General features: G+C 34.8%; 13 protein-coding genes across 21 annotated transcripts; 7 read left to right on the top strand and 6 right to left on the bottom strand.

Moving 5' to 3' along the window:
• The first annotated feature begins 11,175 nt into the window (after positions 1–11,175).
• On the top strand, positions 11,176–13,866 carry LOC113723726 (polygalacturonase At1g48100). Its single transcript, XM_027246701.2, has 6 exons — positions 11,176–11,944; positions 12,037–12,204; positions 12,289–12,333; positions 12,444–12,651; positions 12,759–12,840; positions 13,291–13,866. The coding sequence occupies exons 1-6, from the start codon at positions 11,564–11,566 to the stop codon at positions 13,793–13,795; spliced, it is 1,389 nt and encodes a 462-aa protein (XP_027102502.1). The 5' UTR covers positions 11,176–11,563; the 3' UTR covers positions 13,796–13,866.
• Positions 13,867–23,571: 9,705 nt separating this feature from the next.
• LOC140003766 (uncharacterized) lies at positions 23,572–28,164 on the bottom strand. Of its 4 annotated transcripts, none has more exons than XM_027252209.2 (6): positions 27,993–28,139; positions 26,886–27,225; positions 25,637–25,741; positions 25,503–25,550; positions 24,027–24,245; positions 23,572–23,832 (listed from the first exon to the last, which is right to left on the bottom strand). In XM_027252209.2, the coding sequence occupies exons 2-6, from the start codon at positions 27,150–27,152 to the stop codon at positions 23,812–23,814; spliced, it is 660 nt and encodes a 219-aa protein (XP_027108010.1). In that variant the 5' UTR covers positions 27,153–27,225; positions 27,993–28,139; the 3' UTR covers positions 23,572–23,811. The 4 variants fall into 4 exon arrangements, with proteins under 4 accessions (XP_027108010.1, XP_071932476.1, XP_071932477.1 ...); XM_072076375.1 differs by lacking the exon at positions 23,572–23,832 and adding an exon at positions 28,146–28,164 and having other exon boundaries at positions 23,841–24,245; positions 27,993–28,044; XM_072076376.1 differs by lacking the exon at positions 23,572–23,832 and having other exon boundaries at positions 23,841–24,245; positions 27,790–28,024.
• Positions 28,165–32,487: 4,323 nt separating this feature from the next.
• On the top strand, positions 32,488–40,154 carry LOC113727840 (inactive glucose-6-phosphate 1-dehydrogenase 4, chloroplastic). 2 transcript variants are annotated; one of them, XM_027252206.2, is made up of 12 exons: positions 32,488–32,711; positions 34,068–34,140; positions 34,711–35,069; positions 35,865–35,959; positions 36,864–36,978; positions 37,090–37,295; positions 37,378–37,486; positions 37,572–37,612; positions 37,813–37,933; positions 38,325–38,524; positions 39,217–39,417; positions 39,539–40,154. In XM_027252206.2, exons 1-12 carry the CDS (start codon positions 32,592–32,594, stop codon positions 39,774–39,776), a joined length of 1,878 nt encoding a protein of 625 aa, XP_027108007.1. In that variant the 5' UTR covers positions 32,488–32,591; the 3' UTR covers positions 39,777–40,154. The 2 variants fall into 2 exon arrangements, with proteins under 2 accessions (XP_027108007.1, XP_027108008.1); XM_027252207.2 differs by having other exon boundaries at positions 32,573–32,711; positions 34,704–35,069.
• Positions 40,155–40,287: 133 nt separating this feature from the next.
• On the top strand, positions 40,288–42,155 carry LOC113723725 (uncharacterized). Its single transcript, XM_027246700.2, has 2 exons — positions 40,288–41,325; positions 41,465–42,155. The coding sequence occupies exon 2, from the start codon at positions 41,466–41,468 to the stop codon at positions 41,889–41,891; it is 426 nt and encodes a 141-aa protein (XP_027102501.1). The 5' UTR covers positions 40,288–41,325; position 41,465; the 3' UTR covers positions 41,892–42,155.
• A 6,442-nt stretch (positions 42,156–48,597) lies between these two features.
• LOC113727838 (GDSL esterase/lipase At1g09390) lies at positions 48,598–54,948 on the bottom strand. Of its 3 annotated transcripts, none has more exons than XM_027252201.2 (5): positions 54,599–54,948; positions 51,278–51,463; positions 50,173–50,333; positions 49,366–49,636; positions 48,598–48,894 (listed from the first exon to the last, which is right to left on the bottom strand). In XM_027252201.2, the coding sequence occupies exons 1-5, from the start codon at positions 54,897–54,899 to the stop codon at positions 48,665–48,667; spliced, it is 1,149 nt and encodes a 382-aa protein (XP_027108002.1). In that variant the 5' UTR covers positions 54,900–54,948; the 3' UTR covers positions 48,598–48,664. The 3 variants fall into 3 exon arrangements, with proteins under 3 accessions (XP_027108002.1, XP_027108003.1, XP_027108004.1); XM_027252202.2 differs by having other exon boundaries at positions 50,173–50,315; XM_027252203.2 differs by having other exon boundaries at positions 50,173–50,306.
• Positions 54,949–57,005: 2,057 nt separating this feature from the next.
• Positions 57,006–60,379, bottom strand: LOC113727839 (WAT1-related protein At1g09380-like). The gene is made up of 7 exons (XM_027252205.2): positions 60,079–60,379; positions 58,926–58,988; positions 58,654–58,770; positions 58,295–58,544; positions 58,033–58,191; positions 57,584–57,735; positions 57,006–57,406 (listed from the first exon to the last, which is right to left on the bottom strand). Exons 1-7 carry the CDS (start codon positions 60,252–60,254, stop codon positions 57,220–57,222), a joined length of 1,104 nt encoding a protein of 367 aa, XP_027108006.2. The 5' UTR covers positions 60,255–60,379; the 3' UTR covers positions 57,006–57,219.
• A 4,595-nt stretch (positions 60,380–64,974) lies between these two features.
• LOC113727837 (ADP-ribosylation factor 1-like) lies at positions 64,975–66,331 on the top strand. Its single transcript, XM_027252200.2, has 5 exons — positions 64,975–65,186; positions 65,299–65,369; positions 65,542–65,661; positions 65,955–66,076; positions 66,178–66,331. The coding sequence occupies exons 1-5, from the start codon at positions 65,051–65,053 to the stop codon at positions 66,296–66,298; spliced, it is 570 nt and encodes a 189-aa protein (XP_027108001.1). The 5' UTR covers positions 64,975–65,050; the 3' UTR covers positions 66,299–66,331.
• Positions 66,332–70,390: 4,059 nt separating this feature from the next.
• LOC113727835 (ADP-ribosylation factor 2-like) lies at positions 70,391–73,247 on the top strand. Of its 2 annotated transcripts, XM_027252198.2 has the most exons (7): positions 70,391–70,565; positions 71,214–71,366; positions 71,782–71,852; positions 72,305–72,424; positions 72,728–72,849; positions 72,947–73,028; positions 73,109–73,247. In XM_027252198.2, the coding sequence occupies exons 1-7, from the start codon at positions 70,421–70,423 to the stop codon at positions 73,112–73,114; spliced, it is 699 nt and encodes a 232-aa protein (XP_027107999.1). In that variant the 5' UTR covers positions 70,391–70,420; the 3' UTR covers positions 73,115–73,247. The 2 variants fall into 2 exon arrangements, with proteins under 2 accessions (XP_027107999.1, XP_027107998.1); XM_027252197.2 differs by having other exon boundaries at positions 72,947–73,245.
• A 1,785-nt stretch (positions 73,248–75,032) lies between these two features.
• On the top strand, positions 75,033–78,199 carry LOC113727836 (ADP-ribosylation factor). 2 transcript variants are annotated; one of them, XM_027252199.2, is made up of 7 exons: positions 75,033–75,192; positions 76,110–76,275; positions 76,698–76,768; positions 77,155–77,274; positions 77,550–77,668; positions 77,803–77,884; positions 77,970–78,199. In XM_027252199.2, the coding sequence occupies exons 2-7, from the start codon at positions 76,128–76,130 to the stop codon at positions 77,973–77,975; spliced, it is 546 nt and encodes a 181-aa protein (XP_027108000.1). In that variant the 5' UTR covers positions 75,033–75,192; positions 76,110–76,127; the 3' UTR covers positions 77,976–78,199. The 2 variants fall into 2 exon arrangements, with proteins under 2 accessions (XP_027108000.1, XP_071932474.1); XM_072076373.1 differs by having other exon boundaries at positions 77,803–77,985.
• Positions 78,200–79,053: 854 nt separating this feature from the next.
• On the bottom strand, positions 79,054–83,649 carry LOC113727834 (ABC transporter I family member 20-like). Its single transcript, XM_027252196.2, has 7 exons — positions 83,335–83,649; positions 82,877–83,010; positions 82,274–82,393; positions 80,529–80,624; positions 80,250–80,402; positions 80,086–80,163; positions 79,054–79,555 (listed from the first exon to the last, which is right to left on the bottom strand). Exons 1-7 carry the CDS (start codon positions 83,513–83,515, stop codon positions 79,319–79,321), a joined length of 999 nt encoding a protein of 332 aa, XP_027107997.1. The 5' UTR covers positions 83,516–83,649; the 3' UTR covers positions 79,054–79,318.
• A 4,193-nt stretch (positions 83,650–87,842) lies between these two features.
• On the top strand, positions 87,843–91,677 carry LOC113727832 (uncharacterized). Its single transcript, XM_027252195.2, has 2 exons — positions 87,843–88,265; positions 90,920–91,677. Exons 1-2 carry the CDS (start codon positions 88,037–88,039, stop codon positions 91,114–91,116), a joined length of 426 nt encoding a protein of 141 aa, XP_027107996.1. The 5' UTR covers positions 87,843–88,036; the 3' UTR covers positions 91,117–91,677.
• Positions 91,678–94,550: 2,873 nt separating this feature from the next.
• Positions 94,551–95,084, bottom strand: LOC113724648 (uncharacterized). The gene has a single exon (XM_027247530.1). The coding sequence runs from the start codon at positions 95,082–95,084 to the stop codon at positions 94,551–94,553; it is 534 nt and encodes a 177-aa protein (XP_027103331.1).
• Positions 95,085–107,628: 12,544 nt separating this feature from the next.
• LOC113727831 (galactinol synthase 2-like) lies at positions 107,629–109,087 on the bottom strand. Its single transcript, XM_027252194.2, has 2 exons — positions 108,687–109,087; positions 107,629–108,530 (listed from the first exon to the last, which is right to left on the bottom strand). Exons 1-2 carry the CDS (start codon positions 109,020–109,022, stop codon positions 107,859–107,861), a joined length of 1,008 nt encoding a protein of 335 aa, XP_027107995.1. The 5' UTR covers positions 109,023–109,087; the 3' UTR covers positions 107,629–107,858.
• Positions 109,088–113,216: the final 4,129 nt, after the last annotated feature.

The following is a 113,216-nucleotide window of genomic DNA, read 5'->3' as shown; positions in this document are numbered from 1 at the left end:
TTCAGGTGAATATAGGAAGTAATACTTTGGTTCTTTCTCTCTTCCGCGACAAGAATGTGTACATAGATCCTTGATTAGGATAGACAAACGGTTTCCAGCTAGTTGCAGGCTTCCTAAATGCATAGATTGATATCTTCGTGACAGGACAACTAAACCTGTATTAGTTTTTCAAAATCATTTTATGCTAACGAGTTTACCTTTGGCCCATAAGCAATCAAGAATTGGAAATTTGTTGAGTATTCGATATCTTGAATGATGACTTAGACATCTGAAGTCATTGTTATGTCCTGAAATCATATGGAAGTATTTCTGATTTTCGAACAAAAGCAGAGCCTTTCAACATGCATCTTTATTGGATACCTGATGCAGACATTTGATTTAATATAAATATTATGCTACCTTATAAAGCTTCTAACGACGTATGCATTTAATATAATTACTATGATTTCTTGATGCAGGCATTCAGTTTTAAATTGATCTAGAAAATTGACCATCCCAATTCGGACTTTTACTGTCTGGATATAAGCTGTCACAGACAAGACTCAAAAGTCAGAAATATAAAGAGACAAATTGCAGTACTCCGGCCTAGCCAGAACAGAGATTCCCAGGGTTTTTTCAAAATTTTGTATGAGTTTTGCATTATTACATCCCCTTTACGTACTTAACAAATCCCAACATCATGAGAAAGGAAATACTGGGTCTGAACACTTACAATTCTTTGCCAAGGATGGTTTTTTGCATTTCTATTTTCTTTTTCTTTTTATCCTAGATATGTTAGCAAGAACTAAACGTGGTCTCTTTGGATTTAACAATCCTTCTTATACTGAGAATAGAAATAATCTTGGAGTATCATGTATCGGAAATTTTATCTAGTATTCTAAGTGTCCTGAAATTTTAGCACGCAACTAATCTAGAACTCCTTGCGTAAATAAGTTTTTACAATGATAGCGTACAAAAGATAAATCCAGTCTCTAATGGTGGAAAGTAACCCTTGGTCCTTTCTTAGCACTTATCTTCCTGCAATTGCGGCATTTTTCATGCAGTTTGGATATCCTTTCACAGTAAATTTCTGTTACCTTCTTGCACTAATAATCAAAATATACTGCATGCATTGTGGACAAGCATTTTCTGTGTTTAATTTTACTTGATGAAGAATCTTAGGAGGTATCATCAACATCTAAAACCAGCCTCATATCTGCATTAAAAGCAATGACCGTTGGTAAAACTTACTGATGAAAAAGCATAGTTTAATTAAGTTACCTGTTGAGGAATGGGAGGAGTAATCTTTGCCACATCTCGAAGATAACTAACAAATCCATCTCTCAATATGTATTCCATCCCCAAGAGCTCTTCACTCCCCCTGCTGTCTTCCTCAGCTGACCTGTCTCTCGTGAATGCTCTACCAATTTCATCTCTCAATCCATGCTGCTTCAAGCTCTGATACATGTTAAACGCGATACTTTTTGCAGTTCCAGGAGATGCATTCTGTATCGTTTGCCTTATATCCGGTGTGGAGCTTCCAGGGTAGATTGGCGTTTGTAAGATGGTTCTTGGTGTCTCAAAGTTATACTCACTTGTGAAGTTTATTGTTTTGTCACTTACAACTGAATTTCTGCAAACTGAGGAGTATGTTTCTTCAATTGATGTGTCGTCTGTTGGAGACCATCTAGATTTTGGAGAAGAATTTGGTGAGTTCTGAGGCATTCTTTTGTTGGAAAGAATAGGATCAAGAACTTCAGTTTTTAGAAATGTTGCAGCATTGGCCTATGTTGATACAAGAAAGTGAGTAACAAGTTGCATTTAAAGGTAGTGAAGAATGGTCCTTTTTTAATCTTTTGGACTTGGGACATAAAGAAATTGTCTCGGTTAGGAGCATTCAGCTGATGAGCAATTCAATTCGGCAGATGGTGTAGTAAGTTGCGGGATAATTGCCAAATGGATATAAGAGGTTTAATGATAAAAAAAGATACAAGTCTGTGTTTATTTATTTATTTATTTATTTTGATAAGATGACAAGTCTATGTCTAATTAAATTATGTGTTTGCTCAAGTCATGTTAGTTAATTGGCTTTAATCTTAGGATTATGAATTGTCCGGGAGATTTTTCTACTTTGGTTAGTGAAATTACATTGAACCCCATGCCCTCAACTTTCTCAAACCAGTTTTTGTTATTTTGCTTAATTAAAATAAACTCTATTTGGTACTTGTAGGGGTTAGTTTAGGAAGTGAAACAAACTTGTGCAAGAATGGAACTTAAATAGAAAGGTACTTTATTGCTTCAAAGGGCTCTCCTACTTAGTGTTATTGGCCGGATATGAAGTGAGGTCATCTTATTTATGAAACTGTAGACATTTTTTTCACAATAACATATAAGAATTTTAGGGGCGAATGATAGTTTTAAAGTTGTAATAGTGGTTCTACCCAGTTTTTGTCATCATTATCATGGGATCCGGGAATTTTGCGCTGTCTAGTTTGAATTATATGGTATAATGTTTGTACTGTTTTTTTATCTCATTAATTGGACTAACAATATCAGTGATTCGGACCATAAAAATTAATGACAATGTGTTAAAATAGTCAAAAGAAACTAAGAGTTCATAGTTACAACACAATGATACGCTATTATTAATTTGCATCGCCATTTATCTTGTTAATTTTGATAATATTGTCATTGATTGGATTTAAATCAGACAACTTGACAGTTTAGGGTGTAAAGTGTTAAAAATTTAGAGTTTAGAATGCCAAGTGGTCCAAATTGAAGTTTGGAGTGCGAAGTAAAAACAGTAACAAAGTTCGCAGTGTGAGTGCAAAGTGAAAAAAGTGATAAAGTTCGAGAGTGCAATATTAAATTAGTCCTATAATAACTATAGACACAAAGAGAATAAAGTAAAAAAAAAAAAACTTCAGCAAATTTTGTCGTTCATCAAATGAAAGATATCCTACGATCAATCTCTTCCGTCGAGATTAAAATTAAACACAATTGGACCATCAACTGAACAATACAATTGCTCTTGCATTTGCATAGAATTTCAATCCTATTATCATGTGCTTCTGTGGCACCAAATCAAAAAAGGCTTTTTCTAAAAAAAATGAATTTGTGATAAATCAGGACTCGTACTAGATCTTGAGACAGATCCATGACATTTACCCATTGAAAATTAATCGTTACTAATCTCATTTCTTTTATAGCACTAATTACTAATTGCTACTGATAAGTTCTGGACAAATCAAGACTCCTCACAAGTCACAATTCTTTGTTACTTGTTTCTAATAAATTGTGGCCTGCTTTTGGTGAGGTGATGGATATCATCACTAACATGCATGATCTTTGTTTTGTTTCCTCATCCTTGTGGTATATCTTTCTTTACTATATTGACACAAAAATGGATCACTAAACATGCATCATAAAATAAGGCCGGCGATGACTATGTCATTGCACTAAAAGCAAGGAGCGCACACATTTGAATACGAGTTTAGCATTAACCAATAAAGTCTACTAATTTATCAATATTAGAAGCCACAGTGCTATTTAGGAGGTGTTTAGTAGGGGTGGGCAAAATTATCCGCTAACCCGAAAATCCGTCATATCTGATCTGATCCGATCCGAAAATTAGGATATCCGATTTTTATTATTTGATTGGGTCAAAAGAAGGTCGGATACCCGCTAAAATACAGGGCGGATTAGGGTTACATAATTTAAAATCCGCGGATACCCGATCCGGCCTGCATATATATATATATTTTTTATTTTTATACACACACTATAAAATAATAAGTTAGAACTAAATAAGTAATTTTATTGAACAAATTGCATTACAAATATGAGAGACTATAGTTTATTTACAAGATTCATTTATAGAGGCCATGATCTTATATTTTATAGAAAAAAGTTTAATTAATGTGGAATATATATATTAAAAATCGTGCTCCTTATTTCAAACTTTTATTGATTTTGAATTCTTTTAATTTTTTTTCTTTATCTTATATTTTCTTCACATGCTTGTTTCTTGGTGGGAAACCTTTTTAATGAAAAACAATTTATTAAATCTTAGATGAATGTGTAAAATATAAAATTAAATTGGTATGAATAATTTTTTTTTAAAAAAAATTAATGATAAATGAGGCGGGGCGGGTACCCGTTGACCCGACCCTATCTCAGCGAGTACCCTATAATCTGAAAACGGCTGACCCGTAACGTGGGGGTCGGGTCAGCCAAATGGTGAATGGGACCGGTACCCGATCCGCGCCCACTCCTAGTGTTTAGAAAGCATAGTTATTAAACCCGTTCCGACCCCACGGTTCAACCGGTCAACCCGATGAACCGGCCATGAAACCGGGCTGGGTTTGTAATTTGATCGTTTGTGCAAGAAGCCCGTTGACTTTTCGACGGACCGATGGTTCAACCGGACGGGTTTGTAAGGAACCCGATTTTGGGATAACAATGATTAGAAGATGTTCTAATGCTAATTTGAACCTCAAACCTCAAGTTTAAAGGTTAAGCACACTTACCACTTGCCCAACAGCTCACTTGGTGCTTATTCATTCTTTCTATATTATATATTAGATTTTTATTCTTATTTTATTTATTCAAAACAAAATTTGTTTGTAATCTTTTAATAAAATTTTATTATTCCCTAAATTCTATACATTATGAAATGGATTTAAAAAATAACATATTACACAATTCATTTTTAAAACAAATATTATTCTTAATAATCTTTTGCACTTAAAATTCGTAAATAAACTAGATAATTACACTTAGATAAAATTTTATACTTGAAGTTTGATGGATTACTAATTAAATTTAGGTTTTGTTAATTCTTATAAGAATTAATGATTCTATAATAAATTGGACTAATTGAGTATTTACTATAACATAGTTTATTATAGTTTTAACCATATCAAAAATTATAAAACATAATATTTAAATATATGTAGTAATCCACCGGTTGGACCGGTCACTCACCGGTTGAACCAGTAACCCGTTGACCCACCTCTTTCACTGGGTTCCTCTCGGGGCTGGGTTTAATAACTATATTAGAAAGTGAGTTGTTTTTTTTTGGGGTTAAGTCTCTTCTCTCCAGCGTTTAGTAAGTGAGTTTCAAAGCAAGGAATAAGTTTCAATTTCTATCATACCTATGCTTAATGTTTGTTTTGTTAGAGCAACAAAGAGAATACTATAAAATGGCTACAACTACAAGACTAACTAAGAAAAATGTTTCAAATCGTGATTATATATTATTTTTCTTAAACCTTTATTCGCCCACTATAAAGCGAAAAGATCAAGGACAAATATCCTTTAGAATAAGATGAAATTTGGTTGCAAAACTCTGCACTAGATTGTTACAACTAATGTTTTCAGAACGGGATCAGACCGGCCGGTTCGATTGGTTGGACCGTAAACCGGACATGTCATCAGTCCGATCTAGTGCTAAAGCCGCAAGTTAATGAAAAACCGGATGAACCGTTAAAAACCATTCGAACCGTAAACCGGTGGTTTTTAAAATTTTCAAATATTCACCCAAAACTCAAAGCAATAATAGGAATAGAGCTCCTGAGATTTGAACCCAAGTCTTCATGGTCACAACAAAGACTTGATACCACTGGACTATATTCACGAGACAAGCTTTTTTTGTGTACAATGCTACTTATCTTTAGTGAAAAACTAAAATCTAATTAAACAAAAGGAAACCCTAGCACTAAGACACAGACACCAGACAACACCTTTTGGCTTTTGCTTCACTTATCCTCGGTTCTCTGTCTTTGCTTATTCTCTTGTTTTTTTTTTCCATTTTTTCCTTTGTAACCTTTCCAGCTCCAAATCAAATACCCATGACAAAATCTTTCTCAAGCCTTCCCCATTATCATCAAGCTATTATCTTAGTTGATTTATAAGCATGTTAGAAGCTTCAACTTTCATAAGAGTTTTTTCATTTTGGTGAGTTTAATTTTTTCCTTTTCAAGATTTTTGTTTTCTATTTCCATTGCAAATGATTCAGTACAAATATTTGAAAATTTTAATCAAAAGAAAATTTTCAACTAGTCCATGACAGAGATGGCGTTTGTCTCGTAATAATTGTATTATATACTACTATAATTTTACAATTTTTTGGAGTTTCATGTATAACTTTTAGGAAATTAATTTTTATCTCAACTTAAATTTAGTTTTAAATTATGTTGGTGAATGCATTTTAGAGACTTAAGTTATTAATAACCATGTTAGACTGTGCATCAGCTGTCAAATTCAAGTGTAGAGTGAAGACTCGTGAAGTACTTCGCATTGAAGCTGCAAAAAAAAAAAAAAAAAAAAAACAGAGAACCAATGAATCGGCAGGTCGGACCGGTCGGACCGCGAACCGGCCCCCTCTCCGATTCACTGGTCAGTCCGACTTTAAAAACATTGGTTACAACCTTCAAGAACAAAGAAGAGAAGAGTGATAATTTTCAAGAGTTTTGTGGATCTTTTTGTCTGCAGCCAAAAGACCCCAAATTGATCCATATAAATAAGTTTTCATATCGTCTGAACAGTTAATAGTTGTTGGAAACATGTTTGGAGTTTTATGTCTTTAAATAATGGTTGAAACTTAAACGATTGCAAACGAAACGCAGAAAGTTGCTCCTAGGATTCTGTCCAAATTTTCAATGTTTGAAAATATTCTAACGTGTTTAAGGTCAATCATAGTCGATTAATGAGTTTTATAGATACATCCTTTCTACGAGTTTTATGATTAACTACTAAGAGTAGGGTTTCACTCATCTTTATTTCTAAAACCCATTGGTGTAAAGTTATTAAACGCTCTACGGATTGTAATCAAATTCATTTCTCAATTTACTATACCTATAGTGACAGTGATTGTAGAATTTGAATCAAACTGCTTAGTCTTGGGTTCGTTTGTTTATTTTGTCACAATTACATACTATTTTTAACTCAAGTTGTTCTATTTTCTAAGCAGGGCTGCAGACTCTGCTTTAATTTTCTGACAGAAAATACTTTCTTGCTAAATATTGACATATATTAGATAAGAAAGATCTGAGTCACGCTGAATAGCAGTTTTTTTTTTTATTTTAAAGATTTGGTATGATTTTAATGAAATGATTGAAGTTTGATACAATTATTAATCCAGCCGAACTCAAATTTCAACTTTCATCCAACCAAGCTTAAGTTGCTTTTGATTTTGTGATAGATGTCTAATTTATGCTTATTTTGCCAAGAATGGATCAAGTTTGGCAAACTAACGAAACACTAAAACTTAATCAAACTTGTGTTAAGTAATTACTAATTAACATATTAAATTTAAATTATTACTTTTCTGCAGGATGCTTGACCCTTTATATTCGTCATTTTTTGGCTAGGCCTTACTGATGTAATTGGTTAGGTATAACTTAAAACTCGGAATCTTTGTCTTTGGCGAGTCAGTCAAATGACAGAAAAGCCTGGTCTAGCCAAGCTTAAAAGGGATGTAACCGGAAATTGTCTAGTCACTTGGCCGTTCTGCAGTTTTGTCGTCCAAAATAAGGTTGAAGAAGAAGAAGAAAGGAATTGAACCAAATGTTATATGCTTTGCTATTTTCATCTATATATTCGCATATGCAAGTCACTAAATTGTTTACATTAAATTTTATCTGCCAACCTAAAATCGAAAAAGCAAAAAAAATTGAGTCGAGTTTGAACTCAGTAAAATTGAGTCCAGACTCGACGTGATTAGACCAAAATTCGATGTAATTCGACTCATTTGCAATCCTGCTGAAGACCAACTCAATAAAATAAACAATTATTTCACTTCAACTGACAGATTATTTTATTCTAACAGCTAATTAAGAATGCCTAGCAATATTTGCTGGCTTGGAAGCAAGTGCCACTACAGGCCAAAGTAGAAGCACTTCCTCAGCCAAGCCAAAAAAGATTCCATTAAAGAAGCCTAAACAAGAGATTAAGATATAGCAATCCATTCTCCATCTATGAAAAAACAATTTCATCTCCACCTTTAATCAATTCCCTGCCCTGGTTACATGGTACCAAGTGTAATAAAACAACAACAACAACAACAACTGCTTGTCTGCAAGCAGAACAAGCCAAATAGGAAGAACAAACATTTTGCTTCTGGATGATACTGTTAAAGACTCCATTTCCGATGTCAAAGTGTGATTGGAGGATACAAGAAATGAAAAATCAAAAGAAAGAAAAAATGAATGAAGAATAGTCCAGTTTATATGGTTTATACTTTATTTTGGTCCTTTGCAAGATTTTATGTTGGACGTGAGAATTTATACTTTTGGTTCTTTTTCTACTTTCTAGTTTAGAATTAATATCATCTGTTTAGTTGTGGTAACTGTTATTTAATCGGGTAATCAATGCATCAAGAATTAGACAATCGGCTGAGATTGGATGACATTGCAATATTAAACAAGTAATCTTCTGACAGATGTGTGATAAATCCTCCATCTGTAGCTTTTATCCTCAAAGTCATAAATTAGCTTCTAATTAACCCAATATGTATAAAATTAAAAAAAAAAACCTTCGATTTAAGATTTGGTTAATCCAGTAACTCTTGACTAGTTTGATGAGTATTAAGGATAGGTTGAGATTTGAATATCTTTATATACAGTAAGATATTCAATCGGTTCAGATCGTTTGAAATTGCAAATATTAAACACAAGTTGAGTTGAAGTAATTCTTGCACTACGTAACCTTAAACTAGTAATCTTCTGACAAATTCATGATAAAACTCTCATTTGTAGCATCTGTCGATCGTCAAAGTTATAAATCTACTTCTAATTTGACCCAATATGCAGTAGATTTTTGTTTAAATTTGGTTAATCTAGTAACACTTGATTAGTTGGATTTGCATCAGGACGAGATTAAGGTTCGATTGAAAAGAACAATTCTCTGTACAGTTTGACGTAATTTTTCCTCTCGATCGTAATTAATTAGTTACAACTTAAATAGACATGAAATGTCAAGTTAATTATCTACATGCGTAGGATGCAATACTCGAAAATCACAGTCACCAGTGCAAAGAACCTAATATTTGTAATTTTCCTTGATCTGGTGTATCTATTATTTCTATGACATGTTAATGATATATTTTCAATCATTAGTGCAGATCTCATGAATGAAATGACAATTTTCATTAAAAAATAGTGTAAAAAAAACCTAAAAAGTATGTGACCCCACTACTCAGTGTTTAATTGACTGATAATGGCAAATTAAAGGTATACTTGTTAATTATTTTCATTTGTCAATGGAAACGGTAGAGAACAAATTAAAACAAAAGGGATATTTTTTTTTTATCCTTCTGTTTTCCCAGTATATTTAGCTACGAGTTTGGAAAGCCTGCCAAATTTTTTTTTCCAGAAGATCAAACTTGATCTGTCTTGCAGTAAGATATTTAGCTATTTTGCTGAGAGTTTTGTTTAGTGTTTATTTTTTTGTTATTTATTTTCTCAGATCTAATAATTTTTTCAGATCTATATGTTAGATCTAAAATCTCTTGGGCCTTCTTATCAGACCTCAACATCAGTTTTGACCTTGAACCAGTTGGATAGCAGATCTGAGAGAATAGACATGCACAGATATCTATGGAGCGGTTCATTCAATTGATCAAATTTGATGATTTATAATTCATAGTGTAATCTTTTATATTTTGTAACTTTGTTAAATCTTATTATTTTTCAGATTAAAATATATCCGTGACATGTTCAATATATTTTCTTCCATTAATGCAGATTACTTTGTCAAGCAAATCGTGTTGGACGATTTTCAGTTAGATTATTAATAATATTGACTTATGTTTTATCCAAAAAAAAAAGGAAATAAAATAATCAAATCCCGCTTAATGAGTATGGGTTTCATAAAACTGGATGTCTCAAATTCGCCCTGTTAAATCAAGAAATTGTTCTGCTAGTATAGTTCATTACTTCATTTTAGCTAGAGTTCCAAGGGGGCTAAAATGGTTATCGGCATCTTATAGTACGTCTTTTCTAAAATTTGATAGAGTTTTTGGGTTGTTACATTCATTCCATTGAATTACTTTGCCATCCTATTAACCTTGATCTACTTTTAGTGAAATCAATTCTAAAATTTGGTGAATTTTGTGAGTTGTTACATTTATTCCATTGAATTATTTTGCCATCCTGTTAACTTGATCTACTTTGAGTGAAATTATAGAATTTCATATTGTTAACACAAGTTGGTTCAGTTGATAATAATGACTGATCACTTTCTCAAAAAAATAAAGTCACGTAAGCTTGATGGAAAGGTTGTGTTGCGGGGCGACCTGTAAAAATCTTTGTAAGCAACCCATAGTTTTAGAAGCATGTTTTGATTCGTAATGATGACCGAAACCGAATCCACCCAAACTTTTCTTCACCAAAAAAAAAGAAGGAAGAAGCACTTCATGTTTTTTATTTCAATGTAAACTGAAGTAATCTACAACTTATTAGTTATTACCGAATTGGTTGGCTGAACTTCTATAACACTAATCTCTTTTTTGTCACTTCTGTATCTATTGACTGATCATTACCGGCAAATTAGCAAATGTATAATGATCAGGATTTTGTACGTATTATTAACCTACCTTGGATTCATTGTGCTAGTAATTTCAGATTAGTTCATAGTTTTCAATTAAAACTTCTTAAAATGCTAAAGGCACAAGTCAGATTTTGCTCTGAAAGTACTCTTCGCACGAGGAAATACCAAGTTATCTAATCAACTAACCAAAAACCTAAGCCAGTAATCTTCTGAAATGAAAGTGCAGTGCAGTTATAGAGGTACCAGCTTTTTTTAATAGAATGCCAGGCCACCCTTAAAAAGATGAATACTTTGGGGACCAGGGAAAGTGGAAACAATGGGAGGGCATGCATTCAGCAGTTGAAGAGGATATCTTAATAGATTTTATACAACAATGATTACTTTCTGATAAACCAACAAATGCAGCACACACCCTTTTTTTTCTTCTTCAGAATCCACCAATGAACTCTCCACGTATCCTCAACTGAAATGCCATTCTCTAGATGGAATTGGTCGGTTTTGCTAAGATTAAAAAAATGAGAGGTGCATAACTGCATATACCGACCCTGAAAAAAGGTAGCTTCCACTAACAGTTTGTTACAGTTCCAATGTAGTATAAATCTGATTTCATTCAGCTGATGGATTCTGCAACATTCTTAGCTAACATATACAGTTTACTTGTAAAAACTGAAGAGATCAGCCAAGTTGAATAGTGGCCTTAGTGGGCAGTGGTCACGGAAACAACTTAGTTCTGTTGGTGGCTTCTTTAGACTTCCTGAAAACGTGGGAGCCTTCACCTGGGAACCTATGATCTTGAGCTATTGATAGTGACAAAACTACCTCTGATCTTGAGTTCCATTCTCTGAATATCAAAAGCATGCTCCATCTCCACAACCTACCCATTACTCAATAGAGACATTTCTAATTTTCTTAGCTACTACAAGGGAGTGCCGAGTGCATGCTAAGCTGCAAGTAGTCAAATTCTTTTTGTGTACCACCGTGTGGTTTTTGTATAAAAGGAATCCTCTGTTTTTGGAGACAAGCTATACTTATTATGGAATTTAATAAGGTTTTCCTGCTGTTTTTCTGTATTTTCTTCTGTTTTTCAGCTTTCCAAGCTGAGAGCAGGCTTCTTAGTAACTTCTTCCAAGAGCCACAAGAACCACATTTTCGTGTTCTGTCTCAAATTTCACTACCTCCTTCTCCTGCACCTGAGGCTCATTCCCCTAGTCCTGCAGATTTTGCAGCAATTTTCAATGTTTTATCTTATGGGGCAGTAGGTGACGGTGTCGCTGATGACACACAAGCGTTCAAAATGGCCTGGGATGATGCATGCCATACTGACTCGGGCATTCTTTTGGTTCCCAGTCGCTATTCCTTCATGATACAGTCTACCATCTTCACAGGTCCTTGCAAAAGTGGACTAGTTTTTCAGGTAACATTGCATTCACTAGAAGGGGTAGATATGTGTTGAACTAATGATTGAACACACGTTGATGATTTCTTTTCATGTCTAACTGTATACAGATTGAAGGAACTATTATGCCACCTGATGGACCTGATTCATGGCCAAAGAATTACAGTAAGCGACAATGGCTAGTCTTCTACAGAGTCAGCGGAATGACAATGCAAGGTGGTGGACTAATAGATGGGAGAGGAGAAAACTGGTGGAATCTTCCCTGCAAACCTCACAAAGTATATCTTTTTTGTTGTAGTATTATTGTTAAAGCCCTTTTACCCTTTTGTTAGGACTCAAATCTTATTGTACTAATGTCACAGGGAGTAAATGGAACCACTTCACATGGTCCTTGTGACAGCCCGGTTGTAAGTCCTAAATCCTAAGCACAACATGACTACTATATTTTGTTGTTGCAGTTCTATATATACACAATTCCTTCTGAAGTAATCCTGATGAATTGCTGTACTTGTTGCAGGCTATAAGGTTTTTTATGAGCTCCAATTTGACAGTACAAGGGCTTAGAGTTAGAAACAGTCCTCAATTCCATTTCCGTTTTGATGGCTGCCAAGATGTCAATGTTTATTCACTCTACATAAAATCGCCTTCTCTTAGTCCCAACACTGATGGTATTCACATAGAGAACACAAGTGATGTCAGGATACATAACACAATTATTTACAATGGTACTAGTAATATTTTAGCCTCTCAAAAGCTCCTTTCTTTCTTCATAGGCACCTTTTAAGGTTTCAAGTCTATTGCATGACTCTTATAGTTTTGCCTTTTTGCATAGGTGATGACTGTGTATCAATTGGAGCTGGTTGTCATAATGTAGACATAAGGAACATAACATGTGGTCCCAGTCATGGAATAAGGTATCTGCCCTGCAATCTCTGTGTCTCTTCTTTTGTACTAAACTAAGGCAGAAACAAAGTTTAACTCCATCTCCAAAACCTCCAAATTAAGTGTGAAACTATCACCACAACCACCAAAAGTGTGAGACCCTAAAATTGCAAGATTCCTTGGAAGTGGCCATTAAGCATATGCATAATTGCCCAGCTAACGAATTGAAATGTAGTCAAAACAAGTCATGCTAGCTTACCGGGCTCATTCCATCAACTAGCAATCGAGTTGAGATTTGGACTGCTGTCGTGACACTAAAAGATGTATAACAAATGTCAAAGCCTGTCCATTTTCAAGAATGCTAATGGAAAATGGAGCACTAAAGCTACCCATTATCCCCCATACCCCCTTAAAAGGAAAAAAAAAAGGAGTTTAGCCTTTTCTTTGAGATATCCTTAACCTCATGTTTTATCTTGTTACAGCATTGGCAGCCTTGGCAAACAGAACACCAAAGCATGCGTGTCAAATATAACAGTGACAGACTCATTGATCAAGCACTCAGCTAATGGTGTGAGAATCAAAACATGGCAAGGTGGATTTGGATCAGTATCCAAGGTGACTTTCAACAACATTGTTATGGACACAGTTCGAAATCCCATCATCATAGACCAATACTACTGCGAGACAAAGGGCTGCCAGAATCAGACTTCAGCAGTATACGTTTCTGACATATTGTACACAAACATTAAAGGGACTTATGATGTGAGAAGCCCACCAATGCGATTAGCCTGCAGTGATTCTGTGCCATGTACAAATCTCACGCTTTCAGATGTTGAATTGTTTCCTGCTCAGGGACAGAATATATTGGATCCCTATTGCTGGAATGCTTATGGATCCCTTAAAACTCTTACAATTCCACCAGTTTTCTGCTTGTTGGAAGGATACCCTCCTGACTCCATGCCACCAAATGATGTACTTGTGTGCTGATCATTAATCAATAATCAATGCATAGTTCTAGTCATTAGTGCATGTCAAATAAGCATGCATAGATTTATGTATCACTGGAGTTATATTCTATAGATTTTTAGAACTTAAATGAATTCTGAATCTTCTGATTTATCCCAGAAAAAAAACAAGAAGAAGAAGAAAGTTCGAAATACGAAAGTTCGAAATACAAAAGTATACAAACTTTGTCTGTAAGTCAAACTTCCGCCAATTTGGTTTTGTATTTGTCAATGATAATCGTAGACTTAGCTTTTAATTACAAACATTGACAAGAATCATGAGGATTCCAAACTAATTTTCATTTCAAAGAATATATAGACTGAATTCACGGTATGGATCAGTTATACAATTTTTTTGCCTCTATAGAGTATAGATAATGGCATAATGCTGCTTCCAAACTTCAGCACCAATGGATAAAAAGAATATTCTTGCATACATGGCCTTATAAAAATAGTAATGTGTTTCCTTTAGTCCCATAACTTCTAGACATGGCTACTTATGTTTAAGGTTCTACTGAATTGTAGACAGTACTATAATTACAATTTATATTCATGAACTAATTTACATTTACTCTGCCAAATGATATGAAAATATGAATTGATCTGCGTGGTCTACCCAATTTGTAAATCAGAGAGGTACTACGTATTGGTTAAAAAAAAATTGAACTAGAAAAGGTAGAAGAATGTTTAAGATAGACAACAGTTAGCTGTCATTTTTAAGTATTGCATATATATATTCATCAAACCCAAAAAAGAGGAAAGGGTTTTCACATAAGCCATAGTTGGAAAAGAGTAAAATTGGCACGTCAATTATAATTAATATTAACCATCATTAAACTCCTGAGGTTTTGTTAACAGGATGTTATTATATTACAGAAACTTTCTACTTCCCTTGTTTTATAGCTGCTGAATTTGTGTTGAAATAAAGAAGATCATTTTGAATTGAAAACAAAGGTAGCATCATTGACATCCAAGATATAGGTGACTGGTTAAAGCAGCTTTATAAGGGTTTCAAGAAGAAAGAAGTTGCAGAATATTTTTAACAAAGCATCGAAGGTTTCGTCTAGGTCTCTGTCAGGTTTCTGCTGCATGATTCAAGAAAGAGCTGATTAATTTGAAATTCCATAAAACGGAAAAAAAAAAAAAAAAACAAAGAACAAAAGAAGAAAAACTGAACCTTGGACTTAATTACGCTAGAAATAGCTAAAATTTGAGAGACAAAAGTCAAGTTGAACCATTGGCATTCTCCAAGAAATAAAACTAGCTAGGTATATACATCATGATTCAAGCATCTCTACAATTGAATTGTTCTTGTAGTGGAAGCGTCATGATGGGTTTTGTTGATGTTGCAGTAACTCTTCTGACTTCGAATACAAGGTTGCCATTGGCTTTTACTTTTGGCCAAGCAAATCATACTTGCATCAAAAGGTTTGCCAAAAATAGACTCAGCAATTGCAAATTTCTTAAGAGCAAAAACTGCTGCATATTCTCCTCGATCTCTTTACGCATGCAGATGGGCAAAAAGGATCTGCACAATGTTAGGACTAGGCTCCTCTCCATTGAGTTGGAGAGAATTTCTCATCATCACGCTCGAATAAAGTTAATTTAAAAATTATTTTCAAAAATCAATATGGTTCATAATCTATTTCATCACTTATGCTAGTTATACATCAAAATTTGTATTCAATTGATTAGGTTTTACTCTTTGATTAATCATTACGAATATTATTTACAATTTTGATCCATTTACACTATAATAGAGATTTCGCTCTGCGTATTTGACTTCTCATCAACTGACCATCCCCATACACGTATTAGCTAATGGTGGTCCTGCTATGTAATTATTTCAATTTTGCGTTGACGCCTACCTACAGTCCTAATCATAGATTAAATCCATTTAATATCTGGAATTATTGTATTCCAAAGAAACTAAAGAAAAATTGTGGAAGAAGAGAATAAAAATTTCTTCAACATGTTCTAAAATTGACCAAAAAATGAAAAGAATCATGGAATAAAAACAAAAAAAAAATACAGATTAAGTCCATATATTTCATAGTAGAAACAGCAAGTGGAGGGACGGCTGTTTTCTCCTAGTGTTGTATGATTAGCACACCATTCCGAAGTTCAAAAGGGCAATGGAGGAGGAGGAAGCATGCTCTCCAAAGTTGACGGCCGGTGCACGAGCACAAGCACATATCCATGCCCAGATCTCACCATTCGCACGCACTCCCATGCAGTTGAATTTCATGGACAAATCACAACACTACTATGTGCTGGTATCCCAACAAGATTGTTGGATTTGCGTTTTGAAATGGACTGTCTCGATTGTTTAACTGCTACGTGTATTGATTAATAAGTTTTAGAATTCTATTGTGAATAAGTACAGCAGTAATAACTCTTAAATTTTATTGGGGATAAGTCTAATAGTACAATACACGTGACATTTAAACAAATATGGGAGAGCGACAAAATCTGGGGCAGAGGATTTAAAGCGGTTGGATTTGTGCCCTTCTATGGAGGAGCACGACAACATTGCAGGGAAGTAATAAGAGATGTGAGAACGAGGAATTTTGCATCAAGTTCTTAAAGAGATATGCACCATAACTCTATTTTGTGCTTAGCTGAAAGATGGGTATTTCTCACACCAACATTATATATACTAACAAATTTAGATATTGATATATATCATGTAGTTTTAATTTTGTTCTGAAATTCATATTTTATGCATGTGACATGTATTTATACTCGTTAATGTATATTATATATATAATTTTAATTAGTTTATATTATATATATACTGTCAGTGTCAAAAATATTATTTATTTGTTATAATATGTTTTAGGGGTGTCCAACATTTTGTTGCTATTTGGAGAAGGGGGCTTGCATGATTGGAATAGCAAAACAATGAGACTCCAAATATGACTTGCCGTCTTGAGAAAAAAAAAACGATTCTATCACTTAAGACGATAATTGCTCCTGTATAAAAATCGGTTAAAGAACTAGAGATAAAGCTCCTTCTTTTTATTTAGCACACCATTTGCAATGTTAAGACAGGTGTTACACGACAATTAGTAGCTACTATATATAATCTACACGGGTGACAATCTAAATTACATTTTTGTTGTTTCTCCAATAATTAATTACATTATAATATGAGCTGTGGTAAATGTAATCGTGTATATATACGCAAAATTTATCCTAATTATTCTACTGCCTAGAGACAATCAATTTTAATCAACCTGCAAATGTGGTATCAAGCCTTTATACGTACTTTGTTACTAGTAGTTGATTACTAGTGGCTTTTACGTCACATGGAAAAAGAAAATTTATGAAAAACTTGACTGCATTTTTTGCATTGAATATGTTTAAGAAAGGATTAGCATAATGATCAGAAAGTCGAAGAGACAAGAGTGTCATAATGATTAGCAGTTAGGCACAACGCAAGAATTGGTTAGTTGTAAAAACAATTTAAAATGAATTAAAAAATGGATTAACATTTTATACATTGATAGATTAGATTATCACTTTATTTGTTTAGATTTTATTTATTTTTTCAGATTATAGTAATACAATCACTTTAGTTACTAACATTATTTTTTAGGTATTTTACCTCATCGTTAATCTAACTAGTATGGTTAAAATTTTTTTAAATATATTTACCCTTTTTATATATAATTAAAAGTAAAAAAATTGGAATAGTTATTCTTTTTTTTTTTTCCACTTTAAGAGATCGAAAAACATAAAAATAAAATGATTTTCTCAAATTTCTTTTTTCACACTTATTAATATTAGGAAAAGAAAATGAGATAGGAAAGAAGGAGACAGAAAATTAGATTTTGTAAAGAAAAAAATAAAGAAAAGTCTAACATTACCGTATTATTTTACCGTTATCGGGATTAGGATTGGAATTTGGTATTAAAAAAATGAAATAATTTTAAAATAATAAAAGTATTTAGTTCTTTCTTATTTATAATTTTTTAAAAAAAGAACTGAGTTCTCTCTCTCTCCCTCTCCCCCTCCCCCTCTCCATCTTTCTATTTTTTTTATATTAATAAGATTGCCAAGAAAAAAGAAATTAATATTTTGACTTTTTTCTTGATACTAAAAAAGAGAAGAGTCACTTTAAATTTTTTATTATTTTCATTATGTAAAGAGGAGGGTATTTTTTTTGAAGTTTTTTTAACTTTCTAAATTGGTTTAATGGTAGGATAAATTGCCTAAAAAATAACTCCAATGGGTAAATTGATAATGAGACTCTAGTTTATGGGGGCAAAGTGATAATAATTTTAAGAATTAAACATGTCTTTTCATTTTAATTAACAAACTTTGTTAAGTTTGATCGTTAGTCTTGGGAATAAAGTGACTAATAGATAACGTTAAGGGAGAAATTGATAGTTGCACCAAACGTTAAGAGGGTAAAGTAATAGTAACCTTTTTTTATACTAGTAGCTATATATATACATCACATGTGCATGATTTGAATTTAAAATTTAAATTGATATCATGTAGTAATGATCTAAATCTATTAGTATAAAACAAAAAATTTGTACAGCGATAGTGTATAAGAAACTAAAAATATTGTGTACAAATCAGGCTGCTGTGGGCAGCATGTAGGTAATTCGACGCTACTTTTAAATAACGGATATGGACGGTGGTTCTTTCCCAAACAAACTCAACAGAACACCCGATCCTAATAAAGCCCAGATCAGTCCTCGGTTCAAATTTTAAACGGCAATAGGGTTGGGTTTTCAAGCTTTCCAGCCCAAGTCAATCTTGCAATTGCGTAAAATTCCTCACGAGATTTTTTCCTTTTGAAAAAAAATCCTCATATCTGTCTCCAAGACTCAAGTTTAGCCGATAGGAACATCAAAATGCGATTTTATAAAGGAGATGATATTCTGAGCTTATGAATTTAAACTAATTTTTTTTCTTCGATAAAAGAAAAAGAAGAAGAATAGTATCACCACATTACCAATACTCATAAGGCTGATTCTGTTGTTAGGATTAATTTTTCACACACTCACAGTATATATTATTATTACATCAAATTAGGTGTGAAGTGAAAAGTGAAAATACATGAACTAAAAGATTTTAAAAAGTGTTCGTATTTTGGACGAGGGATCCACAAACCTTTGATGAGTTAGGACTTGGATAACTTATTTTCTGTGATTTTTATTGATAGACATATGGTCGATGTGGAGATTATGGTTAGTGTTGGTCTTGCTCCGATACACTCCTTCACTGCTAGAACCAATCTTTGTTTAGTTGGCCTGATTAATGGTGTATTACCATTAGGACACACGCTGAGAAGTCAAGAGGGCTCACAAATGGCACCCCTTGCCCTTAATTCCCATGTTTTTGTTTGAGTTGATGAAACAAACATCTTGTTCAAGATGGAATTTTGAATGGTTGAACCACAACAAAACCAGCCCAAGGATTCTTCGTATTACAATTCCTTTGTGGAGTTAAATGCTGTTGATGCGGAAGTTATCCAGGAACTTGAAAGTTCTTGTGCTAATTTTGAATGAGATCATAGCTAACTTCAAGAAGAGAAATGGAAAGAAAAAGAAGAAGAAGAACAAGCATTTGTCAGAAGATGGTGCAGGGGACATCCCCTGCAAAGGGTAATCAATATTAAATCTTATCCCAACTTTTTGTCTATGTATACTGGATGCTGGAATGTTAGAGGATTGAATAAATCCATCATGCAAAAGGAAGTTAGGTCTTTTTTGGTAGATAATAATATTAAGTTAGGAGCTGTTTTGGAAACAAAAGTGAAAGCTGTGAATAAAGATAAAATCTCAACGGCAATTGCTCCCTCTTGGAGATTTCTTTATAACTACAACTGGTCTTCTCTTGGTAGAATTTGGGTGTGTTGGAACCCAAACTTTTTGAATGTCTTTTGTATTGGCTCCTCGGACCAAGTCATGCATTGTAAGATTAACTCAATGAATAATATTAGACTTCAGGTACATTATATCTTTTGTCCATGGAGACAATATATGACTCCACAAACAGGAAAGAGTTTTGGAAGGACCTAGTAGACTTTGCTAGCCTGATGCACTCCACTCGATGGATAATAGCTGGAGATTTCAATGCTATCAGGTTTGGATATGAAAGATGCGGGGGCTCCATGATTGGCCATAGTACATGAATGATTTTAATGACTGTTGTATTGAAGCTGAGTTGGAGGATTTGAACTACACAGGGATGCAGTTTACATGGGGTAATAACTGGCAAGATGAGAATATTATTTACAGGAAAATTGATAGAGTAATAGTTAATGAGAGTTGGTACAGGCATTTTCGCTTCTCTAACGCTAGTTTTTAACCTAAAGGTATCTCTGATCATGCTAAAATTCTTGTGAAAATCCTTCCAAAAATGCCAAGAGTCAAGAAACCCTTTAAATTCTCTTGACTTTTGGACTGAAAATGAGAAGTTTATGCCTTTAGTAGCAAGAATATGGAATATTGATGTTCGAGGTACTCCCATGTTTAGTATCTGTCAGAAATTGAAAATGATGAAGCAGGAGTTGAAGAAATCCAACAAAAAGGAATATGGGACTTATCTATGAAAGTGTTAAGAGGCAAAAAATGATCTGAAGGCCATTCAAAGTCAAATTGATAACCATCTCAGGGACGAAGAATTGCTTTCCAAAGAAAATTTGTTGGTAAAGAAGTATAGAGACCTCAGTCAAGATGAAGAGAACTTCTACAAGCAAAAATCTCGAGCTTCATGGCTGAATCTTGGAAATCAAAATATGAGTTTTTTCTTCAAAATGGTTAACCAAAGAAATCAGTGTAATAGAATAATGTCAATTACCAGGAAAGATGGGACACGAGTAGAAGATTATGATGAGTTGCAAAGGGAAGTTATATCCCACTTTCGGCAATTGCTCGACCCGTCACAATCGCATATTGATGTCGCTCCTATTGATTTGTCTTCCTTTGTTGCTAAAGTCCCCAACCGAGATCAACAAAGCTACTTGATGGGGGAGGTTACTACTTACTACTGAAGAAATTCTGTATAATTTGTTCTCTATTGCTGATAGGAAGGCTTTCGAGCCTGATGGTTTCAATGCTAAGTTTTTCAAGCAGGTTTGGCCTATTATTGGTGAAGAGGTAACAAAAACTATTATCTCTTTCTTTAGAGATGGTAAACTCTTGAAGGAACTACAATCATGACTTTGGGTCCTAAGGTCCAGAACCCTTCCTTTTTATCTAACTATAGGCCGATCTCTTGTTGCAACACTTTGTATAAGTGTATTACAAAGATTATTGCAAATAGAATCAAAGAGATTTTGCCTCAACTGGTTAGTCCCTCACAATCTGCTTTTGTTCCAGGGAGGAAAATTGTTGGCAATGTATTGCTTGCACAAGAACTACTGAGAAACTACCACAAGGATACAACTTGTCCACGGTATGCTATTAAAGTTGATTTGCATAAAGCATATGACACTCTAAAGTGGAGTTTCTTGTTCCAAATCTTGGAGGTGATGGGGTTTCCTGCCTCATTTATTGACTGGATAAAGGAGTGCATAACCTCTGCAAAATTTTCAGTGAATATAAATGGTGAGCTCAATGGATACTTTGCTTCTTCAAGAGGACTAAGACAAGGCGATCTGATGCCATCTTATTTATTTGCTATTGCAATGGAAGCTTTGCATGGAATGTTGAAAGTTAGAACAGATGATCAAAATTTGCGGTATCATTAGGGATGTAAGAAGGAGAAAATAATGCATATGTGCTTTGCAGATTATTTAATGCCGTTTTGTTACGGTGATGAAGCGTCTGTGAGTGTCCTAATGCAAGCTATTTCTATGTTTTCGAAGTGCTCTGGACTAATACAAAATGTATCCAAGAGTTGTATTTTTTTCTCAAGTGTCAATGATCATACCGAAAGAGCAATTTTGCAGCACTCTGGCTTCAGTGGAGGGTCCTTCCTATGAAGTACCTTCTTGGCATGCCGCTTATTAGCACAGCTGCTGACTGTGCATCATTGGTTGATAGGATGACTACTAGAGTTAAATCTTGGACAAATAATGCCTTGTCTTATGCAGGTAAAGTCCAGCTTATCAATTCTACTCTGTGTTTCCATGCAAGTTTATTGGTCAAGTATTTTTATCCTCCCAAAAAAAATCATTAAAAAAGTGAAGAGCATGTTGAGATATTTCCTTTGGAAGGGCAAGGACCTTAAGCATTCTGGTGCTAAAGTAGCCTGGGAGGATATTTGCGTCCTAAAAAAAGAAAGCAGCCCAGGGTTGAAGGGAATTGAAAATACAGAATCGTGCAGCTATTTGCAAATTGTTATGGAGGATCTTGAATAGAGACAGACAATTCATCTTTTTGGGTAACTTGGGTTTGCTCTCGTCTCTTAAAAGGAAGGAATCTTCGGACCATAAAAATACCAAATGATTGTTCTTGGACAAGGAGGAAATTATTAAAACTGAGAGATATGGTAAGAAACCACTTCTTTCATGTGACTGAGGACGGTAGAAATACATTCCTATGGTATGATAATTAGCTTCCTGGAGGTCCAATGTGTATGTCTAAAAGTGATGCATTCATTTAGCTATGAGGTTTAGGTAAGAAAACTATGGTCAGTGATATTATTTTTGGGAAACATTGGAGAAGGCCGAGTTGCCATGGTAGGCAGTATCGATTATGTCATGAGGTAATTTCCTCTATTCCACTCCACCTAGTATGAAGCCAAACCTCACCAAGGAAGATAAGAGTTTTGTGGGGCAAGTGAAGTCTGAGTTTTCTATCCAACAAGCTTGGGAAACATTGAGAACTAGACGGCCTTGTCCTCCTTGGGCAAAGGTTGTGTGGGCAAATACCATACCAAGACATGCATTCATACCATGGTTGGCTATCCGTTTGGATTAGCTATTTTTGGGAGTAAATTTTGCTGTAACAGAGTTTTCAGAGTATATTTTAGGATATTATTAGACATTATTTTGAGATATTTAAGAGTAGAAGAGTTTCTAGAATATATTTTGAAATATTTTTTAAAATTTTAAAAAAAATTAAACTAATTTTTAGATTACATTTTAGAGTACTTTTTAAAATTTTTTATTGTATTTGAAAACTAGTTTTTGAAAAACACTCCCATCCAACATTGTTGCTCTGTGACTAATAGTATTTGGAGTTTCGTCAAATCCAAATGTGCTGTCCAATGGCCTCAAACCAATTGGAGCAATTTGATTGCATGGGTTGGAATTAACTTGAAAGGCAAATCTCATGCCAAAACCCAAGGAAGAGTTTTGTTAGTTAGTAGCTGTTGTTTACTGCATCTGGAAAGACAGGAATGCAAGGCAATTTAGGAATCAATGCAAGGATACAAAGGTTATTCAAGAAGAGATCTTTGAAGCAGTCAGATGCAGACTGTTCTCCTTCAAGAAAGTCAAGAAGACGGATACCAATGGATGGCTGCAAAGTACTTGGCTGTCATCAAAGAACGTTTATTCAAGTTGAAATTTTAATGTCAGTTGCTGCTACTTCATTTGTAGTCGATACACAAAGCATCTCAAACTGTTATGAGATTAGCGTCAGATGTAAGTTGCGCAAGTTAAAGCTGTTGACTTGAAACATATCTTGTATGTTATTTTGATTCTTGGGTACTAATAAATTCTTGCTTACCCAAAAAAATGCTCCTGATGGAGAATGAAGCACACAAACGGATGAAGGCCTCCGCCTCAAGCTTAATGAAAGAGAGGAAAGTAGGGAAATGGTGTACCACTTATCACAAACTAAGAAATGTGTAAGCTTCAAACCTGATTTTACTGGATTTTGTGAAATTGGAACAAACAAATACAGCATTTAGAAACACAGTAATAGTAAAACCTGAATTAAAGAGTCTTGTCTTCGTCTGCAAATAAATTTTATGAGCAGGAGGAGAAAAATTGTGGGGTTCAGTAAAGTAAACTTGAAAAGCTGCAATCAGATACACCAAATCAACATGAGCCATTGCTTCAATATTCAAAAGCCATTGTGCTTCTCAAATATCGTAACACAACCCCTGATATATGATATAATTCATCAGCAAAAATCGCATTTCCATTCCACACACAATTAAAAGTTTATTGAAGCATGACACAGAGATATCTGCATCCATCGTCACATGCACGACGACCACGACGAGGCAAATATGCCACCAGATCGAGATGAAAAGAGAGACAAGAATGTGAGAGTCTAAGATAAAGAGGCAAGTACCTCCAATAAGGAAGCAGCAAATTGCATTTGTGTCTCCTCATCTATAGTAAAGAAGAGAGGCACATGTACAAATAGAGATTTGATTCCATTCTGCTCTGCGAAACGCAAGGAATGATAGTATACATAGTTGCACACAAATCGGCCAGCATCATCAGAGGTCATCACTTCATAGCCCATCTTTGCCAATGCCTTTGTGATCTCTTCAACAGGAAGAGAAGTCTAGATGCACAAAAAATCAAACATATACCAATAATCAGTTCCCCAGTTCATCATACAAGCTCCAGAAGATGCAATGAATTATGCTACAACATAACAAATAAAAGTACTGAGAAAAACAGAAGCTAGGCTAAGGAATACTAAGAGTAACTACAGAGATAAGATTTAAAACATTAGAGAGTTCTGAAGAGCTACCGAAATATGGATACATCTGTTTGAAATAGTAGTGTCTCCCTTTACTCTGGGAAAATCTATAGAAAGGCATTGATTTCTTCTAAAATTACGTATTCACTTAAATTGAGACGGTAAACACACTATAGGTGACACAGCTTCATCAAGGTTGACAAAGGAAAGGTTTATCCTGATGTAAGTTTCAACTGCACAGTGTTAATCTCTTATTCTAGTATTAGACGGCCAGGAAGTCCGTGTTCCTTTGGTCAGTTCTTTCATTTGCATAGGATATATGGCATCTAAAAACATAGCAATTAGAATTAGAAGGTCAACCACCGATTTCAACCTTTAATGTAGTTACTGATTTCTCTGAAATTAGGTATTTTCGGGTAAAAATGTACACAAGAAGAAAAGAAAAGGACTAAAAATCAATTTAATTGCATGACATAAAAAGGTTGTGCATTATAATCCTGCTCGATTTCCATCTTACTAAATAGCCCAAGTCTTCTCCTTCCCCCAAACCCTCCCCCACCGACTCCAGGAACAAAACATATTGAGTTAAATCAACAAACTTGTGTCTTTGAATCCAGAATCACGCCCACAAACAAAAACCATGATTTGTAAGTGCAGAGTTAATCATCTCAGTTTCTCCCTTTTCATAATACAGTTGGCAAACCAAATACGGTTCTAAAGAAACCTATATCAGAAACTTTAGCAATTTTCATACCCATTAACTCTATACTTGAAAAGCCTTTCCAGTTAAAAGAGAGATCCAAAAAGGAACAAAATAAACCATGCAAAATGGAGGTAACAGAAATGAGATGAAAAAGAAATACAGGGATAACATCCAAGGAAAAGAGTGATCCAACAAGCAGGTGAAAGAGCATGCCGAGGATGCAAGAGTAGATGAAATTATAACATGTTCTAGATAGGCCACCGTTCACTGTTAAGAATTATAGTCAGCTTAGTGGCACCTCTATTCATTTTTTCACACCACCACATGTTGTCAACTTATCTGAACAAAATACTTGAAGCAAGATACAGAAGTTTCTTCTGGAGCTGCGAAAGGAAGCCATAAAACCACTATACCTCTCGTGCTCTTGAAATTCCACCATCTGCTGGGATAATAGGGACTTTCTGAAATAACAGATGTTAAAGCATTAACTAAGTCAGAAATGGAAATAGATACTTAAAATGAGAAAGTGATCAACGCAACAACAGACCTGAGGCTTCCACCCCATCTCATCAGGGCAGCGAAATGTAGCTTCATTGACTGCTTGATTCTCTATTGCAAACTTTGTTGCACCACTATTAACTCCGAAATGGACCTAAGGACTCAGAATCAAGATAATTGGAAAAGTTACTATACGAATTCAGGAAATTTAACTGTTTAAACCCATTAAACAATCCTATGTGATTACACTAGAGTCATGGTGCAGACATTCAAATCACAACCATAACAAGTTAATAACAATCACTCTCTGATAATTCTAGAATTTTATTTGTGTTCTGATCGCATTGCACTTTCCAACGACCACTCACCATGCAAAGTTCCTTATTAGTAATTTTCTTTTAAAACATAATAGAAGGTTGGCTTCTTTGCAATACAGGTTGTACATCTAACACTGGAAGCACAGAAGCAGAAAAAAGGCATTACTTTGGTTTAAAGTTAAATACTTTGCCATCCAATAACCATAGTTTAATGTTATAGGTGGACAGTCTGAGCACTTGTTCATAAAAGAGTATAAACAGGCGTCAGAAAGCAAGTCCACTATTAATTTTTTATCACATTCACAGTCATCTTTGTAATACCCAACCAAGAGTTAAAGCTGAAATGCCTGAAGGAGTTTCAACAAGTCCAACCAGCAGTTAAGTGAATCATGTCCAATTGAGAACTCTGATTTCAGCCTGATGCACATGCTTCTGTGGACTTTCAACAATCAACTCTCATTTAATTAACATTCAACTAGTCACTAGTAACTGCAGTTAAAGGCTCGATTTTTCTAGCAAAAAATGCAAATTAATAAATGCCGTGAAGGCATCCATCACATAATTTTAGAATGTCTTAGTCAAGGTACTTAAAGAGTCAAATACCAATGCTGAAGTTTATTTTGATCCTGATATCTACTGAAAGGAGCCTTTCTAAACTGAGAGGAAAGGTACATTTTGAAAAACCACTACTTATCAGGAATTACAGGCACGCACACTTGTATCAAATATGACAGACCAGTTACCAGTCAATGCCATACTCAACATGCAATCCAGCAAAAGTCCAAATTCACATTTTCCCAATGTCTTACTCAACAAGGGAATAATTTAGAATGTCAAAAATACTGGCCTTAAGAGAGTCATTAGATGTCAAAGTTTGGCTAATACATGTATAAGTGAGCAATCAATCAATACTTTTCTTTCTTCATTAATGGTAGCACGAAAAGAAGCAGATGAAGAGAAAAACAAATGCAACAAACATACCCAAATAACTCTACCAGGAGTGGATGACTCGTTCTCAGCTGTGCTGATAGCAGATTGCAGTGTCTGATATAAAGGAACAACTGCTCCCTGTCCTGCAGTCTCAAGAATACTGCAACTGCCAAGGATTACCCCTTTGGGCAAACCCCTTTTTTTCACATACTCTTTTAGATTACTGACAATTGTCTCAGTAGGATTCTCCGCAACTCCATGAAATTTTTTAAAACCAGTCACATGGATGGTTACAGCAGGAGGCCCTTCAGACCCCATCAATCAACAAGCCTTACGGTATGAAGCTTTACACTGTTAAAGCATCCAACGATAAAAACAGATATCTAGATCCCTGCATCAAACACAAAGGAAGCAATCAATTTATAATTACAAGGAAAACATCTTCTTTATCTACAATTGTTCTTTTATAAATTGAATTTGAAATTTAATCCTCCACTTCTCATATCAATGTATCCATTAAATATGTTTTATTGATAAAAAAAAGTGTCATCTAAATGAACATGATAAAGGATTTAAATCATAAGGGCCAAGCCATCAGTGACCCGTTGACATAATCATGATACTACATCCAAAATCGAGCTTTTCCAAATGACAACTATGCTGACAATTGTCGGTTGAATAAACCGATAAAGCTCCAAAACGAATTAAAACACCAAAATCAGAAGCATATGAATCAGTCCCATAAAAGATACTTGAAAATTACAAAGCTGATAAGTTTGGAATGAGTATGGAAAATCCTACTTTTCAGAATTCATGATAAGATCAAATAAAGCCCAAATATTGATCCAAAATCTAACAAAACCACATCAAGAAAGCTAAAACCCCTCCAAAAGTCCAATTATGACTAGTTCACCATACAGATACTAAAGTTCATGACTGAATGAGTCGAGCTTACCAAGAATCAACGGTAACACACAAACCCAGACGAAATTCAACTCAAACATAGAAGCTAAAGCAATTGATCATCACATACCACACGGATCATCAAGACCCAGAAATTTCACCAGAAAGAAAGAAGAAGATAAAGGACTTGATAGTATGCAGCAATCAAGAAAAGGAACAAAGCAAATAGTATAAAGATGAGAGCTTTACGCTCACCTGAGGGAATCAAGGGAGCCAAAAGAAGAAATGGCTCAACCACCACTCTTATCTACACAAAGCTATTAAGCAGTCAGTAGTAATAATGGATGTAAGACTAAAGTGTCTGACACCTTTTAATTATTTGATTGATTAGATTAAATAAAAACATACATTAAGAACGGAGTAGTGGCAGGTCGTTTTCATCATAGAAAAATAACACGACATGGAGAATACATACAATACAATTAAGGGATAATTCTAGAAACCTCCCCTGAGGTTTCTAAAAATCTCATTAGCCTCTCTTAAGGTTTATAAAATTATACTTACCTCCCTTGACAGAATTGTAGGCCTAGTTACTCACATTACATGGAGAAAAATTACTCATATACTCTAGTACATTATGTCTTATTAGAAAATAATATCTAAGGGTTGAATAATTAGAATACTAATTAAATATTAGTAACTAACTAATGGAAGTAACCGTTGAAAATTTTTTTAATGATGAATGGTGACTTGCAATTACAAAATGATACCAATGGATATATCATATTATTTTATTTTGTGATTGATAGAATTTGACAATAATCAAAAATCAATTGTATGCAGTGTAAGAAGAGAGGTTTTGGTAGAAGGAAAAAATACAGGAGAAAAAAAAGTTGTTCATGAAAAAAAAAATTTGAAACTTTTAAAACCATGATAGTTGTAAACTAATTTCGTGAAAGTAAAAAAAAATGAGAGAAAAAAAAGACAAAATTCGAAACTTTTTCTGTTCAAAATCACAAGAATTATACAAATCTCATGTTAAGAGATATGATTGGTTTGTTTTGCTGAATCTTGTGATCATTAAAATTAATGTAGTTTTATTGTATATTTGTATTGTCCAATATATTAAATGTAAACTTTTTCAATGGTGAAATGTGTGTGTTAATTATTTTTAATTTTTAATTATTTTCATTCTTTTACTAATACAACTTATATACATGTATAAGGGATATTTATGCAATAAGAGTTTCATCTCTCTTTTTAAAGTATTTTTAATATTATTCTTTTTTATGATTTTGACTAATTTTGTTACCAAAATCTTAATCTCAGGGGAGGTTTGTATACTTTTACAAATATCGGGGAGACTTATGAAATTTTATAGAAACTTTAAGGGAGGTTTCTGAAATTATCCCTGCAATTAAGTATTTGTACGTAATTATTGTGCTTTAGCCTATAAGATATGATATGATGGGCTTTTCAATAATGTCTTTTTGATTTTTTAGTCCCAACAAAACAAAGGCTATCCACTGCCTACCCCGCCCTATCCCAATCCTAGCAAATAATTCCCCACACATCCCAATATAGAAAAAACAAAGATGTTAATACAAGAAAACCCCATACAATTTCATCACTTTACCCTCTAAACGTTCAATTGATCAATTTTCCCGGTGGCATTAAAATTTGTCAGTCAAATAGAATCAGCATATTAGTTCTTATAATCCAGCTTTTCATTTATATGACATTAGTTGATTAGTGTGCATGTCATCAATGAAAAGACTAAATAATCCTTAAAAATTTTATTTTGTTCTAAAAATACAAATTTATAATTGACTTTAGCACATAGAATTCTCTTTTTTTTTTAAATTTGTTTAACAAAATGGGGATGAAATTTAAAAAAACGAGAAGGGAAAAAGAGGATTTGAATCCAAGAATTTTAAATCTTGGGATCTCAAATTTAACTACGGTCAAAACCTCTCCGACCTCCGCTTCCTCCACTGCCTCGGCTCTGGCGACATCGGGTCCGTTTACCTCGCCAAGATCAAAGCTTCCGAGCCCCCCCCCTCCTCCTCCGCTAAATTCCTCTTTCACTATCAAATCATCCCTCTCAGCAGGCAACCCAACCTCCCTCTTCTCCTTGTGAAAAGCAAAGCTGATGTTTAATGGCAAGAATGCTGGTGGCCATAGGTGGATTGGAGTTGTGCTTGCAAACAGATTTCAAAGGATTGGGATGGAATTCACCATTTCATTTTGGGATTTGTTTTTGGATTGTTTAATTAAAGTTCCATTTGCCAATTTCAGAACAACGAAAAATAAAAAGACACCATGTGCCAAATCTTCTATTTCAGACATGAATTTTTGATTGATAATTGCAAAACGAAGCACAAAAGAAGAAGTGTTGATTGGTGGTGGTCACGTAAAGTTAGCGATGGGGAGGCATCGAGCCAAGAAGACAAAAAGTCCAAAGGAGAAAAAAAGAAGCAAAAATAAATTTTAATACCCATCCCACACCAAGCATTGCCTGTGGGAATGATAGCACCAATTCAAACCCATACTGATTTTCTATCCATTATTCCATTTCCCTTTCCAAATCCAAAGCATGAACCAAGCGCCCCCTAAATGTAGTAGTAATACCATAGTTATTAAACTCGGCCCGGAGAGGAGACCGGCGAAGGAGGTGGGTCAACGGGTCACTGGTTCAACCGGTGGGTGAGTGGTTGAACCAGTGGGTCACTACATATATTTAAATATTATATTTTATAAATTTGATATAGGATATATGAGATAAATTGTAATAAATAATGTCATAACAAATATTCATTTAATTTAATTTGCTATAGAATATTTAATTCATATAAGAATCAGCAAAACATAAATTTAATTAGTAATCCACCAAACTTCAAGTGTAGATGTTTACTGTAATTATCTAGATTATTTACAAATTTTAAATGCAAAAAAATATTTAAAAAATAATATTTGTCTTTAAAATAAATTATGTAATATGTTATTTTTGAAATCTATTTTATAATTTATAGAATATAAGGGTCATAAGTTTTATTAAAAGATTCTAAATACATTTGTTTTGGAGAGAGTTTAAAAAAAAATAAAGATGAAATTAACAAAACATTCATATAGCATAAGAATGGCCATTAATGAACAAATGACAAAGTGGTCTGGTGGTGAGTTACACACAAACAAAGTTGAAGGTCGGAAGTTCGAATCCAAGCAAAGACTTGGACAAACATTTTTTCCTCCAATTGAAGAACCGGCCCGATTTAGTGGCCGGTTCGCCGGGTTGACCAGTCGAACCGCTGGGCCGGGTTTAATAACTATGAGTAATACTTAGGTTGGCAGCCGTTGCGGGGTATTTGTGAGAGCTGAAATGGAAATTAATCTGTATCTCCAAGATTCAACTTAGGTGATAAGAATATTGTTACTAACAAAAATAAAATGAAAAACCCATTACTATTTTCTTTTCCCTTTTTTTGTTTTGCTTTAAAAAATGAGTTAAGCTGTGGTTTCTTTCATGTGGTTTTATTGGTTCCACAATAGATTCTCTGGGTTTTTTTTTTTGTCAGCAATTAAATTTCCTCTATTTGTTTTTCTCGAAAGAGAACCCACTCTTGTGCAGTTTCAATAACTCCAAACAATCGGCTGATTAGAAGTGTTTTTAGCTCAAAAGTATCTGGACCGTGCAAATTATGAAGGTAGATAAAACCAGAAATCAGTATCTATCACAAAGACATTTGTCATAGATTAACTTTTTTTTTTTTTTTTGGAAAGAAAGAATACTAATAAAATATGAAACACATCCCTGTCTAAGTTGTGAGTTTGTTTATTGTTATATGCCAGTAGTTTCTGTAGAACTATTATCGAAATTTTCTCATTGAATTGGACAAGAAACCAATCAAAATTGGGTTTGATTTTTATATTAAAATTTGTGGAGCTGTGCCCCTGTTGGACCATAGATTAAATGATTTGTGAATATACGGAGGGTATAATCTGTCTCAAATAATTGTATCTTAGTTTATTTTACACAAGAATTTTAATTGATTTGCAAATTGCAGATGGAATTATCTTCAACCACTCCAACTTTGGCTTTTTGGCATCAAGTGGCATATATAATTGCTGGCAACCTCAATAGTGAGAATTGCCTTGGAAGGGAATTATAGAACTATTATAGTCTTTTATAGCAAAGGGAATGGAATTAGTATAATCAATAGTGGTGCTCATTATATATATGCAATTTATATGTTTGACAAGAAAGATGATTTTGGTCTTACTTTAGTGAAACAAAAAAAAAAAAAAAATCTTAAGCTACTACTTTGTTCATCTTTTTAACATGTTTCATTAACACACTTGATAAATTTCATAAATTAATCTGTCTACCATCTAACGGATTAACCTTTCTGCTTAGATCAAAACGTATCAAAAAAATAAAAAAGTAAATTTTTTAAACACTTTCAACGTCAATATATAATTTTTTTTACATTAATAAATTTAGATTATGTTATATAATATGAATTTAAATATAAAATTTAAATCATGCACATGCGATATATATTCATAAATGTTAGTGTGAAAAAATCATTATAGTGTCAGTGCATTGAAACGGAATCCTAATTTCCAATATTTTGAAATGTCAAGGGGCAAACTTTGACACCAAAATAAACTTCAACACCGAGCATGAAAAGAAAAGTATAAGGACCGGATCGCAAATTTTTCATTCGAAGGGCATAAACCTCGTGCGTTGTCAGTCTCAGGGGTTTATTCACTTTCTTGTTTGATTCTTCGAATGTATCGAAGAACTGAAGCTCTCAAAGTTTGAGGAATCCAATCATAGTGAAAAAAACGGCGATGGCGTCACTTTCATCCCAGAAACTATCACTGCCTTCTCTGGAGACCTCCGGCGGCCGGCACATTCATCGGAAGATGGTTGTTTCTTCGGCCACCCCATTTCGGAGTTCTTCCTTCTCTGTTAAGTGCCGTCAAATTTTGTTTACGTCATATTTCTTGCTGACCCATCTGAGCTCTTTTAATTTACGTTTGATAAAATGGGCTTTTATCTATTCTTCTGATCATTTTCCTGAGTTTATAGAGTTAGCTTATTTAATTATTCAACACCTGGGTACTGAATCATTTTATAGTTCTCAGTGTACTTTAAAAAATTTTGTTATCGGAAGTAAATTCTATTATGGTCCATAAATTATGTTGCTTTTCTTGGTTTCTCCTGATGAGTCAGTGGAGGTTTTTTTTTTTTTTTTTTGAAAATTTCTGAGCTGATTCGTCAAACTTGAACTGTATACTGGATGTTTTACTCAGCAGAGTTTGCATGAATGTGATAATTTTGAATAAAGTAGCAATCTTTACATTTGAAATACCAGACGTGAATTGTATCGTGCTGGTAGCGCTATGGTTGGATGCCTGCTCAATATTGCTGGAGCTAAGGAGTTCGACTAGTGGAAGTCCTCCGCCTTCCTCCCTAAGGATCAAGAAAGAACAAGAACAAGAAGAGAAACTAAGCTTTACATAGTAAATGGAATTGGGATTACTTCATGGTTCAATTTTGTACATTGCATGAGGAGGTACTAGCAATAGATTGCCTGGCTTAGAATGGGATAGAGTACAGTGTCTGCCTTTCTGTTGGGATCATGTTCATTGTACTTGTACGAGCAAAGGCTTGGCATCTGTGGCTGTGAGATACATGTGGCTCCCGTCTGCAATTTTTGAATATTCTTGGGTGGATTTTATCTTGGAAAGTCTGTATGAAGGTGAACGTGATATGCTAAGTTAGTCTAGTATTTTTCAGATTTATGATATCTTATGTTAATCCCATCCACCATGTGGTTTTGTGATGCTTCTTTTGATGTTCTGTAGTTTTAGTTGTCCCATTTATTTTATGAAATACCATGAAATATATCACTGAAGATTTTGGGGTTTCTTATTTTGACATTGCGAATGAAGGTATTCAGCTCAAGAGAGGGACTGTCTTTGCTTTTTATTGTAATTTTTGTTTGTTTGTTGGCATGATTTGAAATTTTGATGGCTGAGGGTAGCGACAACTATTTGATGTAAAATTATAAGTTTGCACCTGCTGGAGAATAATAAAGCTTAATCAAAGCCAGCTTTGACAAATACTTTGACTACTTTAGGTGATTGTCTATTTTCATGTACGAGTCAGTTGTTGGCCTTTTGTCATAGCATGCAAGGGAGTACTGTATTTGGTTGGAACCGCTCCAGTAGAGCATATACGTGTTAAAATTCAATCGATCAATGACCTGATGAACATTAAACTTGTGAAGAACTAACGCAATACATGTGTATTATTTTTAGGTTGGAGCTAATCATGTATCCCTTACAGCATCCAGCCGTCTGATGGCTCATGGAAGGGCTAAAAAGTTCTGCAGTAAGTTTTGTCGCTTGAAGCTTTGGATACTTGAAATTTTGAATTTTCGAACCTACAGAAACTGTGAACAGCAGAATGTGTTGAAAATTCTACAGTTGCAAGGCAAAGATCAATCTAATGACTATTCAGATACAGATTCATTGTTTACAGGCCAAGATTTCACTGCAGTTGCCTTACCATCTGGTTGGCATTTGTCACATAAATTTTATGCATTTGACTAACTAAATTTTCAGATTTAGAATCTAAAATACAAATGAATATTGAAAAGTTTGCTAACTCTACCTAGAAAAGAAGTCCAAATTGTACATATTGGCACAGTAAGGTTATTTGTAGATATCGTGGATCTTTTTTCCTGGTTAACTATCTATTTGTTTGTATCCAACCACTCCAATTTTTACCCCATCCCCCCTCTTCCCCCCCCCCCCCCATCAACAAAAATAATAATAATAATAATAATAAAAGAAGAAAAGAACAAATAGAAAAGTTTAATTTCTTCTCGAGCTATGTAGTAGCTATTTTTATAATAATTTAGGCCTCACAAATAATAGCTTCAATTGATGAAGCACACAGATTCTAAGGAAGGTTTGGGGAGAACAAGTCTGTGTCCTGAAGCAGTTCCAGTATCAAATTTTGCTCTTCCATTTAGATCTGGAATGAATGCTTCCTCAGAATCTTTATCTTCCACTGGTGCCAAGGCAAAAGCAAGTTCGCAAGAGGAAGAAAGTTCTGAACCAACTTCTCATTTCAATATTTCATTAAAAACATTAAATGCTACAAAATCGCCAGCATCTTTGCTGCAGAGCTATACCCCTGAAGTTGGTCGGTCACCATTTCTTAGCATTGCTGTCATTGGTGCTACTGGTGAACTGGCGAGGAGAAAAATATTTCCCGCATTATTTGCTCTTTATTACAGTGGTAACCTTCCAGAGGTATGGCACAGACGACTTCTGCTTTGTTTTGGATAACTGTAGCTTAGTCTTTTAGTTCATGAATTATTATTAGTATTATTTTTTTTATTCTTTAAACCTTTTCTGTAAAATGCTTTTGCTGGTCTTTTCACTAAATGTATGAAAGAGTTGGGTGCTTCGTGGATCCTCACTTGCTCCTATTGGCTATTGTAATCCAAATACATATAAAAGAAACAGTTTTTTTTTCTTTTTTTTTTGGGGGGGGGGGGTGATGGAGGAAGGGGAAGGGGGGCTTCCATTCCATTCGTCGTCTTATTACTTTGACTCTCTCTTTTTGCCTTGTACTTGGGTTAACTTTGGTGGTATTTGTGTTTTTGTTTGATACCCTGAAGTCAACCCAAACACGCGAGTCAACTGCATATCGGGTGCTGTTAGTTTGAATAGTGTTCAGAGGCATTTTATAGGGTAGTTGGAGAGAAAACACTACATAACCATTTGATAGCTTTAGATATCTATAATTTGAATTGTATGATGACAACTACTCACTCCCTTTGTAGAGAGTGCTCCTTCCATCTTATGCTTCCCTCCCCACTTGTTAAGAATAAGAATCAAAATTAGAAGTCACAAGACAATTTCAAATTTCATGGATTAAATGCATGCAAGATCTTTGGAGGGAAAGATTCGAGGCAACATGTTTTTGTTTTTTGGCAAGATGAAATATGAGCATCTTCCCAATAGTATCCCTGATTGTGAATTTTTTTCAATATTCTTTTTCAGCAGAATTATCTAGTCTGACTCGCCTTCTTATGGTTGCAGAATGTTGCTGTATTTGGGTATTCAAGGAAAACTTTAACAGATGAGGATCTGAGATCCATAATAGCATCAACTTTAGCTTGTCGCATCGATCATCAGTATGCTCCTCAGTTTCCTTATTAATTAGAAAAGACATTTTGGCCTTTTCTTTCTAACTTCAGTATCTTTTTGAGATAACCATTTTTGGAAATTCAGTAGCTGCAAAGTCTAGATTCCCTTTTACTTTTGTAACTTATGAGCAATTAATAACACAGAAAAACTTCTATTCTTGGTTTCATGGAATACTCTTTTCATAAGAAGACGACTCTATCTCAACTATAACAGAGTTCATAATGATATTGACCATTTCGCAAGATAGTATCCTTGGTTTATCCTGTCTTCTCATCTTCTTGACACAATTCACCCTGTACCTTGAGAACATAGAATTTCAATGTCCATCAACTTTCTTCATGGCATGGAATTTGACACTACTAACATCCAAAAAAGGGGCAATTATGAGTAAGTGAAAACTTTTTAGGTTTCTACTTGTGTGTTGGATTCCCTGGTATAATGTCTCATAGAATTGACCTTGGATTAGCAATGTAGTATGTGGTTCCATTAAAACTGAAAGCCTCACTTCCGCAGAAAACTGGCCAAGTGATGTGAAATGAACTTGACTTTCATTTATACAATATATGCGCAAAATGTGTTTCTTTTAGTTTGTGACACAGAGACAGTGCAATGAAGGAAAAAGGACTTCTGCATCCTCAAAATATGTTGATCACCTTAGCTTCACCTTGAGTTAGACTGCCAATTAAAACTTGGAATTGATTCAGTTCTCTCTCACATCTGTCTTTCTATGCAGAAGTCCAAAAGCTCTAAATGAGTTGAACTTTCAAATGATAAATTACTTTGTGGAAGTTGTAGAGTTTTGTCACTCCTTAATTTACTAAACAGATGATGAATATGTATTCATGTATAGAATATACACGTGTATATCACCGAGTTGAATAACATCTGCAGACAAGGTTGTGAAGACAAAATAGATGCTTTCCTTAGACGAACATACTTTGTTGATGGAGGATATGACAATAGAGAAGGAATGTTGAAGCTCACAGCTCGAATGGAACAAGTTGAGGTAAATAGTGTCAATCTATTGGAACTGTTATGTGTAGGATTGACATCCTTTCGCTTGAAATTATTTTGGATTTTGTTGATTTGTAATTCGCTAACAGCTGGCCTACCTCAGGGACAATTTGAAGCAAACAGAATGTTTTACCTGTCAGTCCCCCAAGAAGCACTCCTTGATGTTGCATTTTCTCTCTCTGAACATGCTCAAACACAAAAAGGATGGAGCCGTATTATAATTGAAAAACCCTTTGGTTTGGATCTGCTGTCTTCTGATCAGTTCACTCGGTCCATTCATTCAAAATTTGAGGAAAAGCAATTATACAGGTGCAACTGTTAAAATTCCATAAGATCAGATTCATATTTATTTATCAAGTATTTACCATTGATCTGTTTCCCATATTTTCAGGATTGATCATCTTTTGGGAAGGAATACCATTGAAAATCTAGCAGTGTTAAGGTTTTCTAATCTAGTTTTTATGCCACTATGGAACCGAAATTACATTGACAACATTCAGGTAATATTACTTGCTAATTCATTGAGTTGAAAATGTGGCTTTAAGTATTATTCCCATCTTCACTTCTGTTAACTAAGTTTTGTAGGTTGTTTGGTCGGATGACTTGGCTACACATGCACCATCAAGGTCGACTACATACATACATACATACATACATATATACATACATATATATATATATATATATATATATATATATATATATATATATATATATATATATATATATATAAGCAGCTGAACGTATTTCATTGTCTTATGACTGGTGTTTATTACCTAATTAATAATTCTTGAAAGTACCTTTAACTTTTGACTTTTTCTATCAGATATTTGGACGAGAATGGGATTATAGGTGATGTAGTACATAGTCACATACTCCAGACAATTGCTTTGCTTGCTATGGAACCACCTATAACCCTTGATGGTGAAGATGTTCGCAATGAGAAGGCATGTGACTTTTATATATATATATATATTTGTGATACCATTTTCCTGTGCAAAAATTACTAATCTATCTGAGGGTAACACCTTACTTCTGCTAAACTTTTAAACATATTACAGTGAAGTTTTTCGAATCGTTTAAATGGTTTCAGGGTACTGATTTAGTTTTTGGTTTTGCTGTTTTTTTGAGACAAATAGTTTGAATCTGCGTTTTGATGTATCTACTGGGAGCTACTATTATGATTTTGAATTGAAAGACAGCACAATGGATCAGTACCTTTCAATTTTGTCAAGTGTGGCTTAGAACTTAGATTAGTTTTTGGATGGATATGAGCAATGAGGTTGCATTGAGTGAAAGTGTGCATCTCCTCAAAGTCCAAATTTTTGCTTTTTGTAGGTCAAGGTTTTGAGATCAATCAAGAAACTGGAACCTAGTGACGTTATTATTGGACGGTGCAAATCTGTTTCTGTAGGCAATTCTGCTGACAGTCTAAATCTGGCTCCTACATACTTCGCTGCTGCTCTGTACATTGACAATGCACGTTGGGACGGGGTTCCTTTTCTGATTAAAGCTGGCAGGGGTCTTGGAAAAAATAGGTGGTGTACTTTTCTTTCATCATTGAGGTTTTAATTTCATGAAGTTGTTCAACAATTTAATTGCATAAGTGAGAAATATGGTGATTTTTAATAAAAATTCAGGAGAATTTCCCTCTAACCTGGAATCTGGATTTTACTTGGTGTTTAGAACTGCTTTGATTAGAAATGAGCTACTTCTCTCAGCTTCTGTACTGGTTTCAATTTCTTCAAACTTTAATTTGTGTCTCAATGACCAATTACAAGGGTACACTGGACATGGACATTTTTGTGAAACCTGCTTTTGACCAATGTTCAACCTGATGCACATTCTTGATGCTCTGTTAAAGAATGAAGCAGTTACAGGAAGAAGAATGCTGCATTGTAATCCATACATCGGCCAGCAATACACTTGCATAGTTGATAGCGGTGGAGGGTAGTTGAATTGAATGGTGCATTTATGCATCTTTTCAGATGTTCATAAAGTTCCATCTGTTTCAACTTTCACCTTTTCTGGTTGTATTTTGGATTATCGAGCTTCAGTGGTAGCATAGATTCTAGTTCTGGTTATTGTGCAGGACTGGCATCACCTTCCTCATGCTCTCATTCTAAAATTTTTTGTCTCTATTTGACCATACTTCTTTCCTTCGTATCTCGACTTTGGCTTAGACATGTTATTGACTTGGAGAACTTCTTCTCTTATTTCTGCGGTGCAGGGTCGAAATACGCATACACTTCCGTCATGTCCCAGGAAATCTTTACCTCAAGAATACTGCACGGAATAATGATCTTGCCACAAACGAGCTAATCTTACGTGATGCTCCTGATGAGGCAATCCTAGTCAGAGTCAACAATAAGGTCCCAGGATTGGGCATGGAATTGGATGTCTCAGAGCTGAATTTGCTTTACAAGGACAAGTATGCCATTTACTTTCCTTCCAGTAGCCTTTTTGTTTTCGTGTGCAATCTTGTGCTATGATGCTAAAGATTACCTTCTTCCTAATGCTTCATAATACCTGACATTTTCTTGAAATGTCAGGTATAATGTTGAGGTGCCTGATTCATATGAGCAGCTTCTCCACGATGTCATAGATGGAGACAACCATCTATTCATGAGAAGCGATGAGGTTTCAGCTGTATGGAACATTTTATCCCCAGTATTGCAGGAGATGGGCAAGAAAAATATTCCATTGGAGCTGTACGAGATGGGTAGTAGGGGTCCAGATAAAACAATCTATCTTTGGGCAAAACATAGGGTTCAGTGGGCAGATGACTAATAAAGTCTTCACACGGCAAAGGGTCCATCTTGGAAATGGTCCTGCCTGCCAGTGTTTGCCCTTGACAGATCTATTTCTACGAGCGTGTGGCCTCCTTTACGAGTACATTAGTCATTGACCTTACTTCCACATCTGTGGGCCTGGTAAAAGAATAAGGGGTTTAAACCCCTGGTCATGTTTTGGTGATTAAGTCCGCGTGTTGTGGTTACTTCAAAGGTTTGAGCATTTAGCAGCAGATTTGTTGCATCTCAAACTTGTATTTTGCTCGTTAAGGGCCAGTCTGATGTAACATTTGCCCCATCTGCAGCCTCATAATCAGCTTGGTGAGGGCCAATTTGATGTAGCGTTTCTTCTATTTACAACCCTATTCTTAGCTCATTAATTTTTGCGCAAAATTTTGTTCAACCATTCCAAAAGCCATCATTCTCTACGGATGAAAGAATGCACCTAGGACATCTTAGAACCGCAGGGGGCACAATATTGGACTCCTAACTATTTGATAAAAGACTGCTTATGGGAGGGCTTGACTAGAATTTCTCCAAACGATTACAAAGGTCCAAGGCAGGTTGCTCGATAGTTATTGCAGGTTTCTTCCATTTCTCCCATTCCATCGTCGTAGAAAGAAGGGACAAAAATTTTATGTTGGTAAGAGCAACTATTTGACAGGTCTAATAGTTGTTCCAAGATCAATGAAAGAGTCATGCTGTAAATATATAAGGGTTGATTCAATTTAACATATCCTGTAGTAGACTCCACCTGACATGTGAATTAGCGAGGAGGGTTTTTATATATTCACGTGATGCTTTTTCATTTGTTTTGAAATAAGTACTAGACATAGACATGCTCAATAGTTGCTCCAAATCGATAGGATGGATTTTTATCAAAAGTTTTCCGGTTCAAGGGAAGGGATAGGATGGGAATCAAATCTGAGTAGATTTCTTGAAGTGGTGGGCATCCTTTTTCAGAGGGTGGGTGGATTGAACCACATTCAAACTTTCAGAGGAGGTATGGGCAAAAACCGTGTGGAAAATATAGAGGGTGACATTGCGTTGCGGAGGAGGGACCGTGCTTACCTAGAAACATTCCAACCCAACAAAAAAAAATTCGTACAAAGAAGCCGCCAGCAATTGGCCATCATCACCAATATCAGAATATCTAACGTCACCATTATGGGTGGCCATCACTGATCATGCTACTGAATAATGGTTGGGCCAAAGCATTACGTTCACCATCTGACGTAAGAAATGACGCTTATCTGCAATATGTCACTCATCACGACGACACCTTAGAAGTGAAATGTGATAAGAATCAGATTTTTGTTCTTCAGTGCAGATGCTATAAATCAGTGGAAGTGGTTCTGATCATGACCTACAAATTAAAGTACTGACAAGAGGCATCGTGATATTTTTTGACCAAGATGAACTGGTGCCCCATCTCAAAATAAATTGTTGGTTCTGTGGTGTTAAAGTTATAGAGACAATTGATTTCTTTTATAACTATGCGAAGACCAAAGCAATACAAATCATAGCAGGTCACTTGGACAGACCAGGTTGAAGTCAATCACCTAAATCATATCTGTCTTTACTATCTATCTTTACTACTGCTATTCAGGCCACTATCCATCATTCTCAATTCCCAAACAAGCTGCTAGCCAGGCCCTTATCATCTCCAGCCTTGTTATTTTGCAGTATGGATGGGGAGAGGAAGAAGAGAAAGATGGATGATGCAGAAGCAGAAGAAGATAATGAAGAAGAGAAGATGGAGACGTTCTTTGCTTTAATCAGAAGTACTCGAGATATCAGGGAAAGGATGGTTATGAGCAATGCAGATAGGTTAAGGTTAGAGGAAGATCAGAAGAAAAGGGCTAATCATGATCAGAACAAGCCAAGTGCAGTTTGGAACCCCACATTCCAGCCCGGAGATTTCATGGAAGATCAACCAGCTCAGAAGGAGTTATGCACTCCTCCTCCTCCTCCGCCTCCTGGTATGATTATAAACCAAGAAGAAGCAGGCCCTTCAAATTCAAGGAAAGAAGCTGATGTAGCTCAAGATCAAGATGATCATAAAGCTGGAGGTGAACACCATCATGACTTGGACCTCAATCTTTCTTTGTAGCACATGTTGATTAAATGGTAATAGCAGGAAATAATTTTGATTAATGTGCAGTAGGTACGGTACCTATGGCATTAGATAGAAGTTTTTGAGGTGTAGAACAAATTTTAATACTACACTCAGGTTTTCAAATTAACATGGATAGAGAATTCATGCATACTTAGCTCCATCGTTTTTTTTTCCTTCCTTTCTTTTTTGAGTTGTGTGAATTAAGAAGTCATCAGAAGCTTCGTGAATGAATAAATGTGCATTAATTCTCACCCGAAACTGACAGGACAGGCTACCGACCTTTGAGACTTTTGCCATGACTTGTTTAATGCTTCTTGCACCTTAGCATGGATTCAGTTCTGAAAGCATATATTAAAGTGATATGTGTAAAAGGCTTGTCTATTTAGTTTCCCTAGGCCTAGGGCACTGAATAAGAAGTGGATTAAGGATTTTTTTTTTTAATGTGAAAAGATAAATTTCTTCTTCGAATATAGTATGAGTGGTAAGTTTAGAACACGGGTTATTTGAAATATGACTAGTAAATTTAAAACATTAATAGTCAATATGCTTTCCTTTTTTTTGGAGTGTTTATAATACAGGAGAGTTCTATAGTTCCGTTAGGGGTACTCTGCCGATGAAATCAAATTCACTGCTGTTTGATGTAAAATAAAAATTATCAACTTTTAAATTAGTTTAAGATTTTGAATCAATAAAATGATGCAATAAGATGTAAATGGATTAAAATCTTGAATACCGTACCCAAAAAAGAACGTAGTATTTTTCCATGATGTAACATGTTAAGAACTCGTGATCCAAACACACCAATAACTTTAAAAAATGCACACACTGGTACACCATACATAGTTTTATGTATTGTTGTACTATTATCTACAAATGTTATTGAATAAATATTTGGTGTGTTAATTTACAGACTTGTGTAGAAACCACCCAAAAAAAAAATCCCAATTGGAAAAACCTCCTTGATCTTTCTTTCTTGGCCTTTAGGAGGCCATGGTGCACCAATTGAGGGGCTGCTATTGTTTAACGAAGTTGGGTCCATTCAACTTCTTTTTTGGTATGTTTTCTGAATAAGTTCACCTACTACTAGTTTCAGCTGGTTCAGTAAGAGCTGGGCCGGCTTGAAAACGATATAGAATGGTAGGTGTAGAGCTGGGGCCTGCTTGAAAACCAAATCATTTTGTTTGGAGTGAAGATTATTTGAAATTATTCAAGAATAATTATGTGATATATGTAGAAAAAATTTTTAAAAAAATGATTAATGTTTCATACGCTATCAGTGTAAATATTTGTTTACACTAAAACAAGTATAGATACATGACACATGTACAAAAACTGAATTTAAAATTTGAACAGTCATAATATGTCTTTCATCTAAACTTGCTTGTGCAAAAAATAATAATAATAATAAATCTATACACTAAAAACGTATAAAAGTTAATCACAAAAGAAAATAGTTAAAAAAAGAGATAATTAAGAAACCTATTTATTAATCAATAATTTTATTTTCAAAATAATCCAAACACGAGAAAGCAAGATTATCCTTCTTCAGGTTGGTAAGCCTTCATAGTTAAAAAAAAGCCACCCCGTCTTCAGGTTGGTAAACCTTCATAGTTGATCCTTCGACTTTCTTTCGAAACCCAAAGAGCTTACGTCAATTTTTACAAACCTAAATCCCGAGGGAACCCCAAAAGCCGGTTGATCCTTCGACTTGATCAACCAATCAACTAAATAATTAGTCTACTCAGAAATGCTTTACAATATTGGAGAATTGTCCCACAGGCCATGGCTTTGAAAATAAAGGTACATACTGCTCCTTGCATCAGGGCTTCACTTTATGCTTTGTTTCCTTTAGTAAAGACCTGCACCCAAAGATCAAGTTGGTTAAGAAAGAAGTCTTGATTGAGTAATCAGATTAATGCGCCAAATTTTTATGAACAAAAAAAAAATTTTTGTGACCTTAGCAACTGTGGATTCATTGAGCACTATTCCTGCTCATCTTTAATCAACTTCTTGGAAGGAAAATATTTGACCGTTGCATCTGAATAGAAATTATTTGTCAAAAAATTAGTCGTTTATATTACAAATATATTTTGTAATATGCATTTTTATCTTTTTAATCATTTTTTTATTTTACAAACGCCCCGTCACAAGTACAAAATTGTCCCACTAACTAAAGTAAAGAGCCAGCTTTTGTGTCGTCCGTCTCAGTAGTTAGTTACGTCCCAAAAACATTCCCAGCTAGCAAGGTTTGAACTGGGAAAAGGTACTTCCGTACCCGAATAGAATTTCTCATCCTGGCACTTTAGAATTAATCGCCGACATCCACAATTAGAGTCGGCCTCCTTGCTCACTCTTTATTCTAAAATGGTGTGCTTATTATGCTTTTTGCCCTCCATCTCATAAATTGAGTCGTTTTTTAGGAAAGTAATTTTTCAAGGAAACCTATACTTATTGATTACTTCCTCCCTTTTTTTATAATTGACGTTTAAGAAATTTGCTCTTAAGTACTTTTATCTGTCGTTGTATTATTCCCGTGCAGCATTAATTATTTTTTCACAATATTACCCTTTTATCTCTCTTTACCAATACAGGGCTCTTAATTACTACTCCTAGTAATTATTACTTCTCTCTTTGCTTTTGGCCTAGTAAAACAGCACCATTTAATACTCTAGTGAGAGAATTAATGAGTGAATTGGACAATTAATGAGGGTACAAAAGGAAAGTAGTGTATAGATTTCAACAATGAAAAACTTTTCTTAATTGGTGTGCAAAACCTTAAACGTCAGTTATAAAAAAAGGGAGGGAGTATTATATTTGGATGAGTTATACTACATTATTATCCTTAGATTTAAAATTTAAAAGTGTGAGAAATATATAAGTAGATGGAAAAAGCTATTTTTTTTTTAAATGACAAAGTGAAAAAATTAATGAAATATTGCATTGACTTTTAAAAAGAATGACTCTTATCTTGTGACTTTCAAAAACTGAAAATATGCATGATATTAACAAGGGATAATTTCATAAATCTCTTCTGACATTTTTGACAATTGCAACTGCATCCCTTAATATTTGAAAATTTATACTTACCTCTTTTGGTATTATGAAAAAACTATGATAGCCTTGACAACTCTACAACTTATAAGTGACAAGTTGGTGTAAAGAAAAAAAAGGAAAATCGCTTTTTGCAAATATTTTTTTATCCAAAAGTTCTAACTTCGTCTCACTTAATACATTATATTCAATTTCAAGGTAATTTAAATGGACTTTTGGCTTAGTTTTATAAATAGCGGACTAGTAGGGATGCATTTGTTAAAAATATTTTCTTCACAACTTATTTAGAAGTTCAAACATTATAAAATGATGGTCTAAATTTTGCTGCAAAGAACTATCTTAAAACTTTTTACTTAGCAAGTAATGCTGATATTTGATTTCTTTTATAATTTAACTTGTTTTGTAAATTAAATAGGGGGAATAAAAGATATTCATTGGATTTTTTGTGCTTATATCACTATTTGTTACCAAAACATACTTTCTAGGTGAGGTTTTCGTAATTTTCTAAACCTCAGGGGAGATACATACAATTGTTACAAACCCCAGGGGGAGGTTTCTGAAATTATCCGTGTTAACAAATGGACAGGAGAGTATAATATAATAATAATACTGAAAAAGAAAAAAGAAAAAGTGCCACGATTAATTGCCTTGAACGAAAATGAACAAACAAATCAACTACTCTTTCTCGCTCTCAGATGAACCTTTTTCTGGGATTTGGGCTGTGGTGGGTCAAACTTGCAGCCATAATTACCGCATATGGATGGTAGACCACATCCAGAGGACAGCGGATAGTGGAAATTGATTTGATTTGAAATTGACACATGAAATTGATTATGGAAGACAAATTTTAGTAAGTGACAAGTTTTGTTACGATATTTTAAGGGATAATTGCAGAAACCTCCCCTGACTTTTATAATAATAGCATTGACCTCCCCTATTAATTTTGAAATAGCACTGACCTCCCCTAACTAATTAACTAATTATCTAATTAACTAATTAACTAAAGTTATTGTCTATCCGAAACTAACAAACTATTTGCATGTTAAACTAATTAACTGCTTAACTAATTAACTAACTAATTATCTAATTAATTAATTAACTAATTTCTATTTATCTAATTAGCTAATTAACTAATTAACTAAAGCTATTGTTTGTCCGAAACTAACAAACTATTTGCATGTTAAACTAATTAACTGCTTAACTAATTAACTAATTAATTAGCTAACTAATTAACAGACTAATTAATTAGATAATTACATAATTAGTTAATTAGTTAATTAATTAATAGTTAATCAGATAATTAGTTAATAACTAATTAGATAATTAGCTTAACTATTAACTAATTAGATAAGTAGTTAAGCAATTGTCAAGCGAATAATAATTGTCAAGCAAGAAGAGGGCAAAATTGGAAGAAATTTCTTATCTCACTTCTACAAAAACTGTCAGGGAGGTTTCTGCAACGAATTGTTACTGTTCAGGGAGGCGAATGCAATTTCAAAACTTAGAGGGGAGGTCAGTGCAAATGTCAGAAATCTCAGGAAAGGTTTCTGCAATTATCCCTTTTAGTAAGTGACAAGTTTTGTTACGATATTTTAATATATTGCTGTTTTAGTGACTTATTTGTCACTTTTAGTTCTTACGTCCATTGAGTTAATGGATAAGATTTATTATCCCATCAATTCAATAGCCCATAATATTGTACAAGTCCGGCATCCCGCGACGAGGTTCCAACAATTTCACGGAACAAATCAACCACCTTGATCATACATGAATGGAGTTCTGTAGCTGAGATTTGATTCACATTCGATGGTTGTAGTTTCCCGAATTGAGTATCTATGCATATGATCATGATTGTGTGCATGATGAAGTACATTAGAAAGAACCCAGAACCTTTTTTTTGTTTGGATTGTCTTTCTTCTTCAAAAATTTTTTTTTTTTTGTTTTCCTTGAGCAGATTTTCTTTTAAATTATTTTTTTATTTTATATATATCAAATCGATGCAATGTTTTTTTTTATTTTTTATAAAGACTCCAAAAAATAACAATGCAAATGGGCTAAGCAAATAAACCCATGAATAATCCAAAAGGTTCTGTAATACCCAATTTGGTAGTAGTTTTGTATTTTCATACTGTGGATCGTTGTATTTTGCATGTTTCTTTTGTTATTGTAAGTTTTGTCTAATTTTTCAAGTATTTATCACACCAAATGTGATTTGGCTGTAATTGATGAGTCGTAAGTTGTTGTATTACTCAATCATCATTACATGTAATTTTATATAAAAAAAATAGTTACTTTTTATTTAATTGCATTTTTAATTGTCCATCTACGTTTAACAGCACTTCATAGGATTACTAAAAAGTTTATTCCGAGGCATGATTGTATCACATGTTTATGAATATTTACAATTTATTTAATTTCTCACATTTCATGTGAGATAAAAAAAAAAAAAAAAAGTAGTTTCTCTGGTAACCATAAACAGAAGAATTAGAAGAAGATGGTCCAATTAGTTACCAATTTTTTGTTTGGCGATGGTATGCAATTTGGATTCGTCTACTTGACATTTTAATACCATCTTGAACACTTCCGGAATTTTATTGCTTTCCACAATTTGGATTCGTCTACTTGACATTTTAATACCATCTTGAACACTTCCGGAATTTTATTGCTTTCCACGTCCCAACTGCAAAAGACCTTTTTGTTGACCTTATTGTTAGGTTTCTTTGTTTTTCCCTTCTTTTGTCAATATTTTGCGAAGGTGGCTTTCTAAAGTTCAATGTTTCTGCAAAAGAAAAGTATACAATATTATCCTTTTGACCCCTTCATGCACAATATTTGAAAAAAAAGTAGTCTACTTTGAGAATTATCCAAAAAAAAAAGAAGAATGAATAACATATTGTTGTAAAGGGTAATCAAAACTGTTACCGATGAGGAGGAATTGTAAGTGGGAAGTGTTAGATTCAAGACTAACACTTATAAAAAGGGTTTGGGCGGTGCGGCAGCAGTTGGAATCCTCTGTGCCATTACTCGATGCTAAATTCAGTATCAATCTCACTTATCACGTGATGATAGAAGAAATTTAAATAAACAGTACATGACAAGTTAAATAAACAGCATATTTGACATATATATATAGAAGTGGTACTGAATTGTCATTAAAGATGTGCCACTGAGGATTCCATGTGACACGGGGGGTGGGGGTGGGGCCGGGGGGTGCTGCCTACCTATCGGACGACCCAAAAAGGAGGAGCTGCTCTTTTTTGGCATGGTGGCAACTGGGAAGCACTAGTGTACTGTAAGAAAATGAATTCGAGCAAAGATCCAGTACCACTGGACAAGGAATCGTTTGTGCAGATTGTGTGCATTTTGCACTGTGAGTAACATCAATTGCACACGGTGTAATTTTCTTTGCACACGACGTAACTTTATAACAAATTTTTGTGGGTCCCACACTTGGCGTGAAAATCGAATTATAAGACGTGATCTGAACCGCACAAAATTTTGAGGCCAAATCATGGCCGTCCACTGGCAGGAACGGTTGTCCCTGCCCCATTTCCAGTACCACTGCCCTAGACAAGTGACCCATCATTTTATGTGCATCACTTTGCAGGACAATTTTTTACTTAATCGAACAAGATATCAGATACCCAAATTTCCAAAGAACTGGGATGGTACATTGAGCAGTGCATGCACAATTATGGATATACAGCATGCTGGAGTCAGTTGCAGAAATAATCAAAAGCAATTCTTGGAGTAGAATAATCAGTGGAAAGTATTTTTGAGGCTATGATGCTGTTTGCAGCTTCAGTATAATGGATTCCATCCCAACTTACGTTTTTTGAGTCTTCATCGCAAACCTGGTAGCCTGGATGACCACATGTCACCCTAACATCATAGTTATATGGAGGTCCTCCAAATCCACAACATGCCATGAGGGGAGATGAAAATCCTGCAATGATGGGAAAATGTGATCAATTCGGAGTAGGGCTGTCAAGGGTTGAAGGATTCTAGATACTGTTTAAGCATAAAAGATTTTTCAAGCTGTACATGCATAAAGCTCGTGTAGATGAAAAATGCAGATAATTCCTGAAAATTGATAGATACTCTTAAATTAAGAACAAGAGGACTTGCATGACAAAATATGAAATAATCACTACCATGCAACGAAGATGATCCTAAAAATTGGGTTTGGAGTATCTGTTTCAACAGTATCCCCAGTTTCGCTTTACACTGACAAGGCAACATCTTTGCATATATAAATATTTTGGAGAGATACATCAAGCATATGATGTGATTCTTTCAGAAAAACTAGCACTTTCATGCAAGGTTTTTCCTACATTGTGATAATTAAAGCCTTTTACGAGTATCTCCATGCTTGGTAGGAACAAGAGAAAGAATTTCTAAATGTCTTGAGGCTTACCATATTTGGTGGAGTTGGCTATCAGGTCATATTTGATAGTGTATACATCTACATATACAATAGTAGCATCCTTCTTTTCATATCTCAATTCTTCGCACAAAAGAAGAAGAGCTTCATTGAAAACTCTTGCAGCATCATTATAGCTCGAAATACAACCATATGGATCGAGGTCATCTGGAGCTTTTTGAACTGTTGACAGTTTTTGAGGAAGACATCCCAGTGGCCCTGTATTATGGACCCAAAATTTCCTGCCACCTTGAGCATATATGTCCTGCATTTCCAGAGAAACAGTTGTGGTTGTTGATCTTCGCCTGATAACTGCTCACATGAGCTAATAATAGGTGCTCGATATAGAAAGGTAAATAAGTTTTACATCGGCCAACATCAGAAGGCAAGGAGTATTCCACAAGTCAAGATTTTTATTGGTATTGATTTATCTAGACAATTTCTCAATAAAACACAAGTGAGCTTCCAAGTAAGATCTTAGGAAACTTGTGTACAGGTCATGGCATCTTGATCTAGCGTCTCTAAAACACAACTACTTGTCATTTTTGTGAGCTGGCCTAAGCAAATAAAGGATCAATTTACTCGTCACATAAGTTTTGTATTTGGCATCATTTTCAATGTATTTATATTTTCTTCAGCAACTTGGAAAAGCAGCATCATACTGGAAATCTGACAGCTTCACATCATGATATCTATTGATTGTGGGCTAATCTTGCTGCAGTTAGATGTTTCCTTCACAAATCCAAGAACCTGGAAAGTGAGGATGGGGATGGTGGAGTGTGCAAAGATTTCTAAACTCACCTCCACAGCATATTTAATCTCCAATATAACTGAGGGAATCTTCTTCACAACTTCCTTGTAGGATAGATTCTTAGCAAATGAATCAGCCAGGTCGTTTTGTCCTATATCAATCACATAAAGCCCGTTGCGGAAACCTGCATCACCTATGAAGTGCAATGAACCTAAAAGAAGAATCTTTTGGTTGGTTTGCTAGTCTACTGCAGTTTTTAGATGCAGAAAGCATTCAAATGAAAGAAAATTAATGGCTTTGGCCAAAAGCTGCACTAAACTGATAATTTCCACTTTACACCAGCTACACTAGAGACATAAAAGCAGAATCATGCAGTATAACTTGACATAATATTCATGGACAGAAAAAGTTTTCCCAATCAAGTGAGAAGGAAAGAACTACGTCAGCTAGTGACAGCAAACTAAATCTCTGTCATTTATTTTCATGGAGCATGAAAACTTAATAAGCTAGAGGCAACCCTTTGCTTTTCTACCAAAATAACAGTCAAAAGCCTGAGAATTAATCGACAAGGATAATCTATGCTATAGGTCAAATTAAGTTTTCAGGGTCATTCAGTAATTTTTATAGGACTTAACAGTGGCATGGAGCTACATGAATCTCTAAGAATTCTATTTTGCAGTCAAAGTTGAGTCCCTGTGCAATGAAAATCAACTGTTCCGGTTTGTGCACATCAGCGACTAGGATGGTTAAGATAATTTTAAATGTTTTCCATCTCATGTGATGATTATCTTTTTGTTTCTAATTCTTTGCACCGAAGTGGCATTTTGAATCATATTTTCAACCATTACAGCATGTTTAGTTTCTATTTCGATTGTGCAAGAAAAATATGCTACAGTAGCTTAGCTACTGCGTCATATAACCTATAATAGCTTCATGTTACGTTACTATGAGTTCCCGTCTCAACCCTTATGTGCAGATACAGTAGAGCCAGCTAGAAAGAGGAGAATTTTTGTAAGCCAAAACAATTGTCAGAATGTTAATTAATACTGTCTTTCGCACATTTGCTTATCAAAGATTTTCAAAACTCAGAAAACCAAGTCATTGCAAAGCTAAATATTATCACGTTTAAAAAAAGAGAAAGGAAGTTGAATTTACCTGCAGCAACCAGTTGAATAGAGCGATCCTTGAAATGAACAAACTGCATGACCTGTATATTTAATGAGAAAGGTACATTTTTAGGTAATGTGGAAGAACCTGCAATTGCAAAATTGGCACCATTTAAGAAAGTGGATCCCATTGAGTCCAGGTATGGGCTCAAAAAAGTCGTGTATACACTTTGGCCTGCAAAAGCAGAAGCATGTGAACACCATAACTAAGGAAAGCAGAGAAGATGAAAAGCAAGCAATGGATGTAATTCAGAAGAACACCAAAGAATTAAAAATAAGTTGTTTTCCATGACGGATTTATCCATATTGCCATCTTTCTTATACCAAGAACAGTGAAGGCCAGCGGAACTATCCTTTTTAATGCATTCAACAAGTCTGCAACTTCATTGCAGCCCAATTAGTAATAATCTCCATAGTGCAATTTTCTTTTTGTATGGATATTTTCTGGATTCCTTTTCAGCCAATTCAACAGTCTCAAAACTGAAACTAAGTTAGCATTGTCATATTTGAATACCTTCCCTTGTGTTCTTAATATCCAATGATAATAGTTATGCACAAAGAAATTATTTGACCGAAATGTTTTACCAGTAATAACCAAAGTAACACATCAAGCACGACTAGGAAGAAATTGAGTTCGAAGTTCCAATCTAGCATTGCAATAGAGTTAATTCGAGGACTGTTTGCTCTTTCCTGAAGAATAGTTGCAGAAGATGATCTTTCCAACGCCAAGATCTTCATAATTTTTCCCTTGGGTTCGCCTTTGAACAACATCATCATTTAAGTTTTAATTATAGCAACCATTTGAAGCTGCAGAGTTCAAAAAATAGAAAAGGAAAGAGAAAGAAAAGGCACTCGTGAAAGGGTTAACTGGTACATCTAGAGAATGGCTAATGGGGCTCGCCAGTTCTACCCAAAAAAAAAAAATTAAATAAAAGAAGCTAATGGTGAATTGAAATTTGAAACAAACCAGTGCTTATCTTTTTCTTTTGATCAATTGAAACTGCCCTGTCTCTTATCATCTCGAGAAGGTACATGTCCGCTTGGGAATGTATCTTTTGGATATTACATAAAGGATAAATTACCTTTTACCCTTCTCTGGTTTGATATTTTACCACATAACCCCTGTGGCATAAAAATTTATATATAAACCTTTTATAATTCGGGTTAAAACATCACTATTAGTTTTTCCATTAAAACTAACAGTCAATAGTAAAAAGTCAAAGTCAAACTAATAAATTGACAAATTTACCATTTCACTACTTTTTTTTCTCTTTTCTTTTTTCCTTTTCTTCTCTCTCTCTCTCCGGAAGAGAAGAGATAATTCTGAAAACCTATACTTTGGCCTACAAAATTTTAATTTTCTCCAAATACAAAAGAGATGGAAGGGAAATAAAAAATAAATGAATAAGAAACAAAAAAAGATGGAAGGGAACTATAAAAGAAATAAATAAGAAACAAAAAATACCTAATTTTTTTTAACTACAAATATCATTATAGGTTTTTTTAACCAATCTTTAATGGTACTTTTTGTTTCTTATTTATCTATTTTATTTCAATTTCTTTTTTTTTATTTTTGTAGGAAAAAAAGAAGTAATGAAAGGGTAAATTTGTCAAATAATTAGTTTGACTTTGATTTTTTACTATTGACCGTTAGTTTTAATAGAAAAACTAATGGTGACACATTAACCTAAATTATAAAGGTGCTATATATAGATTTTTAAATCATAGGAAGGTTACGCGGTAAAATACCAAACTATAAGAGGGTAAAAGATAATTTATCCTTACATAAATTTGATTATAATTTTCTGATATTACACCATCCAGCAAATATTAACCTGATGTTATATTATTTAGGGAGGGCTTTATGACTAGCATATGACAAATGATGGGGAGGCAACTCTAATTTCTTTAAAGCGGGACGAGGGACACGGGAGTATACCCCTGCCTTGTCACCCGGATATATATTAGTTATAAGTATTAGATTATGTATATCTAATATAATTAACATTATTCATTATAATAATAGTTATATATTTATACTAATACAAATTATTTATTTGTTGTATTAATACATTTATACTAAATTACTAATTATACATTCTTTGCTTTGTGGAGGCGGGGCGAGGCGGGTGACGGTGGCAACGGGAATGTTTGGGCACCGGGGACGGAACCCACCCTCATTGCCATTCCTAAATTTTGTGTAGGGACTTGTGGGAAATTGACAAAAAACAAAAAAAGGCTCAATCATCAACTAATTATCTACCACTCGACAGAAGTTATCACCAACATAAAAAATTTCTGATCATCATCATCAATACATAGGAGGCTGCTTTCTCCTAGGGTTTTTTTTTTATTATTGAGAAATTCTTCTCCCATAGATTTTTTTTTAAGTGGGAGTTTTGATGCACATATTGCTATTAGTGCAGAAATTGGAATGCAATTATCCTCTTTATCAAAAAAAGGAAAAAGAAAAAGAAACACATTTCATACTCCGTAGCCAGCTAAGCTAACAGAACATTTCCCAGACAAAAATTTAATTACTAACGTACAGACAGATGCATGCATCAGATCAGAGTGAGCAGTCAGAAAATCAAAAAAAGTCAAGCAATTTGGACCCCACCGAGCCTGTGAAACATCCATCAATTTAAGAATTAAGATTCAAGTGTACTAAAGACTATGCTTGCTTCCAAATAAAAATCTAAGGGTTATAGGTGAGGGTTAAGTATCTCTTTGGGTTATAGGTTATGGTTTAAATCTCACTTGCAGCGAAAAAAATTTAAAGGTTATATCAGAACACTTTCTTGATTTAATTGAATCTGTGTACCTACTAACCCTCTACCACAGCCTCCTTAGCCTCTCCCTCCCCCTAGATTAGAATAGAGTAAATTATACAAATGTATCGTTGCTGATAAAAAAAAAATAAATACAAATCTAAAATACTCTTTTCCACTCTATTTTCTTGCCAAAAAAAGACCCATCGATGGGTTCGACTGCTGTTGATTTTTTACCCTTTCTTTTTTACCCCCCCCCCCTCTAAACAGGGAACCTTTCCTTGTAGATAAGTCCAGTTGCAGAATTTAACGTGGTACAAAAACAACACTAAATGTTTTCTCTTAATATTCAATCGAGTTCTGCATGCAATGAGTATATGAATATTCTAGGAACAAAAAAGTGGAGTATTTCTTCTTTTGTTTTTTTTTTTAGTACAATGAACACAAACTTAATAGTTTGCTGAGAAGAAAAAATGTTGCAGAGAAGAATATTGGTGATCAATGTGGATGAGATAATGGAGAATTAAGAGAGAACATACAAAGAAAATCAATGATGAGGCGGCCATCAGAGAGCCGGCCGGTCGATCGGCGGAAGAAAGTGCGACCATTTGGGAAGTTGATGGAGTAACCGAGTCCGGCCACAAGTCCACCAGTGTCCGAGTTGGAATCTCCAAAGTTGAATATGACTGGCGGGTTCTTGCACTCGCCAAGAACTGAGTTTGGTAAAGAGCCCAAAAATGTAGAAAGGAGAAGAAGATAGAGAAGATCTTCATGAATTGTTTTGGAGGAGGAGAAAGTAAAGCGGCCGTGACAGAAAGAGCAAAGCGGAGGAGAGGCCATAATGACCACCAGCGATCAAAGTTGCAGCTGCGTCTTTTCTTTTGCTTTTTAACCGAACTGTGTTAAAATTATTTTCTAGGTTGTCTACTCCGTTTATTTATTGTAGCTGTGTTTAGATAAAGGGTAAAATGCACTGCTGTTCTCCCTGAACTTTGCCTTTTTCTGCTTTGCCCACTTCTGTTCAGTTTCATAACATTCCACCCCCTGTATAATTCGTTACTCGTGCAAAATGAACACTTTATGCGTGTGTAAATTTTAAAAAAATTTACAAGAAAAAAATAATAAGTAGCTATTAATTAAAAAGTTTTATTAGGCTGTATAATGTGATTTTTTTTGTGTTACTAAATAATAATAAGTAATTATTGGTAATTATTAGAGGGTTTTAATAGTAAACTTTTTAGTGGTACGATAAATAAGATAAAAGAAAAATTGATAAAAAAAAATTTTACGTCATATTTCTTCCTCTCCCTTTATATATACTAACTTAAGGATCATAAGACGTTTTTAGATAAGGATCTCCATCCATTCTACTGGCTCTAAGTTTTTTTCCCCTTTATTTCTTTTGCTTTTCTCTCTATTCTTTCTCTTTTTATTTTCCAATATTTTTTCTGAATTTGTATTTATATACTCTCTCCGTCCCACTTTGATAGTCCTGTTTTTTTTTTTTCACACAGTTTAAGAAAAAGTAGTTAATTTTGTTGGAAAAGTAAATTTAGATTGCTATTTTCCTAAAATACCCTCACATTAAATATGATACAATTTAATGAGAACTTGAATTGATGGTAAAAAAAGAATCAATTCTCATTAAATGGGGTAGGTTTATACTAACAATTACTTACATTGAATAAGAGTATTTTAGAAAAATTAAAATACAACTACATTCTTCAATTGGAAAGTGGACTACAATTTAGGACAGATGAAAAAGGAATACAGGACTATCAAAGTAGGACGGAGGGAATGGTAAACTCAACCTGACATAAATTAATTGTAAGGATAGCTTGAAATCACAAAGTTTATGGGAAACAAAGTAAGAGAGATAGAGAGAGAAACCCACACTTTCACGATGAAAAATATATTTGTGTCACAATGGTTCCCACTGACAACGGAGTAATGTTTATGTTCATAGGTGAACAACACTCTTAACTTCTAGGGTTCGTTGCTTTTTCCAAGCTCGTAGTTACCAATGTAATTTAATTTTTTTTTATGCATAAAGAAAACAGAAAAGAAAATCATCTAACTTGCCTTTCTTTCCATTCACAAGTTACTCCACCTTTGGTGCCTGTTAGTTTGTAGTATTACTGTCGAGAGTTCATCAATAAAAAACGATTCTGAATCACGACATTCTTAAACGATAGATACAAATACAAAAATTCCTGAAATCAATGACGTATGCTATTGATTAGTTTGTTTATGTCGTTTAAGTCATTTATATATTCCTTAGTTTAGGATTTTCCTAGTATAAATGAGCGGAAACATTGGCATAGAAATTTGTACAAAGTGTGAATTTAGAATAGAGATATGAAGTTAATATCACAATTTTATGTTTAAGAAAAACACATCATGCCACCAATTTCCATTTTCCAATCATCACTTTCGTGCGGGATTCGTTCTAATATTTTCATTCTAAGTACAAATATTACAAATGGCCAGAAGACTTTAAAATAATTTATTTTGTATGGTCCCCAAAGGCATTAGTTTCGAAGAGGAGCTTAACCAATGCCTTTGGATACTATCCTTTTTTTTTTTTTTTTTTTTCAGTTAAGGGTATCCGGGCCTATACCCGACTAGTCCCTTAACCCCGAGGAGAGCGGGCCCCACCGATCCTCGAGAAAATACCCCAAGCTGCCCAAGCTCGGAATCGAAACCAGGACCGGCGCCTTAATGAAGAACGCGAAGTCCGCCTTTGGATACTATCCTTCATGCTGTGTTTTCTGGAAGTAACTGTAGCCACAACTGATGCACTCAGAGATTTTTTTTTTTTTTTTTCCTTCTAAATGGCAAATAAGAAATTCTGAAGAATGTTAACTAAACCCCTGTATTGGAGTCACTTCATTGTATTGAGCATATGGGACTGAATGAATTGGGAACTTATCTAATGAAGTCCTTCTTTCAGGTTTTTTCTAGTTGGCATTACTACAAAGCATCAAGAAACATTTTCAATCAATTTCAATTATTACTACTCATTCTCCTAGTTCATAAACCTGCAGTGAGATGCAAATCAGGGAAGCCTGAATTTCTGGTTACCAATTGGATTCAAGTTACACAAAATCTTTGACTTTGATTGTGGAGCTATTACAGTGAACTGTAGGTAGTGATACTGCTAATTCTCTCCATTCGTGCCTGCAGAAGTGTTTGACTTCTTGAACAATTGTAATTCCAAATCCTCCATGGTAAACTGCTTCCCAGAATCTACCTCCTGATCAGGAGTTTTAGTTGGCTTCATCTCTTCATTCTTTCCCCAGAGGACGCAGTAAAGTCCCATAACAATCAGGGTAGATCCTATTACCCTGCAACAACCACAACAACTACTACATCAATGAATGCTCACACAATTATGTTCTGATTTTCCATGAAATTTTGTTTTGGCCTAAATAAGATTCGCGACAAATGGTTTAGTTGCAGTAAATGAGGGGGATATCAAACTGAAAAATTAGTACTCCTGTCTGAGTAGTTAGTTTACTTACATTCCAATGTATAGTTTCTCCTGAAGTATTGCCCAACTGAGAATAGCCACAATGACAAGCAGCAAAGGGCTGAAAACCGAGACATATAAGGGTCCTTTTCGTTCGATGCACCATGACATGAGGCAAAATGCTAATGCGGTACAGACAATTCCCTGAAAAGCAAAGTCCCATCCTGCATTAGTCCTTTCCTATCAGCTGAATGTTTTTAACAAGAACAATCATAACACAAATCGTTGCCTAACAAGCGGATCAATAGGTCTAAGCTAGGGAAGAGGGGAAAAAGAAGGAAAATGACTAAACAAGCAACTTCTAAATAGGGGCAATCTGTAGTCAGAAAGTAAAAGGACCAGCTTGACTGAATCACAAATTGTAGCAAGTCATTTGTTCATATGCTCTCCCATTTATGTGCCTTTTAAGCTCCAATGTGTGCATGTTGCAGTGGTTCATACCGCATAGATACTTGAGACTGCTCGGATGGCAGGATATAACGACCATGCAGATAAGTGGTGATCGAAACAAAAGCCAATAATCGCACACTGGATGCTGGCCATGAAACATGTCAATGCTGAGCTAGAATAGGGAGCAGCATACATCTTGCCCACCCTGGCCTGATAGAATAATAGGAAGCCATCATTAGTTCATCTGGTGACAGCATATGGAGGTTACAGATAAGCTTAAGGTGCAGACCCGAAAGAATTTGCTTATGCTTACTTGGATAATTAGCCATACTGCCCAGGAAACAGAACTAGCTATCAGCATAAATGGCCCCAGTACAAAATTTACATGGTTGCTAACAGTTTTATTCCTCAAGTTGTCCGCAAATTTCCAATGAATTCTTGACTGCCCCACACCGACAACTGGCCCGTGGTAAAATGACAATAGAATGGCACCACCAACACACACAACAGTCCCTAATACCTTGGCCTGTCCTGCCTTAGCCCTCAGTCCTGCACTTTCTAATCTGTCAAACACGTATTAGCAACACGTAAAATCCTTTGAACCAAGTGTGCCTTTTTTGGCAAAAAGAAAGGAGTAGAATTTGCATTCTGTAGAGGGAAGAAGAAAATTACCCTAAAGGCACAGCCAGGATAAATGTGACTGCTGGGCTTAGGTTTGACAAGGCACAAGCAATAGTTGGAGAAGAATTCTTTAGCCCCACAAAATATGTGATTTGGTTCACGGTTGCCCTGTATTTTCAGCCTAAGTTAGAAGATTCTAGCTTCAGAACTAACTATCCTTGATGGAATACTTTCCAATATTGCATAAATCTACCTATGCAAAGTGATAGTACCAAATATAGCATCTTAACCCAAGAAAGATAAGAGTTTAGCCGCGTACTTACCCAAAAACAGAACACATGAAAATGTGGAAAAGGATCGAGAATGTTAACCGGGGTCTTGTTTCCCTGCATTTATACATCAAGATTCTTGAGTTTCAGTTAAATAGCTATTCGTTTTACAATAACAGAAATGGCTACATATCCTTACAAGAAATATATGCTAAAGTATGTATTACTGCTTAGAGTTAGGCTTTTGCTCGGAGATGGCTCTATAGTTTACAGACAGATTCTCTCATTGGTTCTGGTTCATCACCTTTTCAGCTTTGTTTGAGCTATTCATCAACTACTCGGATATGTGCTTAGTAAGATCAGATTGCATGAACTACCAATAGTACAGGATATAAACCAGGACAAAAAAATTTTAAGTACAGAGAGTATCGCTCTTTCATCACGTTCTTTTGGAGAGTTAATGGTTAAACTCTCAAAAGTCTCCATGCTTTCTGAAGCAGGAAAAAATAACACGTATCTTTCGAAACCGGAAGAAGGCAGGATAAAATAGAAGGTGGAAAAAGAAGAAGAAAAGGGCTGCTGCAGCTATCGAGAAAAGGGCGACAAAGCAAGAAAGAACAGGCAGAAATCAGATTTCGGGCGGTACTGCTCTGCTTGGCTGCTTGACTTGTGTGAGAAACAGCACGAACAAACCGTGAAACATCCATCATCAAGCATGCGTTGCAATTTCTTTATATTGTTTCCAGGTTTTTAAGAATTTGATATTTCTTCAGGTCCATAACCGTAGTATAGTAGTCTAAAGCATTTGGTGCCTTTCATGTGAACAGACCACACTTGAAAAGAGAATCCTTCTCTATCTTGATTCTTGATTGTTGGACGAGAAAAATCAAATGATCAAAGAAATTTTACCACAAGGATCATGCACTACAATCGATATGAACATGCACACAGAAAAAATCAGTGTTATCTTAATCAAGCGAGGAGATTCATCATAAAATTTCACTTTGATGGTCCAAGTAAATCTGCAGAGTCCATGAAAAAATGGTTGTATGTTGAGTGAATTAGCTTTTAATGTTTGACACTCAATCCAGTTTCATTGGAATACCACATTTCGACTCTAATGAAGTTCAAGAAACTCCTGCCTGGATTATCAAATGTTGATTCTACATGCAAAATCAACTTAAATCCGCAGCTACTAGCAACGTACCTCTCCAAGAAATAAGCAAATGGGGCGATGGATAAGGTAGCAAAGAGTTGCCTGTAAGCAACATGAACAAAAGGGTTCATGCCTGAATCCATGGCAAGTTTTGATACAATGTTCATTCCAGCATAGCCTAGCTGAAGAATAACCATCGTCAGGAAAGGCAAGAAACCACCAGCCATTTTCTTCTTTCTCCAATTCTCAACTTCTTGGATGAATAATGGAGGCCAAACGAAATAAGGAAGAGGTGAAAGAAAAAAAAAAATCAAGAATTACTTTACCGAAGAAGAGGAAAAAAAGAAAGGAACTTGCTTTCTTCTTCTTCTTCTTCGTGATGAAAGAAAATTATGGGATATATATAAAGTTTGTAGTACTAGAGGACAACTATAGAAGGTCATACAAAAACAGAAAGCTTAGAAAGAAATTATTTCCACTGGGAAAAAAAGAATTGGTGAATAACGGAAAAGGATTTCTTGTTGGGCTTTGGGATTCATGCAATGCATGGAACGCTAGCTTTAATTTGTCTTTCTTGAATAAAGGCACTTTCAGTTAATCCCTATTATCGGGCCAAGTGTTTGCCAGCTTCTTTACAAAAACTTGTAGAATAAAAATTGCCCGTTTGCCTTTGGGATCCATCCACACTAGGAATACAAGGATGCATACAAAAATCAAAAAAAAGAAGAAAAGAAAAAGGGATCAAATTGAATGAAATCGGACGTTTTATTGGATCATTTTGATCACTTGTACATTGGGCGTAATCGACTTGATTCGAGCTCCAACTCAACTCGAATTCAATCAATTGAATTATTTCGAGCCGAGAGAAAACAAAAAATATTTTTTGGTTACTAAAAAGCTTTCAAAGATCAATCCAGTGGGACATAAAAGAGATTCCATGATTAATTATCTTCCACTATATTCTAGTTTGTGTTACACCGTACAAACTGAAAAGAATTGCGGAGACAGTAGGATAAATATGATAACAGCTTTGAATCACGAAAAAACATTCAAGAGCATCACCATGGACTCCGAATGTAGCGTTGTCCATAGATGGATGGAAGAGAACTATGGTGCAGACTGGTTACCAAAGCAGAGTCGAAGTCAATTCCATAAATTGAAGATCTTAGACAAATCCCCGTAGCTACTGGAATAAGTTCTGGCACCAGACCTGATCTAGGTTGCAATCCGAAGATTTTTCGCATCCAATGGACTGATAGCCCTTCAAAGCACAATAAATAAATAAATATATATATACACACACACCATGAACTATATACCCAATTACAGTTTACCCGTAAACTATAATAATAGACATTTTACCTCCTCGAATGATATGTTTGGACAATAAATAAATACACACCACAAACTATATATCCAATTGCAATTTACTCCATGAACTATAATAATAGACATTTTACCTCCCCGAATTATATGTTTGGACAATAAATAAATAAATACACACACACCACAAACTATATATCCAATTGCAGTTTATTCCATGAACTATAATAATAGGCATTTTACCCCCTCGAATAATATATTTGGACAACACTACCCCTACTATATTAATTTTTTTCTTTTTACTCTATTCTTTTTTTTTTCATTTTTTTCCTTTTCTCCCTTTTCTTTTTCCTTTTCTTTTCTTCTTTTTTCCCTTTCTCTCATGGAACTAGCCAATATTTGCATAAAAATTTTTTAATATTTTTAAACTATTTTTTAATTTGTTTATTTGTTAAATTCATTCTTAATAATTCATAATAAACTCTTTTTTATTAGAAAAAATATATAGCTTACAGTGTAAACTGTGTTTATCTAGTAATTCAACAATTTAAGTACCTATAAACTAATTAGAGTTCACAATTACTCAACTATTTATAACGAAAATAACATATTATATATCACGTAAGAAAGAAAAGTTCACAATTGTTATGTGTAGTGAAACAAAAAGATAAGAAGAAACAACAATAATAGTTCATTTTTATTTGTTATTGATACTAGTAATAATTGATTAATTAATATCTCTTTTGTTCTTATGTATCTAAATATTCAATTTCTTAAATGACATTGACTTCAACATTTGAAAAAAAAAAAAAAATCTTGTATACCATAGAATTCTTTTATAAAATATTGAGATGCGAATTAAGAAATAAGGAAGTTTTGACTGATCTAGTATATTGATCTAAATAATGCTTAAAGAAAATAAAGATGAAAAATTTTAAAAGAAAATGATATGGAAAAAAGAAAAATAACAATGCTTAAGATAAAAGGGGTAGATTTGTCCAACTATATCACGAAAGGAGGCAAAGGGCTTTATAAAAATAGTTTGGAAGATAAATTGCAACAAAGTATATAGTTCATGGGGGGGGGGGGGGGGGGGGGGGGGCGGGGGTTTCAGCATTTAACAATAATTACATATCGCTTCCCTATAATTAGCAGTCAATGGCACATCACTCACAAAGCCTGTAAATCGCCCCCTAAGCCTAATGACGAAGAGCCGAATGTTTATGAGTATGAAAAGACAATTATGCCCTTATCATAGAAAATTTTTCTCATGACTCTTTTCCATTTTCTTTTGCTTTTCTAATTTAGATCTCTATTTACATTTGTGCGCTAGTTATCTTTTTTATGAGAAATATATTTGCTTTCATTTCCTTATAACAAAGTTTAGTTATCCTAAATCGTCATATGAAATCTAAAATGAGTGTACATCTATTAATTTATAAAAATATTTCTCAATAAGCATCAAAAGAGTTGTTACATATTTAGTATAAGTATTTCACTTTTTTATCTTTATTTTGTCTTCAAAATGATCTGGCTATTGTTAACCACATCAACGTGCCTGCCAGCAATAGTTAGTTTCTACTTTATTGATGTTTAATTCAGCAATCACATGTATCATATTGCTGATGAAAACTTTGTTCTAATTTATTCATTGATGCTTGTATGTATCCTTTCAGTAACTTTGACAGCACCATCATAAATGGGTAGCGATGTGATCAATCAGATTAGAGGCTTTTCAACAAGCTGCAGCTTTTGCGTAGAATGTATCAGGAAATTCATCATGGGTAGTAACGGCTTTGGTATATATAGCCACATAAAATGTGATTTGATTTGATTAAATTAGAATATTGTCAACACTCAAGAAGCTATAACAATAGGTTTAGTATGAAGAGTTATTGTAATTGCCGTAAAAAGCTTTTTTGACTTTGCACTTTTGGGATCAAAGATTTTGTCCCAACCCCTGAGAAGGAATTTCATTGAGAACACAACGTCTCATCAGATAGAATTTCATTGAGGAGACAAACACAAGATGGAGAAAGCATAATAATACTTTTTCAAAAAGATGCAGCTAATTGATTTAGAAGCAAAGGACATAATAATGGCACTGGGGATGAGAACTAGAATGTGAATTCTGTCAATTTGGAAGATAACGCAGTTCATAGCCTTGAGAAAAATTTGCCAACAAAAAGATTTAGGCCATGAGGACACAGATCATGCAATGAAATGGCCTATGCCCCTCTATTGAAAGAAAGTTGTATATGGTCTTGTAATTGCATCCTTTGACATAGGAGCAAATGTTATCTAAGATGTCAGAAAATTAGTAACAATTTCCTTAATGCGTGTGGACTACTAACTTGAATTTGCTGTAGATTAAACCAAGTTGTGTGTGTGTGTGGGTGTGTTAGGTGTCCAAAATTGATTGGTAGGTTTTGTTGGCATCAAGTTTTCTTGGGTTGTGAGAACTAACTAGCTAGTTTATTTAGTGATGATTATTGGCTGAGCAAATGATTTGATTGGCTAGATTGAGGTTGCATGCTAGTGGGTTTGACTTTGACCTTGGTGTTCTCCTTGTAGCTAAGAAAGCTAAGTCAATTGATTGTGAAACCCCCTTAATCATCCCCATATCCATGTGTATATATATATATATATGCTACCAGTACTGATGTTGCAAAGAAACAATAGGATGCACAGACTTTGAGTGATAAAATCATTTGATTGCCTCCTTTTATCGTTTCCGCTGCCAACCTTTTTCCTCCAATTGAGAGATTGATACATTTACTTGGAGTGAATTTATTTCCTCCAATTACTTGTGAATTATTTATATTATTCCATGAGAATTGCAGATATTGAGAGCTTTGGTTCAAGGGCTTGGTATTGACTTGGTGAAAGTGAAATCAAGCAGAATTAGTGTTGTTGGTTAAGTGGGCTTTAAAGGCTTCCTCTTGAAGGTGCTAGATTTCTCTTCCTTTGAATCTAACTTGTCTGACAGCAGTGTCATTGTTGTTAACAGTTTCAGAATCATGTGTTTTAATCTAAAAATCATCTTTTTGCCTGATCAAAGCTATTACACAGGATCTACTGCGAAGAATTAGCGTAATTGTAATATGTAACAGGAGGACTCGTATCCATGGTTCGAAGTCTCGGCAGAGTCGTCACCGTCTCGGCCCCTACCGATACGATACCGTGACGAAACGATACCGAAATACTTGACTCGCCGAGAAATCGGCCGAGTCGTCACCACGACGGATTGACTCGGCCGAGTCACACCGAGTTACTCCGAGTTATCCCGAGTCAAGACGAGAAATCAACCGAGTCACATCGCGACGGATTGACTTGGCCATTTCTTTTGCTATTTTTTAATTATTTTTATTTAGCCTACTTTAAAATTTGCATCTCACCGAGACCGCGACCGATATGCCGAGACCGATGTGGAATGTTCCGGGCCGCGCCCGCGACCGCCACCGTGACTTTAAACCATGCTCGTATCCCTGATTCCCGTCAATAAACCCTCGAAACTGAAGCCTTAATTTTCGGATTTTAGACTCGAGTTATTTTGATGTAAACTCGCTGAGTTCTTTCATGAAGGAGTCTCAGTGGCTCCTGTTAATGTCATCACCTCACTGCAATGGTTTCCAAATCTTTGTATCCTGATTTGGCTTATTTTTGTTTCTGGTTGCTGCAGACATAACAAGGAAACATTATGGGTTTGTCATTCACCAAGCTTTCCGGAAGGAAGGAGATTGGCATACTAATGGTTGGCCTTGATATGGCTGGGAGAACTACTATCTTGTACAAGCTCAAGAGAGGGGAGGTTGTAGCTACGGGTGCTACGATTGGTATGTTCTGTTAATTCATTGACAGTCCTCCTGTTTATTGTTCTACATTGTATTTCAATTGCTATATATGCTGGTTGACTGCTAGTGAGTGAAGTATTTTGCTTTATACCAGGATATAATTTGGAGACCCTGGAGTACAAGAACATGAGCTTTACTTTCTGGGACATTGGAGGCCAGAACAATGTAAGTGATATACCTTGCCTTTGATGTGTAATTTAACACCTCAGTTTTCAAATCGAGATGGGGTATTTGTATAAACCCTGTTTGTGCTTCGTGAAAATTGAGTATTCTCCACATTTTACTTTTATGAATTGGCACCACAAAGAGTAAGCCCCATGATGATTCTCATCTTCAGAGACTACCATTGCCAAGATATTACTTCCAAAACATTGAAGCAGTGATCCTTGTTGTTGATAGCAATGACCAAGATCGTGTTGTTGATGCTCGGGAGTACCTGCAAAAGCTGTTGAGTCAGGTATTGATCCGGTATACTAATCCATTGCTTTGAAATGAACGTACTTTTATTAAGCTGCATTTGTTTTTTTTTTTTTAATGGAAGAAGTCAGAAACATGCATGCAACATGGATGAACTCTCCTTGTAGTTCTTGCTTTGATTTGCTTATTTCCATGTCATGATGGTGATTAGATGCTTGATTGAGGGTGCACCCCTCCTGTTGAAATCAGTTTACCAGGATTCCAAAATGCAGGGAAGATCAGTGACATGCGCTGATCCTTGTAAAAATGATCTGAACTGATGCATGTGTGTAGGATGAACTTAAGGACGCACTCCTCCTGGTGTTTGCAAACAAGCAAGATCTTCCAAATGCATTGACCGCTGCAGAAATTGCAGACAAGCTTGGTCTTCACTCCCTCCTCCATCGCCGTAACTGGTAATCTCTCTCTCCAACTCTGCTGTCTCCTAAGTAAGTGCAAACATGTGCACGAACGAGCTGATTTCCTGCACTGAATACTGATTTCTTGCCTTTCTCAGCTTTATCCAAAGCACATGTGCCATCTCTGGGGAAGGGCTTTATGAGGGGCTGGACTGGATCTGGAACAACATAGTTAACAAGGTAGAGAGATTCTCTGATTGCTCTAATTTGAAGCTCTGATACCTTCTTGTGTAGACATCTCTCCTGACTACTATTTCTATATATTTTTTTGCAGGCGTAGATGATTCCTGAACCTTTTTGCCTACCATATAATGAATGACCTTTCAGTTCAGTGTATATTGCCGTTTCTTCTACCATAAAAGATGATGTATTACCGCACGAATTAAAAATGTTTCGTCCAACAAAAGGGTGGATTGTAAAATTTTCTTAGTCACCAAAATTTTCTTATTCCTTTTCTTTGGGCTGAATCTTGGTACTGAAGTATCTTGTTTTAGTCCCATGATTTAATGTGGAAAGTGGAGTGTTTGAAGAAGAGATGTGAAAAGTGGAGCCACGGGATCAGCAGCTTCTTCAATTGATTGTGTCCAACTGTTGTGATTCTTACAATGTTTTACATACAAATATGGTATAATTATGAATTAGTCATACGAGTTGACAAAATTTATATTTACATCTAAGTTGTAATAGTTTATACCAAATATTGTATGAATTATACAACTGGATAAAACTGAACAAAATTTCAACTAGACAGACCCTTGATCTAAATCTAAGTATGTGACCTTTAGTGTCTGGCAGGGGCGGATTTACAGTGGGGGCACTGGGGCACGGCCCCCACTGCCCTCCTTAAATTCCTATAATACTCCTATAATTTTGATACAATTTTACTGGTGCGCCCAGAATTTTTTTAAAAAAATATGAAAGAATGGGTCACAAAATTTATATCATTCACTTTCCTCCTCTAAGGACCAAATATCAATTATATCAGTCATTACTTTTGGTCCCCACTCTCCAAGTTCCCTTTACTCCTGTGGTCCCCCATTTTACTTCACAACCCACGACTCCTCTTCTTCCACACCCAACTAACTACTCTTTTTTTTTTATTACTTCATCCAATCATCATTAATCATTTACTTCCTTTGTCCCCATTTCCCAATTTTCTTTTCCTCTTTTGCCTCTTGGTTGTCCCCACTGAAAATGGTCTCTGGTGTTGTTGACTACTTCAAACAGTGTTCCATTAAAGGAGTAGGCTTTTTGAAAACCAAGACCTGCTTTCTTCAGTTCAATCGCAAGAAACCAATCCTTGAAGCTGACTTCTTTCCAATTAAATAACGTGATACGGGGCACAAAGGAAGTAAAGGGACCTAAGTCTGCCACAGTGCCACTGATTTGCAACTCTTTTCACCAATTTTGGGAAACCATTGAAATTAGGTTTTAAACAATTACTTCTTATTATTATTATTTTAAATTTGTTTGCAAATATATTTCTAGAGTATGGGATTATTACTGTTTTAGAGAAATTTGAAAATTGATTAGTTAATGTAATAACTAATAAATGGGTTATTTGATATTTGATAAATATTTTAACTTGTGAAATGGTGATCTTATAGATTTATAATTTATTTTTTATTTTCCATGATTAGTTTCTTATTTGGAGTTAATGTAATGATGAATAGAGGGCCATTTGACATATATTTTAACTTTTAAATTATTCTTATATGGATCCTTTTGTCTAATTAACTTGATTAGGTTCATATATTCTGATTAATGATTTGATATAGTAATGAATGAATAAGTTGTGATTTGATATAGTAATGATATGTTGTGATTAATGATTTAATAAATAACTTTAACTTGTAAAATAGTTCTTGGATAGATTATTAGATTTTATTGTACATTTAATATTTTAATTGGATTAGTATCTTATATATTGATTTTAATTTCTTTAGCTATGGAGAGATATTTCAAGAGGAAATCAATGGAAAAAGAGCCATCTAATAAAGAAGAAGCCAAGGATAATGAAGGTGCAAAAAATGACAATAAAAGAAGTTTTTAAATAAAATTATTATTACATTAATAATTTTGAGTTTGTCTTTTTATGTTTTTTCATGGAATATACATATCAATTGTACTTGTTAGTGAATTTATTTATTTTTTGCTCAAAAAATTAAAAAAAGAGTAGATAAAAAATTTTAGTATTATTTGTGCCCCCACTAAGATTTTTTTCTGGCTCCGCCCCTGGTGTCTGGGACACTGGTGATCAAAACAATGCGAGTGAAGTGAGCTTTATATGCTTTTTTTTTCCTTCCTCAGTAGAAGGTGGTATCTGAACTTAACCAGACTAATCCACCTTCTAACTTACAGAGCCTTGTCCAAAAATGCAAGCGCGATGTCAGTATCTGAATTTAGCCAGACTAATTCACCTCCTAATTTACAAAGCCTTGTCCAAAAATGCAAGCGCGATGTCTGAGCGGGATTTGAATTGGTGACCTACAAGATATTACCACATGCGACCGAGCTCTCCGCTTGGGGGATGTTGCCATTTGATTAAAATAAATCAATAATATATAGTCACGAGCTGAATGTCAACTCTTCAGTACAGATACCAATAATATGTTGATACGTGTCTTACATTTTTCATGTAGAAAATGATAAAAAGCAAAAGGCCACTTGAACGGTTGAACCCCATTTAGAGGTGCTATCGAGCCGAGTCGAGTTCGAGTAGCACCATACTCGAGCTCGAGTTCGATCAAAATTTGTGCTACTCGAGTTCGAGCTCGAGCTCGATCGAGTAAAAAAATTTAGACTCGAGCTCGACTCGATGAAATAAAACTAAACTCGAGCTCGACTCGTTTGAGCTCGAGTAAAATATCAAGCCCGAGCTACTCGAGCTCGAGCTCGAGTTTTGAAATAAATCTATAATTTTTTTAAAAATATATAATATAAATATATAATATAAATAAAATATGAAAGCTCGATTAAGCTCGACGAGCACTCGAATATTTATTTCTTGAGCTCAAACTTGACTCGTTAAATTTAACGAGTAGAGTTCGAGCTCGATTTTACCGAGCTCGAGTCAAGCTTTTGATCAAACTGCTCGCGAGCTACTCGCGAGTAGCTTGACTTGCTAGCACCGTAGCTCGCGAGCAGCTTGACTTGCTAGCACCCCTAACCCCATTCGTTTTACTTACCTTCGTCATTTTCAGCTAGAATCTGTTTCGTTTTGGGAAAAAAAAAAGAGAACTAAAGGAACGACCCGTGGACCTGTCCCTCATGGATCCGTTCGTGGATCCGCGTCAGCTTCATTTTTTCCGCTTTTTTCTTCGAGCTCAATCCTTGTGCACATCTCCCAAGTCCCACACGCACAATCCCTGAATCATACTAACATCAAATCGAAACAAATCGAATCAAATTGATGCTTTAAAACACTAAGTCTTGAATTTTGAGTGATTTGATTTTAATTCTATTCATTGGACCCAACGACCCATTATTGGATCTTGAAATAGCATGCGACCACCAGCTCATAAGATTCGTATTATTGAGAACATGTAGGAGTTGGGACGACACAAATGATCTTATTCATTTCAAACATAATCATGCAAAGTTTTTTTTTTTAACAAAATAAGAATTTTATTGGGATTTAGTTGATCAAATGTGTCAAGTGTTGAACTATAAACGACTTAGATTATTATTTCTGCCCTTCTCCCAAGAATTGAAGAAAAGAAACAGTTAATATTTTACAACTTTTTCAAGTTTTGACAAACTTTTCTAAGCATTGAAAATATTTTCTAACATATTTTTGGACGAGTAGAACTTGTTTCTATTCGTAACGGGGAAACATTCCCCGAGTCTAAACCTTCTTCTACCCAAAAATTAATTTGTCTAGGAAATTTACCATCCGCAAGTTATTTTGACACACTCAATTTATTTCATGCCAATGACCTAATTTTGGTCTTCTTTTCAAAATTTTCGCCTTCTACCTTTTGTTTATGTTTATATTCACAATTTGTTTAACGGGTGCCCATCGAGTATTCGTCCAAAAGATGTCTACACGTGAATTGTTTGAAAACTTGAAAAGAAATATGGAATGTGTCCAATGAGAAGACAGAAAATAAATGGAATAGGTGCACGAAGGAGGTCTAGACGGGCATCTTATGGCAAAACCGAGTAATATATAACTGCTACCTGGTTTCAAAGGCGTGAAACAAAATGCTCTTTAGATCACGCCATCCGCCAAAATGAAGGCTTCCATCTCTCATCTTTCTCTCTCTTGTGCGAGCAATATACTATCACAAGAATCCCAAGTAGAATAAACTGAAGTCAACACGCTTTATTTAAAAAAAAATGTTGTTCATCTTCTTAAGAATCAGCAATGGTGGAAGTTGGAGAGGTGCAAGATTGGGTTTCTTTCCCGGGGTGCAGAGTCTCACAAGATCCCTGGCCCCTCTCTCATTGCCATTTCCTCATTCCGTCCATTTTTTCTGCTCCAGTAAGACCATGCTTTCCAAATATCTTCGACTATGTATCCATCTATTTGTTTCTTTTAACTGGCTTTATTGCATTTTTCTTTGTGATTTAGTTGAATCATTATGCATGTAAATTAAACTGTAAATTGTGGTTGAAGGGCTTGCAGAGTGACTTGTTCAAATTGAAATCAGTCTAAACTAGTAGCAATATTATTGGTTTAATGGGATTTCAAGGCTTCTGTCTCATGGTGTTAGATTTTTCCTTCTAATTCAATTTGTTGCTTCTTGTCATTGCTGGTAAAAGTTTCTGGATCAAATTTCTCCTATTTGTGGTGATTTTCACTTCATCAAATGCTAAACAACACTAGGTTTAGCATGAAGAAATAGTGTAACTGGAATTCGTAATAATCCTTGTAAACCGAAGCCACAAAATTGGGATTTTTGGGCTAAAGTTTCATGAGGTGTCTGAAAAAGCTTTTTAAGTTTTTATTCTAGCTCCACTGGGATCTTATATTCAAATCCTTTTGATTGTAAGCTCACTGAATTTTTTTCATGAAGTCTGAGCATTACAGCCTGCAGGTTAATGTCAGCTCACTCGGATGATTTTGAAATCTTTCAGTTTCTGGATAACTTATCCTGATTTGGCTTGTATTTGTTTGTGGCTGCTGCAGTCAAGCAAGGAGACAATATGGGACTGTCATTTACCAAGCTTTTCGAAACTAAGGAGAATCGCATACTGATGTTGGGCCTAGATGCAGCAGGAAAAACTACTATTTTGTACAAGCTCAAGCAGGGAATAGTTGTCGATGACATCCCCACAATTGGTATACTGTTAATTTGTTGACTAGTTTAATCCAGGAAGAAGATATGTTCATTCTTGTCAAAATGTTGCGTCTTTTTAAGCAACTATTTGTCGTTCTAGAGTGTAAATCAATGCTATCAGGCTCAGTGGACTTATTTGATTACCCAATGCTGCTACTTGCTGACTCAAAGATCTTTTCTTATGGTAGTTTATTTTTTTTTTCCTGTATATATCTACCATACAGATCTACAGATGAACAGAAACTATTCATACTAACTTGATTATCAGGCCACTGATATGTTCTATTCAGCTCTGTTCCTTGTGATCTGTTTGATTAGCATAGCCTATTGGTTGCATATGTGGAGTCATCCCAACATTTTGTTGAATTCTGATAGTGATTTCTTCTTTTCTTTTTTTTTTTTCCAAAAAAATACCAGGATTTAATGTGGAGACCCTGGAGCACAAGAACATGAGGCTTACTATATGGGACTTCGGTGGTCAAAACGTTGTAGGTGATATGGTTTTGCGAGAAATTGCATCATATTCCCCATTTGCTTCAATTAAGTATTGATGATCTCCTGATGAAAACTTGTGGAAAGCAGATGAATGAGGCCTGAACTGCCTGATTTCTTGTAAATGAATTCCATGATAACTGAAAATTTCTCTGTCCGTATTTCCTTTTTCTTCTTGCTTTTCATTTGTCCCGGGGTTAAGTTCAATAGAGGTTCTGGTCTATGGTTGTAGAAATAATCTGTGCTATATTTCCATCTCTCGCCGATTTTGCCTTGACGGTGTCATTCAACACTTCTTTTCCAGATCGAGATAGGGTTTTTTTTTTTTAGCTCTCTGTGTTTTTTGAATTAGTTATTTTCCTAAATCTTGCGTTTTATGAAAATTGAGAATTGACTATTGTGAAGTGACACCACATACAGTGACCTCCATGACTATTCTTATTTGCAGAAACGACCATTGCCAATATATTACTACCAAAACGTTGAAGGAGTGATCTTTGTTGTTGATAGCAATGACCAAGATCGTGTAGTTAATGCTCGGGATGATCTGCGAATGCTGTTGAACGAGGTACTGATTCTGATGTATCGATGTAACCAGATTGAAACAACCATGCTAAAATCCAGTTGCATTTGCTTTTACGAAAGAAGTCAGCAACAATTGTATAACATATGGATGAGCTTTCTGTAATTCTTGCTTTCAACTGCTCATTTCCGCGTCACTTACCATGAAAGTTAGATTTTTGATTTAGATGCATTTATATATCAAAATCAGTTTCCAAGGAAAGAAGATGGGTAACATGACTATAGTTGAAGCAAATGCTGATCCTTGTAAAAAAGAAAAAAAAAGGATTCTAACTGATGCCATATACAGGAAGGACTGAAGGAGGATGCAGCCCTACTTGTGTTTGCAAACAAGAAAGATCTTCCAAATGCATTGACTGCTGCAGAGATTGCAGACAAGCTTGGCCTTCACTCCATTCGTCCGCGTAACTGGTAATCTTTCTCCCCTGTGTGCAAAGATGTCTGTGTAGCAACTGGTATCTTACACTTGAGTACATATTGCTCAAAACTGATTTCTTGCCTTTATCAGGTTTATCCAAAGCTCATGTGCCACCTCTGGAGAAGGGCTTTATGAGGGATTGGACTGGCTCTACAACAACATAGTTAACAAGGTAGAGAATCTCTGATTGCTCTCATTTGAAGCTAATTCCTTCTGTAGACATCTCTCCTATGTTTCTCTGTACCATTGCAGGCATAGCTGATTCCTAATTCCACTGCTTCTGATGATGCTTTTTATGAGTTTAAATGCGAGTTAGACTCAGGTTACATACACCCTCTCATCTTCCCCTTCCCTCTCCCCTGCGCGCCCGCGCCCCGCCCCCGCCCCCGCCCCCGCCCCGCCCCTTTGTATACTATAATAGTAGTGGTTGTGTTTGGATTACACATTATTCTTTTTACCTTATTTACATACTGACTTGCTTGCATCATCAGCATATTTTTCGATCACTTTTTTATCTCATATGCATCATATTAAAAAAGTGTTATAGTATTTTTTTATAAAATTATCTCAAATAATTTACTATCCAAATACGTTCAGAAGTGTCTCGGATCTCTTGAATGTTCATTACCAAAAGAATCAGATGCTTCGACCAACAAAACAGTTCGAAACGTAAAATTTCTCAAGTCACCAAAATGGCCGCACAAATATGTGATAAAAAAATACACTACTATATAGTTCCACAGAGGTCACCAGTCAAAAATGGTGTTCAAACTTTTAGAAAGTGATCATGACGTTACTTAGAGCTAGCCAGATGTGACATATCAGCCATCAGTTAATTAAAAACATAAAAGGCCCAATTGATAAACCATGAACGACCTTTGGTCATATTTTCAGATGGAATGGTTAACAAGTACCTTGCCTATAGATCCCACAAGTTCCTTAGTTAAGGAGCAAGACACCAAGACAGCCACGTTTCGATCTCTGCCTAAAATGTACTACTACTGTTTTATTTTAGGGAAACGCTCCATGTTATTTTGAGTTTAAATTTTCCTCTTTTTTTTTTTTAAAAAAAAAAATCTTTGTATGGGAATGCGTCGAAATCCAACAAGATAGCAATAATACTACTGGATCATACCCACATGAAAATTTATTCACCACCTCTATCAAAATAGAAGTGTGAATATTTAAATAGTAGCAATAGGAATTTAGTTACAAATAAATATAATTATAGTAATGTTAAAATGTCACCCGACACTCTTCTAGGTTTCAAAAATAACACTTGAAATTTCAACTGCGAGGTTTGTGTTTACCAGAAAAAAAAAAAAACCCTACAAGATTTCCGGTTTCACCAAAGAATAAAATAAAATTCATTTTTTCCTTAAAGAGGAAACCTTTTACATGAATTGGATTAGACATTTGTGATCTAAAATTTTCAATTAAGGCAAACGCATATTCCCTTCGTCCTTACTTTTTCTTTTCCATCTATTTCAAATTATAGTCTATTTTTTAATTGAAGAATGTAATTGACTTATAAGTTCTTTAAAATACTGTTATTTAATGTAGGTTATCATTGAGTATAACCTAGCTTATTTAATGTAAAACTACTTAGTCATACTCTATTTAATACAAAAGTATTTTAAAAAGATAGCAAGGTAGATTTGTTTGTTCAACAGAATTAAATTATTTTTCTTAAACTGTGTTAAAAAAAACAAACATACCTATTAAAGAGTGTTTTAAGTTGAATATTTTAAGTCAGAATCTATGTGAAATCAAAGAGTCAACTAGAAACCTCAATGTTATCTCAACTAATATACAGACACACGTACATTCCCGTTTGGACTGCGATTTTTCTCAGAAAAATTACTATATTTTTCATAAATATATTTCCCTATCACCTTTTTATCTCACATATATCAAATCGCTATAGTAATTTTTCTATAAAAAATTCAGAAAAATGCAATCCAAACGGATATGTATTATTGGCAAATCACTAGTTTTTTTTTTTTGGGTCAAAATATTGGCAAATCACCAGTTATTACATTAGCTTTGTGGGCAAAAATAGTTACTAGTCGTAGTAAATTTCTCCCATTTGTTTAATATCGTAATAATTTGAAAAACAGTAAAATAATCATTTAGGCAACACGTTTCAAATGCATATAAAAATGCAGGGGGATTCACATTCGGCCGGTAACCAACGCGATATTTGGGCTTTCTCTTCTCTGCTTTTCTCCTCGTCAAGGGCAGACCCTCTCAAGATCTGCCCCTCCCCCATCGCTCAAAACATTGGCCTCTGCTCTCTCTAGAGTCTCTCTCGCTCCACATCTTTCTACTCAATTGTAAGATCTTTAGCTATTCATCAATCTTTCTCTTATTCATTTCCTGTGTTCGTGCATCTGCGTGATCTTTCTACTACTTTTATGTGTTAATCGTGTTATGTGTCATCTCATGTAGTTGTAGATCTGACTTTAATTAGATCTGATCTCTTGCTTTAGATCTTAGTTCTTTGATTTCATTATTTTATTTCTTCGTTGTTGAATTTTGATTTGATCCCATGTCTTGATTTAGAAGAAAGATAAAGATGAAAGAAAAAGTTTCTTGATTTGATCCCATGTCTTGATTTCATCTGTGCCGTGCTGCGTTAAAGAAAGAAGAGAAAAAAATTGGGGAAAATGGAAAATAATTGTCTTCGATCTGTTTAATTTATGAGTCGGTGTGATTTTGGAAATGGCTCATATACGAGTTTCTGAGCTTTGTGAGTTAAGGCTTGGAATTACCTTTTTCGTGATTAGAAACGGTACCCCTTAATTTTATTGCGTGTTAATTGGGATCTTTTAGGACAAAAGAATTAAGGAATTTTGGTTGCTACTGTAAAGCTTTAACCTTTTCTGTGTTATTTTGCCTTTTGATTTGTTATGTCTGATGGTGTTGTTGCTGTTATTAGTTTCTGGATCATACCATAGGAACTTTGTAAATGGTAATCATTGATCGCTGTTTATTTAATAGCTTTTGTCCCATAAAGAAAGAGCTTAAAAGCAGAAAGCTTTAGGATTAGTTTAGTAGTTCGCTTGAAATATTGTGATTTTAACAGTGAAGTTTTGTAAAATGTGAACTCACAGAAAATCTTCAATTAATTTTGTGATTCACTGGTTGATATTACTCTTCTGAGCTCAGTTTCTGGTTTGGGTGCTTCTGAATTGGTATGGTGATCGAAAGTTGAGCACAGGCATCTTACTCTTCTTTCTGGCTGTTTCAGGTTTGAAAAGAAAACAGGATGGGTTTGTCATTTACCAAGCTTTTCAGCCGCCTATTTGCCAAGAAGGAGATGCGCATACTGATGGTGGGTCTTGATGCTGCTGGTAAGACTACCATATTGTACAAGCTCAAGCTCGGAGAAATCGTTACGACCATTCCCACCATTGGTATGTTCTATTGGTTCTATTGACTTTTCCAACCTATTGGGTAGATGTTTTCCTTGTTAGAAAATGTATATCCTTTAGTGGTCGCACCCTTTTGTTGTTTTAGAAATCATTTTATTTTGGGTTGCTTAGCCCGGGCTAAATGCTAACACAGATTATTGAGAATGGTAACACCCCTCATTCTCACAACAACTTTCATATCCGCTCACAAGCACACATAGATAGATTCAGACAGACACCCCACGCACACACACACACACGCACACACACTCTCTCTCTCTCTCTCTCTCTCTCTCTCTCTCTCTCTTTCTCTCTACACACTCTCTCTCCCTGTTAGAGATGTGCTGAGAAGAAATGCTATCCAAATGCCTAGAATTCTACCTTATTATTTACCAATCATGGCATTTAACTTTTTTTTCTGCCAGGATTTAATGTGGAAACTGTAGAGTACAAGAACATCAGCTTTACTGTTTGGGATGTTGGGGGTCAGGACAAGGTATGATATTGCCGATATTAGATATTTCTTTTCAAATCTAGATGAGCTTATAATCAATTAAGAACTTCTGCAAGGTAGAAAATGAGGACATAAACTGGATGATTTGTTGTTTATTAACTTTACAAGAAACGATTGATGTGCATGATCTTTCCCTTTAAGATTGTGATTGTTCTCACACTTATTGCAATCGCATTTATCTGATGATTGATAAAAGATTCAGCTTTATAGAATTGGTGCCAGTGGATTCCAATTTTCTTTGGGGAGTTGAAAGACATTATTTGTCTTTTGGGAATTTGGCTGTCAGTTTATGAATATTAAGGGTTATATGGCATTCTAGTTTATTATTTCTTCATATGAATTCTGTACTCTGTCTGCTTTCATTTCAGATCCGACCATTGTGGAGACATTATTTTCAAAACACCCAAGGGCTTATATTTGTGGTTGATAGTAATGACCGAGACCGTGTTGTTGAGGCTAGGGATGAGCTGCACAGAATGTTGAATGAGGTAAGAAACATGTGTCGTTTACTGCTTTTGGATTGGGTTTACTACTATTAGGTTGTGTTCTGTTCTGATTACAGAGGTAAGAAACATTTCTAGAACATGGATGAGCTGTTTCTATATGCATCTCCTTGTTGTGTTGCTGCTACAATAATATGCTTGATGGAGCCCTTTGTTTCTATCTAAATCGGCTTTGTTAGGATACCTAAGTGTCACATGTTTATGTTTTTAGTTACATGCCTTGACCTTTCTGATTATGATTTGAACTGATGCATGTGTAGGATGAACTGAGGGATGCAGTCCTCCTTGTTTTTGCAAATAAGCAAGATCTTCCAAACGCAATGAATGCTGCAGAGATCACCGACAAGCTTGGTCTTCATTCCCTCCGTCAACGTCACTGGTAAATCTCTATCTTTTATGTGTTTGTGAAGGTGTTTGTGGGTTTGAATTGCATTTTTAGTTTGTTGGGGTGTGTGAGAATTAATTTCTTTCATTTTAGTTAATGCTGACGAACTGGTTTCCTGTGATTCTCAGGTACATCCAGAGCACATGTGCCACCTCTGGGGAAGGGCTTTATGAGGGGCTGGACTGGCTGTCTAACAACATTGCTAACAAGGTAGAGATTTTCTGATAGCTCTAGTTCAAGCTGGTATTTGTTGACGTCTTGCCTGATTCCAATATTCTGTTTATAATTGTTGCAGGCATAGACGATGGCAGCATACCCCATGATTTTGCAGATCTATCGTTGTCAAAAGTGGAAAATTACATATTACCTTGTCATTTTGTGTTTCATCCATCTTGCATGTGCAAGATCGAACTGCTTTTTTATGTTTAGTTGATTGTTATTTAACGTACGGTTTGACATTTTGATCGGGTTAGATTTGAGAATTGCCTGTGATATATAGCTATTGCAGTCCCTATATTCTTGCAACAGTATGGTGTACTACTAAAATTCCATTATCATGTTCAATGTCTTCAAAAAGTATGCACTTGTATTTTTATCAGTGCTGCTGAAATGGTAATTAAACTATCCCATCTTAAAATTGCAGTAAGATGCGTTTACAGATCAGAGATTGTTTTGCTGGTAATTTGCTTCTAGTATGTGAGGATTTGCTATGATATTACGATTGAAGACGGTGCCATATCACAGGGTTCTATTTAGCTGTAGGAAAATGTGTATCCTTTGAAATTGGGTATCAACAATTCATTGAGAAAAAGTGCCTTGCATTTGGCTCCTCTATTGTATTTACAGATCCAATCATCTAAAGTTACACCTAAAGACTTGACCATCCAGGGGTGAGAGTTTGCGCTTATTTAATAATGGTAGCGCGCGATGGGATTAGAGATGAAAGATGAGTTGTTGTTATAACTGCGTGCCTGCTGCCGCCGCCTCCACCAGTCCCATAACACACATCACCGCCCTCATCACGGACCACGGTAGCAACAATCAGCATTCTCGAGCACTGCCAGACTGGCACCATTAGGCAAAGGGATGATGAGTGGGTTGCAAGCACATATGAGGATGGTATTATTCAAAAAATAAGGACACTGGTTGGTTGTAGAGGTAAAAATAGATATGACAATTGTTGGTAGTGTTGGAGGAGAGGAGGGGGTGGTGGTGGTGGTGGTGGTGGGTAGAGCGTCATGTGATGGGTGGTGATGGAAGGTCGTAAGCAGAAGGAGAAAGAGATTGCAAGATTAGGCGTTTTTTAAAGGTGTTTTTGAAATGTGTTACCGAGTCCAGCGAAAAAAACAAACGAATCCAAGCAGAGCCAAAGATACTAGTAACGAAAAATAACCACACTCAGGTACGATTATCAGCTAAATACTGCCCCAACAGTGAAGAGACTACTGGTATCCAAAACCCATCTTTTGCTGTAACAAATTATACGGTTCTATAGCTACATTTTCCCCAGAAAAAAAGTTCTACTACAAGAAGAGCAAAGAATTAGATTTCCCTAGTGACTATGTCTAACATAGATACCAAAACTATATGTGGAGTGGAACCATCTATCAATTGTAATCGCAATTTCGTCACAGGCACAATCTTTTATCTCAGGACCCTGTTTGAGCTCAAGAAAAAATTCTCTTCACCAGCAAGGGTGGAGTGCATTCTCCCACCAGCCCATCCATTATTCAAAGCGCGCGAAGCCACACGGGCTGGATCCCCCGTCACACGAGTGCCATCGACTTGATTCTCAAATTCTGGGAGACCTTTTGCCTTCCTTTCCTTCCTTCTTCTCCTGTCTTCATCTCTTTCTTTTCTTAGCCAACTCTCCACTGTTCTCTGCAGACAGCAGACAAAAAGGTTAATATATTTGCTATCATTAACCATGACAAAAGGAGAATTTATCACGAGATGGAATGCACGAACCAAGACGGCATTCAACAAATTTGCACCGAGAAAATTGGATTCAGGAGATTAAACATGTTTCATCTACGAACTCCATTAACTATATCATCATATTTGCCAGGCCAGAATAGCATTTCTAAGGCTTAATCTACAATTGCGTCCAGTCTAGGATAATTGCAAGTTACAGCATTCACAGGACAGCTAAGAAGCTTATTTCTCTTGAAATGCCAGTATGTTTTAGCTTGTACAAAGTAGTATCAGCAACTCTCAGCTCAATCCTATTATCTGAGTTACAGAATACCACCAAAAGATCCTTTCAGAAGCCCGGTTTTCTATCTTGGTGCAGCATAACACGCTTAATCAAGTCTCAGGCTACTTTTTAGGACCAAAAAGAAATCACAGGCTACTTGGCAGTTTAAACTGGAGTTTTCTTTAAAAAAAAAAAAAGAATGAGAGAAACCTACCATTAGAGACAGGTTGCTTATCTCTCTAACCTTATCCATTGGCATGGCCAATTGCAACTTGCCATGGGCCACATACACCTAAAAAGAGTAGAACCAATTTCAGATTACACTTGTGAAGAACCACATCAAGATGCCAAAAGAAGTAATTGCAAATAGAATCCTACCATGTAAGATGGCCAATCCTCAAGGCCGTCAAAAATATGTGTAGCATAGATTATTGTAGCACCACGCTCTTGGCATTCCTTCTTCAAAAATCTCATAAGATCAGCCCTTGCAAGAACATCTAAGTCAACTGTGATCTCATCTAGAAGAAGAACCTAGATAAACAGGGGGTCCAAGTGATGTTAAAAGAAAGGTGGTGATGTATCAGCTGAGGAAGCAAAGAGATTGACAGAAACAGAGTACAGATAGGGACAGCATTCTCAAGCTCAATGATGTTGTACCTTAAATGGCTTAAGTAGACCCATACAAATCTGTACTCTTCTTCTCTGGCCGTCAGATACCTTGTGCATTCGCCATGACAGATCAACACCCAAGACCTAAGTCATGAAAGAAAGCAAAGTAAAAATAATAGCCATATCTCCAACATACTAACAAGATGGACCCTTAAGATGAGGAAGAGCGTATTAACATGATACAACTGTCTTCAGCAATGATCAGTGGAGTAACAACGGTGGAGGAATATAAATCTCTATTAACGGTTTAACAAGATACCATCTTATTTTGCTATTTTCTTTTGGAACTACCAATGTTTATCTATCAACTTTTACCATTGTCAGGGAACATAGAGTTGAAGATTGTTCTGTCACAGGGTCAGATTAACACTTTCATGTTTATTGGGAACAAAGTAAAGGTTAATCTAAAGAGACCTTATAGAGGCAGTAATGGAGCCCAAAATAGTAAATGTCACCAAACTAGCATTTACAAATGTTCACAGCAGAACTACAACAAACATTCTTAATTAAAAGCATCTTGGGATAATTCAACCTTGAGGTTTCCACTAAATCCAAATCCATTTCTCAAATCAAGTAGGGTTAATTTAAAATAATACTTGGATTAACTCAATGAATAGTCTTAAAAACTTTTCTTCTGCACTTTAACCATAAATGTTGCTTCTATGAAAGCACATTGGCGCATAAACCATTTATTTAGGTTTCCTCCTTAAGAAACCCAAGCCAAAGTAGAGAAAGAAATAGGAACACTTGGTAGAAGGACAAAATGAAGAAGACAATTACGAGATAAAAGGAAATATATGGAAAAGATATGAATGCAAATGAAATTTGATGCCTTTTTTTTTTTTGTACAGGTTTGGAGATTTATCTTTCTGGTCAAGAGTTTGTTTTTTGCACTATCTTGTGGGGCTGTCTGGAAAGAGATTACAGGAAAGCACTGATTTCAAACCAGCTTTATGTGGTCAATAATTTGGAAAGTGGGATTGATGCTTTTTGGGCAAAACCCGAGGTTAAACCTTTCTCTTTTTTCCAAATGAATTAACTGGCTTCACCCTCAGGCAGGACAAATAGAATTGTAAATAAGGCAGTCCAAGGCAACCCCTTGTGCCAGATTACAGGGAGATTTTAGAGATGGAAAAAGGAAAACATAGATAGAGCTATCATGGTTCATTGGTAGAACATCAAGAGTGACAACTTGATTATGGAGTATAAGAGAGAAAATATCTGTACCAGGTTAGTTGTTTCAAAGACTCATGAAACTGGCTCTCTTCTTGCAGAACAGAGCTTATGAACAATTTTTTTTCTCCAATCAAAGCAACTCTCATTTGGAAAATTGCAGAAATTAATGATTGCCATGAAATCAATTTCATTCCTGGGTACAGCAAGAATTGAAAGAAAACAGTGTGTTGATTTCCTAGCAAAACTTGGTCTAAGCCAAAGGAAAGGGTCCTCATGAATTTTTAACCATCCACCGCCAATGCTTAAATAGGTTCTTATGTGGAGATACTACAGGGTTTGAAAGAATCACAAAGCATTTAAGTGTATTACCAGTTAAATTTTCTTTCTTCTACCTCAACCGACCAAAAAATAAAATATAAAAAAATAAAGCATAAACTTCCACTGTAACAGGACAATCTGCGACTTTATCTGAAGGATGCTAGCTCCTTACTAGCAAGAGAAATATAACCCCTCCCATTTCAGCATAAGAAATGAAATAGAAGAGTCTAGCATCATACCTTTATCAGCTCCTCTCGTCTTTGGGGATTGACACCTGCTACACCAACTATCATCTTTTCAGCAGAGACATCCATTTGAATGGAAACCTCAAATCCAGCAAATGCAACTTCTCTTCTCCACTGTACCCCAAAAAAAAAGTGTAAACACTAGTTCAGAATATGACATATCGAAAAGTTTCCACTTTCCAACATGCATAATTACTGGCAAAATGAAAAAAGTAAATCATTTCTCAGACAAGCACCACTCAATGATCAATCAAAAATGGAAACAAATTGCAGTAATCCATATCCAACTCATTTCAGAAACTACTCAGATCAAAATCCTCAATGACAAATGCAAGAAGATAAATGATTTCCGCTCCCTGTCTCACAAAACAGCAGAAATTAAATTCCTACCCCAACCAAAAAAAAAAAAAAGAAAAAGCCCCCACAAACACTACTCCTGACTATTTAGATATCAGAGACTACCAGCTAAGAACTATATTAAACATTGTCAAACACATTTACTAACAATTCCACATAAACTCAAAAAACAGCTTAAAACCTCAATTCGACAACAAAAAAGAATGAAAAACGGAGATGACAAAAAGGAAAGAGAAAGACCTCTCCACCAAGATAACAGAGGTCTCCAGAAACAGTCAAAGCAGTGTCATGAAATGCTGATCTCCCCAGCACCCTAACCATGTCAGGCTCCACCAGATGCTTCCCTCCCAATATCTTCAAAATAGTGGTTTTCCCTGAAAACCCAAATCACAGAAACAAATATATAATCACACTCCGCTTATTGCCCGACTCCTAGAATCCACTGTCTTGAACTCAAAATGATCGTTCAAAATTTAAAAATTTCAACTCCTCTTCCAATCTACATATCATGATATTGACCAGAAAATTACTAGAATTAATAAAGCAAGCTCTCAGCTAATGGGATTAAGTAGTAGTTTCTGTAACGAAATGCATTTCTGAAACAAGCCCATGTACCATAAAAGGGCCCTTCTTTCTTGATTAATTGAGAAGGAAACAGCAAAATAAATAAATAAATAAAAGGAAAAGTAGGAAAGAACCTGCGCCATTCGATCCGACGAGAAGGCAACGATCTCCAGGATAGAGGGAGAGGGAGAAATCTTGGATGAGGGGAGTGGAGCCAGGGGGAGGATGGCCGTCGATTCCTGGGTAAGTAAATCTGAGGTTATTGATCTCCAGCGCGGGCTTTGGACCCTCACCTTCCACCTCCTTCAGCGCCATTATCTTTCCTTTTTTTGGTTCCTACGGAATTTGCTTTAATTTTGAGCAGGTGGTGCTGTAGGTTAGGTGACTGTAATGCATACATATATTTCCGTGTGTGGAATAGTGCGTGGCTACGTTTTCCTTGTAACACTCTCACTAGTTTTTCCCTCGACACTTTCTATCCCTGGGTTTGGTCATTGGTGAGGCTGATTTCGGGTTAAAAATTAGACCCTCTCAAGATCTGCCCCTCCCCCATCGCTCAAAACATCGCCCTCTGCAGCTCTTCTCTCTGGAGTAGGACTGCAAACGAATCGACAATCGAGCTCGATATTAATCGAGCTCGAGTCGGCTCGAGTCAAATTCGAGTTCGAACTCGATTTAAGAATATTAAACTCGCTCGCGAGCTTGAGTATATATATATATATATATATATATATTTTTTTTATTTTTATTTAATAATAAAATTACATATATTATATATAAAATTTTTTTTATTTTTTATTTTTATAGTAAAATTACGTATATATCATTAATATTTTATTATTTATTCAAAAAAATATTATTTTATTTATTTTTTTAAAAATAAAATATTTATTTTTTATTTTTTTTTGAACTCGAGCTCGAGCTCGAAAATTGCCGACTCGTCGAGCTCGAGTTCTTGGTAAAATTTAGTCGAGATTCGGTTCGATTAACTCAAAACTCGACTCGACTCGGCTCGTTTGCAGCCCTACTCTAGAGTTTCTCTCGCTCCACAACTTTCTACTCGATTGTAAGATCTTTAGCTATTCATCAATCTTTCTCCTATTCATTTCCTGTGTTCGTGCATCTGCGTGATCTTTCTACTACTTTTTATGTGTCAATCGTGTTATGTGTCATCTTATGTAGTTGTAGATCTGACTTTGATTGGATCTGATCTCTTGCTTTAGGTCTTAGTACTTTGATTTCATTATTTTATTTCTTCGTTGTTGAATTTTAATTTGATCCCATGTCTTGATTTAGAAGAAAGATAAAGATGAAAAAAAAGAGTTTCTTCTTGATTTCATCTGTGCGCGATCGCGCTGCGTTAAAGAAAGAAGAAGAGAAAAAAATTGGGAAAAATGGAAAATATTTGTTTTCGATCTGTTTAATTTAGAGCGAGTTGCGCGAAATGTCACTAAACCATTTCAAAGTGCTGGTTCTGGTCACTAAACTTTTTTATTAGCGCAAAATGTCACTGAACTCATAAATCTGTACCGTTTTGGTCACTCCGTGTATTTGTGCCGTTAGGAGAGACGGAAATCAATTTTTTGAGGGGCAAATTCATCTGCACAGCCTTAGTGGGGAAAATTTCATCTGGTAAATGAAAGGACAACAGTGGGGTTCTAAAATACTTATCTTTTCTTGAAGCCCGGTTGTGAAGAAAAGGAATTCTGAAAAGGAATTGCTAAGCTTCTGGAGAGATGGTCAAGAAATAGAGCAGAGGAAATTTTCAATAGTTTCAACTAATTGAAGAACATAAGATCCGATGAACCTACTGAAATTGATGTAAAGAATCCAAATTTATTTGTTTTTTGCATGATTTCTGACCTAAGGGATACGTTTGTTTTGGAATGTGGTAGTAGGTAAAAAGATTGTGATGAATTTTGAGGATAGAGGGTGGGAAGTCCATTGCGGACTTCCATGACCAATTGAATGCAACTCTATGCAGGGTGTGTGTTTAGGAGGAGGAGGTATAATGATGACATGGCAAATTCTAAGTCACTCGGTCTACCGATAGGCCCGTAGACCGGGTTTACCCAAATTTTTCCGAGGCCTAGCTCTTTTCCTCCTTGGAAGATATTTGCAGATCCCATTATTCATTTCCAAATCATTCTGAACCTTCACCTCAAACATCATTAGCATCAACGGCACTTTTTACTTATATTTCCTTCTATTTCCTTCTTATAATCAACATCCAAATCACCCGGTCCCCTTTTTTTCCCCCTCCCTCCAAATCATCACCACCAACCGAAATCATCACCACCACCACTAGCAAGAGCAGATACTGAGGCTTTTTCCTTAACATCTTCTTCGATGAACCATTCGAATAGAGTTCTCAGCTCCTATGATTCGAAGTTGCAAGATTTTTGTTATTTAAATTTCAAGTTCCCGTACCTGCAAATGGGCTCTAGTTTTCTTAACGATCTAGGAGTCGTCAGTCAATAAGGTCTCATGAAATACATCCTTACAACCTCTGCCAAATTCCACCACCATTTCGCCCCAAGCACTGGCAAAACCTTTGATTTGATCCTTGAAGCTCTCTGGCTCCGCCGATGTTTCATTCCCGGATGAATCAACCCCAAATTTCTTGGTCTCAAATGCTGGCGTCGAAATTCCAATTACTTCGCCATTGAATCTTATCCCAGTATCTACAACTAAAGTAGCTAACTCCTCCCTCCATGACCTCGAAGAAGATCCCATTACCTCCCCCATTTCCAAAGTTCTTTGTGTTTGTAGATTTATGAATTGACCCACCTCCTGCAAACCATTTAGGTTGAAGAGTTTCAAAGAAAAGGCTCTACGGACGAATTTGCCCCTCAAAAAGTTGATTTCCGTCTCTCCTAACGGCACAAATACACGGAGTGACCAAAATGGTACAGATTTATGAGTTCAGTGACATTTTGCGCTAATAAAAAAATTTAGTGATCAGAACCGGCACTTTGAAATAGTTTAGTGACATTTCGCGCAATTCGCTCTTTAATTTATGAGTTGGTGTGATTTTGGCAATGGCTTATATACGAGTTTCTGAGCTTTGTGAGTTAAGGCTTGGAATTACCTTTTTCGTGATTAGAAACGGTACCCCTTAATTTGATTGTGTGTTGATTGGGATCTTTTAGGACAAAAGAATTAAGGAATTTTGGTTGCTACTGTAAAGATTGAACCTTTTCTGTGTTATTTTGCCTTTTGATTTGTTATGTCTGCTGGTGTTGTTGCTGTTATTAGTTTCTGGATCATAGCATACGAACTTTGTAATACATTATTAGTAGGTATAAGATTTATTCAAAACAAAAAATAGGTAATATTTTTAGAGCAGTATTACAACTTATATTGAGTACGTTTACAATAGGAATAAGATGTGCTAGTATTGGGCGATTTTTGAAGTTTTGATGCGGAGTATAATGAAGTTAATACTTGGAGTTAAAGATTTAGTTTTATTAGCTAACTAAACTTAAGTAGCATGTTTTTTTTTTTTTTTTTTTTTGTCGACACAGGGGTGTTCGGGTCAATCCTTACGGGGCCCGACTAATTTCCTGCGGTCCGGACCCGGCGCCCCAACCCGACCCGAACACATTAAGTGCGCGGAGGAATCCAGCGAAGCGGAGACTCGAACTTGTGACCTCAAGGTTCACTGGTGATTGTCTCCCATCAATTCAAAGGCAACCGTATTTGAAATGCAATTTTTTGGAGTTTTTGTAAAAAATGTATTGTAACGATTTGATATATATAAGGTAAAAAAATAATTGAAAAATATGTTCACGAAAAAAATAGAGATTTTTTGATAGAAAATTTCTTTCCAAACATTAAGGTTATATCAAGTGTTCCTGCGATAGGTTTGTAAAAATAAGTTGTCATTTTCGCACTCAAGCGTGTACCATTCCACAAGATATTGTATTAGCGATAATTTGTTTCTCATTTCAAATTTGTATGTACTAACCTAAGTACTTATGTTAGATTTCTTTTTATTATTAAAAGAAAATCCAAAGCATAGCGATTAATATTCCAATGGTCATCAAGCGAATTATTGAAACAAGAGAAGGTGCTAATATAAAGTTTTTTTTTTTAAAAAAAAAAGACAATGCAAATATTGTTGGTCTAAAGAAAGAACAAAGGAAGTGCATTCGAGCAAATATAGATAAACATTGATGCATGATATTGAAAGAAGTAATTTTGAAATCTAACTCACAATTATAAGTATATACTATATAATATATATATATATATATAATGTGACATAAATCTTAGAAGGATTTACTGTAATTTCAAAAATTACAAGGGAGATTTTAACAATTATGGAGACATGTATTAGTTAGCATTACCAATCCATGGGATTGAAAGATGAATAATTCGATTTTCGAATTGAGTTTGGTTCAGTAAAAATTTATTGGAATTTGGTTAGTTAGTTAGCCATAACACATTTAGAATAGCATTTTATGTTCGATACCTTTTAAATTCGACAAAAAATTCGTTCAAGTTTGACTTGGTAAATAAACCTACTCGATTTAAATAAAATTTATAATTTCTTAAAATAATCAAACAAGATTAAGCATTAGAATGTTCAATTTGATTAAATTCGTTTATATCCCTATCAACCCAAAAAATGTAAATGGTTGTGGGCTAGAAAATTGACCCGATCCCATAACCCATATGCTTTTCGATTACGGGTTACCTTACGAGTAGCACCAAATCCAGTCTGCAGTCTGTAGTGTACCAAGTTTTCAGTCTTTGGGGTGGCTTTCTTCTTCAGAGTCGAGAGAGAATTGAGAGGATCAGTTGAAGTTTGGATTGGATAGAATTGGGAAGATGGCAGCGATTTACAGCCTATACATCATCAATAAATCAGGGGGCCTAATTTTCTACAAAGACTATGGATCGGCAGGACGAATGGACACCAACGACAGCTTGAGATTGGCCAGTCTATGGCATTCGATGCATGCCATCTCTCAGCAGCTTTCCCCTGTTCCTTCTTGCTCTGGGATTGAACTTCTTCAAGCTGACACTTTCGATCTCCACTGCTTCCAATCTCTCACTGGTTCTCTCCTTATTCCTCCACATTTTTTGCCTTTAAGTTAAAGTTTTCATTTTTTTGCTTAATTTTTATGACTAATGATTCGATGTAGATGGGTTCTTTTTGTTTGAATTCCGCTTCAAAATCTATTTTCTCGATGTAGGTTTTCCCTTACGTGCTTTTTGTCATTTTCTTTTTTGCTCGCGTCAGAAAAGTTTCTCTATTTTCCTATGTGGTTAACGCTGCTGAATAAGTTGTTCCTATTTCTGAATCAAGATTATTGGGGGAATGGTCATTATGTTCGGATTTGCTTTGCCTGGGCTAGAATTAAGCAAAATCTAGATTAAAATAATTATATTTGCCTTCTAAACTTTGTCAAGGGAAAACTTTTTTTTTTTTTAATGTCTGGTAATGTTGTCTGTAAACTCATCAAACTAGCTATTCTTCCTTTTCTGAATTTTTCTGTAGTTATTGTATGAATGACATGCACGGGAACATAATTTAGATTGAAGTTATTTGAAACGTACGAGTCACATGCATTATAAGCTTAAGGTTTAATTTAGATATCAGAAAGAAATTGTTGGAAAGCCAACACATCAATAGGGACAGCTTAAATTTGGGCCCTTATGGTTGGGGCCTAGATTGTTTTGAGACATTTCATGGTCTGAATTTGGCCTTAAGCTTAAGAACTGTCATAGTTAGGACGAGTATTTGAAGAGTTATACATACAAGAAACTACTGCATCCTAAAAAACAAGAATGTATAGATTTTCCCAGATGGTTGAGGCCTAAACTATCAAGGGCCAAATTAAGAAAATTGTCTTCGTTTGATCAGGTAACGCCATGAAATATGGAAATTTAGATTTTATACTGAATGGATGATAGAGGATGTTTGGATTGGATAGATCGTACCACTTTAGTCAACATTGAGTGGATGTTAAACAGGCATGCCTATGCACTCACTGCTGAAATATGAAACTCTTTCCATTGTTTAGTATGCCCCAAAAAAGAAAAATATAAATTTTTGTAATGGGCATTTTTTTTTCTGCAAATTTTTCATTTTCTAATGCAGAGCAGTTGAATCTTACATGCGAACTCAAGCTTGTAAAAGCAGTTTACAGGTTTGTGGGATAGAGCTAGTGCATAGAGTCGTACATTGCTGCATGTAATGCTTGGTTTGTGTTTGATTAAGTCGGAACTGTTAAGTTGCTGGCCATATAGCTCACCCGAGAGACTGGGTTTCTGGACGTGACAGCTTCCACTATAGTCACTTATTTTTCTTGCAATGAAATGTAATGATATGATGAGTTTCTTTACAATAATGAAGATATTGTATTAAATACTGTTTCTTGACAGAAACAGGACTCCTGAACTTCCGTTCTAGTTAGGTGGGTAAATATAACTACTCCTAAAACCAAGGAAATGAGTTATATTCTAGGTTGTAGATGCTCCCCAAAATTTTGATAAGGTATCGGCTAAAAACTCAGGAACATAGCACTTTGAACATGTCCAACTGGGATGGCAAATTGGGACTTGGGTCTCACCAATTGAGGTCGCAATTGTTTGGGGCAATTTATGGTTCAAATTAAGCCTTAATTTTCACATTTCTAGTCTAGGATAAGAATATAGCATGTAAATATTTGTAATTATTTACCAATACTAGAAATATATTTAGTTGTCCAACCTACTTATGTTAACACATGAAGAGGAACCCAGAAGTATGACAATCCTTGCCAGCTTATTCTTGCATTAAGCTAAATGACTGTTAGTGGATTTCAGACTACATTATCTTCATGACAGAAGCACTGCTGTGCTATTGACAGCTCATTTTATCAACTTTCCAAGCTAAAATAATTTTTGCCATTCCTGTGACATTCGGTTGTTCTGTACAGGTTTTAGATATATTGCAAGTCTGACCAACTCTTTTTTTTTGTGGGGGTGGGTGTTTGGTTGGGGGGGCATTCTTGTGTGCTCTTCCAAGTCATGTTCTGGAGATGAAAGTCCAACTTGAAGATCTAAAGTTTTGCTCTAGTATTACAAAATGAGAGATTTAAAGATGGATAAGAATATAAATGGAAAGGAGGTGATTGCATTACATACATATGTTGGGTATGAAGGTCTGTTCCGGGTAATTTTTTTTTTTATTTTTTTAAAACGTGGCTGTCTTTCTTACATTTTGCTTTTCCATGTTGGCGTTGCATAAGGAAATGATACTTCCAGTGGCCTGGCTGTTTTCCCAGTGAGCTTCACTCCTAAGTTTTGTTCTACCCTTTATCATATTGAGTGTTGCACTTAAACAACATAGCTGATAAAAAGGCAGAAAGGAGGTGATTGCATCACATAAATATGGAAAGGAGGTGATTGCATTACATACATATGTTGGGTATGAAGTTCTGTTCAGGGTAATTGCTTGATTTTTCTAATGTGGCTGTCTTTCTTACATTTTGCTATTCCACATTGGCGTTGCACAAGCAAAAGATACTTTGAGTGGCCTGGCTGTTTTCCTAGTGAGCTTTAGTCCCGAGTGGAATAAACTCTGTTCTACCCTTGCATCATAGTGAGCGTTGCACCTAAGAACAAAGCTAATACAAAGGATGATTGTATTCTTTGAATTTGTACAGTTTGATCTTTCTTTATCACATTAGAAATTACTTAACTAGTGTAAGTAAATGCTTGCAGGGACAAAATTTTTTGTGGTCTGTGAACCTGGAACACTACACATGGAAGCTCTTTTGAAGCACTTCTATGAATTATACACTGATTTTGTTTTGAAGAACCCTTTCTATGAAATGGAAATGCCAATTCGGTGTGAACTTTTTGACATCAGCCTGGCTCTGGCTGTGCAGAAGGATCGTGTTGCTCTGTTGGGGAGATAAGCGCCTGGTTATGTGGCAGTGTAGGATAGATATCTAGAGTCTGGTTTGACCCTTTTTCTGTTTCGATAGTAATTTGTGCTGCCAAATTGACAGAAGATTTGCTGCCGGACTGCCGATCTGATCAGCTTTGCATGCATCCGATTCCATTAATTTATGAGAAAGCATGGATGGATATTATCCCCTCTTATTAGAGCTTCTAGTCATCTGTGAAGAGTCTATTGTTAGTTCTGTGAATTGTGATGGCTGTGATGAAATCCTGTGGCCTACTGGCATGGTTCATGTTACTGTTGACACTCCAGTTTGGTTGGATGGTTTGGGAAGTTATTATCATAGCGGACAGTTAGGGGCAAGAAAAAGGTTAAGCTTGTAATCTTTGAATTGGTAACTTGCTCGGTTGCATGCCATTTCTAACTCTGCAGCAACCGTGTTGCAGAAATAGGATGTTTGCATCTTCTCACTTTCCATTCATTTTCATTAAGCTACTTCTGTTTCAAAAGAATATATATGTTCTTTTAGCTACTGCATCCTATCCTATAGTTGATTGTCCCGGTTTCGGTGTGATTCTGCGGCTGATTTTGCCCTTTTCTGTCTTTCTGCATTATATCTAAACACTGCATAAAGCAGCTTTGTCTGCTGTTGCCTTTTTTCTCCTTTTAGCTTTTGTCCCTTATTCCGATTGTGGCCTTTTGTCTTGGTTTCTTTGTAGTTTTGGTGTCAAATTTGTCCTTTTGTTTCTTGTATCTTGCACCGTTGCAGGTGCTGCCTTCAACCGCTTTCTTTGTGGGCCTTTTTATGTTTATTACTCCCTCCGTTCCATTTTGATAGTTCTGTTTTTTTTTTTTCGTTTGTCCCAAATTGTAGTCCACTTTCCAATTGAAAAATGTAGTTGTATTTTAATTTTCTTAAAATATCTTTATTTAATGTAAGTTATTGTTACTATAAACCTACCCCATTTAATGAGAGTTGATTCTTTTTTTACCATCAATTCAAGTTTTCATAAAATTGTACTCTATTTAATATGAGGGTATTTTAGAAAAATAGCAATCTAAATTTATTTTTTCAACAAAATTAACTATTTTTTCTTAAACAGTGTGAAAAAAGAAACAAGATTATCAAAATGGGACGAAGGGAGTATATAATTTTCTGCCAAATATATATGTCTATGTATGTGTGCACAGAAATTGATTGCCCGGAAAATGTATACATTGAAGGAAATTTTACGCGCATTTGATGAATACAAATCGATTGTGTTGCTCTGCATTAGCATAATTTCCCTCTCTTTTTTAAAAATCTTGCATCTATAATATTTTTTAATTGCTGAATTATTAGCTTAAAACTTTTGCGCTTTAACATTGAGTGTTTGGTAATATTTTTCTTAGTCTCCAAATCATTGCTTTAAAGATGTTGCGTTTTAAGATTGAGTAACGTAACCTGATGCGACAAGTACAAAGTATGATTAATTACATGCTTATTTATAAATGAATAGTCGTTCGTTGTCTACCCAATAAACATTCCTTGATATAAACACGAAACCATATATAACCAAAAAAATAAAAAATATAATAGACACTAAAAAGATTAAACCGTTATATCACCTCAAATAAAATATTGCATATGCACGCACACACCCATACACACATATATATATATATATATACATATTAAAAAATATGTTATATACCTATATCTATATATTAATACAAATTCACCGCAACATTAACTAACATAAAATAAGTTGCATAAACATCAAACAATAAATATTTAACAATTTGCTGCGAATTATTGTAATTAAACTCTATAATCTCCATATGCAACCGCTTATGTTTCTTATATTAAAAAAATTTATGCACATCACCTTACTTTCGATAATATCCATTTATAAATAAACTATTAATATAAAATCTCTCATCTCTCAAAATTAAAATTATCCATCACTTATTCAAATTCTATTAATTAAAAAAAATATACTTCCGTCAATTACAATCACATTCATTCATAACTAAATCAATCTACTATCCATTTATTTTCCAACGATACTTCCCATTATTTTTCACTACAACAATGCACGCTTCCTCGTTCTAACTATCTGAATTATGAAAATATCATCATTCTAAAATAAACAGACTACAAACATCCAAACTATAATAAATTATAACACTCTTAGTGTAATTCTCCACTTAATTCTTTGTCCTATCAACTTTAAAAACAATATATATTCCATTAATTTAAATAACATTTACTTATCACTAAACTAAATAAAAAATTAAAACAAATATTATCTGTCAAATGCTTAAATCTTATTAATTTTAAAAAACGCAATACAAATCACATCAATTTTACGATATCTATTTACAAACAAATCAATCCAATATATCACTCCTCTATCCACTATTTTAACTCCATTATCATACACAACACTCTAACCATACATTATTAAATAAATCTTACATTACTGTAATACAATCAATAATGGACATCCCGCGGAAGTCACGTGGCACAAAGCCTAGTTTTTATTACCAATCTACAAGTGACAGAATAAGGTTCAATCTAATTTGATCTAAACATGTATGATTCTAATGAGTGATATCTAGCTTGACTTCGCATTGACTACTTGGTAACGAGTACTATTAATCAAGCCGAGTTGAGTCTTTGACTGCTGAGCTCGGCTCGTGCTGGCTCGAGCTCGCTCGACTAAGCAGATGAGCCGCTCGAACTCGGCTCGCTAATTGGGACATGTGATTCGAGCTTAAGCTCGACTTCGACTTATTTATCACAACGAGCCAAGCTCGCACAAGCTTGAATTGATTACAATAAAACATATGATTTTTAATTTATATTCTTTTAACTTGTGAAATGACATATATATCCTTCCTTATCAAGCCCAAACTAATTACTTGAATAACAAACGATTCAAGTGTACTCGGCTCATTAATCAATTAAGTAAATTTCTAGCTCAAACTCAACTCATTTACTAAAATTGACGAGTCGAGTTCGAGCCTTATCGAGTCGAGCTCAACCGAATTTTTGAGCTGTTCGATTTGTTTAACAGCCCTATAATGGTAACTATCGAGCGATGGCTGTTTTTGAACACCCCCACCAAAAAAAAAAAAAAAAAAAAAAAAGAATGATGGTTGCTTGGGGGAGGAAAGGCGGGTGGGTGGGGACACTTTCCAAGTGATGTGGCAATACTGCAGTAGCAAGCATCAAACTGAATGTTGGTATTGAAGATTACACGGGTATGCCTAATTTGCCTTTGCCAATACACGAATCTTATGGGACGAAGAGCAATTCAAGAACTTACGCAGATATATGCCTCTTTGGCTTGTCGAAGCTCATTGAAACAGGAAGTGGTTTTTTTTTTTTTTTTTTTTTTTGGGTGCAATGAAACTAGAAATGAAAAGCTAAACCTCAATATAGACATGAATTAATTAGCATTAAGATTCAGGAATAGAAGATGCAATATACAAGTTAACACTAGCTGCAGCTTCACAAGTTAAGATCATGGATTCAGTATCTGCAGCTGTGGTTGAATTTGAAGGAAGTCCATTCTCGCAGTTGTAGGCCAGCGTTTGCGCCTGTCCTAATTGATGTATGTCCTCGTACCTTCCCAGTTGGGATAACTGATAGGCATCGTTAATTTTGTCGATCATCTGCTTATAAATTCTCAAACACTTGCCGTAAGACCTCCTCAATGATCCAGCAGTTGTGTTGGCTTGCAGGTCTCTGAAAATCTTGTAGTTCTTATTGGCTTGTTCTCTCGTCAGATTGATGGATATCAGAGACAGCTGAGGGAGGGTCGAAGACTTCGTATTGGGATCGCTCTCAAGAATTCGTACACAGATTTCTTCACTCTGAGTTTGAGAACAAATGGTGTACAAGATGTTCTGAGTGACAGCAGATGAAAGAGAGATCATGAGAGCTGCTGCTGAGAATGTAAGCAGAATTTGTGTAAGATGGTGACAACCCATGTTTGTTCTTATTCGTAACAACTGTGGGAGGATCTTTTCTTGGTTAGTTCCACCGGGTTACAGCATATATAAGTCTACCTTTTCTGCCATGGAAATTTTTTATTGCCTAATCAAAAGAGTTGGAAAAATGGAAAGAGAATCTTGTTGCGTAGCAAATAATTCGCTGGATCTTGAGAGTAGGAAGGAATCTTGTCTATCCTAAACATTGAACTTATCCACTATAGAGCATAGATCCATTATAGGCTTCAAAAGCAAGAGACACTATTGAGCATAAATTAGTTCTTATTATCCATGAATGCCAATATATTATCATTTGGTTGCTTATATCATAGAATATTCGGCAATATTACCTGATATAAAAATCGAGTCCGATAAATACAGAGGTTGACAGGGCATTAAAGAACATATAAGACATAGCAGTGACCAAGGTTGTAAACACTTATCTTTCAGAAGCAAAATGAAAAAGGACGTTAACTTGTTGGAACAACTTCAACTATTGATTTCGTCCCATTTACCATCAATGATTAGTTATGGGCAGCATGAAAACGACAGAATTAGGTAGATCACCATTTATATTCCTCTTTCTCTCCTATCTAAAAATCTTTAGGACGAGTCAAAAGAAGATTACTAATTCAGAGAGACATGATAGTGCTATCTTTTAACGGTCATCCTAGAAGGACTTTGTTAAAGGTGCCAAAGAGAAACTGACTCAAACTTTGGAATGGCTGTTATTATCGTGGGTGACTAATGATCAAAATTTTGATAGGCTTTTTTATTGCTTTTCCTTGGGTGAGAATCAACGGTAGATTTTGCTATACAAAGAGTGTGTTATTCCAGTTCCGAAACTTTATAAATAGCCAATACTTAGTTCTACCCTTTTCTTTGTTTTTTTCTTGGTAGAAGTAAGAGAACTTATACAGAACCATGTATAGTTATTTTTAAAGGAGTCTAGTAACAAAATGCTAGCATCAAAAGGAAATGGTTGATTAAATAGAACTGAGAGCACATTAGGATTAGGATGTATCTGCACTAGGTTCTTCCCCTTCCTCACTGGTTCCGATATCAGGCTCCTTTTATTATTATTACTGTTTTGGCAAAACGGCAACTTGTATTTATGATGATAATCGTTATATCAAATATTATACCGAACTACTGTCAGGAATATCTGTACATCTGTGAACCTTCAAAGTGAGATTGAATCCCTCCATTCTACATCCTTTAGTCTAATCCAATGCATGTTTTGCTAGTTCTAAACGATTTGCATTCCTAACATTGTTCAGAAAAAGAGGAGTCCTTTTATTTAACTTATGAAATAGCTAATGGTGCAATTCTTTTTCTTTTTCCCTTTTTTTTGTCATTTTTGGGTACACAGACAAAGTACATTGGACGCATAGCAGAATACATACTATCCATTTAAGTTCTCAAAATCAAAACATCTGCTTCAGTTTGGCTCCTCCCATTATCCCTATTGAAAGTTAATTATGTTAAATATTTCTTTATAGTTGGATCCCCTTTTTTTTTAATAAAAGAACAGATAGAAATTTTATTAATGATGTTGCTGGAAATCATCATGCATGAGTTGCTTGACAAAAGTTAGAGTAGAATTCTAAAGAGATTCAAAAAGATTAGCACTCTCAGCACCCTTATTCGCTTCTCTTGAAATTCATTTTGTAGTTGGATCCTTACGTACTCTGTTAGTTTTAACCTCTATAGGGTGAAAGGAAAGTCCAACTCAACTCGAATAAGCCAATTTCAACAGTTCGAGTGATAAAATAACAAAAAGGAGCTTTTGAAGGTTGATTGGATGCGTTGGGACGATGTTGTGAAGGGTCAAAATGAAGATGCTATATTGCTGCATATAAAAGTTCATATCCAACTGGTCTGGTATAGGACACACAACAATTTGCCAATCTTCAATTCTGAGGAAAGACTAGCTACTTTTTTTTTTTTTTTCCTTTTTGGCCCTTTTTGGGGTCTCGTCGTAGAATAGTTTGTGTAAATTTCATTAATTTACATCATCAATCTATGCAAGTGCAATATACGTGCTACTTTTTTCCACAAATTGTGATTGAGGAATGAAATATAAGGTAATTGTGGCATGATTTTATAGACTAATACTTGCTAAGACGCCTATAAATGTGGTTTTTTTTTGTCCTTTTTGGGGTCTCGTCGTAAATAGTTTGTGTAAATTTCATTAATTTCCATCATCAATCTATGCAAGTGCATTATACGTGCCACTTTTTCCACAAATTGTGATCGAGAAATGAAATATAAGGTAATTGTGGCATGATTTTATACACTAATACTTGCTAAGACGCTTATAAATGTGGTTTTTTTTTTGCCCTTTTTGGGGCCTCATCGTAAATAGTTTGTGTAAATTTCATTAATTTCCATCATCAATCTATGCAAGTGCAACATACGTGCCACTTTTTCCACAAATTGTGATTGAGGAATGAAATATAAGGTGATTGCAGCATGATTTTAGACACTAATACTTGCTAAGACGCTTATAAATATGGTTATGATCCAACTACATTTTGCAGTCTCTTGAGTATCAAAAAGGGTGTTGCAAAGTACTCTCGCATTGACATCAATTTGATGGACGATTAGGTAGTTGAAAAAAAACATGGAAATTACTTGGCATTTACAAATAGGTGCCAAACTGCCAATCGTGCAATGCATGGGAATTCTAGTAACTATAAGCAGGTTTATCTTCTTTTCTAAATCCATTTATAGTATAAGATATCTAAGATCTTAAATTATGTTCTACATGTTAAGTTTCCATCTCACTGTTTGAGCGTGATATTGTTCATTTGAAAATCCATGTGTATTCATTCCAATCTGGGGTGCTGCTCGTAATCATTTCAAAAGGAAAAAAAAAAAAGTATACCTTAAAGTCTAATACGTGAAGCATTTCAAGAGATTTCTCATACCATATTGTCCATATCGCTTTGCAATAGTAAAACAAATCACCGACGAACAATTTTTGGAGTACTGATGAAACTTGATGGGTATATGATTTCCCAGTAAATGATTCTGTGAACACATATAGATTTATATCCTAAAAGCAGCAGCAGTAGTATTAATAGTAATAGCAATAGTAGTAGCAGTAAGAAACTTTGAACATGATAGCAATAGATGGTAAAAATTTTATCATCTCTACGATAATAAAGCCTCTGTACTTAGTTAGTTTGGTGTAAATTTTTCCAGTATTTCCAAGTTTACTCTTATTAACTATATATTATCCACCGCATGTATATAGAAATTCTACTAAGCTAAAACTAGTAACTTCAATTTCCACCTATCCCATTCAACTACTATTTCTCCCTTCACTCTTGCATCATCATCCGGTATACGACATATTACTGCTGTTTTTATTTTTTTTTTTAACTTCCCAAATCTTTTGTTGACAGTCTTTTACCAGATTCTTCTCCAGTCAATCAATCTTTATCAACCGTTTTTCTTTTTTTCCAAATTTTTCAAGTTTTCTCCACAACCTGTAACTTTAGTGCTTCTTCGCATGGTGGCTCTTCTATACTAAGTGATAGTTGCTCCCACATACATGACGTGAAATTCATTCATTAGGTAAATGTTTTAAACTCAGTGCATTGATTATTACTCTTTTATATGTGCATACCCTTTTATCTGTAGACATCCAAAGCTGTGTTCTTTTATGTGCAGTCTTTTTGTTTCACTTTTTCAAATATTATATGTATACTTTAATGGTGCTTTGTCATGTAATCTAATCAAATCTTTTTTTTCTGGGTTTTCATGTCATTGCCAATTTAAGCATACAAACAATTGGAAAATTGTGGTCTTGAGATGGATAAATTTGACACGTACAGTTATTTGTGAATTTTGATTATGCTAAGTGTCAGTGCCTATGGTAAATCAATAGGCCGAGAGGGAGGGTGAGATGCCTGAAAAATGAACAACGAGAGTGACCTTCATCATACGTGGTATATACCTCCAGTCAATATGTTTTTTGTCAAATAGTTTTGTTTTGTTAGTTTATGCCTTTATGGGTTCGTATAGTTTCACAAGTATCTTTCATCGCTTTTTGTCATCAAGAAAATTTTCCTTTACAATGATTCCATTTTCCATATTCATGACTAGGGCAAAAGCAAAACAAAGGCAAATATACGTTGGAAATTAAGAAAAACTTTTCTCTTCAACACTTGAGAGCTTAATTTACTTTTCTTTATACCTTCAAAATTTCTAGCAAAAAATTGTATTCTTTCATTAATTTTAAATTTCTCCCTTGCTTATCTATTTTAATTGATCACTTTTATGTGCAGGTTTAACTTTCGAAGAATTATGCCAACCTAAAAGTCTTTGCCCACCCTAAATATATATAAGTGCCATCACTTAATTGGTACTAATACTTTATTATTCATTTGCTCCAAACCATTTTTACTTTATTATTCATTTGCTCCAAACCATTTTTACTTTATTATTCATGCCAACCACTTTTGATTATATGCTATGTAAAATTTTACTATCGACTAGCACTATTTATTTCATTGAAACAACTAATAATATTTATTGAGCAAGAAGTACATGCATCGAGTGTACCTCGATAGCTAGCTAGTTTGAATAAATTGTTTTATGAACTAAAAGTGTACGTGTCCAATAAAATCTTGGTGAACATTTAAAATTTGCGTGTGTAATACTTGTGCAATACGTGTATAATTCTTATTCTTATAATGTATAAGAATGAGTTTTGATCAAACTGTCTCTATATTTCAACCACAAAAGTGGTGGATGGTTTGAAAATATGAGAGATATTAAAGCGTGGCTGAAACATTTGGCACAAGTCACAGGAGCTGAGTTTTTTAGGGAATTACTTTCCGCCCTTTTGTTCACTTAAATACACTTTTTTATGTCATGGGAGCCAATAAAAAATTATTGCTTTTGGTTAGTGATTTACACTTATGCCATTAGAAAGCTATTTTGTTTTCCCCTCAAATCATAGTTTAATTAATAAAGGTACCATGTCTAAGCAACAATTTCAACTGTTACTCAAAGCTATCGGAATGCCTCATCTCCTACCTTCTTTTGTTAGGTTCCTTTGGTTTTTGCTTTATGTTTATTACTCTTTTGGTTTTTTGATTCTGACACATGTAGTTTTCTTTTACTTTTTTTTTTTTTTTTGTCCTTTCATCTCTTCCTATACCCTTCTCTATCTTCAACTATTGAATACATGATATTCGAACTCTGACCGGGAAAAAGGCCCTGAGTACTCTTACCTGGCCATTGGGCCGACCCTAATAGTTTTGTTTTCTTTGCTAACAAAAATTTAATCCGTGCATATATTCTATTCTACGCAATATTATATTTATGTAATAAATAGCCATGACATTATTTGATCTAGTATTAAATTACAAAAATTAGTTTTCCAAAGCAAAAAAGTGGGGAGTTGACCAAAATGTTACCAATAAGTAAGTATAAATTATTTAACGTTTCTTCTTGCCACAAAATCATTGAACTCATTTCTTTCAATATAAATAAGTCCAATATTATCCACTTTCTTAACAATAAGCAATATTCAGCTTGACTAATTGTATCCACAAAATGGAATTACAATTTCTTCTTACACTTGACCAAATATAAACTGGATTAAGTTTATGTGCACTGTCAGTGCAGAATATTTGAGAATATCAATTTGAACTTGTTTTTTGACTTAATTCGATACCAACAAAAAGGCCTCTCAATTCTTCCTGCCACTGAACCTTATCAGAGCACTGCTCAATCTGGTGTGGTATTGTGTGGTGTGACTCCAAGCCTTCTCACAGAAGCAGTCCTTTTTTCACCAAAAAAAAAAAAACAGAAGCAGTCCTTTACAGTACAGCATAGAAGTATCCGTCTGGGAAGTCAAACAGGTGATCTATGTTCTCAAACACTTGGATAGGATATCTCCATCCAAGTATTACCATTTTCCTGTACTGAACAAACTGCATCCGTAAAAACAAAACAGAATCATCAATTTTCTGGCAAAATTAAGCATTATAATCAAATCAAACTTCTCTCTAATCAAATTATAGTCACAAGCCTTGCACGCACATCAAATGTTGCTAAAACTTATAAGCGTATTTAGACGTGTAAAGAAACTAGCTGGTTTGGTATGCCTAATCTTCAAGAAGAAAAGAAACAAAACGGATAATTTTGGGGATATTAAGGAAATCACAGTAGGTAAAAGTGACCAATTATTTAGTTTTACATGAATGTATTTGCTTTTTAACTCTAATATGATTCAAACCAAGACTAATATCAATTATGAATTGACACGTACTCTATTTGGATTGCCTGTTTTTTGAGGTGTTTCTGAACAATTTTATTGTAATATGCTTTTCAAGAAAATATTTGAATGGGGAAAAACATATACACTTCACATATGAGTTGTACACAATAATTTTACAACTTCAAGTTGAAGGCTTTATGCAATGTTCAAAGAATAACTTCAAGATTGCTGACTACAAAAATCATCGTCTATGTTGGTACTTGACTACTAGCAGATAATGTGCATCACAAAAATTAAGCAAAAAGATGACCCTCTTGGATATGTAATTTCAGTTAATATATTCCAGGTATATTCAAGCTAGCTTTTTACAATTTAAGTAGAACTTTAAACAAACACTTACACAATAAGGTCAATCTTCAAAAAAAAGGTTACAGGATGGCCAACTTCAAATTAACTACAAAAATATTAGGTTACCCCAAACACCACCCCCCCCCCCCAAAAAAAACAAAACTATGCCACTCTAAAATCCTTTACAAGAATTATAAACTTTAAAGATTCAATAGTGACTAATGAGCTAATGATCAAACAGTAGATGAGGCAGTAATATAGCCAACAAGTCCAACTTTGAGTATCTTAGCCTCAGTTTCAGCCCTCGTTGTTATAGCAGATCTCTTGTAATCCAGTGTCTTATCGTTGTAAATATCCCACCAGTTCTTGACAAGCATTTTGCTGTCTTATCTATCCTTGTTCTCTTCCTTGCAGGCATTACCTCCAAGGCTTTAACCTAACGATACAATAACGAACAATCTTCACTTTATCAATCTCAATGTTCTCTGGATGCCTTCATAGCATAGCCAAAACCAAGTTGTAAATTGGAGGAATTGGCTTGGATATATTCTTGAAAAACATCCTCAACTGTAAATCATATTTCTTCCTTTCTTTCTTCGTTTAGAGATTAGATACTTAAGCCAACTAAATATCTTTCTTGTATAAATACTTATTACACTAAAAAATAGTCGAGCAAATGCAAGACTCGTGAATTTTTATTTATGTTAATATTGTGTATTTTTTCATACTTTAAAAATCATTTTTGGTGAACAAACATACATCAAATAGTGGTAGAATATATGCTCTTCAAAACATAAATAACATATGATTTTGTATGCCTTTTGAATTCCGTATAATTAGTTTTGAATATGGCAAAAATATGAAGAATAAATGTTATAGATAAATTTTAGTTAGTTAATATTGTTATAAATTGATACTTAATTGAAGAAAAAATCTAATACATGCAAAATATATCACAGGTAGGATTGGTATCATAAAAGCATAACCCCTAAATAATAAAGAAATATTTGAAAATCAATTGTGATCTTATAATCTCAGATAGCATTGGGTAATCTCAGTAAAATTGAGGTGGAATTTAATTGATACATGGTTTGAATCAAAATTAATAAATTCCACCGTTATTAAATTTTAATATTTGATCAAATTCAATTTCCAATTAAACCTGTATATGGATTAAAAACTTTCCTAAATAAAAATTTTCCATCCAAATGAAGATGAATACCTGCAAAATATGTTATCACTAGCCACAGTAGTGAATGTGCTCAGAGTGGAAATGTGAATTGTCTTGAAATGGGGAAAAGAGTGAAAGTAGAGCCCTAATATACCTAAGACCAATGCCTATTGTTCCATGCTTTTATGTTTTTGTTTGTGTTTAATTGTCAATTTACTTACCTTTCTTAATGTTATATTGTAAATCATATGTGAAACAATTAAATTTTTGAAGCTTTTAAAACATACCATTTAGGGGTGGCAATGGGGCGGGGGACACCTCCCCCAACCCCCGCCCCATTGCATTTTAATTCCCCCCGCCCCCGCCCTGTCCCCCGTCCCACCCCACTTCCCCCCCGGGGGCACCCGTGGGGTTAAAAAATTTTTATTATATAATTTCATTATAATTAAATTTGAGCAAATAATCAAGTACTAAAATATCAACACATCACCAAATTATTATTCATTATAAGTTCACAATTGAAACTCATAAAAATAATTAAACAAAAGTTATTTGAATACAATCTAATATGATAAAACAAATATAACTAAAATAATCAAGTTTTCATTTTTGATACAAATACAATCACTAAATTATTATTGTGTTTTTTTTTAGAAAAAAGTGTTATTGTATTAAGTGTAGTTAGAAATTTAACATAAATATATTAATAAATTTAGTATAAATAATTAATAATTTTTATTAATAGACATGTATAATTAGTAGTATAATTGATAATATCATTATATATATAATTATATACGTATATATATATATATATTTTTTTTCAAACAGGTGGCGGGGCAGGGGGTGGGGCGGGGGAATATATCCCCGCCCCCTGCCCCGTTTCTAAACGGGGAAAAAACTGCCCCCCTCTCCAATGACCCCCCGCGGGGTGGGTGCCCGCCGGTGCCCGCTCCCGTTGCCATCCCTAATACCATTGCAAAAGATTGTCTTTAACACCTTTGTTTTATTTAGTGCTTTGTTCTTGAGGTTAATGCTACTTATTCTATGCTTTTTGGTCGTTGTTTGTTTTCGACTTTTCATTTCGCTAATCTTTTTTCTAGCACTATATTATAAACCATATGTGAAACAATAAAATTTTTAAAATGTTGTTTATAAGTATCATTGCAAAATATTTGAAAAATAATTGAAGGGCATTCTAATCGAAATTTGACTTCTTCAATAGTGTTACTAAATGAAGAATAAATTCTAAAGATATTTTTTACTTAGTCAATAATGTTACTAAACAAAATTTGACATGTTATAAGTTGAATAATTATTTAAACCAAGCAAGAATTTGTGTATCTCTTGTCTTTTTTATTTTGAAATAAAACAATATTATTATTTTTATCTATTCTTTTTTCTTGAGCACCATAAAATCTTTTTTCTTCCTTTCTACATTTGTTCAGAGATATTCAAACAAGATAATTTTCTTCCATGTATAAATATCCTTTATAGTAAAAATAGTTGATCACGTGCAATCCTTGTGAATTGTATTTAATATTATGTATTTTCTTGTACTATAAAAAAATCATTTTTGGTGAACAAATATGCTTTTGGTCGGCCAATATATGCATGATCCACTTTAGGAAAAAAGTTATATCAATGTGTTAATAAAGTTAAATGCGAATTTCAATAGTTGTAAATGGTAGAATTCATATGCCCTTCAAAATATGGACCGCTAAATATAAGTATGATACTCCTTATCAAAACCAATTATATGGCCCTATTTGGTAGGAGTTTTTTTTATCATATTTTTAATAGACAAGTTTTTTTACAACTTTGTATATAGAAACCCTCAAAAAATATCGCAAAGTTTTTATTTATTTATTTTATGCCACACTACCTACATGGGGTGGTGATGTCTTACCTGGCGGCAAAGCAATGGAAATGCATTCGAGACAATTTCAGTACCAGCCATCCCATTTTGGGTGACCACATCCTAGAATTTTTAAAATACACGCTCTAAGTTATGAAAAAACCACACAAATTTTTTGTTTCTTTTCCTTCTTCTTCTTCTTCCCCCACCTCAACCACCATTGCTAATTGTTGCCGGCGCCACCCTCCCCATTTTTGTGCCTGTCTTCTCTTTATCTCTTTCTTCCTCTCTTTTTCCCCTCCTATTTCTCTCTACTCCCTCCTCCTCCTCCTTCCTGTCTTCCCCCCCCCCCTCCCCACCAACGCCACCTGTTCCACCTCCCATCTCACCCCTTCCCTTTCAACATGAACTCTAGTCGCACGACCAGAGATCTATAGTTGCACGAGTAGAGTGGGGTAGAACTAGTGGCCGAGAAGGGAAGACTGATGAAGAGAGAGGAAGGGAGGAAGAGGAGAAGGGAAAAGAAGGAGAATGAAAGGGAGAGAGAGGAGAAAAAGCGATGGTTGAAGTAGGCGTTGTGAAAAGAAAGAAGAAGAAGAGAGGAAAAAAGGAAGAACAAAAAGAAAAATAAAAAAAGAAAAATTTATATCAATTATTCCATTAAAGTTTTTCTACAAATTTCATATTAAATTACAATAAAATTTTATGCACGTACCAAAAAATGCTCACCGTCCAAACGGGGCCATGATTATATCAACGTATGAACAAGGTTTCTATTTGCCCTACAATCCTGCAATATTTCGTTTCAAAAAGCTTCCTTTCATTTAACAACTCAATAGTCTATACTTCTATAGTAACTGAAGAAGTGTAAAAGTGCAAAAAAAATTTATTCTGTCTACCATTAAGCACTCATTATTACTGCACACTTCTAGCGCTACTGTCACGGAGCAAGCACACTAAGGGTATTTTTGAGACAAAAAAGTAGTAATTGTTAAAATGGTCTTTTAAGAATCTTAAATCTGCTCCCATTTTCTCTAATTGAATTTATTGTAGTGGATTATGAAAAATAAAAAGTTGAAAGTAGCTGATTGCAAAAAATTAGAAATTTAGGACAAGATCCAATTTAGACATACTTGAGAGTCGTGAAGCACAATAAACTGTAAAATAAAAGATTTGCACAATGCCCACTAGATTTGTCCTTTAATAATTGGAAATAAGTGAGATAGTGCCTTAAAAAGTTGTAGGAAAGGGGTCCATTGAGTTGATAGGAGCTGCTACTTTAACAATGAATTGAGATAATTGGCATGAGCCATTTTGGGAGAATTAAGGGAGGGTTTAGTGGCGAGATAATATTTGTTGTTTGCTATATACATATATATATATATATATATATATATATATATATATATATATATATATATATGTGTGTGTGTGTGTTTGTGTGTGTATATACATATATATATATATATATATATATATATATCAATTTTTTTTTGGCCGTTGTCATGTATATCAAGCTTTATAGTTACACGTCGTACCATTTAATCAATCAATTAAATGGGTCTCGATTTACTTTTCTTTTTCGGTAAAATACTTTAAAATGAAAAAAATACCATTCCATGATGTAACATGTGTCCAAGATACTTTGCACATTACGAATCAGTGGAAGGTATTAGACTTGTCAATTGGGTATTCGAGTTGGGTTTTGATATATTCAAATTTAGCACACATAAATAATCACTCATTTGAACCCAATTCCACTTCCCTTAGGCTCACATTTTCATAACTCACACTTGACTCGCAAAAATATAAAATAAAATAAAATCGGGTATGAGGCTTAATTCGAGTAGGTTCAAACTCACCTCATGTATGCTGTCTAAATCTAATCCATAGACTTTCTATAATATATAAATAAAGTTGCAAATATCAATAAAATAGATTTGAAGTTCATATGAAACATAATTATAATTTACCATAGCACCCATAAACTTATCAACTAGAGATTAAAAAGAGCAATTTATCATAAAAGTAGCCATTTAAATTCAATTATTTGATTGGATTTAAATAAATAAATCTTCTTAATTCCCTCGCAACCTGTAAAATTCAAAAAAGAAAAGAAAAAATCAGTCAAAAAATGATACTGCATTAGAATAAATAAATAAATAGTTTCTTAGAGATACAATTTGGTAGTGACTTGAAAGCCTTTTGCTTTCCTTAAACACATCCCATGCAAGTTGAATTCTTCTGCTGTTAACAAGAGGGAAAAATACTCATATGCCTTTCTTAGGCAAAATCAGCAGAATCAGTTCTCATCATGTGTAATATAGGCTTCATTATACAGATATCTTACCCAAGAAAAATTTAAAAAAAAAAAAAAAACCTTAATTCAACAGGAAATCAGCTGTAGAAGTTTTTTTTTTTTTTTTTATTATACATTAGTTATTTGGTGCCAAAAGCCATGTTAAACGTTTCTAAATAAGTCCTTTCCCTCGTACTAGAATTGTTTGTCTTCCGAATCTTAGGATTATTACCATTTCCGAATCTTAGAATTGTTTCTCTAGTACTAGAATTGTTTCTAAATAAGACCATTTCCCATCCACTATTACAGAGAAGAGAACTAGCTTCCTTGCTGGATGCTCTTATGGTAACTTCAAAGTTGTTGGTTTCAGTCTCTATTCCATCCAAAACTGTTTCTACCCACCCACCAAGCTTGCAGAAAAAAACAGCTATCAAACAAATTGTCTTGGTCAATTCACAAAAAAAAAAAAAAAAAAAAACTTAAAATTCATTTCATTTATGCGTACCATTATGATTAAATCCTACAAAAACATATTGTTATATAGGTGGACATAGCAGATCATGACTGAGGAATCAAATGGTAGACACAGCAGATTATCAACAACCACCATCTGAAGACCAAAAAAAAAAAAAAAGTTCCTTCTGTTATATATGCTATTCAAATATCTGATTCAAATCCATACAAAGCCAAGCTATTTAAAACATGGAAACGCAAAACAGTCTGCTATGAAAGACCAACCTCAAAAAGCTACAGGAGCGCCAATTACAAGTACAATGGATTAACAAGATCCCAGGCACTTCAAGTACCTAACAATAATCAGAAATTACATATTTCTGTCATTAAGAAAGGGCGAATGATCATGCGGCAGATGGGGCGGGAATGCAGCGAAGAGCTCTAGCTTTGAGGTTCTTAGCTTCAGCTTCACCCCCAATTGTGGCAGAAATATTTGCAGCGGACCTCTTGTAATCCAATGTCTCATCATTGTAAATATCCCACCAGTTCTTCACTAGCACCTTGATGTCTTCTCTGTCCATGTTGTCTTCCTTGCCAGTGTACCTCCATGGCTTTGATCCAGCAGCACAGTAATGGACTACCTTCACTTTTTCCAGCTCAACGTTCTCTGGATGCCTCCATAACATGGCCAACACCAAGTTGTAAATTGGAGGAATTGGCCTATAAACATCCCTGAAGAACATGTTCAGGAAGTCCTGCTCAGCAAACGGAGTAGGAGGAGTGATCTTGAGGGTGCTCAAGAGATCATCATAGGTGGGAAGACTAGGCTCGTATACGAACATGCCGGCATTAAAGTAAAGAGGGGGCCTTTGACCCAACTCTTCTTGCCACTGAACCTTATCAGGGCACTGCTGACAGTAGCCGATCTGGTATTGTGGGGTGTGACTCCAAGTCTTCTCACAGAAGCAGTCCTTTACAGCATAGAAGTATCCGTCTGGCAAGTCAAACAGGTGATCTATGTTCTCAAACACTTGGATATCTCCATCCAAGTATACCATTTTGCTATACTCAACAAACTGCATCAACATAAACAAAAAAGAATTATCAATTTGCTGGCAAAATTAAGCATTATAATCAAATCAAATTTCTCTCTAGTGTTAGTGTTGGGATTAAGAATAAATATAAAAGAAAACATGACACTTAACCTGGATCAAGGAGTAGAAGTATCTCACCTCCCAGATGCGAAGCTTGGAGTAGTTGATGACATAATATGCCATGGCAAATTGAGTCTGGTTCTCAGGAGGATAGACGGGCTCAATCTCGCTGACAATGCAGCCCTGGTTCAGCAGTATACGACGGTGCTCCTCAGGGACGTCAGGCAAAACTGCAACCACCAAAGGATAGACAGTTTTAACCTTCCTTAACCCTTTGGCCAAACCAACCACACCCTTCACGTAGTCACCGTTGCCTGCCAGAAATGTGACGTAGGCACGGCTAGACAAACTAGCAGCCTTGACAAGACCACTTGTGACTGGCGAATTACTATTACGAACCATATCAGGAGCCATTCTTGTAATATAAATGATCTAATGAATTAACAAGAAGGTATGTTTTCTTTGTAAACGATGAATGATTGGAGAGATGGTTTGATGATTGTGAGGTTTTTGCATCAAGGGCTTGGTTTATATAGGCATTGCTCAAGACTTAACCGAAGAAAGTAACCGTTATTTGCATTGGAGTGGAGAGGACTTGAATCCGAAGTGGATAAATTTTAGGGATAATTTTAGAAGCCTCCCTTGACCTTTTTTATAATATCACTGAGTGCCCTTTAAGTTTTTAAAATCGCACCTACCTCCCCTGAATTGACTTTTTTTTTGGTAACATTTTAGCCCCTTTGGAATAAATGCAAGAAAGATAAAAGTTTTGTTCCAATAATACCCTTGTCCTACCTTACTTATGAAGCTTACAACAACAATAAAAAATAAAATAAGGTTAAATTTTGAAAAAATGAAAATATGAACACATATAAATGCAATAATGAGTAATTTTGTATATATACAATAATTATTACCTAGTATAATGCATGATTTTTTAATTAAAATATATTAGGATATTCCTAGATATATATATATATTTGGTCATTAGATTATTTTTATTAATTTTTTAATTTTTGAGTTATTTATAAAATATTTTTCTATAAGTTGGATTTATATTACAAACCATATATATAAAAAGATTATTTTAATTTTTATTATAACTTAAACTACTTTATGTATTAAAATATATTTCCTAAAAAAATTTCTTAACTTCCTTGTAACTGTCTATGTTTCAAAGTGTTAATTATTCAACTAAATTCTTTGCCATCTCACAACCACCTCAATACAAGGAAATATGGACCAGTATTGAATGGAAATGTAGTTATGTTTTGGTTTAAAAATCCTATTTTGTTTTGACTTTTAATTAAAAGTTATTAAAAGTACAAGGGTAATATTGTCAATTTATGACTTTTAATAGGGATATTTAGTCTTATCAAATTGACAAAAGAGGTAAGTGAGATTTTAAAAATCTTAAAAAAAAACTGAATGATATTATGAGAAATTTCAAAGAGAATTTCCAAAATTATCCCTTAATTTTAAAATGGACGTCATTGCTTTTATCAAACATTTGACGGTAATGGTTTCATGCTCCACTTGAATTTTAAATATGAATCTGGATTTCAAATTTGCTCCTAGTTTGGAATTTGGACGAGGGACAATATCAGAAATCTCTCTTGAGGTTTCTCAAAATATCATTTAGCACTTCTAAGGTTCTGAAAATATCACTTACTTTTGTTATTTGTGCAACAAAATTTTTAAAATCCCTAAACTACCCTTTTACTTATTTTGCTAAATAAAATATATTCCTAAACCACTTTGTTTGCTCCAAGAAAAACTACCACCTAAAAAACAATTTCTAATAGTACCACCACATCATAAAACTATAGTGTATAAAAATATAAATTTGAAAAATAAAAAAAATATTCATAAATAAATAAATTAGCACTAATTCAACTTTATATGTTCAAAATCAATTTCTTATGATCCTTTTTTTTTTCTCTCAACTTCTTCTCAACCCATGGTTCAACCCTTTCAGTTGTGCTAAATCATCATAAATTCAACTTACTATAATTCACAAATAAAAAATCCATAGTCATCCAAAAGAAAAAAAAAAGAGTAAAAGAGAATGTTGGAAAAAAGGAAAACAGAAAAAAGTGACTTTCATTTCTTTTTCTTTAATTTTTTTGAACTCCATTTATTTGATATGTGAATTATATATCAAGTGAGGTTTAATACCATCATTTTATAATTATTAATGGAGATCAATGATATTTTCAAAACTTTAAGAGTACTATATGATATTAAAAAGAATTTCAGGGGAGGTTTCTGATGTTATCTCTTTGGATAATGGGCGGCGGAACAGGGGGGACTAATTTGGAGCGACATTCAAGGGCCGTACCCCCGGACGGTGCAGTCCACCGCGGGGTCCTATGCTGTAGCCGTGACAGGTAAACCTTTCCGCCATTTACGCGCAAAAATACTCTGTAGCATTACAAACTACTATTAATAAAGTATCCAAATTCTTTGGACTTTGTTTGATTTCTCGAGTATCCTGCAAATCACATCCCTGCAACATGAAGATTCAAAGAAGCTTCATTTCACCTAGGAATCAATGATCTATGCTTCCGTAGTAACTAAAAAAGTACAAAAGTGCGAATAAATTATTATTATTATTATAGCCTACCATTATCCATTGACTACTAAGCAAACGGTAATTAGAGCTGTTAACGAGCCGAGTCGAGCTCGAGCATGTGATAATCGAGCTCGACTTGAACCCCTAATCGAGCCAGCTCGAGCTCGCTCGATTAGTAATTCGAGTTTCACAAACTATTCGAGATCGACTCGATATGTTCGCTAGAAAACTCGAGGTCGAGCTCGAACTCGAGTTTAAAATTGAGTCGAGCTTATCGAGCTTGAGCTCGAGCTTGTCGAGCCTGTAGAGTATCAAATACACAATAAAAATGACGCTAATACCCCTACTATTCGAGCAGTTTCGAGTTCGAACTCGAGCCTATCGAGCCTGTAGAATATCAAATATACAATGAAATTACACTAATACCCCTACTATTCGAGCCTGTCGAGCTTAAACGAGTCGAGCTATGCTCGACTCGTCTATTAAACGAACATCAAGTTGAACTCGAGCTCAGCTCGTTTCTCTCAATAAACGAGCCGAGTCGAGCCCTTATCGAGCCGGGTCGAGCTCGGCTCGCGAGCTACCTGGTTCGATTAAAAGCTCTAACGGTAACCGACCAAGCACACATCCACATTTTCATAGCACCAAAGAACTGTCCAGCCACGGCAGGAAGAAATGAAATTCATTTGCATGTGGCCGACCGGATTTCTCCTTTTGCTTTTCAAGTCTCTCAAGTATTCACTTCTGCTAATGGGAAACAGCTGAGGTAGTGTCCATTGAATTGATGGGAGCTGATACTTAGCAATCAATTCAGACATATAATTAACAATCATCAGACATGAGCAAGTTTGAGAGAATTCAGGCAGGACTGTGTGTGCTTGTCTATATATCGCACACAACGCCTGTCACACACTCACACTATGGAAGCCATAGTCATATCTGAAGTCGTCACTTGACTACAAGAAAGAGGATGCCGAAATCAGGGCCAGTGACTCGGGTGAATATTTTTACAATTACATAGTTTGGACTTCTAGAACATACATGGCACCTTGAACCTTTCTATTTGATTGTATGGAAGGGTCCAAATTGAGGCAAACTTAGAATATTAGATATGATCCCAAAATAACAACAGGGTTAAGGTCGCCAATGAGATCTATTTGTTTTGTTCTATGAACTAAATGAAATTTTTTTTTTCAAAAATTTATTGATTCACAGGATTAGGTGAAATTTTTACTTAAATTCCCTTCGTGAGAATATGGTTCAAGATGCAAAATCTAAAAACTTACACACACACACACACACACACACACACGAGGGCTTAAGAGTGCGTTTGATAAAATTAAAATTTAGAAATTAAAGTCTGAAATAATTAAATTATTGAATTATTAAATATTAAATATAATAAATTTGAGTGTCGTATTACGTGCAGTGATGAGTGAATAATTTATCACCTAATTTTGATAGCAAGTTTTTATCTAGAAAATTCGATGCCACTTAATTAATTCAAATATTCTATTTTTCGTTATCAAACGGTCTGAATATGTGTAGATCAGAATCTATTAAGTGCTGAATTGAGTTATCAAATAGGGCCTTAATAATGGATATATATAAATATCAGGAATTTTGTTTATATTTACCATTTAATCAAAGTAAGAGGGTCTCGATTTCTAGTGTTTATTCTGGGAAAAATTCTTGAAAGAAAAAAAAAAAACTAAATACCACTCCTGTGATGTAACGTACGTGTCTAAAATACTTCCGTCCGGTCTCTAATGCTAGGACTAGGAGATAGGATAAGTTGGAAAATGTCGTTCTGGATAACGTACGTAGGATATTTGTATTTAAAAACCGACCCATGCAGCTTTGACTGATGACTTGAAAGGTTTTTGCTGTCCAGGGTATTCATTGCAGCTTGTATTTTTCTACTGTGAATGAAAAGGACATAAATTTTCCTTTATATATAGGAAAAAATGGCAAATATTTATTTCCTATCATTTTCAACTTGGGCTTATTTCAATAAATATATCTTATCCGGA

This window comes from Coffea arabica, chromosome 2c, assembly GCF_036785885.1.
Source record: "Coffea arabica cultivar ET-39 chromosome 2c, Coffea Arabica ET-39 HiFi, whole genome shotgun sequence".
Classification (NCBI taxonomy): domain Eukaryota; kingdom Viridiplantae; phylum Streptophyta; class Magnoliopsida; order Gentianales; family Rubiaceae; genus Coffea; species Coffea arabica.
This window is presented reverse-complemented; position numbering and strand designations above follow the sequence as displayed.

What these genes read in the sequence shown, in the direction of transcription:
- LOC113723726 (XM_027246701.2), top strand. Translation starts at nt 11,564, where the DNA reads ATGGAATTTAATAAGGTTTTCCTGCTGTTTTTCTGTATTTTCTTCTGT. An exon ending in TTCCCTGCAAACCTCACAAA is followed by an intron (nt 12,205 to 12,288) that starts GTATATCTTTTT and finishes CTAATGTCACAG; the next exon opens with GGAGTAAATGGAACCACTTC. An exon ending in TAACACAATTATTTACAATG is followed by an intron (nt 12,652 to 12,758) that starts GTACTAGTAATA and finishes CTTTTTGCATAG; the next exon opens with GTGATGACTGTGTATCAATT.
- LOC140003766 (XM_072076375.1), bottom strand. Translation starts at nt 27,152, where the DNA reads ATGGGGTCTGAAGGGCCTCCTGCTGTAACCATCCATGTGACTGGTTTT. An exon ending in AGATGGGGTGGAAGCCTCAG is followed by an intron (nt 25,551 to 25,636) that starts GTCTGTTGTTGC and finishes CTGTTATTTCAG; the next exon opens with AAAGTCCCTATTATCCCAGC. An exon ending in GAATTTCAAGAGCACGAGAG is followed by an intron (nt 24,246 to 25,502) that starts GTATAGTGGTTT and finishes TTGTGCATCTAG; the next exon opens with ACTTCTCTTCCTGTTGAAGA.
- LOC113727840 (XM_027252206.2), top strand. Translation starts at nt 32,592, where the DNA reads ATGGCGTCACTTTCATCCCAGAAACTATCACTGCCTTCTCTGGAGACC. An exon ending in CTCGAATGGAACAAGTTGAG is followed by an intron (nt 36,979 to 37,089) that starts GTAAATAGTGTC and finishes GGCCTACCTCAG; the next exon opens with GGACAATTTGAAGCAAACAG. An exon ending in ATTACATTGACAACATTCAG is followed by an intron (nt 37,487 to 37,571) that starts GTAATATTACTT and finishes TAAGTTTTGTAG; the next exon opens with GTTGTTTGGTCGGATGACTT.
- LOC113723725 (XM_027246700.2), top strand. Translation starts at nt 41,466, where the DNA reads ATGGATGGGGAGAGGAAGAAGAGAAAGATGGATGATGCAGAAGCAGAA.
- LOC113727838 (XM_027252201.2), bottom strand. Translation starts at nt 54,899, where the DNA reads ATGGCCTCTCCTCCGCTTTGCTCTTTCTGTCACGGCCGCTTTACTTTC. An exon ending in TATTCAACTGGTTGCTGCAG is followed by an intron (nt 50,334 to 51,277) that starts GTAAATTCAACT and finishes TTCTTCTTTTAG; the next exon opens with GTTCATTGCACTTCATAGGT. An exon ending in AGATTAAATATGCTGTGGAG is followed by an intron (nt 49,637 to 50,172) that starts GTGAGTTTAGAA and finishes CTGGAAATGCAG; the next exon opens with GACATATATGCTCAAGGTGG.
- LOC113727839 (XM_027252205.2), bottom strand. Translation starts at nt 60,254, where the DNA reads ATGGCTGGTGGTTTCTTGCCTTTCCTGACGATGGTTATTCTTCAGCTA. An exon ending in TTTGCTTATTTCTTGGAGAG is followed by an intron (nt 58,989 to 60,078) that starts GTACGTTGCTAG and finishes GTATAAATGCAG; the next exon opens with GGAAACAAGACCCCGGTTAA. An exon ending in GAGAAACTATACATTGGAAT is followed by an intron (nt 57,407 to 57,583) that starts GTAAGTAAACTA and finishes TGGTTGTTGCAG; the next exon opens with GGTAATAGGATCTACCCTGA.
- LOC113727837 (XM_027252200.2), top strand. Translation starts at nt 65,051, where the DNA reads ATGGGTTTGTCATTCACCAAGCTTTCCGGAAGGAAGGAGATTGGCATA. An exon ending in ACATTGGAGGCCAGAACAAT is followed by an intron (nt 65,370 to 65,541) that starts GTAAGTGATATA and finishes TCTCATCTTCAG; the next exon opens with AGACTACCATTGCCAAGATA. An exon ending in TGCAAAAGCTGTTGAGTCAG is followed by an intron (nt 65,662 to 65,954) that starts GTATTGATCCGG and finishes GCATGTGTGTAG; the next exon opens with GATGAACTTAAGGACGCACT.
- LOC113727835 (XM_027252197.2), top strand. Translation starts at nt 70,421, where the DNA reads ATGTTGTTCATCTTCTTAAGAATCAGCAATGGTGGAAGTTGGAGAGGT. An exon ending in CGATGACATCCCCACAATTG is followed by an intron (nt 71,367 to 71,781) that starts GTATACTGTTAA and finishes AAAAAATACCAG; the next exon opens with GATTTAATGTGGAGACCCTG. An exon ending in TGCGAATGCTGTTGAACGAG is followed by an intron (nt 72,425 to 72,727) that starts GTACTGATTCTG and finishes TGCCATATACAG; the next exon opens with GAAGGACTGAAGGAGGATGC.
- LOC113727836 (XM_072076373.1), top strand. Translation starts at nt 76,128, where the DNA reads ATGGGTTTGTCATTTACCAAGCTTTTCAGCCGCCTATTTGCCAAGAAG. An exon ending in ATGTTGGGGGTCAGGACAAG is followed by an intron (nt 76,769 to 77,154) that starts GTATGATATTGC and finishes CTTTCATTTCAG; the next exon opens with ATCCGACCATTGTGGAGACA. An exon ending in TGCACAGAATGTTGAATGAG is followed by an intron (nt 77,275 to 77,549) that starts GTAAGAAACATG and finishes ATGCATGTGTAG; the next exon opens with GATGAACTGAGGGATGCAGT.
- LOC113727834 (XM_027252196.2), bottom strand. Translation starts at nt 83,515, where the DNA reads ATGGCGCTGAAGGAGGTGGAAGGTGAGGGTCCAAAGCCCGCGCTGGAG. An exon ending in TCTGTTATCTTGGTGGAGAG is followed by an intron (nt 82,394 to 82,876) that starts GTCTTTCTCTTT and finishes TTTGGGGTACAG; the next exon opens with TGGAGAAGAGAAGTTGCATT. An exon ending in GACGAGAGGAGCTGATAAAG is followed by an intron (nt 80,625 to 82,273) that starts GTATGATGCTAG and finishes TTCATGACTTAG; the next exon opens with GTCTTGGGTGTTGATCTGTC.
- LOC113727832 (XM_027252195.2), top strand. Translation starts at nt 88,037, where the DNA reads ATGGCAGCGATTTACAGCCTATACATCATCAATAAATCAGGGGGCCTA. An exon ending in CTGCTTCCAATCTCTCACTG is followed by an intron (nt 88,266 to 90,919) that starts GTTCTCTCCTTA and finishes AAATGCTTGCAG; the next exon opens with GGACAAAATTTTTTGTGGTC.
- LOC113724648 (XM_027247530.1), bottom strand. Translation starts at nt 95,084, where the DNA reads ATGGGTTGTCACCATCTTACACAAATTCTGCTTACATTCTCAGCAGCA.
- LOC113727831 (XM_027252194.2), bottom strand. Translation starts at nt 109,022, where the DNA reads ATGGCTCCTGATATGGTTCGTAATAGTAATTCGCCAGTCACAAGTGGT. An exon ending in CCAAGCTTCGCATCTGGGAG is followed by an intron (nt 108,531 to 108,686) that starts GTGAGATACTTC and finishes ATGTTGATGCAG; the next exon opens with TTTGTTGAGTATAGCAAAAT.